This window comes from Quercus robur, chromosome 2 (assembly GCF_932294415.1).
Source record: "Quercus robur chromosome 2, dhQueRobu3.1, whole genome shotgun sequence".
In the NCBI taxonomy this organism is placed as follows: domain Eukaryota; kingdom Viridiplantae; phylum Streptophyta; class Magnoliopsida; order Fagales; family Fagaceae; genus Quercus; species Quercus robur.
The window spans coordinates 8,676,454-8,798,349 of NC_065535.1; the positions used below are offsets into that span (position 1 = coordinate 8,676,454).

The window sequence follows — 121,896 nt, forward strand, 5'->3', positions numbered from 1 at the left end:
TTGTTACCATATATGATTGTGTGTTTGGTAGGTCTTATGATTGCGCAATGGCTTTTTTCCTATTTCATTAATCTGTAAAAAGTTGATGTGCAAGGTGTGTAAACAACAGGTTTTACAAAAACTCCTTATTGAATCTAAAAACTCTTGATCCAAACTCACTCTCTCTCATCACCAATTGTCTATATAAAGCTTACTCCCACATAAAAAAATTCAACACCAGCAAAAAAAACTCAGAGATAGATAAATAAACGCATCCCATTTCAATGATCTCTCTCTCTTTCTGCAATTAATTAATGGCTAGTTCAACTTCTATTCTACCAAATACATCTATACCACTAGATGACCAGTGCTCCAACCACCAGCTGAACCAAAAAGATCAAGCCTCCTCCATAGTTGAATCATCTTTGGTACAACCAAACACACCATCACCACTACCCGCATCAAACAGGGGCTCAGCCCGGTTCATGATAGCTGAACCAGTACATCTGCCACAACAAAACCTTTCAACTCCACCACCAAACCATGAGTCATTCCATATCCCCATGGCTGAACCAGGTGTGGCACAACCGCAAAACCATGTCCAAGCTCAAATACAGATGTTATGGTAAGTACTTCTTAATAACAATCATGCATTTTTCCCAAGTGTCTTCATCGTAGAAGAAAGTGTTGGCAGTGCTACCACATTGTATGAAGTTAGAGAAATTATTACCTCTGTAAATTTTAGGCCAACAACGATACGTAGTAGACATTATTTAGTCTTAAACTCAGCCAATAATTCCATCTTCCTCACTTTCCATCATCACAACATCATTATTTCAAATGAATATTCTCTCACTTATTACTTCACAACTCATAGACTGTTCATAGAAGCATTTCATTAAACACATAATTTGCATTACAAACCCACAAATGAAAAGACATATAGAAAATAAAGACAAACCCAAAACAAATCATTGAAAATACCATGAAACAAGATGCACAAACAAATTAAACAAAACCCACAAACAAATCTAATGAAACCCAAACAAACCCACAAAAAAAAAAAAAATCAAATAAAACCCAGTGGAAAAACCCACAGCCTTTGTGGATTTAGATTTAGTTGAAAGAGAGAATTAGAGAATTTAAAAAGGAAGATAAGTGTTGAGAGAAACAAACTTGAAGTTGCCGAGATAGAGATGGAAGAAGAGCTTGTGAGTTGCAGCTAGGAAGAGACACAGAGAGAAGCTTGCCGAGAGAGAAATAGAGCACAATGCGTGAGAGATCTCCAAATTCCACCGTGTGTGTGGGTATTTGAAATCCATGGATTTGGGCCTATCAAATTCTGGTTGGATTTGGGACCAAATCCAAATCCATTTCTTTTAACTTACCCAAACAAAGGATTTGGATTTGGGCCCCCTCAAATCCAAATCCAAATCCAAGGGATCCAAACAGACCACTAGAGTTTTTGCTTGAGAATGTGACTGTTAGTCTCTATAGTTAGAGATGTATTTTGATAAGGTGAGAATCACTACTATGTTAGTCCAACTAGTCATCTCCCAAGCCGCAAAAAGGGCCAAATTTTGAAATTCATCCTTGATTTTAAATGTTTAAGGTCCTTTCTTTTTGGGGAATCATCTCCTTTTGATATTTACCAGTCCCTAATTAAAAGGGAATGTTAGGGCCTAAAATGCCCATGAGATAGATGGTATGGGTATAGCATTGTATGGTGAAAGTAAAATACGTGACATAGTCATAGATAAGATTTTCTATATGCTCTATACAGGAAGTACTTTATATGTCCACAATCTACTTGGAATCTTGCCCAAACGTTAAGTGGCGCTTATTCTCCAAACATTCTTACAGACTTACTTCAATAGATGAAGCTTGAACCATGAGAAATGTGTGTGGTTTTAACCATGTTAAGAAATAATTATATACAGTATCAAACTCATATTGTAGAAAGTAAGAATGTTTCCAAGCTTTTCAAATGCTTTGAAAACTCATTTAATGAAAAGTAGCACCATATGGTTGGGACCTGCATCTTAACCACTGAGAATCATATGGTCTTAAGGTTTGAGGGGAACTATACTTCTGAGTTTAGCCATGTGGCTCATCAATGTTGTTTTGATGTATGCTAAGGTCAAATAAAAGGAAATTGATGTAGTATTTAATAATTAGAATTCAATAAGTGGTTACTGCATATGACCGGAAACTAGATTATTGCTTTGTGGATGTGAATATGTTTCCAGTTCTCAGGATTCCAAATAAAATGACTTCCTAATTTCTCTTGTTTCCTAGAATTTGAATTCTTTGATTACAAACATATGAAGGCCAAGATCAAGAATTAGAAGTAGTATGTGGATATAAATGGCAAAAATAAGTCATCAAATGCAGATAGAGAATAGTGGGTAAATTAAATGTGCTGTTTCAGTCATATGTTGCAAGCTTTCCTATCACTAATTAAGATAAGACAAAGAAATAGCTTTTGATAGTTACCATGGGCAGGGCAGAAGAGCTTTTGATAGATTATGCCATATGTTGGTTCTTAAATATGAACTGGCTCCTAAGGCACCTCTATCATATAATGACTACTATTATAGCATAAAACTGATGGCACCTATTTTTAATGTCTTATTTGAATGGGGGGCTCTGTACAGTTGGTAGTGCCGTTGTAGCTTTATCCTGTATATGGTCACTGATATTAACTGTCTTGTTGGTGCTACTGTTTTTTGTGTGCAGGGTAATTTGATAATGTCAGATATTGGGCTGCCTGAGAAGCGAGTATATCATGCTGCCCTCAATGGTAATAATAGCCTGCCTAGTGTTTTGCATCAGAAAGACGATTGATAATTTCATGGCTTCGCTCCCAAATGATATCTTGTCCCAGTTGAGTTTCTTAGTTGGTACTTGCACATAAAGGCCCAGGCATAGCAAGGGGTGTACTCACCCAAATGTTCACACATAGACATTGGTGTGCCTTTATCGCCTTGTAACATTCTTACAGAAAAAATATGGCCATTAAACATTGTTTTAATGTCCTCTCCGAATCTCTTTTTGTCAAAGCATCCAATCTATAAAGAGTTACATGGGTTAATGTTGGGGTCACAAACTCAATATGTTAAAATGTCCTGAATCATCTCTTTCGTGTGCCTGCAGGTTTGTTATCCCAATGCTAATTCGGATTCGCCATCTGTATAATGGTTGCATGATTCTATTATTTATAGGGGAAAAAAATATGAATTGAAAATTTATACAGAAAATCAACGTGTCGAGCAAGTATTAATATTCTACTATCAGTTTGACATGTACTCATCCAATTTTTGAATGCTGCTTCGGAGCAAGAGTGGCATATTCTAAAGCAGGCCTTTCGGACGTTTCAACATTTTGTGGGGTTTATAGGGAGGTTATGGAAGGTTATTGCTGCTGCCGAATGTTGTTCTATGTTAAAAATGAGCGGGGTTTGTTTTCAAGGGACTGAGCTGGTCTCACAATTTGCCCCAATTAAAGTTCTCTTCGTATATCAAAATGGGAATTATCGATTCTTTTTAACTTGTTCGTTGTAATTCATTGGCTCCTGCCTACATATTCTTTTTGGTATGATATCATGTATGCCTAATTAGTATACATACAATCACATCAACTTTAACACATTTGTAATTGTTCTAATTTAACTAAATAATAATTCAAATCATTTTACCTCATGTTTGTTTTAAATCAAATTTCCAATTCCATCGTCCAAGAGATGGAACTCTAAAAAGAAGTTAATTCTTGTTACACACTCATTATCGTATATGCTCTCATTTGATTTCACAATTTTAATTAATATTGTGCTTTCAAAAAAAAAAAAAAAAAAACTAATGTGACAATCTATGTCTTGTACATGCGGTATATATCTATTACCGCTAAAAAGAATAAAATAAAAATAAATTTATGTATGGTAATTATTGAGTGGCAAATTAATTTTTATTCTATAAGAGTGGCCCATTAATGTTTTATGAGATGTGACATATTTGGTCAAAAGTAAAGAATAGCCTACTACTTTGGCAATTGGCTCTATAAATAAATCAAAGACAACGATTTCAGTTTTAATAAATTTGATCAGTAGCAAGATTCAAGCATTTTCATGAATCGTAGTGCTCAACTAAAGCATGGCTTTGCTTTTTTGTGCGGCCATTTTATTCTCATTAGGTATCTCTCCACAATAATAAAGGGATTGGATACTTAGCAATGAATAAATAAATGATGGGATGGATTACTTTAATTCAACCAAACTTGTGTACCCGGATTACACTCAAGAACAAAGCAAGACTTGTATGACGTGATTCACAGGAACAACAGCAAATTCTACAAATTAACCTTTGTTTGTTTGTCTTTTATTCAATGTCAAATCGAATTAAAGAATCCAAAGCAAAAGCCACCTTCTGCGTCTAAACAAAGCCCTCATTAAGTCTTATCTTATCTGTACGGTACCTATCAAACCCCACTATCAAATCTCCCTAACTTTACTATTTAATTGAACCTATGGCTTCTCAAGTTTCAACTCAATCATTGATTTCTTGAGATTTTAAAGCATGTATTAAAGAGTAAAAGAATAGCTTAGTCTTAAAGAATTTAGCTTTACTTGAATTGGTAAATGGGTTTTTGTGAGAAACTAGGCTCTTTGATATGGGTGTAGAACTGTGCAGCCAGCTTAAATTAACTCACTCACACCCATAGACAAACAGATTGAACCATGGACAAATAGTTGAGGATGGAATTAGTAGCCTGGATTTGGTGTTTGGTTTTATTTAATTATTATGGCCACACTGCATCAAAGATGACAGTTGACAAGTTAACCAGATAAGACATTTTCTGTTGAAAATGGATAGCAAATGATTAGTTTTATGGATAAATATGATAGAATTGAAAGTTCATGGTGACTTCTAGTCCATAAAGTTCTTTTATTATTAAGCGCCAAAATACCTATGAGATTTTTTTTTTTTTTTTTTAGACGATATTTGATCAATGTCCCTTATTTGATCACAAGAGATTTTACCAATTGAATTAAGTAGAATTCACACACCCTATAGTAAAATTTAGCAGGCTAAGGACGACAAATACTTGCTAAACAAGGTTGAGAATTGCAATTTACAGCTACAGAAGGGCAATGCTTTGATATTCTGTGTGGAGGAATCGATTAGTATCTTCTTTGACAGCATAGTGTTACATCGATGACAAGCATCACTCCTCAAACTTAAGTCAAAAGAAATTAAGGGATGGCAAGCCTTCAAGTGCTGGCACACAAAACAATTTTTTCCCTTAACAAGCTAATGAAGTTGGTCACTACACTAAAAAGATCCTTAGATAGCATACCGTCTGAGCGATTTCTCATCTTTCTTTCAAGGAACCATTGTTAGACCTTCTCAATTCCCATGGTGGTAAGCAGCCTTTCAAGGGTGATTGTAGAAACAATGAAGACGTAGACAATTGCTTTTGCCTCATTGAGATAGAAGACAGGCAACTGAAGGCACTTCGTAGCCTCTTCTTCTCACTATCATACAGTTGGTAACTAGGGTCATGCCTCACAGCAGAGATCTTGAGGGCTTTAGGAAGTATGCAGTTGCATACTGAACCTACCACAAAGTAAATGAAGCTGATTAAATAGAATTACAAAAACATAATGGGTTATCACCTTAGGAAAAGAAAAGGCCAATCTCAAGTAACTAACAACTTAAAGAAGAAGTTGTCCCAGCAGAATATCAAGTAAATTTTAATATAGAGGTTACCATCATGTTGGAAATTCAACAACAGTTAAAGTCACATTGATTTGGAATATGTCCGCAATTCTCAAGGCTTAAATAGCAAAGTCATAGGAGGCTATGATAGCTGGTAAAATCTTTCATTAAGGCTTCTAATTATTATAAAACATAAAAGGTTCTTTTATGACAGTCTATAACCTCTTAATTAGCTTGTGGCAGAACTGCTTAGGGACAAAACATCTAAAAGGGGTCAAAATAAATTTTTTTACGAATTTCTGTGCAAGCAATATGAGAAATCAATAGCTATATCAATGTGGTATGTTATGGGAAAAGCGAAGAGTACCTATTTTTGCCAGTCGATTTACCCATTTTGGAATTGATTTTCCAGTCAGCTTGTAACATACATCCTTGCAGAAATGATTGCAGTTCTTGGCAATTAAGTGATATGTATCACCATTATAGCTCGCTGATTGGCGCTCCATGAACTCTCTCACCTGAATAGGGTCCAAGCTTGTAGTCCCAATAAAAATCGACTTCCTGAACTTGAAGCCTGGGCATTGCCGAGGTTCAACCTCAAAAACACCACTTGATGGGTAGTCATGAGCTCCAAATGCATATTCTAAACCATGAACTGTACAGTGTAATTGGGAATATCAGAAAATTTGGATTTCATTTGATAACCAAGAGTGAAGTATAGCTTTTATATGCCACACGCTTTAATACCTAATTGCTACTCTGCTGTTCAATCACAAGTACTGCCCATAATAGATTTGGATCCCTATCTCATTGCATTAAGTGAAGGGCAGTCAAAAACCACCGCATTATGGGAGTGAGAGCTACAACCCAAGATGCATGTTTATTATCAATTATGATACCTCAGCTTTTTTCTTTTCTTTTCTTTTTTTCCACCACTCCCTATAATGTTTGACTTTCATAATAAAAAGAGAGAATGGTTCTACCCATTGGTTTTCCAAAGGTTTTTTTTTTTTTCTTTTTTTCACATCATGTGTCTGAGTGCGTGTGCATGTATGTGTCTCATGTTAATATGAAAATATCTTACTTTCCCATTTTCTGAATTGAGAATGTATCACTTAATTAATTTAAAACAGCAAGGAGTCAGATCCTCACTCCCTTCCTCTTCCCCCCTCCCAGTCAACAGACCCAGCTATGGAACTCAAATATCCAGCACCCCCTAGATTCTCAACAAATTTATATGTTTTAACATCTTTTTTCTCATCTGACGACTATATCTCAACAAATTTAAAAACAGATACTGTCTCATAATGTTTTAATGTAAGAAGCACGTGTAGACTGACAATCTATCCCTCCAATAATAGTACCACTGATTTGACCACAACTAGCATAGACAGATAGCTAGGAGAGAAAAGTAAATAAAGACAGCTAAGCATTGCATCACACTTAATCCAGGAATAATTTCAACTATGATTCATTTTAATTGAAGACACTATAAGTCTGGCAGGTGTTAAAATTATGCATAAAAACAACTATGCTTACCTTCCACGCCAGAGTGAAAGATACCAAAGCCTGCCCAATAGACATAGCCATTCATGGGAGTCAAGTCGTATACATTGAGATAGACTGGTGTGTTGCCTGGACCATAGCTAGTTGACTTCATCTTAGGAAACACACAAAAACGGGTGGCTGATTTGCTTTTCAAACGAATAGGCATAATGGATTTCCATCCTTTCTTTGATCTAAACTTCATGTTTCCTCAATGGTAAAATAAGAAATTAGTTGACGCCTGTCTCCAACCTGTGGCAAATACAAAAGCATCAATTAACAAAAATCAAAGAAAAAAGAAAACAAAGGAAAACATTTAAAGAAAGGGGTAAAGGAGAACAGTTATTGGATATACAAGCTATGATTTACTCTTCTGCAGTTCAACAATTCTAAAACAACTAAATCGTTTTCTTTATACAACTCAAGATAACATGACCTTCTTTCTCATAATTTACATCCATTAAAAAGGTGTTATGGAATAAATCCTACATACTGAAAATATTCTTGTAGGTCATTTTTCTTATTTGAAGAAAACTAATACTAAAAATATACATGGAAAAGAAAGAGGAAGGGAACAACAGGTAAAAAAAGAAAAGAAAAAAAGAAGTAGAAGAACCTAACAATGCTTAATTCCAGAAATCAATAGAGGAGTGCAAGCCACTAAAATAATGAGGAAGAGTAGTTAAAGTGTAAAGTTGAATTAGAAGTGAATCTTTGTGCCTTCAAAACTTGATCAGGACAACAAACCAGTTGATTTTGAAGATTTTGCTAGATTTGGAAAGCAACACTCCAAGATTTGGGATTCTAAAAAATTCAAAAGTTTTACTATGGTGTTAGTCCTCTTCAATAGTTGCTTGATGGACATATTTCTTAAGCCCAGTTTTTATCATTGTTTACCCTTAAAGTTAAGTTATCAACTATCAAATTGGAGCAATATAATCAAAGCATCTTGGCTCCCAGGATTCTGAATCTTTCTCAACTGACCTACTACATCTTAAGACATCCTTTTCAACTTCAGCTTAATTGGTCATTTACAATCTCTAACTGTCAAATTGACATTAATTAAAGGATAACAATACATAATGCCATTTCCAGACTGTCCAAACTTTGATTCTATTTTCAATGTGGGTGTTTAGCTCACAATACCAAGTAAGGGTTTCTTTTTAATTTTATATTTAGAGATGGAACCATTCAAAAGCAATAATATTGTAGTTTAAGCTTCTCTTCAGGAGATTGAAATAAAAAATAGAAAATCTGTAGACTTATCAACAAATAGCAACTATCAGCATCAAAGAAGTTGACTTTGCTTCTAAAGAATTAGTTACAGATCAGTTTCTTCAAGGACAATCATAACATCCTGAGGGAGAAAAAATGGTAAGTCAATTCAAGACCTAAACAACTTCTCATTCAACTTTGGAGTTGGCAAATAAAATGTTTACAAGTTTAAACCACAACACATATGGCAACAAATTAATTCAATAATGTGTACTTCAAATGAACCCCAACAGTTCAGGAACTTGGCTCATGAGTTTTAGGCAGATGTCATCATGACTAGGAAAGAAACTGATCTCCCATTGCAAAGCATAATGTTACATGATCTGTAATAGCAGATATCTTATCAGAAATTAAAACTTCATATCCATACTACTGATAATTTCATTAAAAGACCCAATCTTCCTAATGGAAAAGAGAAGATTTGTTCACCAACAATTTATAACATAATTACAACTTCAAGCACAGCTACAGCATTTTCACGGTAAGTGCTGAAATGACCAATTTCATCCTAGTAAACCGGAATTGCAGCATTAATTTCAAAAAGTAAAAGGAACATTTTTATTTTGTAATTCAGAAAAAAGGGTTAGCTGTAGAACAGAGAAAGAATTATTCCAGATCTAGTTGACTAAATTAAACAATAAAGCAAAAAATATAGTAGGAAAAAGCAAAATGTTCAACCTCACCTTCAGAGTTACAGATCAGAGATATAAGAATGAAAATTGCAGATGTTGAAACTCAATAACAAGAAACAGAAATTTTCATTTTAATTACTTAGAAAACAAAGGAAAAGATGAGAGAATTTGGCATATTACAACAGCCACTTACTAATGCCAAACCATTACAAGAATCCCAGTTCCCATATCTTTTCTCCAAACTTTCTCAGCAACCAAAAGGCCCCAATATGAAGTTTTTGATAAACAAAGACGCAAAAGAAGTCCAAACTATGTGTATGCAAGACCAACCCAGAAGACAAGAAGTTGAAGAAAAGAAAAAGACAAAGCATTTATTATTGAAGGAAACAAAGAGACTACTTTGGAGGAACTCACAGATTTCAGAGAGGATGTGCATTACACTTTGGAGCCCAAGAAAAGAGACTTCTTTAGCATTTCAAAATTTGCTTGCAATCACTATATTTCAGAGCAGTAGTATCATCTGCAAAAGGCAAGGCCTTTGGTCTGGTCTTCCTCAAAGAAAACACACACTCATTCCTGAATTCTGACTCAACAAAAAACTAAGGAACAAAAGTTAAAAAAAAAAAAAAAAGGCTATCTAACTAAAGCCCAGACTTGGAAGTTAAGACCAACTCTCTCTCTCTCTCTTATTGTTTTCACTCCTATATATTCAGCGACAAAGTTTGGGATAGTTTTGGTTAATTTAGTTTGGTTTTTTTAGTTTTAGTTTCAAATATGAGGAAGTACTGTCGAAGTATAATCATAATGTTTTTGTCTGTTGTTATCGTGTAAGACAATCTCATTGTATTTATTTTGAGCTCACCCATCACGTTTCTATGTGGGTCTTAATTCTTAATTAATTACTTAATTAGCCACCTGATTGGATTGTGTAATCATGTTCTTCTTTATGTCTTTTTTTTTTTCTTTTTTTCTTTTTTTCTTTTTGATGGGATATGTCTTTTCCTTTTTGATATATACTTAATACTTCTATTGAAAGTTTGGAATCATATTCTTTAGAATCCAAAGTTCTTGCACTTTTTGAAATGCACCTGTAGCACCCAAACCCAAACCCAAATACAAATATATATATATATATATATATATATGCTTACAATTTACACATGGAACTTTTACACTTTTACAACTTACATTCACAACTATAATATTTTATTATCATTAATTCACTCAAACTCCGGTGGCAGCTCTACGAATTTTTTTCAAGATGTTTCTTAATAAGCATAAATTATACCATCTAATAAAAAAAGAAATTTATATATTGATAACAATAATAAAAAAAACACGCAAATACATAAAGTTTACAATTGCATTTTACAAGTTTTCATATTTTGAAATAGTCTCATTATCAATGCTACAAACTACATCTCTTTCAATGTACACAACCAAGCAATCATTCATTCACTGAATGTAGAACAAATTATAGAGCAAAATTTAATTTTATTGGCATAAAAAAATTGAGGGTGTTCTCAATTTTTTTTTTTGAAAGGTAAACAAATAAAAAATTTTAAATTATTATATATATAAAAATAATAATTTCAGGTCAGGGGTGGTCCTCCTTAACCCTAGCCTTAAGGTGGCGCTGTCCCTGTCAAACACAACATCATTTTTTTGAAAATTGAGGTTGTAAATTGCAAAATTTGAAATTCTAGATCTAGAAGTGGCCGAAATTTAAAGGGTGTAATGTGTATTCTAACCCAAAAGAAATATTAGAAATACATTCACCATCATTCATATGCGTAGAGTGGTTAATCTTAATATTTTTAGATCTCGACCGTGAGATGTACGTTGATTTTACGTTTTGATATAAATGCATGAATCTAAGTAAATTTTATGGAATGCATTGCATAGGATATTATCTCTTTCTTTTTAAATAGTTAGCATGTGTCTCATTATGTATGCTGCTCGTTTATATATAACAAAGTTCCAAAATATTTAGGTGTAATAATGCTCATTGAAGGCTTGAAGCTATGAGAAAGTGAAAAATCAATGAGGATCAATTCCTAAAATGCTTGTCGAGAAAATTCCTCATGCTCTGAGCTTAAATAGCACATATAAGCAATAATATAACACAATCACATTAAAATTAATCACTGTACATCAGTGTTAAAGAATGAGCTGGGAAAAGCCACACTGGTCCAGCTCACATCAAAATCACACTCTCGTGCTAGCATTTATGGCATGGGAAAGAGATCCATATGAATCCTCAGTTCTATCATACATGTCTACAGCCTTCAAAATGAGAAAATATACGGTGTTTTTGATGCATGCATCTTTCCTCTCACATGAGGGTAGATCCTATAAGCCTCTCTCTCACATAAGGATGGACTCCATACTTGTGAGGTCCACCCTTATGTGAGAAGGAGGATGTATGCATCGGAAACGTCATATACCATCTCCTTCAAGAGAAATAACACAAATGAGTTTTCTATTCCCTATTTTATAAAAATCTGATTAACGGGTATTTTTATGACATTTGTTAATAAATTATTTTAAAAAAGTTCTTATATCACTTTTATGAGAAATATAAATAATTATAAAAAATAGTTTTTTTTTTCTCCATAAAAACTCTTTAAAATAGTTCACTAACCAAAGATTGTAGTTGTAGGACATTCATTAACAAAATCTTTCTAAAAATGTGATGAGTTTGTTTTATTTAGCATTAATTTTCTGTTTTCATTAACTTTTGCGATCCGCCGGGTAAATATATATTTCCCTCCAATTCCATCACAGAAATTATACAACCTTTAATTTCTTCCATATATGCACAGAATTCATTACTTAGATCCATCATGATCCAGAGGCTGTACATACATCAATATCAGTCAAAGTGTCATCCAAGAAAAGAAGATTGACACAAAACAGAGAAGATATATTTCAGGAAAGTTCAGCATAAGTTTCATCCAGCAGATGTGGAAGGAATTTGTGTCCCACGTGCATTTTCTGAACAATGCACTGTCCCAACTATAATGTATCATGTACCAACTATCAACCTTTTCAAAAAAAAAAAAAAATGTATCAACTATCATCTATCAACCCGCATTTAAGTTCACCTAAAATTTGACAGATTTTGAATATAAAAGAAACATTTTTTTTTGAGGAAAAAAAATAAAAGAAACATATTTATTTCTCATATATATAGATCCTAGACACATCACACACACACACAAAATGACTTAAGTATATGTGTTAGTATCATGAGAAATCAAGACTCAATACAGTTGATGATAAAGAGATCGGTGTTGACCAGGGCATAAAAAGTATTTACACATATATATACTGTTGTAAAACTTGATAAGTACTTTTAAAAAATAAAAAAGAGGTATTATTGAAATATTGATATGGTTAGCTAAGTGGTATCATATTAAATTGAATAATAATAAGGATAAAGTTTAGTTACAAAATTAGTTGTAACCTTATTAAATATATATATTTTTTTTATTGGAGGTAAATTTTGACAAATCCTCCATTAGATTATATCTTCTTTTTATATCCTCCATGCTTACAAAATTTTTATAAAATTAAAGATCAATAACTATGTTATCAATAAATTGTTTAAATTGTAAGTTTTTGTAGTTTAAAATTATGCATAAAATATAAGTTTATAAATCATATAGTAAATAATATTTGATTGACGCAAAATTTAATGTGTATTAAGAGCGTAAAGAAAATGCAATGCAATGGTTAGATTTTCAAAATATGTAGCAATGTTTATTTTATTGAGTAAGGTTGTAGTTTTGGGTTACAACTAATTTTATAACTAAATTCTGCCTTAATAATAATATGAATGAGTGGTTAATATAATATACTTGAACCAAATCCATCGACTTAAGCTTTTGGGTTAAGTATTGTTGTCATATGTTATATTAACCCTCCAAGTGGAGATGGTATTAAATAATACCATGTCAACCATATCAAAATCCAATAAATGAAAAACATGTGTAAAAAAACAACTATCCCACTAATAAACTAAGGTCTTAAGGACATGTGTTAATAGGTAATTATTTACTTATGTTTGCACGGTGTATCATTTGATATAAAATGCATTTTTCTGCAACTGGAGTCTTCCCAAAATGTTATCTCCCAATATTAACTAGTACCATAACCAAAATTTGCTACCTAAGCATTTGTATTTATCTATTTATTGAAATTTTTCTAATTGGTTTGTGGATTTAATTATTAGGAAGAAAGGTGTATCGTGAGGCCCTTACAAAATTTCCTCAATTAGGACTATAATTTTTAATGTTATTGTTATATACGAGGTAGAGAAGTTTGATGGAAAGAACAATTTCAACATATGGCAATACAAAATTATTGGTGTTTATAAAATGATTATAAAAAAAAATACTAGTTAATTTGTAAATTTTGGATGTCAAGATTAGGGATAAGGATAACGTTCTCTTAATAACATACTAGCTTGTATTCAATGACCTAGACTCGAATGGATAGAATCATACTACCACTGCCAATGTTGTGCCTTCACACCTGAGATGCTCACTTATAGAGTCAGTGCTTCTGCCGCTGCCATAAGAAATGCTACTGAGACTAATACTGTGAATACTACTGAGACCGCGAATGCTGCCGATATCGAAGCTGCTTACAGACGGTCCTTCGCTTACTTCTCTAGAGTCAACGATGCCGCTTTTTCTGTCTTGAGAAGTTTGGGAATCTTATTTTAAATAACACTTAGGAGCAGCAAACTCAGCATCAGGCTGTTCTTTCCGTCAAGGATAGCGTGGATGCTCTCACACATAGTCTCCTAAAGAAACACAATTTTCCACTGTCGCCTAATTGGATAGTAGAGGAATTGACCGCCCACATTATAGAAGAAGAGAATTTAAACAACCTACCCTTCTTAATCAATACATGTATGGATGCATTTAAAAATAAACAGATTTTTTTATCATAAAAATATACATAATTAATCAAATTATTAGGAAAAAATAATTGTAATTTGATACATGTTAAAAATCATGCCTAAGTTTAATGCTACTTATGATTATTTTTATTCTAATTTTAATAAGATAGAACATGTGATGATTTTTGTTGTATAGTGATTTTTGTTGGGTAGATATATGATTGACTTTGTTTTTTATTTATTTTTTATAGTTCATTAATATTAGACTCTTAGACCTTCTCAAAAAAAAAAAAAAAAAAAATACAACAACAACAACAACTCTTAGTATTTTGCATTCATTAACTTTTCACAAAGATTAAAAAAACTTAAGTAGACACATGACACAAAATTAGCTCAAAATTCAAATCTAATTTGGAACCTAATTAGATTTCCTATCAGTTTTGACTTTATATATATATTTGATACATGTTAAAAATCATGCCTAAGTTGAATACTACTTATGATTATTTTTATTCCAATTTTGAATAAGATAGAACGTGTATGATGATTTTTGTTGTGCGGTGATTTTTGCTAATAGATATATGATTGGTTTTGTTTTTATTTTTATTTTTATAGTTCATTAATATTGAACTCTTAGTATTTTGTATTCATTAATTCACTTTGCACAAAAATTAAAAAAAAAAAACTTAAGTGAATACATGGCACAAAATTAGCTCACAATTGAAATCTATATATATATATATATATATATATATAATTACGTTACAGTTATTCAGCCAGAAAAAGAGAAAAAAAAGAAGATAATTAACCAATATATCAACCGGTTTGTTATGTAAACATAACTTCATATCTCTTATTTCATCATAAAAAAATTTATTAGTTGAACGACCTGAAACCAATCATTTGAAATTAAACTGCTTGTTTATCTTTATGATTTTTTATTTTATTTTATCTCATCTCAAATTAATAAATGGAAATACAAACAATAATTAAAAACAGACTACTGCCTAGCTATTAGTAGAAAGACCTTTATTACCATAGGTCTCAGACTCAGTAGTCGACTCTATAACCAGTATTACGATTTAGGAACCAGACACGACCACGAAGGACCTAATATTCGATGCTAACGTGTAAAAGAACAGCAAATACATTCGGTGGGACCGTAACTAAACGACAATATTTTTTTCCGAATCGTATAGTGAAAACGATAAGCATGTCACATAAAAAAAGGTCCGAACTTTTCCCATGCTGTGTCTTGTAGGCTTTGATCACATGGAGACAACTGCGTTTCACAGTAATTGGGACCCCATGGGGCCCATTGTAGTATTTGACCGTAATTGAATTATGAATATTTGAATTGACTGTGAAATCAAATCATTCATCTATTTTTACTACGTACAAACAAAATTTCACAATTTTTTACTCAATAGTTGCTTTTACAAGTTTTTATTCATTCTTATTTGAGTTCATTACTTAAATCAGTTTTTGTTTACTACTATAATCTCATATGTAAACAACTAAAAAAAAATTATCATTTTTTTTGTAAGTAAGCTGTATTGTGCATATCTTTTTAGAAGTGCCCTATATATAAGAGGGAGGAATTGTACTTCGAATCTATATATTTTTAAAAACTGAAGCATAGTATTTAATGTTGCTACGTTCAGATTGAGCCACATCAGTTGCCATGTCATTATCATTATTTTTCCTTAATTTGTCCTATAATTTAAAATTAGTTTTCTTAAATTTAAAAATACTAATTGTGGGGCCAGAGAGTTTGTGACCCCAGCCCATTTCATGTTAAGGCCCAAGGCCTGCGCCGAGGAGATACAGGGCCGAGTACGCATCATAAGAGTCATGGACGGTCTAAGGAAATGGCCGAGGACGAGCTCCTGCTCGGCATGCCATAAATGCCCCTAAAAGGAAGAGTGATCACAGTGCGGAACAGCACAAGTAAAAGGCTGTCAGAACTGCAATAAAGCATTCTATACCTGACAGAGCCATACTCTTCAACTTTTACAACCACCCCCAACCACTTTGGGTATGGGCTGATGGGACAAATATCAGTCTTGGAAAAGTCGATCCTACACGTGGACGGAAGATAAGGAATACAGACTAATATAAAAAGAGGAACAAGCAATCCACCAAAGGGGCTGGGAAAAATGGCCAAAAACCAGAACTTCCCAGCCCGTCTCTAGGAGAAAGACTCCTAGAGCGAACACGATTTAATTATGTATGAACACCGCGAAAAAACCACCGTCTGGTGACCAAGGCCTAGCCTTTCAAACTCACGCTCTATAAATGATATTGTTTGGGCCTTTTTACGTGCGAACCCAACATTATTATGGGTCATCCCAAATTGTGTCCTTACACTAATAAAAAGAAAATAATTCTCAACCCTTTGGGTTCCACGGTTACAATTTTAGATGGCAACTCTTTGTGTTCCATGGTTACAATTTTAAAAAGCAACTCTTTGTATTCCATGGTTACAATCTCAAACAGCAACCCTTTAGCTTCCTAACACTAGACTTTGGCTTTCTAACTCCTTCATCTCTTCCTCTCCTCACACTATATTAATACTGAAAAGCTGGATGATTCAGTTTAGGTATCTTTAAATCCTAATTGCTCTTGACCTTTATTCTTGTGGCTGCCTGCATAATAGTTCAATGTAAGGATTAGATTAATAATGTTGTTCTTTTTTATTGCTTTTTTTTTTAAAAAAAATTTTGTTACTTCCTCTTTTGTGTTGTGGGTCATATATGAGTTTTTATGTATTTAGGTTGGGTATTTGTACTGATATATGATTGTTTGTTTCTATGTTTAAAATTGATTTGGTTTTTTTTTTTTTAAATGTTTGAGATGGTAACATTATTGGTTTATATTGTGTAATCCGTGTGATAGTGTTTTAGTAGCATCCATGCCTGCAGAAATTCAATTGAATTATGTAATTTGTGCCTACAGAAATTCAATTTGCTAAGGTATTTTAGTAATTAGCAAATTGAATTATAGAGTTTAAAATTCAATACTATACTTAGAACATGATACTTGTCCTTTTTTCTTTGGTTTCCTCATTTAAGTGAATCCCTCCTTCATCATTGAAATCGATTTAAAATTCCTTCTATTAGCTTTGATTGTACTCTTGGCTATATCATAAATTTTTTTTTTGATATAATCTTTTTATGATAATAATCGTCATTTTTTTTTTTTTTTGTAGTTGAATCAAAATAAGATTATGCTAGATCTATATAATTAGTAGTTGCTGCATCTTCATTATTATCACAAGTTTAAGATAGAGATTACCCTCATCAATAGTTGTTACGTCTTCTTCATTGCCAAACTTGATCACCTTGACAAACCTTTTATTTATCTGATTGTACCACATTTATTTATTTACTTATGGATTCTATTTGATTGTAAGATTTTTATGTCTTTTGATATAAATTAACTAGTTGGTATGCTAGCCAAATTGCTTGGTTCTTCAGTTTTTTTTTTTAATCTTTTACTTTGCCTCCGACACTATCGTAATCGGTTGTCTCTTTAATGGCACGTTCTGTCTATATTGATATATATATATATATATATATATAAAATATATTGTTTTGTAGGATCCAAGCAAGAAAGAGTTTAAGATGCTTGCTATGTTATTCTCTCAATATTTTTTTTTTTTTTTTTTTTTGCAGCATGAACAACTTGCAATATTGAAGTAATTACTGAATATTTTATATCAATAGTTATTTGTTAATAGGTGTTTGACAATTTTAGAATATGAAAAGTTTTAGGTCAAATGGGTAACAACTTTAATTTTGTTAATTTTTTTTTTCTAAATTACTAATAGTGATTTATCATGTTAAATTGGTAGTTTATTTGTATATTAATTAGCTACAATGTTGTAATGTTATTTATTTTTTCTTTCTAATTTGTGAGGTTTAATTCAAATAATTTTGAATAAGTCCTTTGAAATCAAATTCAATACAAAAGAAATTTTGTTAGGGACTCTGTAAGGGTAAGGGGAGCTTGAAAATAATATAAGTTTTTGGCCTCATATAATATACTTATATTGTGAGTTTTAGCTGCTATAAGTAGTATTATAGTAATTTAGATATAAAACTCTAGATCTAACACAAACAGCTAAGGATAACAATATTCACTAATATTTGTCTTTTAATTTAAATGACATTTTGCACAATTACTTTGCATTTATTAGATTTCATTTTCAATAATTTTTCCATGCATCGCATGGATTAGCAACTAATTACACAATAATTTTCCGTCCCTTTAGTACAATTCCAGTTTGGTGCCAGTTGGAGTATTAAATGAGTATTGTAGTTATGGACATTATGGCAAGAAATTAAAAAAGAAAAAAGAAAAAGAAAGAAAAAGCAATTTTCATTGTTCACTACTAATGCATGTCAAAGCCGTTGTCCTTGCTCTTGTATGATTGTGTATCCGTCAGCCTTGTGAATAATTCTTGGTGGTGATGTATCATGTATGATGTATGTATAGTTTCTTTTGGTGCGATCTAAGTTAGGGGGGAAAGAAAAAAGGAAAATGTTATGACCTTATTGTGAGTTTGGGCATGTTTTAAGGTGGGGTGGATTTGTTGTGCGTCTAGGATTGCCCTTTGATTACAACTAATGATACAAAAAATTTCACAATTGTTGAAATAATTTGTTGTAATTGGTATATATATAATAAAAATAGTAAATATAATGAGTTAATATTAAAGTGATGTTACACTAATCATAACTTATTACTTTAATAAATTATAAAACTAACACCACACACTTTTGATGTGGTAGTCACTTCACAAGTATAAGTGTTTGTGAAGTGTACGGAGTAAGAGTTAGGATTCAAGTCTTTAATAGGGAACTTCACATTTTTTTTTTCTATCTTGTATATAAAAAAAATTATGAAACACTTTTTAGTGTCTTTACCATTGATACTCATTGGATTATTGAGTTAAATTTCCCTCAAGCTCGTACAAAATCCTACCCATATGATTAATGATTTTGATTTAGTGGCTTATTTTCCTTTTAGTTTAACTTGTACTATGTTTTTTTTCCTCGTCCAATAAAAATAGTGAGGCAACTAGCCGTAGCTATTCTTTCTAAGAGCGGGTATGTGATCATAATAATTTTCTTAGCAGTTGATAAACCAATGCCGGAGGGGTCTAAACAAAGATGGGGTCCCAAGCACTCCCTCAAGTGAGTTGATCATAACCTAATCTCAACCCCACCTAAAGCACCAATAGTATTAGGCAACGGGAGGCAATAATCCTTAAGCCGAATCAGTGTCACACTGTTACCCTGAAGATTCAAACTCAAATCTATTTCATATGTCATTCTCATGATCTATATCTTGTATCAAGACCCTACCCACTTTGGACCATGACTCTAGATGCTAGTTTAGTTGAATGCTTGCAATTTCAAAAACCTTATATTCTATAACAATATGGAAAAATAGTGTGGATGGATACAATACATAGAAGCTTCACTTTCAATCTTAAATTGGCGGAGTTATGATTATGAATTTGAACAAAAGAACTTGGCGCCCAAAAAATACACAAAGAAGATAATTGAATGGACCACATTGTAAGCTAGATCTGCATATGTAATACTTTAGGACAACTACACCTACAATAATATGGTGATGAACCTTAAAAAACGAGAGGCCCCCTAAGTCCCACACTCTCTGCAAATTTCCCATTATTATGTTTCGGTTTGGTCATGCCAGCTGCCAAAAATAAGATGAGCTACTATACTATGATAAATTAATAATAAACGATGATGAGAAACAAGAAAACCGTACCTCACTTTTTGTCTATCCTTTTTAGGTGAGATTCAAATCAAATTTGGGCCCAATGTGCATCAATTGCTTGCTTGGTCTGTCCAGACCAAATTGTATGGTATGTTAGGCCAGTGAAAATTTGAATGTCGTAGACACTTTGGAGTACTCCACTATTTACTCAACAATGGAGTATTTGGAAAGTCAAAAAAAGGAAGTTTATTAATTTTCAGTTTGGCTACTTTTGCACATTAATTGGGTAATAAATTGCCATTGCCTTTGGCCCAATTATGAGCCTCATGATTGGGTTTAGATTGATTTTGATTTCTCATCCTAATTGACCAACCCAGTGGTGAGTACAAGCCCAGGAATTCAATTACTTGGCCATGTTGTTGTACCATGGTTATGATGAGATAGTATCTTGTATATGTTGGATCCACAGGTTTGTAGTCCCTTTCACTTACCTGCCATGGTTTTCTGTTATTATACTCACATTTTCTCTTAGTTTGGAATAAAATACTCATCTCCCCTAAAATACAAACTATTTACACCGGCATTCCATTGATGATTGAAAAAAAAGGCTTAAAAAGAAAAAGATTTTTGTAAATACTGAATTCAAAATAGTAACAGTGTTAAGTGAACGGCAAAATAGAAAATTCAAAAAAATTTAACACTTTTTTAGTTATCTAAGAGATCTCAGTGTAAATAGTTTGCATTTAAGGGAAGGTGAGTATAATAATTGAAAATCTCAAGGAGATCGGTGTAATTTACCCTCCCCAATTCCCATCAAACATATGATATTGGGTACATACAACGAATACATATAATAATTGTCCAATTTTAACAAGGATAATTGGATAAACCCTCTTAAAAAAAATTCTCATAGTCGGCAAATTACATCATTTTGGGTACCAGCCCATTCAGGCATGCCTGTCAACTAGTAGTCATCAAAACTAATAGCCAGATAAAAGAATCAAAATCAGAAAGCAAACTATACAACCTCCAATCTACTTGCTAAAAGAAAGAAAGGTCCAATCCAGCAGTCACTAAAGTCCTCAACACAACTTGGTCAAAAGAAAAAATGTCTTCAGCACAAATAAAATTCTCTCATGTAACATCATACCATCTATTATAAACTTTGGTTCCATAAAATAGAAATTTCAACGTGCTCCAAACACGAGTATAAGAAAAGTATGGCATTTGAAATGTCTTATGGCATCAATTTTATACAACCTATCCATGGTCAAAACAGTATTTATATTACGGTTTGGATTTAATCGTGGAGACATCCTGATTCTGAGCACCTGATCTTTGTCCATATTGACAGACTTATTGCCATAGAGGACTGAGAACTCATAATGAACCAAGTGAGTTGAAATGAGTCCATGCCTCCTGAATTGAAAAAAAAGATACACTCAGTAATCTGTCTCAATTCTATGGATATGACACAGAAACAAAATTTGTCTTGCAATTTTAGATGTTTAGAAGGGACACATAACCAAAAAAATTGGAACTAATGCTTAGTTGTTGTATTACTTGTATAAGCGACGAACATAAAAGAACTTTCAGTTACTAAGTAATGTGTAGTGAAACACATTGCTCTTTGTGTAATGTGCAACACTGACTAAGTAATTGGCTTCAGTGAGTATGATCATTATTGATGCATTTTGATAATTCCTATGAAGAACCTAATTCCAAGAAACTCATACATTGCAATTAGAATAAAGACATGAAGGATGGATGGTCATGGATCAATGATCAAAGGGGGGGTAAGATTGTTTTGTAAAATCTGAATGAGGTCTAGCACACTTCAATATATTTCGAGGGTCCAGTGAGTAAGATGGGCAGAAGTAGATTTTCAATTGGCAGTTCTGTAAAAAATAATCAGATACCAACCTTGAATGGGGGAAAGGAAGTTTGTATGAGAAAAAATACCACAAGACTGTAACTTACCTGCAAAATCTCAAAAACTTTTTCTGCAATGTATTTTTGATGCGAAGCAGCACCCTTCTGCTGTAGTTTATCTGGATGTAGACAGAGTAAAGCTTTTTGATATGCTCTTTTGACCGAAGTTCCTTCAATTATATCAACAAGAGGTACAGGCTTCCACCCGCTCTCGGGCCAAAGAACCTGCATGTATGATCAGCATCAGGTTTGAGTGTCTAAGGCTTTACATAGCATGGACATCAAGAGAATTAAACTTGCCAGTAAGAAATATTCTAATAAGTGGCAGAACAAAAATGACTTGAAGCATACAAAAAAAAAAATCTCCCTGGTCACAGTCAAGGTTAAAGTGCAAAGGAGCTTTCTTTCGATACTTCAGATAGGACAGAGAAGAGACAGAAAGCAAGAAGCCAGTTGGATGACAACCATTTATACTTACATATTGTAAATTTGATAGCAATGAGCGTATATTTCCTTTCTTTCCATTGGACCACTGTCGTATTTTAGCATCAATAACCTGCTTAACATGAAATTATACAATTATTGCCACCTTAAAAATTTGAAAGCAACTATATGGTTCTTCTGTGCTTGTTCTACATTACTTGGATTTCTTTGTGATTATTGTCACTTTGTGGCAGTTCATTCTCGCCTTGGGTTAATTCCTTTATCTGTCAACAAGCCCAAGTAAACTAGCTCCTCAGCAAATGTAATAAAAAAAATTAGCTTGTGCCAATAGAAAATATATGCTATGCTTTTTCCTTGTTTCCTGAGATATGCACGCTTAATATTAAATTTTTACTATATTAATTTGGTAAGATGCATATGTGGACTGGTATCAACATGGGAATTCACATAATTTTAATCAAATTGTTTGTATCATTTAACTACTATGTAAGATTGATTGAAGAGATTCTCCCTTTGTCTCTCTCTCTTCTAATTTTTGATAAGGAGACAGATTGAACAGATTCAATATATACTTAATGTGGAAACCATTATAAGTTTACCAAAGTTAAAAAGATATGAATAAACTTTTGAATGGAAAAATCACATACGAGAAAGTTCCCTGGGAAGGAATCGTCTGTGTCTTCAACTGTAGCCATTGAGCCATTAGGAATTGATGCTGACAAAAATATATGGATGTGTTACATATATCTTTTGAATTAGGTACTTGGTTCCCAAATTAAATCAATGTAAAAAAAGTCCAATAATATGGATCTGCTCAAAAACAGAAACCACAAATGACACCAAGTATATATATAAATTGGAGAGCACAATCCAGAAAGTTCATGTTGCACATTGCTCTGCCAGTTCTGCTTACATGTTTACTATACACCTATGTGGAAGCATGATATAGTAGACTTTCAGCAAAAATAGTGCATTTGAAAGGAATTGGATTAATGCATCAAACCAACTCATTCTACCATTTGGCCTTAAATTACTGATAAAAGACATTGCAAATAATACATGTGGCTCTGACATCTCACCATGTTATGAGAAAGCATTGCTTATACATGTACCTCATAATTTCTCAACTTGGACCTGTTTGATGTATTAGCTATGCCTCACTACTACATTGATAAAGATTATGAAAACTAACCGGTACTTGCTGATGAGTTATCCTTCAGTTGCGACGAGGCATCACTAAATATATTATTGGTGGTTTTTATGGAAGAATGTTCTCTCTCTAACTCTTTCAGATGTTCATCTGCCTGAGAAGATGATAAGAAATATTAAAATTTTCACTTTCACTTTCAACAAAATTTTCTGTAATACCCTGGCCAAGTAAAAATTAAATTTACCATGATAGAAGCTTCTGGGACTGTGTTGCTCACATGGACCCTGGGAATTTTCACTTCTAATCCAGTTTTGGTACTGCTAACACTTACTTCATTCCTTGCACCATAAGAGCCTTTCTTCTTCCATCTAGAACTCTGACTTCGAGAGTCAATATTGTCATTGGGTTTTGGAGGAGCTTCTTGGTTGAACATTTTAACAAATTCTTTGACCTTTCCCTTAACTCTATTCCTCCCAAGATTTCCACCTGAGTAAACAGGCGAATCTTGCAAACTAGCTTTATCCACTTCTACATCATTCAGAGTAGTTCTTTTTCCATCTTGCTTCTTTACATTTTTACTTTCATCAACAAGTGCCAAGGGATTTTTTGCACTTTTAATTGTGCTTTCCTTACCTTTGCCTCTTTGAGTGATTCGTTCATTGCCTGCAATAAAAGAAAATGGGTGTGGTATGAGAGACAATATACTTGCACCAATGCGGTTGATCTAGAACACAATTACCTTGTTCATAGTCGTTATCAAATAGTAGAGAACGTAGGGGTTTCAACTCAGGCTTGTGAACTTCCTTTGTAAGGATAGTAATTTCTTTCACTTCATTATCACACAAATCTATCTTGGACAGAGATTGATGTTTTATTTCTTCTCTTATATCACGCATCATGGTATCAGCACTAACATCTTCAACAACACTATGAAGGCTGCTCAGGGTTTCTAATTCAGTTGTAAGAAGAATTGGTTCTGCAACATTTTGGCATGGCTCTACTCCATCTTGAGCGCTTGTATCAAGAACTGAGTCATTTTCCTCTTTGTTGTGTTCCATCTTATAGGACTTTAAAGGTGATTCCCTCACCTTACTCTCGATTTCTATCCGTCCATTCAAGCTTAGGGATCTTTTCATTTTCACAGGTTCTTTTAATCTTGAACTACTCCCTCTAAAAGGAATCATCAATGGCACTCCTTTGCAAGCCCATTTGTATATTGAGAAATGGAATTGACTGCTGTCGGTTGGAGCTTCAGAGATTTTTGAATCCTTTTTAATATTGCCTTCCGTGTCTTTTTTATCAGATTTAATCAAATTTGATGACTCCTCATTGTTAAGAATGATCTCCTGGGATAAAAGGTTTTGGCTATAAGATGATTGAATACCATTTTTTAATTCTTCTTGGCTTTGGGTTGATTGGCTTGAAAATCTAGAAAGATTCGAACTCAAAAAAGAAGAAGAGCTAATTCCATTGGATGCACCATCCTTGCATTTAGATGGACTAAGAGGAGTGGAACCATACACCGGCAAGTCCATCCCTTTGGTCAATTTGGCAGGAAGGCTATGGAATCAAAAATAGTTTGTAGTAAGTCACAGGAAAACATGCACAAAAATCAGAATATTTATGAAAATATACTATGTATAACAATAATTGAAGAAAGAAACTCAACTCAATATAGCCATAATCATATGGACATATCACATATCAATTGAAAATCAGCATAGATTCTGGGTGGGAGGAAATTGAAGTCGTGCAAACTGTGGATCATACTACTGCAATAAAGAATATTTCGGGAGAACATAAAGATCCCATTCCATGATCTCTTACAGATAATCAACATATCTATTTCATGAAACTAATAAGTCCTTTGTTTGGTCATTAGGAAGAATGACGGAAAGAACTACAATTGATAAAAAGAAAGAAGCTATTTTTAACCATAATTCATGCCTTTTTGCTATCTTATACCTAAGATTTTCTAAAAACAACTGAAAGAATCCTCGTAGTAAAACCAAAACCTGAATTGGGAAGGGAGTGATGAACTCCCAAAGGGCTCAGCTTTGGGTGGCAGGGGTCGAGCAGGGCTCAAAACCCGCGAACCTGGGGCTGAAGAAAAAACATCACTGTCACGCTTCCTTGGAGTAGAAGTCAAAGATTCATCACCTCGAAAAATGTCATTGAAGAAATCCTCACTCGGGTATCGCCTTCTGTTCAAATTTTCCTCCCCAAACACTGGCTTCTCACCATGACAAGGCCATGAAATACGACATGAATGTGATTCATCTTCCCCACTACGTCCATAGGTATCCTTAGCTTCATTGAAATTATACCGCTTCTCTTGTATTGATGACCGCCTTGGTGGCCCGCCAAACACATCATTAAAGTCTAAGTCCGAGTTTTTGTCGGGTGAAGAGTTGGAGTTTGTGAATGCTCTTTGAGGACTATACCCCAAAAGAACACTCTCTCTTTGTGAAAATCTCTCCATTTTTTGTTGATAGCAATGTAATTAGCAGAAAATTCAAATATATAATTGGCGGGAAATCTTAGTGCAGCTCTGTTGAGCTGTGAACTATAGAGGGTAATCAAGGTGTATGAGTTCCTGAATATGTTGCAAGAGAGATTTTGAGGTTGAGTCTAATAAAGTTTCCAAAGCTTTTGGTCATGAAAAGTATGAACAATATGAGGAGGAAAATGTTGACAAGGAAAACGTTGACAAGGAAAATGCAAAAGAAGACAGAGTTAGGTTTAAGTTAGTGGAATTTGAAGCCACACAAGGTGTAATGAAAAATCTATCTTGTGAGTTTTTGGATAAGAAGAAAATTCCACACTACAAAGACAAAGTAATATCGTATTAGCCAGGCAATGGCCTCTGGAATGGTGGACCTATATTTTCATCTCTTTTCTTTTTCGGTTTATATTTTTCAAGGTTTTTTTAAATATAATTCCCTTGGCGACCGTTATTACAAGGAATTTTTGTGATGCAACTTGGATGGACTTTCTCTTTGGGCCATAGATACAACTAAAGTTTTTTGTCTATATACAACTCAGCAGTGACAGCTCTGTCATTTTGTGAAATCATGATAACAAAACCCAAGCATTCGTTTGTTTTTGTTCCCTTTCTGATTGTTGGACAGGATAAATTGAAAAAAAAAAAAAAAAAGATGGCTAAAAGTACTATGGTTTCTGTAAGGACACAAAATCTTTAACGGTCCGACATCGACGTTGGGCTCGCACACGGAAAGTCCCTCACAATAATATTTGTAGAGAGTGGGCTTGAAAGGCCAGCGTTGGGGCACGGGGCGACATTTCGAGTCGGACTACAGGTGAACTGATATGAGATAGAGCTTTGGGCTGAATATTCGGGCCCATCAATCTTGTATCTAGGAGGATTTGGCTCCTCAGATCATGTTCGAGGAGCGTTGGCGCTGTCCCCGGTTACCCGTCGAAGGGTTTTTACGTGGTGTCCGGCGTGTATTATCCAGACATTCTCTTTCTTCAAGCCTTTCTCCAGAAGCTAGATGGAGACCCCCCTTCTTGGTCACATAACATTCTCTTTTATACTCGCCTACGTTCGTTGTCCTTCGTCCACGTGTAGGGTCGATCTTTCCGGGGCAGATATCTGTCCCATCAGTCTAATCCCTGAGTTGTGGGAGATGGTCCATAAAGCCTAAAAATCCGGATCTGTTTGGGGCGGTGTCATGTCAATGAAGGGTATTAAGGACTATTTCCGTGAGATATTTTCTGATCTTTCAAGTCTGCCTGCATCCCATTTTCGTTAATGGGGTTCTGGGCTTTCCGAGGACGGAGCGGTCCTCGGACGTGCCCTTGAACCACATCGGGCTCATTGTTTTTGGGCTTGGGCCCTGGTCTCCTTTAGTTTGGGGGCCTGTGGACTCCCTATAAGCGAGCAAGCCGGGCCCATAGACTCTTGGCCCCCACAATAGCCCCTCGAAACCCTGCTGTCCAACGTCCTGGTTGGAGAGGTGGGTTTCGGTAATTGCGAGCTTTAATTGCGGCTCATTTAATTCGGCCCTTGATCCACGTTGGTGACTCTTCACCTCCACGAGGGCTGTGCCGGTCTACGAGCCGTTTTTCCTGGATTTACGTACGTTGCCGTTATGCCGCGTGGTTATCCGCAACGTGCCTTTAATCCCTTACCATTTACGAGACCTTCCAGATGCAACGGTTACTGATGGTGTGGGAGAGCGAAACGACGCATCATACTCTGGATTTCCCTGAGGGTCCGAATGTGTCACATACCCTCTTCTTCGTCCCCTATATAAAGAGAGAAGACAGGGGGTGACCTTTTCATATCAGAATCCCTCACGTTCTTCCCAGAGTCCATTTCCTCCTTCCGGTTACGCCCACTTCTATAATACTTATTTCACAGTAATCCACCATGAACAAATCCCTCCTTTCCCAAAAACGCCATGTCCCAACAAAACTCGAGATGGCTCGGTCTGGGCAAGGATGGCGGAGGCTTAAGATTTGCCTCCCCATTCTTTTAGCCAAAATCCGAAGCAGGGATTCGTCACACCCCACTTCTGGTGTGACTGAGTCGAAAACTTCCCTTGTCATCTCCATCTGCTCTCTCACGAGCATACCTAATAAGGCTCCCCTTCTCCCTCTTTTGCTCCTTTTACTTTCTTTTCATTGCTTCACTCTTCTTCTCCTCCTTCCCGCTCATGTCCTCCATCTTCTTTTTCCCTTGCATTCTTCAGTAACAAGAGCTTGCTGAAGTGCTTCCATGTCTTCCAATTCGTCTTCCTTCTCCTTCATTATTTTTGTATAAGGATCTTCTCCTGATATGAGCAGTACCGAGGCATAGATTTCAGAAAGACTTTGAAGGCGAACACAGAAGGCACCTTATGGTTTACTTATTTGTATTACGGATATTGTTACTGTTTTAACAGTTCATTTTTTGTATAGGCTTGTTTAAGCCCTTCTTTGTACGTTGTAACAAATTTTCATATTAATAAAAGTCAGTGTTACTTTATTTCTTATGTCTTGTTTATATATTTTAACAAGTGTGAAAGCGCTGCTCGGCATAATAATATAGCATTTCAATCAATAATAACTAAGGCTAAAGTAATCCTTGATAAAAAAAATGCCACGATAACTTTAAAGAGATTACTATTCAACATAACAATTCGACCAGCGAAGAATGAGACTTATCTTAAAGTTAGCAGTGATGGGTGTTGAATGCTCGATAAGGTGTGAGAAGTATTTTTCCGAGGACATGTTACCCATCGGATGAATGGCCTCCTTAGGTTGACGATCATTAGGTTGCTCTGCCATCTCCATGACACACAAGCCCTAACCCTTTCCATTATTTAAGCCGAAAAATTTCTTCATTAAGGCAATTGATTTCCCAAGAAGCCTGAGTCCGAGGACTTTGCAAAACCTGGGCTTTGTTCAGGACTTATGCGTTTTATCTTATGCACTTGACTTTTCTCTTAGGCTTGAGTCCGAGACTTGGGTCTTTACCGGTACTAGGTTTTCCCTTTTAGCTTAGGTCCGAGGACCATGCAAGCCTTAGGTTCTGTCCCAGACCATTGTCTGCATTAGTACTTGGTTTTCCCTTTTAGCTTGAGTCCGAGGACCATGCAAGCCTTAGGTTCTGTCCAAGACCAATGTCTGCACCAGTACTTGGTTTTCCCTTTTAGCTTGAGTCCGAGGACCATGCAAGCCTTAGGTTCTGTCCAAGACCAATGTCTGCATCAGTACTTGGTTTTCCCTTTTAGCTTGAGTCTGAGGACCATGCAAGCCTTAGGTTCTGTCCAAGACCAATGTCTGCATCAGTACTTGATTTTCCCTTTTAGCTTGAGTCCGAGGACCATGCAAGCCTTAGGTTCTGTCCAAGACCAATGTCTGCATCAGTACTTGGTTTTCCCTTTTAGCTTGAGTCCGAGGACCATGCAAGCCTTAGGTGCCGAACAGGGTGTCCCTGGGCCTCCACGCAAAGCGGGCCTGGGCCGCGAATCCAATGGACCCGCAGATTGAGAGATATTTCTGCAGCCTCTGGCCATGCGGTATTTCACTGACGTCCCAAGGATCGAGGCGCGCCTTTACGAGGCCCCTCGAGTCTCTTAGTTGCAGTTGACGTTGGAAGTTGAGCCAAGACCACTTTGTCTGTAGTGCTCCTTGGGACGCCGCGTGAGTTGACTGACATCGTCTTGTCTTTTCAAATAAATAGGAGGGAGAAAAAGGTTGCTTTATATATACACCCCTTCTTTTAGCTTTCTCTTACATCACGCCTCCCATATCCGGAGTCCTCCTTTCTTGGCACAACATGTTGAAGGCGAGGGTTGGGAATAAAGAACTTCCTCCGCCGCGGAAGCGCCGTGTCTTCATGAGGCTTATAACAGCAAGGTATGGGCACAGGAAGCACAAGTTCAGGAGAGCACTCCATCTCCACCGAGAGGGAAAGGAATCTTCCCCTCTTTTAGTCAAAATCCGAAGCAGGTTCTGTCCATGCCAGAGTTTTGGTGCGGCAGAAGAAGGGTTTTCCTCCATCAGCGCCTCTGCTTTGCGGTGGGCGTATATTTAGAGAAAGCCTCACCACCTCCAACTCCCTACACCTTTTCTTCAACGGTGTCAGGTTCAAGTTGGGTCTCTTTGGCTGCCTGAGTTATGGGCAGGCAAAGATGCGGGGGAAGAATAAGGTCTCGGAGCTGTAGCCAACCTCTCCTCCGACATACCTCCTCGGCTTTCTACAGCTTTCTTGTATTTTTCTTTTTCTTGCTTATGTAGTAGGCTTCGACGTAGGCTGATTTCAGCTTTTCCTTGTACACTATACTATCTCTTCTTCATGATAAGAATGAAAATTTCTTTACTTGTTTTGAGCACTATTTCTTTGACCACACTGTTTCTTGAATGGGTGTGCCCTCTGTGTACGTTTCTTCAAGAGTACTTAGGGCCGTATGACTTGAAGCATAATTCAACTAACTCCAATTTATCGATCATACCAGGCATTACATTGATGATTCATAATAAATGAAACTTAAGAAAACTAACCGAGATATCAGTTGGATATTCTGTGATAAGCGCGTGAATATCGTCCAAGGCTGATGATTTCTAAGCAATCCATCTGAGCCATCGACTGGGATATAGGGGGTTCCGGTGATGTCTTCATCTTTGTACTTGGTTTCCCCATAGGCTTGGGTCCGAGGACCATGCAAGGCCTTGGTTCTGTCCATTACTTTTAAGATGTCTTCATCTTTGTACTTGGTTTCCCCATAGGCTTGGGTCCGAGGACCATGCAAGGCCTTGGTTCTGTCCATTACTTTTAAGATGTCTTCATCTTTGTACTTGGTTTCCCCATAGGCTTGGGTCCGAGGACCATGCAAGGCCTTGGTTCTGTCCATTACTTTTAAGATGTCTTCGTCTTTGTACTTGGTTTCCCCATAGGCTTGGGTCCGAGGACCATGCAAGGCCTTGGTTCTGTCCATTACTTTTAAGATGTCTTCGTCTTTGTACTTGGTTTCCCCATAGGCTTGGGTCCGAGGACCATGCAAGGCCTTGGTTCTGTCCATTACTTTTAAGATGTCTTCGTCTTTGTACTTGGTTTCCCCATAGGCTTGGGTCCGAGGACCATGCAAGGCCTTGGTTCTGTCCATTACTTTTAAGATGTCCTCTTTGTACTCGGTTTCCCCATAGGCTTGGGTCCGAGGACCATGCAAGGCCTTGGTTCTGTCCGTTACTTGTAAGAGTTCTTTTTGTACTTGGTTTCCCCATAGGCTTGGGTCCGAGGACCATGCAAGGCCTTGGTTCTGTCCATTACTTTTAAGATGTCCTCTTTGTACTCGGTTTCCCCATAGGCTTGGGTCCGAGGACCATGCAAGGCCTTGGTTCTGTCCGTTACTTGTAAGAGTTCTTTTTGTAGTCTTTTCTCTGCACTGATTTATTTTTCGAAGGTCAGCCCCTAGGCCAGGGAGGGAGGAGTTGGCTCGAGGCCACAAGCCCCTAGAGTTGTCCGCTACGTCGTCAGTGCAAGGCGTAGCCCCTAGACGAAGCTCACGGCGGAGCAACAACTGCACGCCGCTGGAGATGAGAAAATCTCGTGGAACTCTGTTTGCGAGAGGGCTGACTCATGTGCCACTCGTGCCAACGCGCAAGCCTTTCCCACAGACGGCGCCAATTGTAAGGACACAAAATCTTTAACGGCCCGACATCGACGTTGGGCTCGCACACGGAAAGTCCCTCACAATAATATTTGTAGAGAGTGGGCTTGAAAGGCCAGCGTTGGGGCACGGGGCGACATTTCGAGTCGGACTACAGGTGAACTGATATGAGATAGAGCTTTGGGCTGGATATTCAGGCCCATCAATCTTGTATCTAGGAGGATTTGGCTCCTCGGATCATGTCCGAGGAGCGTTGGCGTTGTCCCCGGTTACCCGTCGAAGGGTTTTTACGTGGTGTCCGGCGTGTATTATCCAGACATTCTCTTTCTTCAAGCCTTTCTCCAGAAGCTAGATGGAGACCCCCCTTCTTGGTCACATAACATTCTCTTTTATACTCGCCTACGTTCGTTGTCCTTCGTCCACGTGTAGGGTCGATCTTTCCGGGGCAGATATCTGTCCCATCAGTCTAATCCCTGAGTTGTGGGAGATGGTCCATAAAGCCTAAAAATCCGGATCAGTTTGGGGCGGTGTTATGTCAATGAAGGGTATTAAGGACTATTTCCGTGAGATATTTTCTGATCTTTCAAGTCTGCCTGCATCCCATTTTCGTTAATGGGGTTCTGGGCTTTCTGAGGACGGAGCGGTCCTCGGACGTGCCCTTGAACCACATCGGGCTCACTGTTTTTGGGCTTGGGCCCTGGCCTCCTTTAGTTTGGGGGCCTGTGGACTCCCTATAAGCGAGCAAGCCGGGCCCATAGACTCTTGGCCCCCACAGTTTCCAATCCATGTTTTGAAAGCATTTTCCATATGCTATTGCCTTCAGTTTTCAGGATAGTTCCCCTCAGGCATATGGGTCATACCTGAAATTTGTGGGCTAGAAAATATAGATTGGAATGCAATAAATGAAGTATTTATAAAGGAAGACAAATTTATTGAGTAACACTATGGTGGCACAATAATCTGAAAAGCGAGACTAAAGGAAGCAGATAGTATTGATTCAAACCTCCTCCCTCTTTGGGCCACATTTTTTGTAAAATTTTTTTCTTTTAAAGAAGATAATGAAGAGAAATTTTGGCTTATGTCTAGTCTTATTATAATAAAGGCATAGGGCAGATAGCTTCTGTTATTGTGTGGCTGTGGTACATTCAAAATCCAAAAATATTAGAGAGGAAAAAATAAATAAATAAATAAAGATCCAATGGTATGGTCTAGTTTTACAGCCAGTGATTACTTATACATATATTAAGCTCATCATCAAGCAAGAGACCTTCGGTGATGTTATTATTCAATGTGATGTTATTAAGGAATTTGATCAAATTACCGTTCTTTGTAGCTGTTATTGTCTATCCAAAATGACCAAAACACAAAAAACCACATATGGCAAAAATAACTAGTCTTATTACTGTCTTAGTGCCAACGATGGATCATTAATAAATTAATTAGGATCAAACATAATTATTTTTCCATCAAAGACCAAGGAGTGAAAAAGGAAATGACAAAACAACCGAAAAAAATTGTACCATTATATGTCATGACAAAACCTACCATTGGATCTAACATAAACACTATCTGATTTGGCTCTATCAAATTCTAACATGAAAAACTGAAATAAGAAATACTTAAAATCTGTGAATTTACTGCTCAATGCGATGTTTGTTAGCAGATGCGATAAAGTTATTGTCGAAGTGTAATACTGTTGCTGATGGGGTAAGATGCCCACAAAAAATAAAAAATAAAAACATCAACAATTAGGATCTATTTGGTTGTGTTGTTTAAACAACAGTTTTCTTTATTTAAACAACATAACATATATTTTTACAATATTTTTTCACCCAAACGTATTTTCATAACACTTAAACAACGTTATTAGAATAACATTACCAAACCGCCCTTATTCTTCACAATCTTCATTTTACCTTCTAAGTTCCACATCAATGAAAGACGAGGAACCCTTAACAGGTAAACCAATTATTTGGGAACAGTACAGCGTACAGCAATCAGATCTTCCAAAAAAAAAACCCCTAGCAGTGGTACAGTGTACAACAGACTTCTCAACTAGATTTGTTGGTATACGTGATATAAAACAGTTGCTATCTGGGGAGTGTTCAAGTAAATTAAAGCAAAAGTTCTTATAACAATTCAACAACAGAATTTCAATGAAAATTCAAGGGGAGCATTTCAAAGGATACTTGCTATCTCTCTTGGAAGGTGGAATGAAACTAATCTATCTGTATCCAGTGAGTTATACCAAGAATTAAACAGCTGACTCGCAAGATGAAGATATTCTGTAGTTCTATTTCTACCATTCAGAACCCTCTGGGAAAGGTTCTAGTGCATCTTGCTTGCCATTAACATAGAACTCTACTACTGCTTTCATCCTTAGAAGTTTATCTGGGTGGTAATTTACATGAACAATAACTGGCTTCAGCTTTTTAAGTCTTTCGTCTTTCCTGACAGTCTTAAAAAGAACCTTACTGTTCATAAATTGATAGATATCCAAAGTTCTCTTGGCAGCATGAAGCCCATCATACCCAGGATGTGAGGGGAAAAAGAGCTCCTCATTAAAGACTGCTTGGTCCCATGATTTTGGCTCCCGAGAAAGCCGACCAGCCACACGATCCAACAACTCGATTGAAGCAAGTGTAGGCCTTATGTAAAAGAAACCAGAGTTATAAACCCATATCCTCATAGTATGAGCATATCGAGCCCAACCCATGGCAGGTTCATCGAAGACATCATTATATCCATAAGCTGTCATATTATTGTGACCATCAGACATAGACTCCACATCTGAATCCCTAGACAAATAATCAAACGGGTTCTGCAAGTACACTATATCAACATCCGAGAGAAGAACACTGTATCCCAGTTGTAAAAACTCTCTCAAAATGCGAAATTTCAATCCAGACACGGCATGGTTACCTCCTGTCTTTGCAATTGAATCAATACCCTGATCTGGATCTCTCTTGTAGACTGGAACGCCATTAGATTTGCATAGATTTTCAATATGATCATCTAGTGCTACAACTAGATAATTAGGGATACCCACATTCTTGATGCTAGTAAACCAGACCTCCAACATGCTTTGCACATTTGAGTTTGCGAGTGCAACTATAACTTCTTTCTGAATAGCAATTTCCTCCAAGATCTTTGCCAATCTTGGATTTACAGATTCATCAGGAACAACAGTTGGGTTAGTTCTCAAACCCTTGACAGTACCAAAAGGGCCAGCCTTGTACTTTTCACCCAAAACCATAAACTGCTTCTGTGCTTGATCTTTTCCTTGTTCGGCCAGCCGTAGCTTTTCCCTAAGATCCTTGAGCTGCTTGTTCAGCTCAGCATTCTTCTCCGACAATGATGTAATATCTGACTTCAGCATGCTAATCCGTTCTGATGATTCACATGATGAACCAACCTAACAAATAAAACAGTAGGGAAAAATGAAACCCATATAAGCGATTTTTTTTAGATACAATAGTTTTTTTTTTTTTTTTTTTTGGTGTGGGTGGGATCTGAACCTAGGTCCCTCATTTAACAACACAAGCCTTTATTAGCTACGCTAACTAGAACCCACCCAATATAACTATTTACATCCATCCATGTTAGGAAGCTGTTATATAACCTAAGAGCATGAGCATCATCAAAAAATAATAATGAACATGCAAGAAAGTTAATTCAAGTCATCATTTTGAACACCCCTCGATATGATTCTAATTTTTTCTTACATACACTTTTGAATTACAATCCCACGAGAGCTATAAATGCAATGAACTTATATTCATCACAATAACTTCCAAGGATTATATGATTTATATCCAAGACCATTCACAGCATGCCACAACATACAGACTTGTTAACTTACTACACACTCATAGCTTGCTCACACCAAGGCCATGTTTGTTCACAAGTCACAACAAATGCAATACCTTAAACAAAATTTTGGCTAATTAAGTCTTGGTTCTCAATAAAAACTCATCACTAATCAAATTATTATTATTATTATTATTTTTGCCAATTAAAATGAGAGCAATTCTTTCAACAATATAACAATAAACTCTACTCCACACCCTCATGAATTGAACACTGTAAGTTCTAACTTCAATTTCACCAAGGGTGTGAAATGATCCTCTCATAAACTTACTACGCAAACTCATAGCTTGCTCATACCAAGGCCATGTTTGTTCACAACAAAGTCAATACCTTAAGCCAAATTTGGGCTAATTCAAATGAGAGCAATTCTTTCAACCATTAACAATAAACACTACTCCACACCCTTATGAACGCTGTTAAGTTCTAATTCCAATTCCACCAAGCCAAACGCACTTCAGTCTCGAAAATGATCCTCTCCGTTTGAAAGGAACCCATTTTCATAGTTCAGATTAAAAATTACAAATCTATAAAATTACATCCAATGTCACATCAATTAAAATTTTAGACAACGCGACACTCATTACACTCTCAGATACTAATAATAAAATCTTAACCGTCAGAATAAACTTTGTTTTTTACTCATTACGTAAATCAAGCACACATTTTATCAAAACAAGTAACGAGGTCAACCAAGTCAAAATCCAATTAAAATGAAAAAAAAAAAAAAAAAGGAAATTAAACCAAACAGTGATGCTAGAGCTAATTGAGAAGTAGCAAGATCCGAACCTTGAGATCCGATTTAGCGAATCGGCGGTTTTGGATGGGCGAATCGGCGGTGAAGAGGCCGTGAGGGTACAGGAAAGCGAAGACACAACCGAGAGTAACTCCGACGACAATGGCAAAGACGATTCGAGATCGGACCTTGTCTTTGTCCTTGTCCTTGTCCTTCATCAACGGCCCGTCTCTACGACCCGCCATAGCTTCTTCTACTCAGTGAGACTTTCTTTGTTATTGCATTAATATTTTGGTGACTTTGGAAGCTTTGGCGTTCAATTTGGGAGTAATTGAAGAGTTGAAAAAATATAAACCCTATAGTAGAGAAGTAGGGGGGGTTTCAGGGTTTGTTGTAGATTTTTAAAAAAAAATTGTGGGCTAATAATTATGAAATGAAATGAAATTCAACGCACAATTAGAAATTTAGAAGAGTCTTGGTCGTGGCGTACCAGTTTTTTTGTTTAATAAAGAAGATGACAGATCGGATACATGTGGAGGAAGTGGAATTCACTGTTTTTATTTATTTTTTTATTCAAGAGATAACATTAGAAGGCAATCCATTTGGTTTTGTAAAAGCAACAAAATTTGCAAAAACAATAAAAATAAAAATAACAACAAAAAAATTTACTTCCATACATGTTTAGAGCTCGGGTAACTTTTTGGTAGCCCATTTCAAGTAATTTTTTGACCATTTTAAGCACACTTACAAATATTTTCACATATTTTTTCACCCACACGTATATCAAAAACACCCAAATAATATTACTCAAACTCCTCTACCTAACACCCCTTATAAACTATTTATGTGTATTATTTAAAAAAGTCACATGACTTTTATGATATATAAGGATATGTATTTTCAATTGTCATATAGTACATTGGAAGTATCTAATTAGCTACAAGACTTTCTTTTACATCGATAGTATTCGATAGTTGGGGTTAGAGAATTTGAATTATGAATTTTCTATTGAAAATATCAAGAGGTGTCAACCAGTTGAACTATAAATTTACAAGGCTCTTGGTTATTAATTTAGTTGATATAGTGTAATGAGTACATAATAAAAGTGATGTCAATAATAAATTTATTTGAAAGTGATGTTATAGTGTTATACCAATATGTTTTAATTAGTGTATGATAAAATTGGTATCAATGATAAGTCCAAATTTTCATAATGCATAATAAAAATGACATCAATGATCTATTTGAAAGTAATTTTAAACCGATCACAAGTTATTGCCTTTATCAATTTTAAGAAATTTACGAACATTACTCATTTGATTATTAGTAATAGTAGTGGCTAGAGGTAGAGGATTCCCGGCCTCGCCTGTGGTTTTTCTCTCTTCTTGCTCATGCAAAAGGGTTTTCCTTGTAAATATTGTGTTATTCTCTTTTACGTTCTCATCATTTACACCTCTAAGTCTCTAACTCCAAAATGCCCATTGTTGATATAATAATGATAACCAAATGTATGGATAGTTAACCAATCTAAGCCTAGTGCCTCAATTTTAGCTTAAAGTTGAAAAGTAATATTGTTAAGTAATGTTACTGACTTCTCTCTCATACATTTCTCTCGCCTTCATTCCACACTAAAATCAGACTTCAAACCCCTTTTTTAATATCTCTCTCTCTTTCCTCCTCCTCCTCCTCCTCGGTCCCAGCCACATGCTCTCTCTGCTAGTTCGCCCAATCCCTACTGAATCCAAACCAAAAATAACCTCCATTGCTCTCAAATTTTAGCCTAATACTAAATTTTTTTTTTTTTTTTTTTTGATATCAACGAGAAAATACCCAGAATCGTTGTGAAAAATATGCTGGGGTTAATTCACTTGTCTTAGATTTCATAATCTCTTTCGTGTGGGTATGTTTGGGGTCTTTGACTAAGATATCTGTGTACAAGAGTTTGGGTTTGGGCCATGAACCTAGTGGTGAGTTATTATCAAGTGCCAGATGTTGTACAAGATCATTGTAATATTTGTTTCTCCATTGATAAAATTTCTAATCTGTCAAAAAAAGAAAAGAAGAAGGTTGGCTGGTGCGATTACCAGTGATTTTTGCCATTTAATGTTGTTGGTATTAATTTGGATTTGGAACGAAGGAGAGAGAGAAAGGGAAAGAGAAAGAGTGGTTTAGGAGGGAGAGAAGCTGTGTGGTTTACATGAGAGGAACAACTGATGGAAAGAGAAGTTTAGTAATGTTACTTTTCTAAATTGGTCATGTGCCCAAGGCACCTGTCATTGTACATTATGGTGTGAAAATAGCTAATTTGATAGACAAAACAAAAGCTAGTGGGAAACTTCATGGGTACGTTTGGATTAAACTTATTGTTGTTGAAATTGAAAACTGAAAACTAAAAATACTGTAGCAAAATAATTTTTAAATGTGTGAATAGTGCCGTGTGACCCATTTTTAATATTTTTAAATGCGTGAACAGTGCATGCACTTTTCATAAAGAGTGAATTTTGTCTCTGAAAGTCAATAACTACGGCTTAAAAAAAAAAAAAAAAAAAGGAAACGCGCACTTGTAAATGCAGACACCCAATCCAAACCTCACCCATAACTGGGTCATTTGGAAGTTCACATGTTTTGACGACTTTTTCAAGACATGGAAAGCAAGGAAACTTCTTTTTTTTTTTTTTTTTTTTTGAGAAACGTGGAAAGCAAGGAAACGATTGCATATATCACCAACCAAAGCCTTCCTAGAGAAACCAAAGTCTCTTATTGTTGCTCCCATTCTCTAAGTTTGAAGCACTCTCTGGTACAAATTTGTTTAACAAGCTAGTAAGTATCCAATTGCTTCCATGGCCACTCAAGCAACTTCCTCCTCCTCCTCTTCAACTTCTTCATCATCTTCTTCTTCTTGCCCTCGATGGAAATACGATGTGTTCCTCAGTTTTTGCGGTGTTGACACCCACAAAAATTTCACAGACCATCTCTATACTACTCTGAAACAAAAGGGTATTATCACCTTTAGAGATGATGAGAAACTTGAGCGGGGAACTTATATTTCTCAAGAGCTCTTGAAAGCAATAGAAGAGTCCAAGTATGCTATCATCATTCTCTCAACAAACTATGATTTTTCAAGGTGGTGCTTGATTGAACTAGCAAAAATTGTTGAATGCATGAAGAAGACCTGCTTGACAGTTTTGCCTATCTTTTATCATGTGGATCCCTCTGATGTAAAGAACCAGAGTGGCACTCTTGCTGAAGCCTTCACTAAACATGAGGAAGATACTAGGATTAACACAAAGGATGTGCAAGTGTGGAAAGCGGCTTTGAAAGACATAGGTCTGGATGGCATTTGCATGATAGGTAACATTTGTCTTTTGTAAAGTAATTTACTAATTAATAAACATATATATATATATATATATATATAACCAGTTATAAACCCTGATTCAATAATTAAAAAATAAAATAAAATAAATTTGGAAGTTGAGTTGAAATATAGAGAGACTCACGTGGAATTTGAACTGAATTTAAAAGCAAATATGAATCCATATAGTGATATGCATATCTACCATTAAAAAGAGATGGAATGCAAAGTTTTTAAAGTATATCATAGAAGATATACGTTGTAAGCTGTAACCACATGAAACTTTGATAGATAGTAAAATTTTAGTTAAATTCTATGATCTAAAAAGATATAGGAGGAATTCCAAATTAAATTTTGTTAGACTTTTGAAGAAATACAATCATGAAATAGTTCACATGAATCTTAAATTATATGATATAAAAGGATATAGAAGGAATTCCACATACTAAAAAATTAACACAAAGCACAAATGGAATTTAAAATTTTAAAAATAGATAAACATTGATAAAGTCTTAACAATCAATAAGTAAAAGTAACCAAAACGCATGAACAAATGCCCCAACCAACACAAATAAAAATTCAAAACACTTACAAAATAAATACATAGAATAACTGAAACATAAAAAGATACACAAAATAGTTCAAAAAAAAAAAAAAAAAAAAAAAAAACTAACCTAAGAAGAACCAAGAACTTAAATGGGTGTCCCTTGTTTTGCTTCTTTATAGTAGGCTTTCTTTGACATAATTTAGAAACAAATAACAATATGTAAGATGAATTTGTTTAATCAAAACTATCAAATACAAATACATATGCGTAAGTTACAACTTGAAAAAACCAAAAATAAAAATAAAAATAAACAAAAAAGTGGGGTGCAAGATGGATTGTACAAGAAGACCATTGGTGATTAATATATATAAGTTTTGAAATTTTTGATAATAGATTTTTAGTTGGAATAGTATTTAAATTTTTGAAACTTAGATGATAAAGTTTTAGCTAAATTAAATTATTGTTAAATCTTATCCCTTGATTCATTTAAATATATCCCTAACAATTAATAAAAATAAAAAATAAAAAAATAAAAAATTGAAGTGCAATTAGAATCTAACTTGGATTATTGATTGAGTTCCTACTTAATATATTCATATACAATTATACAACCATGATAATTGTTGTTTTGCTAACTTCTTTGTAGGCATGAATCGATAGTTATCCAAGAAATCCTTAAAAGGATATTTAGTAAATTGAATCTTATATTCCAAGGTACTGTTTCCAAGGAGCTTGTTGGAATAGAATCCCGTGTGAAGGAAATGTTGGATTTATATTTAGATGAAGGGTTGGGTGGTGTTCGCTTTGTAGGGATTTGCGGGATGGGTGGAATAGGTAAAACAACTATTGCACAAGAAATTTCTAAAAGAATATCTAGCAATTTTGAAGCCAGTTGCTTTATTACTAATGTTAGAGAAGAAACTAAAAATCAATGTCTAGTTTCTTTACACACACAACTTCTTTCTAAGATCCTAATGGAAAGTGAAATAAAAATATGGAATGTTAGTGAAGGAATTAGTGTTATAGCGAATAGACTACGCAACAAAAAGGTTCTTATTGTTCTTGATGATGTGGATGGACAAGAACAACTTGAAGCACTAGCAGGGAAACATGATTGGTTTGGTCTTGGGAGTCGAATTATTGTAACAAGTAGAGATATCCATTTGTTGAGAAGGCATGGAGTGGAAGACGTATATACACCTAAAGGATTGAATGATGATGAAGCTTTGGAGCTTTTTAGTTGGAGGGCTTTCAAGAAACCTCATCTTGAAGAAAATTATGTAGATTTGTCTAGAGATTTTGTGAGTTATGCTAATGGTCTTCCTTTAGCTCTTAGCATTTTAGGTTCTTTATTGTTTGGTAAAAGAACTAATGCAAGGAGAAGTGCTCGTGATAAACTAAGAGCAGAATCTAATAGAGACATTTTGAATATACTTCAAATAAGTTTTGATGGGCTAACGGATACACAGAAAGAATTGTTTTTAGATATTGCATGTTTCTTCAAAGGGGAGAAAAAAGATTGCATAAGAGATATACTAGAAAGTTTTGGTTACCACCCAAACTACAATATTGATGTCCTCATGGAAAAATCTCTCATAACCATTGATAAATGTGGAACCTTGTGTATGCATGATTTACTCCAACAAATGGGTCAAGAAATTGTTCATCGTGAGTCTCCTAAAGAGCCGGGTGGACGTAGTAGATTGTGGATATATGAGGATGTCGTTCGAGCATTGAAGAATAATATTGTAAGTTGACTAGTATAAACCTGAACCTAAAGAAGTATACATATATCATCACAAAAGTTTTTAAGAATTTACCAATTATTATAATTTCATTGTTTTTGGCTATTAGGGAACAGAGGTAGTTGAAGGCATAAAGCTAAATGTACCTTTTCAAAAAGTGGAACACTTGAGTGTGAAGCCTTCTCAAAGATGAAAATTTTGAGATTGCTAAAAATTGGTGATGTGCAACCTCAACACAGCCTCTTTAGAGGTAATGTGCAACTTCCAAATGGTCTTAGTTATCTTTCTAATGAGTTATGCATTATAACATGGCATGGATATCCCTTAAAATCCATGCCATCTGGTTTTCAACCAAACAAACTTGTTGAACTCAGAATGACAAGTAGCTTCATCAAACAATTGTGGAAAGGAATTATGGTAATATTTTCACTCAAGCAATTGTGTGTTTTCTTCCTTTTCATTACTTGAGTTTATCTAATAATTTTTTTGGTTTATAACAGAATTTAAATGAGTTAAGACTCATTGACCTAAGTGACTCCCAAAATTTGATTGAGATGCCAAACCTTAGCGGAGCCCCAAAGCTTAAGCAATTGATTCTTAGCAATTGTACAAGACTATATAAGATTCATGCATCTCTTGGAGATCTCAAACAGCTTATTATATTGGATCTGAGTGGTTGCAAAAGTCTCGAAAGCCTTCCACAAAATATCAGTTTGGAAGCACTTGAAATTTTCAATCTTGGTGGTTGTTCAAGACTGAAGAAGTTTCCAAAAATTGTAGGAAATATGCCACGTTTGCCAAAACTTTGTTTGAGTGGGACTGCTATAAAAGATTTATCATTATCAACAGACCATTTAACTGGCGTTATCAAAATGGATCTAAGATATTGCAAAATCCTTTCAAGTCTTTCAAATGGTTGTTGTTTGACGTCTTTAAAAATTCTCAATTTAACTGGCTGCTCACAACTTAATGAATTGCCAGAGAATTTGGGGAACATTAAAGGTCTGGAGAAGCTATTGGTGAGTGGAACTGCTATAATAGGACTACCTTCTTCGATTGTTCTCTTAAAAAATCTTAGAGTACTAAATCTTCATGGATGTGAAGGCTTATCATTTATATCATCAAATAAACTCTTCAGATTTCCTTTAATGCAAAAAAGAAGAAAAGATCCCATGGGCATGTTAGGGCGTGCTCTTTCTAATTTGTGGTCTTTGACTCAATTGGATCTAAGTTATTGCAATCTTCGATCAATCCCGGATGGTCTTGGTTGTTTGTCCTCTTTAAGACATTTACTTCTTAGAGGAAATAATTTTGTTTGCCTTCCTAAAAGTATCGCCCGACTATCTAATCTGAAGTATCTTCATGTGAGTGGTTGCACACATCTTCAATCTTTGACAGAGCTTCCATTAAATATTAAATTTATTCGTGTAGAGGGTTGTACCTCATTGGAAATACCATTAAGACCTGAAAATGGTCCTTATCTGAATATCAATCTTATCAATTGTGTTCAATTGATTAACTACAATGACACGCTATTAACAACAATGCTAAGACATCACATTCAATTTAAGGTCTCTCTCTCTCTCTCTCTCTCTCTCTCTCTCTCTCTCTCTCTCACTCTCTCTCGTGAGGTTTTAATTTTTAAACATCATGATTTTGTAATTTTGTATGTTTCAGAGAGATGAAGACTATGGAATTGCTATTCCTGGAGGAGAAATTCCGAAATGGTTTATCGATCAAAGTGTGGGGAATTCAATGAATTTGCAAGTACCTTCAGATTTAAGTAATAAATTGATGGGAGTCGCAATGTGTGTAGTTTTTGTACTCCGCCAACATCATTCACTTCACCAACTTTATTTGCTTTGGTGTTACTTGAAAGCCAACAGGTATCGAGCTCCCGAGGGATTGAACTTTCATTTCGCGGAAACATTTGGTAAGATTGAATCATATCACCTTTTGCAAGGATACTTTCCCTATAAATCATTCGATCGACCATTGAAAGAAAATTTGAGTCAAACAAATGTTGATGGATTTAGTCAAATTGGGATTGAATTTATTACCCAAGGTCCAGGATTAAAGGTTACAAAATGTGGGGGCCATTTGATATTTGAGCAAGACATTGAAGATCTAAACCGAACTATGCTTGGGTGTAGCATCACTCCTTATGAGGATGATTTCAAAGACTTAGCAAAAGATACCAAAACTAAGCGAAGCCATGATGACAATGACAGGGATGAGGCTGGAACCAGTGGAGAATGTACCTCTAATGAGGTAGATGTACCACATCCAAAAAGGATAAAGCTCTCTAATCTAATTGAAAGATTAATTCCGTGCTTGGGAAATTGGATTTGGAATTTAGGCACACAAGGACAAGGCAACTCTGATTGTAAAAAAAAGGAATCCCAGTGAAAGTAGTAGCTTTGATGAATTTGTACAGCTGATAATCCATTTTTCTCTGAATTTTTTTGTAAGTCACCATCCTTCTCACTTTTTAAGAATCTTTTTTTGTAGTTGTATATTTCTTCTTTTTTTAAAAAAATTTAAATTCATTGGCATATGCTTTCATTTGAGTTCAATAATACTTATGATGAGGTTATTGGACTTTGTAGTTCGTTGTTGAAGAGAATTTGTCACATTAACAGGTATTTTTGTTCAGTTATGTTGGAGGGTAAATGGATGCTCTTGTTACTCTTTCTTTATGGCATTTACTACTACAATTTTCCAACTCCAATATTGTTGTAAAATCAAATGGAAAGAAGAAAATTTAGGCCATTTTATACTAAAGAGGTTGCCTAATCTTAGGCCAGCCATGTTGATTCGGGAGAATTTTCATTTTGCTTCTTCTAATTATTTTTTATAGCATTGGGTTGGAGGTTTTAACTTGTAAAAAGGGTGATGAATTATTTGCAAAGTTTTCTTGTCGAGTATAATAGACCTTGAATTTTATTGAGCTGATATATTTGAATACTAATGCGAAGTAAAGACCCAATTAATTTAATAATTAAACTAATGCAACTTTTTTTTTTTTTTTTTTTTTTTTTTTATGAATAGAATAATGTATTATATTAAGAAAGAAGGGGAAGAGAACCAACCCCTCTAAAGAACCCTTGTTTTATTTTTATGTTTGATGTATTAAGAAATATAGAACCTATGGTATTTCTTGTTGACAATTTGACAATTTGGAATTAGAAACTTTTCATTGTTAGATTTGTCTATCACTAGGAAACTGATGACATGTTGTTCCATCTAGGTGAATGGATGTGGCTATTTTATATATTATATATATGATTTGCATTACTTTCAGATTGATTGAATCAATGCAGTTGGATTGAAGTTTTCAATTGCTAGCTGTTGCCCGAGCTTGGCAGTGCAAAAGTGTGGGCTTTGTCTCGTAAGTCATAACAACATGATGATATGCAGAGTTCTAGCAAACGGTAAGGCACTACATGGCTTCTTTATCTTGCAATTGATGTCTCCTTTGTTAATTGATAATTTATATTAGGGAAAGAAATAAGCAAATTTGTAATGGTGAAGTAAGACCCTATAGAACTAGAAGTTTTAATTGAGAATTTAACCTGAAAGACTGAGAACATCCGTTAATCCCATGCTTAAAGAAGATGGGAAAACAAGAATAACTTTTCCTTTACTTGCACTGCTACCTTTGTGACTTTTGAGCTCTTCTTAAGTTACTGGTATGTCTTTGCTAAAAAAAGAAAAAAAGAAAAAGAAAATGTTACTGGCATGTCATCCACCTCGTAGCCTTCTATAAATTGATTTGTACTGCTACCTTTGTGAATTTTGCAGCTATCCTTTGTGACATGCTACAAACAAAATTGCCTATATCCTGCCTAAGAGCTCTATCCATCCTTGTAACCTCTTTACCATCTTCTCTTTTACTCTAAAAGTGATTGTTTTGGATTTTCCCAACATGACTGGAAGGCCATGATATTTCTCATGCTGAGACGACACTTGGGCTCATTAAATACGTTGGATGTCCTTTTGGGTATCATTTGTAGTATTCTTCTAAAGAAGAGGGTGATCTAATCTTATCTCTATTTATCTTTTGGCCTGAGGACTATTCATAGAAATTGGAGATATCCACTAAGTGTTAGCACTCATTAATTGTATATTGGCAAAATATTAGGTTGTCATCAGTGCATAAAAGATGTGATATTCTCAAACCACCCTAGCATATATTGATATCATGAATCCTTTCCTCTGTCTTTGCCTCCCTCAATAGGTTTGACATTGCCAAACTGAGTACATTGGGGATGTACTATGGGGGCACAAATCGGGAAACAAAAGAACAACGGTTAAGAAAAAAGAAACCTGGCTTGTGCATGAATTTCTCCAAAAAGCCCTATTCCACCCAATCGTAGGCCTTCTTCATATTAATCTTTAACGCCACTTACCCTATTTCCTTATTCTTTTTGTCCTCAAGATGTTCGACACTTCAATAACTACAGTTATGTTACGGTTGTAGAAATGCACTCTGGGAGTGAAACACCGAATGGAAGAACAGACTTTAGCCTATTTGCTAGGACTTTTAAGATCACTTGTTATTAGTTTATTACATTACAGATGCTAACAGGTCAAAAATCTGCTAGTTTATCTTTTTTAAGCATATGGCTTGAGTTTTGTATGGATAACACAACCTCTACATCATCATCTCCTACAATATGCCAAAAATTGAGGTAAAATAAATTTGCCATATCATATGGATCTAGCGTTTTGGATGAGTGCATTTGAGTAATGCCAGTTTGATCACCATTGTAGTGAATGTTTAGAGTAGTCTTTGTTGGGCTTTGTGGAGCCTAATTTTGTTTGATCCGGTTCGACAACCCGACCCAACCCGACCCGAATAATATTGCGTGGTTTTTAATGGGAGATTTATTGTTGCCGTGTTTTTTGTGATATTGAAAATTGTAGCCGCACCTTGTATTTTCTTTTTCCCTGATAATAGTGAAATCCTTGCAACTCCGTGGACGTAGGCAAATTGCCGAACCACGTAAATACTGTCTTGTGCGTGTAATTGCTTTTCTTTGACGTGTGTTTTCTCTATTTTTTTTGTTTCTCACAGGTTGGGATTTCGGTGAAATTCCCTACAGTCTCCTATTCTATTCATCTCATTGCTGACTTCCCTCTCTGCCACCTCCATAGTTCAATCGATTCTCAGTGGATTTGATGTTAGGAATAGTTCCTTGAAGTACTTATCTGCTATATCCTTTGACTGGTCCTCTTCACGCACCACTTCCCCTCATCACACAAACCCCCCTAACAGGTTGTTTGTCCTCCTCTAATTCACTTTCTGGTGGAGAAATTGTATATTCTTGCCTCTAGCCTTTAGCTATACAGCTCTCGACCTTCGTCTCTAACGCACCTCTTCAGGTAACAGAAGGTTATTAATTTTCATTTTTTAAGGCTGAAATTTTCAGCCCATGATGCCCATTAATTTGTGATTATCATGCTCTAGGGATTCTTGTGACACTAGTTTCTCCTTTATTTAGCTTTGCATAGCCCCAAAAGTTTGTTGGCTCCACTTTCTTAATTCCTTCCGGCAAGTTTTGATCTTCTCGCTTGGCACATTCATCAGACTCCCCTAACATGCCATTTGCCTCCATGTTTCCCCTATAATCTTTTCACATTCATGATGCCCAATTTGCTTCTCTTCAAACCATTATACTCTATTCCTTCCCTTACTTTGCTTCCTTTTGGTTTGTATATCTAGTACTTGCGATGCATGATCAGATGACCTACTCTCTTTAGACCAAGCCATCCACGATAGAGTAGCTAGGGCCCTATCAAGTCTCTCTCGGATGTCTATGCCCCTTCTTGGCTATTATTCCGCTTAAATTCCACCCTTTGAAACCTAGGACCACAACCTGACATCAATTTATTACTTCTTGAAAATCCATCATCATCTTCAATGGTCTCACACGTGCACCTTGTGAGAAAAGTTTTATATGCATAACCATGGAGTAGACCCATCATGTTAAGATGATTTAGTGGGGCCCAAGACTTTCCTCTCGATCTGTTAATGTCTGGGGTGATAGAATCTTATTAGCCTCCCCTTCTTTGATATTACAATTGAGTATTTGGTGCTACGAGTAATATTGGATTTCAACTCTGGTTTCCTCCTTCCACAACAATGCTAAATCCCCTCTCCTCCAATACTTGGCGCCGTAAACAGGCTTTCCATCCTACATTCCTACTTCCATCTAGTTTTGTCTCTATAGGAAGCAAAACTCTCAGATCGTACATCTTCACTATGTTGTGATTAGATTAAATATAACTTTTCATCCCATGAATGGCTTCAACACATAATTAGCACTGCCTCTTTTTTTTTCTTCAAAATTTTGAAGGATGAATTCTTTTTTTTTTTTTTTTTTTTGTTATAGACGGATGAATACTTTAACAGTTAGCAAAATATATTAGGGTAAATTTCACAAACATACCTTGAGGTTTAAGGAAATACCAATCAAGTCCATAACATTTAGAAATTGACCATCTCAGTCCAATATCCAAATGGCTTGTTAATGCCGTTACCTTTCTAGGTAATTTTTTAGTTTCTTTCTCTCTCTATCAGAAGTCTCCTCTTTCTCGTGTCTCTTCTCTTTCTCTTCTTCCTTACTCTGATCCTCTCTCCGATTTCTGTTTTCTTTTTCTTCACTTCTCTCTCTCTCTCTCTCTCTCTCTCTCTCTTCCTCTGACCCTTTTGCCTCTCTCTGATTTATAATTTCTCTATCTTCCTCTGACCTTGAGGTTTAAGGAAATACCAATCAAGTCCATAACATTTAGAAATTGACCATCTCAGTCCAATATCCAAACGGCTTGTTAATGCTGTTACCTTTCTAGGTAATTTTTTAGTTTCTTTCTCTCTCTATCAGAAGTCTCCTCTTTCTCGTATCTCTTCTCTTTCTCTTCTTCCTTACTTTGATCCTCTCTCCAATTTCTGTTTTCTTTTTCTTCACTTCTCTCTCTCTCTCTCTCTCTCTCTCTCTCTCTTCCTCTGACCCTCTTGCCTCTCTCTGATTTATGATTTCTCTATCTTCCTCTGACCTTTCTGTCCATAACCTCTAATTCTCACTTCGTCTGTCTGATGGCATCGTGGTGGTAGGTTCATTGATTTCACCTCTCTCTTTGTCTTTGTGGTGGCCCTATGGTTGTGGGTTTTGTAGTGGGTCAGTTGGATTGGTGATAGAGGATATGGGTTTTTTGTGGGTGAGTTGGAGTTTGTAGGTTTTGGTTTGGATTGTTGGTTTGGGTCTGTTGTGGGGTGGTCGGTGGCAGATTGTCAGAAAGCCACAGAGGAGATGTGATGAAGATTTTATGGGTTTGAAATGTTTGTAAATTTGTTGATGCATGTGGTCTGTGGTTGTTGGTTTTGGGTTTGTGGATGAGTTTTGCTGATGGGTTTGTGGGTTGATGGTTTTTGTAGGTTTTGTTGACGCCATTGTTTTGCTGGATTTGTGGTTTTTGCTGATTCCATTGTTTTGCTGGATTTATGGGTTTTGATTATGGTCAATGGTCACTACGTTTTTGAGATTTGTTGGGTCGGTGGTAAGGCTTTTTTTTTTTTTCTTCTATTTGTTTTCCTGAGAAAGTCATTGTTCTTCAATTTTTTCTTCTTCTCCTCAGAATCTGAGAAAGGAAAGAGAGAGACTTTTAGGGAGAGGGATGAAAGTGAGGAGAGATGTAACGGACGTTACAAACCATTTGAGGATAAGGATTGAGATGATCAATTTTTAAATGTTATGGACTTGATTGGTATTTCTTCAAACCTCAGGGTATATTTGTGAAATTTACCCAATATATTATAACCAAAATATATTAGAAGAAGAAGTGAGTTTGGTTGGATCGATATGCATTTGACTTTAGATCAATCTAAACTTGATGATTGTGATTAGATAGTCCATTTGTAGACCCACTTTTGTCTGTTAATTTGTGTTATTTCTTTCTGCCAGTTTGCAGTAGGGAGGACCAAAGTCAGAGCAGTTATTGGCGTTGCTGGCAAGGAATGTCATTAGATTGATAGGATGCAAGCAAAACATTGTCATTGATTAAGAATTTATACTTCTTCCTCTAATAATCCTAATTGGTTTTGTTGGAATGTACTGTGATGTAGTTTGTATTTTTCTTCTGTTTGTTGTCAAATGCATTCTAATTGTGTAATCAGATGTAAGAGCAATCACATCAGTTAGTGTATTTTACACATCCATTTTTACACTAAAAACCTACTTTTTCTATTTTACACATCCATTTTTACAAAACACCCACATCAATTCATCTATTCTATCACCTCTTTTATTTAAATAATTAATTTTCTCATATTTTTTTATTATTTCCCTCAACTAACCCCTTTACATACGCGCGCTCTCTCTCTCTCTCTACCCATTTTTTCTGATTTGTTGCTGTCTCTCTATACCCATCTCTCTACCCATCTCTATACCCATTTCTAAATCAACTCTCCCTCTCGGTCTAATCCTCCCTAGCTCTAATCCATAAGCACCGATCCACAGCTCCGATCAAGCAAGCACTGATCTCCCTAGCTCCAATCCACAAGCACCGATCAGATCCGACCAGATCAGATCTAATCGAGATCTCCCTAGCTCCGATCCATAAGCACCGATTAGTTAGTGTATCTCCCTAGCTCTGATCAGGCAAGACCCATACCCACGAGCTTCGATCAAGCGAGACCCACGAGCTCCGATCAAGCAAGACCCACGAGCTCTGATTGTTCTAGTCAAGCACCAATCGTTCCAATAAGCACTGATCTGTCTCTTTGTTGTTTGTCCGTTTGCGTTTGTTTGTGTGTGGGTGTGTTTGTGTATCTCTGTGTTTTTTTTTTTTTTTTTTTTGAGCAAGTGTATCTCTATGTTGATTTGTCTGTGTGGATGTGTTTGTGTGTGGGTGTGTTTGTGTGCATCTGAGGAAAAAGAAGAAGATGAGGAGAGGAGAAGTTACTAAGTTTGTTGAGCACGGAGAAGAGAGAAAAAAAAAAAGAAAAAAGAAGTGAACGGGAAATTAATAAATAGACGAGCTACAGTAACCGTGCATATTTACATGGTTACTATAGTTCGTGTAGAGATATACACATTTTTACACAATTTTAGAAGTATTGATGTGGAGCATTTTTTAGGCAAAATATGTAAAAATGGTGTCTTTTTCTATTTTACATGATCAGTGAATGCTCTAAGAGTTGTATATTCTATTTTGCACAGATATTTCCAACCCTTTACCATATTGATTGCTTTAAGGAAAAGTTGTAAGAAAAGGGTTTTACACTTTTACTTATTTAGGACAGTTTACTGGTGTTAGTATCATCTGCTATTTATTTGATTTTTTGTTTTTTATTAAGGATAACAAGATATCCATTCTAATCAACAATGCTATTATTTCACAAAACTTTGTAGTGTTGAAAGTTCATAATGAAGAGAAAATATACCATGCATCCAGTGTATGGTTTGTTGTATAAAGAGTAGGGATAGTTTGTTGTAGATTTAAAAAAAAAAAAAAAAAATATATATATATATATATATATATATATACATATGGGCTAATAATTATGAAATGAAATTCAACACACAAAATGGAAGAGTCTTGGTTGTGGCGTACCAGTTTTTGTTTTATAAAGAAGATGACAGATCGGCCACGTGGAAGTGAGATTCACTGTTTTTATTTATTTATTCAAGAGATAACATTAGAAGGCTCTCCATTTGGTTTTGTAAAAGAAACAAAATTCGCACAAAATACAAAAGAAAACAACAACAAAATTTGCCACCGAACATGTTTAGAGCTTGTTTATAATAATAATAATAATAATATATATATATATATATATATATTTATATAGTTTAATTGGATTTAAACTTTTTGGTTTTTTCACCCAATAATTCACTTGCTACAAAAATTAAAAAAGATAAATGGACACATGGCAAAAAATTGGGCTCCAATTAAAATCCAATTTAGAATCTAATTGGATTTGGATTCTTTGATTTTTACAGTCAATAATTAACTTGGCACAAAATTAAAAATTAAATGAGACACGTGGTGCAAAATTAAGAATTCAATTAAAATCTAATTGAATTTTCTCTACACTTTACTCTATATATATATATATATATATATATATATTTGCGTACATTGCTCATTTGATTTTCAAAGCTCAATAAATAATATAAACTAATCGCTAACCCGGGCAATGCATGGGATAAAATCTTATGAAAGTATAGTTTATATGTATATTAGTTAAAAATGATTAAAAAATCAATGTTTATTATATGAAATAAAGATACACATATTTTGAAAAAAAAACAAAACAAAACAAAACAAATTGTGTGTGTAAATATATATTTAAAGATGAAACAAAGGTGCACTATTTATATTTCTATCATATTTAAACTTTTATAAAATATGGAACAACAAAATACAACAACAATATTGACAAAAAGAAATTTCTAAGTTTCACTGAGGCTTTTAGGGAAAAAAAAAAAGCAAATAAAGTTGTAGGGGCACGTTTCGGGGTCCGAGCCCAACAATTATGTGGTTCTGGCCCAAGGAGCCCTAAACAATGAATTTGTAGAGAGTGGGTTACTAAAATTGGGCTTTGGTGTGTGAATGACGACCATCAAGGTATTTCCTGTGGGCCAAATTTAACAGAGAGAATTAATCCTTGGCTGAATCCAAGGAGCTTTTCCTGGTGCTTCCGATCTGTTTCGGGGTCCCTCTTTTGTTTCTCTTTGCTCCCTTTTTATAGTCGTTTTCCCCCCTCTGACTGGGGTCTCCAGGGCAGGTACTTGTCCCATCCACCCCTACCTCCAGTTGTTGGGAGTGGTTGTAAGGACAGAGAAGTATGGCTGTGTCAAGCACAAGGCACTGAATACAATAAGGGTTACCTTCCCTTGTACGCTTTCGTTCTATCTATCGTTTTTCTCCACTTTCGTGCTTTCCCTGCCTTGTGGAATGGTCTGGAGTTTTGCCATTTTTTTCCGTTACTTCTTTTACCCTCAGCTATATCCATCCGAGGAGGATTTTCCATATCCGAGGAGGGGTTTTTCCATGGACTGGACCCCTGGCCCAGTATAGATATTCAAACGGGCCTATCCGTCTTTTTCCCCCCACAGTAGCCCTTCAAAATCCTACTATTCGGCTCCTCGGACGAACAGGAGGGTTTTGGTGACATCAAGCCTTTGTTACGGTTTCCCAGGCCTTGCCTTCCATTAATGCCAGAGTCTCTTCATTTGCTTGAGGCGCGTTCTTGGCTATGGGACATTCTTTTAATCTATCCCAGCTACTCCTCCGTCGTTTCGATACACGAAGCGCGCTTTAATTAGGGCCCTTTCATGAGGTGACATAAATCCAGCGGTTGAAGGCTACTTTGGAATTCGAACGAGATTAATCTCGTTTGTAATTCCTCCCTGGAGTTTCGGAGCGAATTGATTGCCTTCAGATTCGTCCTCTATATAAGATGTGCAGTGAGAGATAGTCCCTCCTTAGTTGCAGAGTCCTGAATTTTCAGATTTCTATTTCCTCAAAAGTTCCCAAAGTCCCTACTACAAGAGTGACTGAGATTTTGGAAGCGACATAATCATGGTTGGGATGGGGGTCAAGGAACAAAGTCCCCTTCAGGAACCTTGGGTGTCTCCAAGATTCAGAATGGCCCGGTTAGGACAAGGGAGACCAAGGCTCAAGTCCTTCCTCCTTCTCGATAGGGCAAGAAAGGAACCTCTTTTTCCTTCAGCCAAAATCCAAAGCAGGTGGATGTCGCATCAGATTTTTGGTGCGACAGCATTGAGATTTCCCATCACTGGTACCATCCGCTCCCGCTCGATTATTGCTAATATGATTCTTGCTCGATTGCTGCCAGAGCTGGTACGGGGATTTGGCATTCCCGCTTCTTCCTCTCTTCCATCACTGGCGCCACCCAGGTGCCTCCGCTTCTTCTTCTCTTCCATCACTAGTGCCACCCAGGCTTGCCTAGTCATCGTTAGAGCAAAGTTGAAAGGTCTATCGTCCCCATGTATTTTTTATGTTATAATTTTTATTTTCAGTTAGCTTATGATTTCAGGCTTGTCTAAGCCCCTTCATGTATATTGTACCATCTCTTTATCTAATAAAAGATGATTTTATCCCATTTTACGTATCCTTTCTCTTTTGCAATGATTATCGTGTGAATGGATGTGCTTGTGTTTTCTTTTGAACCGTATGTAGAACCGATGACCTCGTCAGTAGAGTTATTTATCGAAATCAACGAGCACAACAGTGTCGACATTAAATAAGTTAACCATACAGGACTAACCAGGATAACAATCGCACGCTCCGTATTGCAAACGGAGTAACCGCCTAAGGACGTGCAATCTGAAATTAACTGTCCAAAGGGGTCGCCGGGCATTAGGGTCCTTTCCTTAGTTTCCGATGGTATTCGTAGCTTTAACTTGTTTTAGGTATATGATCCGAGGACCATGCAATACCCTGGTTAGCACTTAGCCTTTGTGTTCAATGTGCCTAGTTTCCCTATAGGCTTGAGTCCGAGGATCATGCAAGGCTTTGGTTCTGTCTAGCACTTAGCATTTGTGTTCAATGTGCCTAGTTTCCCCATAGGCTTGAGTTTGAGGACCATGCAAGGCCTTGGTTCTGTCTAGCACTTAGCCTTTGTGTTCAACGTGCCTAGTTTCCCATAGGCTTGAGTCCGAGGATCATATAAGGCCTTGGTTCTGTCTAGCACTTAGCTTTTGTGTTCAACGTGCCTAGTTTCCCCATAGGCTTGAGTCCGAGGACCATGCAAGGCCTTGGTTCTGTCTAGCACTTAGCCTTTGTGTTCAACGTGCCTAGTTTCCCCATAGGCTTGAGTTCAAGGACCATGTAAGGCCTTGGTTCTGTCTAGCACTTAGCCTTTGGCTATTAACTTCTCTCTCCATAGGGGATTCAACGGATTGGACTACTAAGCCCGCGAGAGTTAGCCCTTTGTCAGGTGCCCGGGGCAAATGTCTGACGTTAGAAGCCCCTAGGACCATGTTTCACTTAGCAACTCTTCCCGCGTAATCAACACTTTGAAGTACGGGCTTGAGTGGAGGCTGAGTGACAACAACGACGATGTGTTTTGGGAGACAAGGGAGGGGCTTTCGTGTAGCTTGTACTGCCGCCACAATGGTCTTTCTAATGGACTCCTGGTGGCAGGAGCTCGACCCCGCCATGATTGGTCATTGCATTTACTAACGCCCCAGCTCTTCCCACAGATAGCGCCAATTGTAGGGGCACGTTTCGAGGTCTGAGCCCAACTATTATGTGGTTTCGGCCCAAGGAGCCCCGAACAATGAATTTGTAAAGAGTGGGTTACTAGAACTGGGCTTTGGTGTGTGAATGACGACCATCAAGGTATTTCCCGTGGGCCAAATTTAACAGAGAGAATTAGTCCTCGGCTGAATCTGAGGAGCTTTTCCTGGTGCTTTCAGTCTGTTCCGGGGTCCCTCTTTTGTTTCTCTTTGCTCCCCTTTTATAGTCGTTTCCCCCCCCCCCCCCCCCGCCGACTAGGGTCCCCAAGGCAGGTACTTGTCCCATCCACCCCTGCCTCCAGTTGGTGGGAGTGGTTGTAAGGATAGGAAAGTATGGCTGTGTCAGGCACAAGGCACTGAATACAATAAGGGCTGCCTTTCCTTGTACTCTTTCGTTCTATCTGTTGTTTTTCTCCACTTTCGTGCTTTTCCTGCCCTGTGGAACGGTCTGGAGTTTTGCCATTTTTTTCCGTTACTTCTTTTACCCTCGGCTATATCCATCCAAGGAGGATTTTCCATATCCAAGGAGGGGTTTTTCCATGGACTAGATATTCAAACAGGCCTATCCGTCTTTTCCCCCCCACAAAAGTAATATAAAAATAACATTCTATAACACAAAGTATTCATCCAACAAAACAAAGATGTACATGAGAATAAAAAAATCAAGATATTTTAGTGACATCCATTACCTCTTAGCTTCTTTTTAACATTTACTCCATCTGTAAAAACTCTCATATGAAGAAGGGTTTGTAAAAACAAAAGGATAGAGATGGTAGAGAGAGTAAACTGCATAGAAAGTTTTAGTGTAATGCTGTATATATATATATATATATATATATATATATATATATATAGTTGTAGGTTAGTTTATTTAAAACTCTACACATTGTTGAGAAGTAGTTGTTTTAAAACTCTTCAGTTTGCTAAGTAGTGGTCAGTTTAAAACTCTCATTTTGACATAATTAATAATTTAATAAAAAAAATGATAAGTAAAATTGTGGGACAATCAAAACTTATGTGACAAATTATTAGAAGGTCAACTAATAGTCAAACTTCTTTAGTTTGTTTTAAAATTCTCCATGTTATTGAGTAATAGTTGGTTTAAAATTTTCCATATTACTAAAGTAGTAGTTAGTTTGAAACTCTATGTTGTTGAGTAATAGTTGACTTAAAACTCTTCAGTTTGAAGAGTAGTAATCAATTTAATAAATTAATTAATATAAAAAAAAATGATGTGTAACATTGTGGGACTACCAAAACTTATGTTTTTTGAAACCTAATCCCAACATGAGTATCTCTAGATTTTACTATTGCAGTCTAATTTTAAAAATTAAAAAATAAATTAATTAATTAATGAAAACCGTCAAGTGTTCTCTTCGTATGGAGATGTGTTCAATCAATTTATACTATTTGTTCTCAATTCTTCAATGTATCGTATGCTCTATTATTATCTTATTTTGTAAAAGAAGATTGGAGATATACTACCTATTGCCCTAACTTCAATAGGTTTATGATTACCCTTGTTCCTATATCACAGCCAGATTGTAACCTCAAATAGAGAAGACAAACATCAACAATATCTAAGTGTTTTATCTGTCGTGGGATTTCAATGTTATTCTAGGACTTGGAAAGTCATCTGATAATATGAGATTGTAAAATTGTATTGGGTACAAATATAAAATAATAATAATAATAAATATAGAGTTTCACTTCTTGTTAAATTTGGATTAAACAAAAATAATTTTGTTTAAAAAAATGATGAGTTTGAGTTTAAGTTGGACTTATTAGAGAGATAGAATTTCACTTCTTGTTAAGTTTGGACTAAACAAAAATAATTTTATTTGAATAAAATGATAATATTGTGCTAACGTGAAAAATTGTGAAAATTTCAGAGGTTTCAGTTTTATATATATACTAGTTTTATGCATGTGCGATGCACGACTTAGTAAAAGAATTATATATAAATTTTTTTTAAAATATATTTTTTGATAATATAATTAAATTTAATAACAAATAAAATAGTAAAAATATTTTATAGATAATGGCAAGTTTTAAATTTCTAAAAGCTCTTAGTAGTAATTTTATTTGAGGAACACTAATTAATGATTGGAGAGAAATGCTATATCCGATTGGACTAAGACATAACTTTATAACATACCAACATAATAACATTTATATTTAATTATAATGACTCGCTTGCATCTCAAAGTGTCAAATTAATATCAACACTAAACATGCTAGGATGTTTATGTTAATTAATGTAAATAAGCAAAAAATTAATATCAACATCTAATACCCTACTATTGCATGAATTATGATTAAAATTGACCTAATATTTTTACTTTAACCCCAAGAAATCATCCTGAATTTACAAATTAAAAACAACCCAAATTTATAAATAAATAAAATTTGAAAGAAAAATTCACTACAACATACACACACACACACACACACACACACACACATATATATATATATATACACACAAAGAAACTTTGAATTCATTAATTACAAACAATATAAATTTCTAAACATTAAAAAAAAAATATGGAATTGGAGTTAAAGTAAAGACACTCACATGAAAGTTGAATTAACTTTGACAGAAGGAGGACGAAGTGATATAGATTTTTGCATCACCTTAAATATCCATTATTTTTATATCACCCTTTCAATTTTCTGTCTCCATTCTTTGTGGAGTGATGCTCATTATCATGGTTTTCAATGCTCAAATCTTGGTCTCATGACTACCTGTGGATGTACATATTGGAAAAATCAGTAATAGTACTTTACTTTGTCAATATTTCATACACACACACACACACAGAGTACAAATTAAAAGCTACCCAAATTTATTTTTAAAAAAATGAAAGAAAAATTTACTACAACATTCACATAAAAATATACACACAAAGAAACTTTGAATTCAATAATTACAAACAATATAAATTTTTAAACATTGCAAAAAAAAATCTAGAATTACAGTTAAAGTAAAGACATTCACATCAACACAGATTTTTCAAAAAGCAAATAAGATTTTTGTTAAAATTAATTCGTTAGTTGTCATGGAAGATATAATAAATATACAAAATTAGATGAAATTTAACAAAAATAACTTAAACAAGAGGCAACCCGCACACAAAACATATTCAATTTGATGAAAAAAAAAATTAAGAACAAAATTTTATGAAAAAACAAAAAGAAGAAGGCAAATACATACATGCAAGTTTCATAGGTAAGGTATGAGAAGGAAATAATATCAACAAACCATAGAGTAGGAAAAGGGAAAAATACACCAAAATTGTATATATACCCCCACTTTTATATTAGATATATATATTTTATATACAAGATAGAATTTCTACTCTAGCCTAATCTAAGTATAGATGTGTGTGAAGCTTCCTTTTGGAGACTTGAACCCCGGTCTTTGTCCCCAACACCTCACAAGCATTTATACTTGTGGAGTGACCATTGCACCAAGAGTGCGCGGTAGTTATATTAAATAATTTTAAGTTGTGAAGAAGTTGATAACTTGATATGAACAAAAAGAAAAAAAGGAGTTTACCTAATCAAGAAGTTTAGGTTAATTACATATTAGGTTTTTTTTTTTTTTTTACTTTATCCCAAAAAATTAGTTGACGTTATTAGCTAGATTGTTATTAGATTTTTTTTTTAAAAAAAATTTTTGTTTGTATTAAAGTTAATAAATATTACTTTTTTTTTGTTACTTTATCCAAAAAAAAATAGAAGAAAAAATAAAACTTTTAAATTTATTACTATTAGAAAATAGATGGTGTAGGATAAATGTTTATCCAAAAAAAAAAAAAAAATACTAATGTAAGCTAAGAGTAAAATTGTTACTTTATAAAATTTATAAAAAAAGAAAAAAGAAAAAAAAAAGAAAAAGAAGAAGCTAATACAAACACTTATTGTTACTTTATCCTAACTCTAAAGAAGATGATAAGATCAAAAACGTTTTGTTTTTATCTAAAAATCTATTGTAGTTTAGTGCAGCCACTTGGTTCAACAATTATATTTATATATATATTTCCAAAAATCTAAAAAAAATCTACAATTTGGTGAAGTCATTTGGCGCAACCACGGAGTCTAAACTCAACTTTTTTTTTTTTTTTTTTTTTTGAGAATCATCTAAACTCAACTTTTATTATATATATATATATATATATATATAATAAACTAAATTTGGTAGGATATAACAGTAATATTGCCTTTTGGGCATCCTTTTGTAATTTTGATGGCCTTTAACCATCTCCAACTTCCCCACTTAGGTTTTCTGCCCAAATAGTAGAGATAGGTTAGGTCTCCCTCTCTATCTTCTTAATACTTAATAGTATTCTTAGGGCCCGTTTGGTATATGTGTTTAAAGTTTAAACACATGTTTTCAGTTTTTAAATAACATTACACGTATTTTCACATACTTTTTCATCCACATGTATTTAAAAAAAAAAAAAAAAAAACGAAAATTGTTGTTAAACACATGTACCAAACGGATCCTAATTATCCAAAAAATAATAATAATAATTCAAAGCAAAAATAATTACTATAAAAAATTAAAAACTAAAATTTAAATGGAAATTCAAGGGGAGCATTTCAAAGGATACTTCCTATGGCTCTCAGAAGGTGAAATGAAACTAGTCGATCTTTATCCAGTGAGTGATACAAAGAATTGAACAACTGCATCATCCAATGGTAAGGAGTAGATATTATGTAGTTCTATTTTTTCTGCCAAACAGAACCAACTGGGAAAGGTTCTAGTGCATCTTGCTTGCCATTAACATAGAAATCTACTATTGCATTCATCCTTGGAAGTTTATCTGGGTGGTAATTTACATGAACAATAACTGGCTTCAGCTTTTTAAGTCTTGCATCTTTCCTAACCATCTTGAAAAGAATCTTACTGTTCATAAAAAGATAGAAATCCAAAGTTCTCTTGGAAGCATGAAGCCCATCATACCCAGGATGTGAAGGATAAAAGAGCTCCTCATTGAACACTGCTTGGTCCCATGAGTCTGGATCCTTAGAAAGCCGACTAGCCACTCTATCTAACAATTCAATTGAAGGAAGTGTAGGCCTTATGTAAAAGAAACCAGAGTTGTAAGCCCATATCCTCATAGTATGAGCATATCGAGCCCAACCCATTGCAGGTTCATCAAACACATCATCAAACCCATAAGCTGTCTTATTATTGTAACCATCAGACATGGATTCCACATCCGAATCCCTATAAAGATAATCAAATGGGTTTTGCAAGTACACTATATCAACATCTGAGACAAGAACACTGTATCCCAGTTGTAAAAACTCTCTCAAAATGCGAAATTTCAGTCCAGACACAGCATGGTTATCTCCTGTTTTTCCAATTGAATCAATACCCTCATCTGGGTCTCTCTTGTAGACTGGAACGCCATTAGATTTGCATATACTTTCAATATGGTCATCTAATGCTACAACTAGATGATTAGGAATACCCACCTTCTTGATGCTAGTAAACCAGACCTCCAACATGCTTTGCACTTTTGAGTTTGCAATTGCAACTATAATTTCTTTATGAACAGCAACTTCTTCCAAGATCTTTGCTAATCTTGGATTCACAGATTCATCAGGAAAAACTGTTGGGTTAGTTCTCAAACCCTTGACAGTATTGAAGGGCCCAGCCTTGTGATTTTCACCCAAAGCCATAACCTGCTTCTGTGCATAATCTCTTCCTTGTTCAGCCAGCCTAAGCTGTTTCCTGAGAAACTTGAGCTTAATATTCAACTCAGCATTCTTCTCCGACAATGATGCAATTTCTAACTTCAACACGCCAATCCGTTCTGATGATTCACATGAGGATGAACCAGCCTAACAAACAAACAGTAGGGAAAAATTAAACACAGAACATGTGTGCAAGTTGGTGTGTGTAATTAACATTACCCATATATTTTTTTTTGATAGCGTAGGATCATTAGTTTCCTTTTGGTGTAGATGAATTTGAACTTGAGTCTCTTATTTAACAAGAAGATACATTTTTTAGAAGAAGGGAAAAAAAAAAGATTTTATCAATTTAACTAATTGGAACCTACCTCATGTAAGCATTTATATCTAACCATGTGAGGAAACTGTAATAGCCTAAGAGCATTTTCTATTAAAAATAAATAAACACAAGCAAACAAACCTAAGAGCATGAACATCATCAAATGATAATGAAAAATAAGGAAGAAATCTTAATTCTAAGGCATCCTTTTCGAACCCCCTTTCATATGATTCTAATTTTTTCTTATATACCATTTCAAAATACAACTCCATGAGAGCAATATGCACAATAAATAAAATAAAATAAAATAAAAACAACAACAACAACAACAACAATGTGGATTGATGATCAAATAGAATCTTGAGTCTTGAACGCTGATTCGATTGTTATACGTCACAATAACTTTAAAGAAAGCCTATTCAAATTTCATGGTGTGCCATAACACGCAACTCATAACTTGTTCAAGCCAAGCTCATGTGTGTGCACAACAACATGTCTATTTACATAATAAATTTCATAAGTCTTGAGTTAATTAATTGGTTGTAATTGACGTACAATAAACAAAATGAATGTGGGCTCGTACAAAAGTAATGTTATATCAATCATAATTTGTCATTTCAACTAGTTGTGAAAAATTTGTGAGTAACATTACTCACACAACAAAGGCAACACCTTAAACAAAATTTGTGATAATTAAAATAAGAGCAATTCTTGCAAGTATTAACAACAAACACTGTTTGACACCACCATATGAAGTGAACATTGTGGGTTCAAACTTCAAAGTTCTAACTCTAATTCTAACAAGCCAAACAAAACAAGGCAGAAAGAATTCCACCTAAAAGTAGATTCAGTCCCTTGTGTTCACAAGTTCAAACTGATTATCAATTACTTCTAATGGCTTACACATAATGATTAAAGTAAACAGTTTTTTTGTTCCTAACTCTTTATGTAAATAAATTAATAAAACTTAAAACCCATATTTTATCGAAGCCAATTGAAAATAAGTAATAAGATATTAAGCTTATCAAAAAGAAAAAGAAAAAGTAATAACGTAATAAAAACCAATTAATAGGAAAAAGAGGAAATAAACTAAACAGTGAGGTAATTGAGCAGCAAGATCCGAACCTTGAGATTTGTTTTACCGAATGGCTGGTCTTGGAAAGGTGAATAGTAGGTGAAGAGTTCGTAAGGGTACAAGAAGGCAAAGACACAACCAAGAACAATTCCGATCACAATGGCTAAGGTGATTTGACATTGGACGTTTTCCTTGCTCTTGTCCCTCATCAATGGTCCGTCTCTATGATCCGCCATGGCTTCTATAAATTGATAACACGCTAAGTGAGACTTCTTCTCTCACTTTTTACTATTGCATTAGGTTATAACTTATACCAGTCTCATTCTTTTAGGCACTATTGGACTTTCACTCACTCTCTCTCAAACTGTTCATTCTTTTTTAGTAAATGGAGTTTGACCCTCAACACCAAGAGTAATGTAGTTTAACCGGTTGGCATATTCTAATTTTTCCAACTAAGATATCTAGTATTTAACATTCTATCTTCCAACTATCGAATTATCAAAGAAATTAACCGTCTTTCGAACTAAAACTATGTTTGCCCGGCAGTTTTAAATTGCATTTAAAAAACATTCATTAAATGCTCATTTAAGTGCATTTATGAAATCAGTTTTATCCATTAATAGCAACATCAGTTTCTTTGCTAAAATTGAATTTCAAATCTAATGCTAATAAGTTTAAATACACAATAGTTTTGACTCCTTATTTTTTAATGTCAAACTTTATCTTCTACGGTAAGTTGGCAGAGTGGGTTCCAGTTAGCTTGACTGGTAAAGTCTCTAATGGTTGAATAAGAGATCTGAAGTTCAATTCTCCAAAAATCGATTAATGTCTTGGTTTGATCATAAAGAATTATCATTAATAGCGGACGCCATTATTGTTACTTTCTAAAAAAACAAGTTAGCTGAAATAAATAGTAGTATAGTACCTACTAAATGAACGTTTTAAATATGGGAAGTTAATAGCATATATTTTGGGGCAAATTACAATTTACCCACTTGTGGTTTGACCGAAATTCAAGTTGTCTACTTGTGATTTAAAAGTTAACACTTTACCCATCTGAGGTTCACTCTATTAGGATTCTGTAACTCACTTCTATACTTTCATCGTTAAAAATACAAAAAAACATAACAAAAACTTAAAAATCAAGATCTAAAAGCATATTTCTTAAAATGGTGAAGTAAGCTTAAGAACATCCTTCCTTTTCATAAAAACATTTTCAGGCCTCTCAATTTGTAGTGTGTTTGATTTGGCAATGAGTGGGCCAAGAATATGATTAGGTTGCCCTTCAATTCTTTTGGCAATGAGTGGGCCAAGAAGTGAGAGTAGCCATGAAGAACCATGATACTTAGATCCTGCACGGGGAGACCTTCAACCAAATATTCATTTTGTGAACATTTTGTATGAAACCCAGAAAATTAGCTAAACTAAAATCAACCCAGAATTTAGAAACTAAAAGCTAAACCCACAAAATCAACCAAAACTCAAAGCTAATGACAGCCAAGTTCTGATGTCTTTTTCTTACCGTATCTAGTGATAGCGTGGAGGAAGCCTTTAGTTTTATCTTTTCCTATTTGTCTCTTGAGTTGGCTCACTAGAGCAAACCCAGGTGTTTGTTCTTTTCTTTATATTTGTATATTTGTATAAGGTTACTTTTTTACATTAATAAAGTTTCTATCTATTATCTCAAAAAAAAAAAAAAAAAAAAAGTGAACCTAGAATTTTTGAACATAAATTTTGAACATAAAAAGTGAACATAAAAATTAAACCCATAAATTTTGAACATAAACCCACAACCACTGCAACCAAAAATTAAAACCAAATCAAACACACCACAAATTTCTTTTTCAATCTTTTCTATCCTCTTTGACGGTTTTGTTTGGATTCATAGGCTTGAGATTTGAGAATGTTCTTATGAAGAGGAAGGATGTTATTAAGCTAAAACTTCACCATTTTAATAAATATGTTTTTAGATCTTAATTTTTATGTTTTTGTTATGTTTTTTGTGTTTTTAACAGTGAAAGTACAGAAGTGGGTTACGGAATCCTAACGGAGTGAACCTCATGTATTTTAAATCACAAATAGACAACTTAAATTTCGCTCAAACCAACCATAGGTGGATAAGTTGTAATTTGCCCTATATATATTTCGCCCAAATCACAGGTAGGTAAGTCATTTACTATTTGATTTGAAATCTTTTCATTTTTTTTAGTAACAAATTTCTTTTATTTCTAGTGTTTCAAAACACTTACTGCTCTAATTCTTCTTCTTACTTTGAAAAATATTATCTTCGTAACTCTATGGGCTTGTTTGGTAAGTTGTTCTAGTAGTGTTATTTAAGTGTTATAGAAATATGTATGAATGAAAAAATGTTTTGGAAATACTTGTGTTGTTTAAACAACGAAAATGCATGCAATGATAACATATATAGAATTTTGGGCACAGACGTCAATCAATTCAATTAGAAAAGTTCTTTTAGAATTTTGAGCAGGCTGTTACAGTTTGGACTGTAAAACTAGAAATACTGCTACTAGTCTAAACTTTGAGGAAAAGCCCTTTACATACTGGGTTGGCTGGAAAGGGGATCAGAATGAAGCTGCTTTGTGAAGTGACCTTAATATTCTCGGCAGTATGAGTGAGGTCTTCCCAATGAAGTCACAGGACAAGCAAATTCTTACAGACAAAGAGCTTGTGAAGCTGCTTTTCAAAGTGACCTTAACATCTTGTCAGTATGTGACTGTGTGACACTGTGATGTCTTCCAAATCAGGTCACAGGACAAGTGCATTCTTACGTACATGAGTTTGCGCATGACAACAAAGCATAATGAAATGAAACTAATATTGCTCAAATCACAACTTAACACCTTAGCAAAAGTTGTGAAAAAAAAAAATGTCTCTAGACTTGCTTGAAGATGAATCATCAGTGTACAGTGGCAGCAACGCAATGGAGAGAATTGATTAAGAGCTCAAACCAAGAAATGCTATTTTGTTTTTACATTAATGAAGGGCATAATACACCCGTATAATGGCAAAGAGAAGAGTTTGATTCTACAAAAAGCCTGACTTGAAGCGCAATAAAATTGAAATAGAGAAAACTATATACACGAGAGTGACTCATTCATCACCATCACTCTTGATATATGAAACGACAACAGTGATGTCATCAAGCTTGCCACCATAATAGCGGAACCCAGCATCTTGAGCAGCAGTGGAAAAAGGTGTCTGCCGGTCTCTGTCCTGTGCTCGTTGGCGTGCCAGTGCCGCTATCTTCTGAGCTGTCACCTGAGGCCCTAGGCCAGCTCTCATGGCATGAACAACTATTGCAGTAATCTCAGTGTTGTACAAGTTGTCAAACAGTCCATCAGTGCCAGCAATTATAACATCTCCCGGAGCAACAGCAATTGTAAAAACCTAAATCAAACATACACCACTAGTCTCAACAACACATTCTATAATCAATAAAGTGAGTTTAATTACATATTAATAAATTCATAATTATTCTGTCAGTCACCCCTGTTTTTTGTAGTAGAGCACTAGAGTTCTACAAATAGAAAAAGATACCTGAACACAGTAAATTAAATGCCTATCAACCAAGATTTACTTCAGGATATGAGAAAACTTTAATTTAAAAAGAGATTATATTCAATAAATATGTGGTGTAAAACCCAAGTTTTACTCCATCAATCCCAATATGCCACATCATCATATTACATATTAAAGAATAGGCACAACAACACTCAATCAATTCTAATACCTATTTGAAAATCTAACTTAATTGGGAGTTTATTGAGATGTTATTATGTGTGGTAGGAAGTATTAAATTTTAAGAAAAAACCTGATGTGGATAATGTAAAACATTGTAAAACATGGGCAATCTCTTATGCGTGGCAATCTCTTATTGGATAATGTAAAACATGGGTTTTACACTCCACCCTTGCCAAATTCGGACTCTTAAAAAAATCATGATTAAGTAGAAGCAATTTAATTAGGAAAAATTTACTAGAAACATTGTAATTAATGGCATCACCCAGGATATTAGCTAAATAATAATAAAAATATTCAGGATATTCAGGAAAATAGTGTGATAAATAATATCAGGTATCACATGAATGCTAAGCTATAACACATCACTTTACAGTGACAGTGCAAATATGTTCCCTGAGGAAAAGTTTTAGCCCTCCCACAAAATATACGAATGACATTCATTCCTTAAAAATATATAAAAGGAGCATGATAAATATTTTCAGTTTCAGGCTACAATTTGGTTCCTCATAACTAACATTTGCAGGAAGAGGAGAGAGAGAGTAATGGGCACAGACCTGACCAGAGCTAGGTAAATCACCATTATTTCCACTTTCCAGTTGATAGGTGAAATTAAAATCATGCTGTTGCACAGGAGATCGAAAAACGGTGCACCCATCCCGGACCACCATAAAGCCACTGTCCCCTAAATTAATTGCATTAACACCCTGGAATGAAAGAAAGGAAAAGAAAAAAAGCATTTAATTATGTCACCATCTAGTATGATAAATTAGAAGACTCCTTATTTCAAGCAAGTAAAATTCCAAAAGGTTCACCATTTATACAGGGTCAAGAAAGAAAAAAGTCTTCAAAAACTAGACAACTCATTCACTCCCTCAAGTAACAAATGATAAAATTCCTCTAAATCAGGGGAGAAAGTCACCTAAACCCTCCATAGCTGATTGATGGCAGAGTGGTAATATTATTGGAAATAGAATATCTTGGAAGCCTAATGCTAAAACTATAGGTCGCACAATATCTATAAAGACTCTATGGTCTAGGAGAAACAACCAATTCTGGATCAAAATTAACTTTCTTAAGGTTATAATCAATAGTTAGCAACCATAGGTATAATTTATTTAGTTTGTAACTGTAGTTCAGTTATGGGGCCTTTGTGTTTTGTCCTTTAACTTCATTTATTAGTCAAAATCCCATCAGAACAAGAGCCCACACTATAATACCTAATATCATTATTTCTCAGCACCAAAAAAGAGCATATTCAGGATCGTTTTTAGAGTTTGTTGATTTGAATTTGAAGAGCCTTGGTTGCTATATACTCTTCTTTTCTGCTGACTGCTGCATCATTACTGCTTAAAGGCAGTGTTCATCCCCAGTGATTGTCCTTTCTTGATAAAATACAGCCCCAACCATGTCCCTAAGCTAACACCCTTTGAGACCCTAAAACTCAAAAGTATTCCCCAACCTTTTCAGCCATCAGTAAACTCATTGTAACCAACCTTAATACACAAACATTTGTTGCTGTCCAAAACTCAACTAAAATTCTCAAAACTAAACCCTTTTTGCCTTTTATCATTAACCTCAAGCCTACTCAAATCATTATGAATCAACAAACCCTAAGCCTTTCTTTAATTGTTATATACCCACTAATCATAATTTAGCATAACTCTAGCCCATTGTACAAAAAATAGTAAGCAGCTTATTAAATCCATTCTACATCACTTGTGGAAGGAGCTGGCTCTCCAAATAAACCAAACGTTTGAAACTTGAACTTGATCCAAGTGTTACAAGTCCACTGAGCCACCTCAAGTCACTCCTGTCAATGTCAGTGCTCAAGAGCATATATATTGTATAGTAAATTTTAATGTTACTTCCTCAACACATAACACAACCCTGAGTTTTTATAATTTTAATTCTGAAAAATCCGATGAAACTTACTGCCTTACTGGATTATCATAAACTGAGATTATCATGATCATACACCAAGACATAAATCAGCAGAAAAATCCAAAAGAAGTAATAAGAAAATCATCTGCAAACTAACATGATAAGAAAACTCCAATACCTTGAACAAGTCAGGCTACAATTACACAATGTCTTTTAAAAAATAATTTACTGGTTTTTCAGGAAAATGGCCAAATAAATCCAGAAACTAGAGACAGGCATAAAGGAATGGCTAAAATGGAAGAAGTATATACCTCTTCTGTGAGTGCTATGATGCATGCTGTTGAGGAACCTTTAGCTTTTGTGATTGAGTGAGCTTTCTCCAGGACCCTAGCAGGATCAATTGAACCCTTGGGCTCCTCTTTAACAGCATTTACTGAATGGGACATAAGTTCCCGGGAATATTGTCCAGCATCAACACCCAGATCTGCCCAGCCACCAACACCATCTGCCACCCCAATTGCTTGTTCATCAACACATATAAAGTGCGCATCCTCCCCACCAGTGTCTTCTTTATCAGGATGAGGCAGATAGCATGATCCTGAAAGCAGTTTCAGGGTTTTGCCTGCTGAGTTCTTCCTGCAAACAAAGCCAAGCAAAACCATAGATTTAAATTCCAGCACTTTACTGCATTACCTAACCATGTTAGGTTATTAAAAACCACGATAAAATATTTTCACCAGAATCCTGTTAAAGTAAATAAATTCATTAAAAAAAGCACACACCCCAACTACACAGGAAGTATACAAAGGATGTGCCAAAAATAAAGAATTTAGATCCAAGAATATATTTTAAAATTAAAAGGTCTTAATATTGAAGTGGCCCAAAATTTTTTTTTTTAAAAAAAGTGGCTTCTCTTAGGCTAGCTCAAAAGCTCCTACACTAACCAAGGTGACAACAAATTAGCTCTTCATACAGTGCAAGTACCACAAGCAGTAGTTCTGGACCATGGAGTTCATCCTATACAAGCCATTGCTCCTCCAAATTCTCCATAACGATTGAAACTAGTAAATTATATAAGTAAATACGAAGAAGACAAAAAAAAAGTTTTTAAATGGCAAAGAAAAATCAAATGTAAGGTGGCTTGTTTCTAATACAATTATTAAAAAGAAAAAAGAAAGGCAGTATATAATCCATGAAGGAAAAGAACAACTGAGTGAGGGAGAAAGAGAGGCAGCTTTCACTTGTATAACATAACAATGTAAACAGAGACTATAAAAAATACAGAACAAAAGAAGAAAAAGTTACTGCCATTTGACATGGGTAGGGTTCAAGTATTTAATAGAAAATGATACACAAATAGGGTACCCTCTCTCTGTGGCTAATTTACATATGCATGTATTGGCTACAATCAACTGTACATATGTCTGTGTGTATACTTCAGATGACAACTACTTCAAAATTAAGCAGAGCATATCTCACAAAAAAGAATGGAATGAAGTTCTAGCAAACAACTTGAAAAGAGAAATATGGAAACTACATCAGTGAACATACTGTTCAGATGAATCTGTAGAATTTGCAAGCTGTTCCTCACGAGCAGAATTATCAAAGGACACATCAGGGGCAGTCCCAGCAGAGAAACATGTGGATGATGTGCTATGAAAATCTCTTGGTCCTGACCCCGTGTATGGGTGAGAAATGCACCACCTCTTCACAGCATTACATATGAAGTATCCATAAATCACATTATTGTTGGGTTGCTCACGTTTTTTCAGACTCATACTAGCTTTTCTGCAGCTCTCGGAACCTCTATTGCTGTAAATGATACTGGAACTATCTGTTGTTAATGAAAGTGGCTTATGCCTTGAAGCCAAATTATCTAAGGAACATTCTCCCAAAACAGCTCTGGAACCACAAGCAGCCATAGCTTTATTCAAGTGCACAGGTTCAGCAAGCGCGCAATCAATGTGATACGCACAGACCTGAAAGGAAGGCCCAGACACAGATGGAATAGACAGCATCCGCGAAAGTGCTCCAACAACAGAGATATTCCTTTTTCGGCTAACTAACTCCGATCTTGCAGCATAGACAGTTCCAGGTCTTAACAAAACGTGCAGGTCTGTATGAGTCGAAGATGATAAAGTACTGAACAACCTAGAACTGCCAAACAACGATTTCCCTTGCCCGATTACCACATCGAACGGGTCCTGTAACCTAGCTTCTTGCCCTACAATCGACCTCTGGATTGCAGTTATTAGTCTCGAAAAATTAGTAGATGGCATTTTACCCTCTTAAACAAAACACTTTCAACTCAGTCCTTTTGCAAAGACCACTATTTTTACCACTATATACATAAGAAAATTTCATAACTCCCAGTACATCTATATGATTAAATTACTTAACAATAATAAATAAAATAAAATATTAAAAAAAAAAAACCCTTTTTCCTTCAATGTACCGCACCGATTTATAAACCTGAAAATGGAAATAAATAAGTATGGAATTCAGTAAAACAAACCTAAAATAACACAGACAGCAAAATAATTTAAAAAAAAAAAAATGAAAACATCACATCTAAGATAGATAAACCCTTAATTATCAACATGAAATGAAACTCATTTACAGGAACAACTGAGTTATTATATGATTGAAAGTGATAACTGATTTGCCAATTAATAACCAAAGCCAATATATCCAAAAAATAAAACCCAATAACAAAAATTTATTCAAATGGCAGCTACAGCTAGATACAATTCCTAGCAATAATTAATGAAATGAAATAAAATTAAAAAAACAATAAATAAAAAGGGTAACCCAGAAATTGATAGGTACTGATAAAACTCGTACCGTTCCTTCACAGTCGGAGCAATATTTGAAACGAAACCCTAAACTTTATAAACACCAGAAAAACCGAGCCTTATATATAAAGGCAGAAACTTTGGAGGTTAGGTGCGTGAGGGACACAGAGTCACGAGGTTTTCTAACTCTTTGAGATTTCGCAGCCTTTGAGGTTGGAAAAAAAAAACAAAAAAAAAAAAAAAAGAAAAAAAAAAACAGAGAAAAAGACAGTCGATAAATTTCTTTGGAAGCTGCTAATACTAAAAGCGATGAAACCCTATTTTTTTGGTGTTTTTACCGACATTAATGATGTGCCATTATAACGATGTTTGGCGTTTTGACTGTTTTGACAATGGATAAGGTGTGGTATTTACGAAAGGTGTCTCAGTGTTTTTTGCACGTGGGGAAGGGTAGTTTGGTCTTTAGGGTTTAATAGAGTTTCAGGCTGGTACGTTGTTCGTGTGCTTTTTTTTTTTTTTTTTTTTTTTAGATTCATGTTTTTTTGTTTTTTGTTTTCATCCAAATTTGTAGGAGTTTTAAGGAAATGGTGTGGTGTACTTGCCTAGAGAAATTGAGAGAATTCAAATGGTGCTTGATATTAACGTGTACCGTAGATTGTGGGGAATATACTTTTATATATTCTTCTTATTTGTAAACAAGTCCTGGACCCTCACTTTTTTATTTGTGATGTAACCTTCACATTTAACTAAGTTTTAAACAGTGGATTTCAGTTAGCTCAATTGATAAAGTCTTTTATGGTTGTATAAAAATTTGGGTTCAATTTCCACTTACACCAAAAACTAATTGATGTCTTAATTTGATGATAAAAAGTTATCTTCAGGAGGAAATATCATAAGTTAAAACTCTCTCAAAAATTAAGTTTTAGATAATATATCCCTTTCTTTAAAAAAAAAAAAAAACGATAATGTATCCAATTTCAGGAAAAAAGAAAAGAAGAAAAAGAAAAGGAAAGATAATGTATCCAAATTCCTTTTTCTTTTTTTTTTTTTTTTTTTTTGAGAAAGTCCAAATTCCAAAGTTTACCGCAAAAGGAGATAATGTATCCAAAATTCTATCCAAAAATAAGATAGATGGTGCATCACCAAAAAAGAAGAAAAAAATAATCTTCTCAAAAAAAGAAAAAAAAAATACTATTTTTGAAATGGAAGTTAAGGGTTTTAATGAGTTTGATTCGGGAATCCAACCCAAGGGTTTAAATATTGACAATTAACAATTGGATTATCGATTGAGATTGAAATTTACATTGTTAGTTACTCTCAACAATTAGGGAGAAAACAGTCAAAAAAAAAAAACAATTAGGGAGAAAAGGCATTTGCTTTCGAAAGATCTCAGCCTCCCATTATTAGATTTGATTTTCGTCACCGAAATTTCAACCTCGTAGATGTCAAACTAGCCTACCATGGCCACGATCAAAGCTGTTTTGCCTGCAATTATATAGTGTACTCAAAATTTTATAATATCAAACGGAAGGATTTCTATTACTTTAATGTTTACAATGGAACATTTTTAAATTTTAGGATTTAATATTAGATCATACAAACTTTAGGCAATTCTAATAAAGGGTGGCCACTTGATAAGAAGAGTGTAACTATTTTTTGCAAAAAGAAGAAAGATAATTGTCACAGTCACAACCTAGGAGCATTAGTATTGGTGGTACTAAAAAAACTATATTACTATGTTTATAAAGGAACTTTTTAAAAATTTAGGATTTAATATTAGATCATACCAAACTTTAGACAATTCTAATAAAGGGTGGCCACTTGATAAGAAGAGTGTAACTATTTTTTGCAAAAAGAAGATAGATACTTGTCACAATTACAACTTAGGAACACTAGTATTAGTGGTGCTAAAAGGCTATATTGTTATTTTTAGTACCACCAAATACCAAAATGTGGCTATATTTGTGGAGCCAAAGCCATATTTTTTGACTCCACAGCTACGGTACACAGCTACTTTTGACTATGCATTATAGCTCATATATAAAATAAATAAATAAATAAATTGTTGTGTTCATATTGCTTTTTAATAATAAAAAAATTTCTTTTGGTTGTATTCACACTACTTTTTAATAAATTTTTTTATTATTTTAATCAAATAGCTAAAAATATTGATTCATTGATATTAGGTGTATTGTAAAGTGAGAAGGTAAAGTAAATAAGGGTCATGCTAACTAGTGCCCTTAGGGCATTGGTTAAGAATCCATTTTAAGAAAGTTTTAACATCATTTTTATGAGAAATGAAAAAAGCTGTCAAAATATTAATTGTTTTTTTTTTCTTTTCCCATAAAAACTTTCTTTAAATAGATTCTTAACCAATGCCTAAGGGTACTCGTTAGCATTTCCCAATAAATAAAGTAGCTTTTTGTGGAGCCATATTGTTGAATTTATGGCTCCACCAATGTGGGTGTTCTAGTGAAACCAACTCTAAGACAAAATTACACTTTTAACTTAAAATTTTATTGTTGTTTAATTGTTTTTATATTAGTCTCTTTAAGTTTGCAAACTTGGGGTCAATTTAATTTTACCCCAAAGTTCAAGGAGTGTGTTTGTATTTTTTTTTTCCTTCATATAATTACAATAGATGCAATTATCCTTACAATTATTGTAAGTGATAAAAGGGAAAACAAAGCAAGGTTTGTAGTCCTTACATTTTATAGCTTGTAGTTTAAATAATAATTCTTAGCTTTGTATCATTGTTGATTTTTGTACTTGTCTAATGTCTAAATATTATTGATTAAAGATAAGTTTAGAAATATCAAATACTTTTGTCAATAGTTACACAATTTGTCTAATTTTAATAAATATATATATATATATATATATATTGTAGTGCACATATCAAGGTTATGTAGCATTTAATTTACATTTAATTTTGACAATTTTCTATTTCCAACACTGATAAAGATAGAGATCCATCTTGATTCACAGTTTCCAATTTTTTTCTTGATTCTGATGGATTGCTAAAAAACAAAAAAAAACAAGTTTTCGTATATAAGTTTTGCACGCTATGGTATTTTGTGCATAGGAATAGTAAAATATAAAACATAAACGTTTCCAAATTGCTTTAACATGCAAATTACAACAAACCCACTCTTTAAAACAATAGCCCAACCCTCTCTCAAAAAAAAAAAAAAGCCCAAAAAAAATCACAAATTACATCATCAAACGTCGATCAATTTTTAATTTTCATCCCCATAGTTTCAATTTTTTTTTTTTTTTTCATTTCCGACTTTTAATTTAAATATGTTTCCAATGTAGTCGATATGATAATCACATATTATTAAACCCCATAAACAACATAGTTTTGATATTAGAAACTAATGGGATTTAATCATGGCATTGTTTGGATAGAGAGAAGGATAGAATCACTACATTAGAAACATGAGTGACATATGAAGAAAGTTGAAACTTTAGAGATGAAATGAAAACATTTCAACATTAGAACTTGTAATTTGTATAAGTTAACCAAAACTCAACTTGAAATTCTCCTTCTCAGCTGTATTTGTGCACCATATTGAGAAATGTCGAACTACCATAGCTATGACAATCTTCGCCTCAATCATAGCTAAATTTTGACCTACACAGATTCTATGACCCAAGCCAAATGGGCAAAAAGAAGCTAAATGCTTTCGAGGCTCCATAAATCTCAATGGGCTGAACTTATTAGCATCTTCACCCCATATCTCAGTGTCATGATGGATTGCATGTAAGGCCAAATAAAGCTGTGTGTTAGCAGGAATGTCGAGGTTCCCTAGCTTAACCATCTTACATGTTTGTCTTATCGCCGTCACAGCCGAAGGATATAGTCTTAAGTGTTTCAATTGATTATCATGTTCGCCTGTTAAAAAACAAGGCAAGGCAAATTCTCGGTAAATAAAAGAAGTTCATTCTCAATGGATACAAAATAAGAATGAGAATATACTTTGTAACTTGAAAATAGTAATATAACTTATTGATTTTCCTTATGATGTCTACATAAACCTTTTTCTGATTATGACAAAGTATATGATTGAATTCCATAATAGAAAAAACTTGCAACTCCTCTAGACGATGTTTCGAAAGTTGATAGGCCAGAAAGAAATTGATCTTACAATTTTGAGATCGTTTAATTTCTCTGCAACTAGAATCCCATGTTCACCAAAGATGTGAACAACTTCTTCTCGTGCCTTGCTTTGCCATTCCTGATGTAGTGCTAGAAGTACAATTGCCCAAGTTAAAAGGTTAGCAGTTGTTTCCTTTCCAGCAAAGTAAAAGGTCTTGCATTCATCTATGATTTCCTCAATCCCTAATCTTTCTTCGTCACCATGTTGATTCTTATAAGAAGACAAAATAGACCAAGAAGATTTCCTGAATCTTCTTTTGCCTTTTTGTTTGTCTCAATTAGCATCCTTATAGAGTCACGAGTTTCCTTATCTATTCTCCACCTTTCTTTGTTCATCTTAGTAGGCAAAAACCTATGCATTTATAAGAAGCCAAAGAATCAGTTGAAACTCATCATTGGACCTATAACAAGAAGATAAATCCTATACAAAAACAAAACTCATTCGGCCTATTTCAAAAGGATGAAGTCCAAATTGCAAATTCCATTGAATTAAAGTCATATATCATTGTAATAAGCAAAAGCAGGGATAATGTGAATCCGTAATCCGATCATTGAGAAATAGTTAACCAAGTCAGAGAGGAACAACCTATGCTAGTATGAATTTGTTAAAAAAATGTAGTTTAGACTATGAACAAAAGCGGAAGGAAGTGAGTTTGTGTTTAATAGACCTTTTATTTTTTTGATAGTGTTTAATAGACTTTGTCCACATAAATACTAACAAATTCTTTAGTGGGTATAATAAGTCACACAAATACTAACAAATGAAATAATTAAGAGAATATATGAACATGTAGCTCCAGAATACAAGCCAGTGTGAAGCACTTGGATTGTAATTTCTTATTTTCTTGGAATAATATGTGATGGATTGGATCGTAGCCAATGGAACTTTTCATTTTTCTTCATTATCGTAGCCAATGAGAATTTCCTAAGATTCCATCTTAGAATATGCAATGAATGACTTTGTTGGCCTTTTGTGTGAAGCAATTATCACCTTAAAAAATAGCATTGAAAATGGGCTTGGCTTGCGTGACATATACTATATTACAATGGATGTGACACGATATCCACATCATATGTGTCATCCAACGAGCACAGAAGCTTTGCCCTTTCAAAACTGACCCTCATTCTTAACAAAATTTCGTGTCTATACTTCGGCAGGCAATCATAGAATTAAGGGAATTGAGACAAAAAGCATGAGTCACCAATCATAAACCACAGTGCTGCTTTATGTCAAACCACAACCACCAAGAAAGTAAGTCACACCAATAGCATAGTGCACAGATTTTCCACTGAGTTTGAAATTTAGATGTTGGAACAAATTCAAATATTCAATATGTTTACCTGAACACAGGAATGTACACATTTGCTATAACCTTGGAGAAAAGTACTATTTGCCGCTCTTGCAAGTTGAAAATGCGCCTCCCCCGTCAAAACTGCTTCCAAAAGCTGTTCTTGATATAACATCTGCTGAGAGTTCATGAAACTCTTTGTGCACATCCATCTCAAACTCGTCACTATCTCCTCTAATTTCATCCCACTTATTGATCATCTTTGCAGTACTAGCCACAATCTCTGGTACCCAACACTGTAAAATTAAATTTTAAAAAAAGAATGGTCACGACTAATGATAGAGGACAAAGATCTTTTTATTGGATGTGAATTTTGACAAATCTGTAATTGAATTAAATTTTCTTCTTATATTGCTTGTGCTTGAAAAATTTTCAAAAAATAAAAAATATCAATAACTATGTCATCTATCAAATATTTAAATTTGAAGTTTTTATAATCTAAAATTACACATGAAAAATATATTTATGAATCGAATAATAAATAATATTTTATTAATACGAAATTTGATATAAGAATGTAAATAATATACAATCCAATAATTAAAAATATTTAATAATATTAATTTTTTTTTTTAGTGAAGGTGGTACCAAAAACTTTGTCCAATTAGAAATTTGTATCTATCAAACTTGTTCCACAATCTCTTTTTTTTGTGTGAATAAAAAAGGTTACCTTAACCTGCTCCATATTGAAGGCTTGGTTTGCGATTCTTCTATGGATAGCCCATTTTTGACCACTAAGCCCAGCAAGTCCTTGACCAAAGAGCAATGCTGTCAATTTCGTACCGTACCAGCCGGAATATACCGTACCGGCCAGTAATCCGGTATGCTCGACCCCCCTGTTTCGTACCGGAAAAAATACCGGCCGTACTGGCCAATTTCAGGCAATACCGACCGGTACAGAAAAAAGTTTTTTATTTTTTTTTTATTTTTAAGTTTTGTAATTTTTGAATTTTTGTTAAGAAAGAATGGTAACTTATTTGCATTAACTTATTAGTATTATTTGTTTTCTTAGTATGCAATGGTAACTTTTAAGCTTTCTATTTTATTTTTTTCCCTTTTAATTGATACTAAAGTTTAAAACCATGAATAATTAGTTCTGAATTGAGGAAATGTTTTATGTTAAACTTTTATATTTATTATAATATATATATATATATATATATTTATAAATATAAAAAATAACGGCAAACCCGAAACGGTACATCGGTATTGACCAGTATCCGAAATATATCGTACCAGTAGTCAAACCGATACGGCCTCCGATACGATATTGACATCCTTGCCAAAGAGTGGCCTAGCAAAGGGGTTCAAACTGATCTTTTCAAAGGACCCACCTGACTTTGTAAGGATTTCTTTAACCAAGTCCGGGTCGAATATTGCCAGCCTTGGCGTTGACCCGAACCACAACAAGAAGTTCTTACCGTACATGACTGACCATTTGTAGTAAAAAGGAGCCACACGGTTAATGATGTCGTGGCCCAATGGGATTGGCTTTGATAGAGCTTCAGCGAAAATACTTTGGATCTCAGCCGTGCTCCCGGAGATCAGACGGTAGCCCGGGCCTCGTATGCCTTGTCTTTTGAAGTGTTTCTCAATTCTGTTTGGGACCCATATGAACGAGTAAACGAGTTTCAAAAGTATGACAAGGAAGAATATCACAGCTAGAAGAAAAAGAAGATGCATAGTGATATGAGAGAGAGAGAGAGTTTTAGGGAATGTATGATAATGGTGGAGTTGCTTAGCGATCAGTGATCATAGACATAGAGGGTGTTGAAATAAAATATGTTTTGCTGAACGAAGTGGACTGGTACATTGGCAATGTCATGACCTGGTCTTTCAAATTTTCAATATAATATAACCTATATTAATTATATGGGCTAAAAAGTAAAAAGCTTGGTGGTTGTTTGTTTTTTCTTTTTTGGCTCGCTAGGCAGAATTTCAAACAGCTTGTGATTTTGTATCTGGTGACAATTTTTTTTTCTGAATTTATATGTGATTGGCTGATTATTGAAACTTCAAATTGGTAACACTTTTTGGTTATAGATTTGGTGAACTATAACTTGGGTACAATTGCGGGGTCTGGGAGGGACCAAGAAATTCATGGAGGTGCGGCATGGTTTTTCTACACTCGGGGGTCGTCGGATATCGGATTATTATACCTTTTTGCTCGAGTTATGTTGGACTTGGATGTGCTTTTATTAGTGAGGTACACTATTTTCTTTCTCGGTCTCTAAGAAGCATATTAGTTGCTTGTGAAAATGACAAGAAGGGGAAATATCCAAGTCTAAGAAAAATTAGGAACAAATTTTAATTTTCATCGCTCCTATGTTTTCAGGATTTATGCAAAATAGTGAATTTGTCAAAACAAAAATTATTTGTGAAATTAGCCCTTTTATCTAAAATAATGTTTTGGAAACACGATTTTAACCCTTGAAATCATGTCTTAAAAACATGATTATATAATGTTTTGCGTTGACTCAAAGATGTTAATGTGGCAATTTGCATAAGTTGAAATCTTGCTTTTGAAATACGATTTTGGATCATTTTAGACCTTAGAAGCTAACTCGGAGAAGCTGAGGCCTAAATCTCCTGTCATAGCCCTAGAGCACCACTTGATTCTTGATAAATGACCTTGGTTTGTCATCTGCAATTTTGGTCCTCAGTTACATAGATGTATTGTTCTCTTCAATGGCTCTGCACGGAATGCCTTGTTCTTTAAAAGTTTTCCTATGATGCAGAGTTTTCCTATTTTCATTGTTTCCTTCATATTATCCTCTTTTACTTGACGTCCTCATCCTCCTCTTCCGTCATTGATAATCTCTTCCACCTCTATTCTCACTTGCCATCCTTCTTTGTTTTATTTATTTTTTCTTTCTAGACCACCCTAAATCCATAGCCCACCCTAGGGGCTTACCAACCATGTGCCTTGTACAACAAGAAAAAAGCTTCCATCGGCAACCCCTAGAAGAAAAACAAGGCCTCAGAGAAGAAACTAAAATTGTTTCTTTCAATGGTTACTTCACTTGATCTTAGCCATAAAACAGATACTTCTTTTGCATGCTATGATCTTTTATGCATATGAATAGTAATATAAAACATAAGCATTAGCATACAAATTGAAGCACACCCCTCTTAAAAAAGAGTCCCAAACAAATGTTCAGCTTCTCCTCCTCATGAGTATTTGGACACCATGTCGAGGCTGCAAGGTTACAAGCAACATTGGGTCATGAACATAGGTTGGTGATACCACAAAAGAGAAGTGTTGAATTATCATGGCTAAGATTATTTTGGTCTCAACCATAGCTAGATTTTGACCTACGCAGATTCTGGGACCCAAACCAAATGGGCAAAAAGAAGCTAAATGTCTTCGGGAATCCATAAATCTAAATGGATTGAACTCGTTAGCATCTTTTCCCCATATCTCGATGTCATGATGGACTGCAGTCAAGGAGAAATAGAGTTGTGTGTTAGCAGGAACATCAAGGCCCCCTAGCTTAACCTTCTTACATGTTTGCCTTGACAACATTGGTGCCGGAGAATAGAGTCTAAGTGTTTCATTAATTATCATGCTCACCTGTCAAAAAATGTAAAGCAATAATAATAAGTATGTGAATGAATAAGGAATAATTGACATAAATTGATTGTTGAAATTACATAAGTGCTTTTTTTTTAAAAGGATAATTATTGTTAATCTGGGAAGGATTGTGCTATAAATTTTCACTGAGATAACAATAGAAAGTTTTCCTTGCCCTTGGCACAAATGTGATTGATATATGAATGAAAATTGCAACTCCTCTAAAGCAGGGTAAGTAAGAAATTGAACTTACAATTTTAAGTTCGTTTAATTTCTCTGCAACAGGAAGCCCATTGTCACCGAATATGCCAACCACTTCTTCCCGTGCTCTACTTTGCCACTCTTGGTGCAATGCTAAAAGAAAAATTGCCCAAGTTAGAAGGTTAGCAGTTGTTTCCTTTCCTGCAAAGTAAAAGGTCTTGCATTCATCAATGGTTTCCTCAATCCCTAATCTTTCTTCTTCACCATCTTGATTTTTATATGAAGACAAAAATAGACCAAGAAGATTTCTTGAATCTTCTCTTGCATGTTTGTTCGTCTCAATTAGCATTCTTATAGAGTCACGAGTTTCCTTATCTAGTCTCCACCTTTCTTTGTTCATCTTGGTAGGCAAAAACCTATGCATTTATAAGAAACCAAAGAATCAATTGAAACACATCAGTGGACCTATAATAAGAAGATAAAGACTTTATGAAAACTCATTTGGCCTATTTCAAAATGATGAAGCCCATGTTCCATTGAATTAAAGCCATAACATTGTAATAAGCAAAGCTAGGATCCAATCAATAAGAAAATAGTTAACCAAGACAGAGGAAAAGAATTGCCTACGCTAGTAATATGAATTTCCTGTTTACACTTTCGGTTATTAGAGTTAATAGAATTGACAAAAAAGTATGAGTCATCAGTCATAAACCCACAATAATTATATATGGCATACATCACAAGATTCACAACAACCAATAAAAGGAAGTTACACTAGAGGTTGGAACTTGGATATTGGAACAATATGTTACCTGAAACCAGGAATATATACACTTCTGATCGCCTGGGAGAAAAGATATATTTGCTGCTCTTGTAAGTTGAAAATGCGCCTTCCTTCTTCATAATTGCTCCCGAAAGCTGTTCTTGATATGATGTCCGCTGAGAGTTCATGAAGCTCTTTATGCACATCCATCTCAAACTCATCTCTCCCTCCTCTATTTTCGTCCCACTTATTGAACATCTTTGCAATACTAGCCACAATTTCTGGTACCCAACACTGAGAAATTAAAAAAAGGCCTGAGGTCAGATTGTCACAACTAACATGTCTAATGAATGAGCCAAAAATAGAAGTCTAATGACAATTTTCCACAATCTCATAAATTTTTTTATAAAAAAGGGAAAAAATCTATACAAATCCAGAAGTAAAAGCTATTTTCCTCAATTTTTACCTTGTAGAATTAAATTGGCACATAATTTAGGTGTCCTGTGCATATCTCTTGTAACAGCCAGACAGGGATAACAAATCATTAAGGGGTTTTTGCCAAGAACCTTGTACCTTAGTGGTATACTCTACTCTCCTTTTTAGGAGAACCAACGTTCGAATCCCTTCTCCCCATTGTTGTATCTACTAACTATCAAATTATCAAAGAAAGTCACCAAGTCACTAAGGGGGTTTTAAACTAGGTTTTCCTCTTTAAGAGAATTAAGCAATACCATTGAACCACAATACTCTTAACACCTTTGATACAAATTTTTATTCTCTTGAATATGATATTCTTATATTTGGAACAGAGGTATAAAGTACAAGCACGCACGCACTAGGATTGGCTTTGGGCATATTTCTTGTGCAGCTTAGGTGGAGGGAAAATTATACAAGGAAACTGTCTTTTTTGGTTTTGTAGGCAATGACACTATATCTGTACAACTGAGAGGATCAGATAGAATAAATAGAGGGAGAGGCAATTAAATTCCTTTTATATATCGGACAATTTGAGGCCAAAATTAGATGATAATTTGAAGAGCAATTATGACAATTTCCAGTATGTTGTTCCGGTAAAAAAAAGAGAGCCACCTATTGGCTTGTGACTCATATAATACTCTCTCTGTAAAAATGATGTGAATGATCTTTATAGAGAGAAGAGGTCACTGAATTTTTCCAAGGAAGAGAAAAACAGAGGCTATGATTAAATTCCACATCTGTATTATACATTTCCTTCATTTTTAACAAGTCAGCATAAGTTTATATCATTGGGATCTTATTCTTTCATTCATTTGCTAACAAATTTCATATAATCATATCTTATTATAACTATAAAATATATGAAAGCTGAGCTTAAAACAATATCTAGATGAAAAAAGAAGTTATGCATTTTATAGATGCTTCTATTGTGTCTTCATATTAGAAACAGTATACACACACCCACATACATACTTATAACAGTGTATATATGTTCAATTACCAATTCTCTCAATCGAATAAGCTTTTTGGGAAATGGTGAATTTAATTCATTTAAACACATAATTCTAACGCACCCCCTCACATGTGGATTCAAACTACCTTTTAATAGGTGCCGCTCAACGCTTGGGACTTTAAATGGAAGGTTCTGAGTTCTGATACCATATTAAAACATCAATTTTCCCGAAAGTTTTAACTACTGAGAAACGGTAAATTTAACCGTTTAACCATATAATTCTATCAATATACGTACATCTAAAAAAAGTCAAGAAAGTGAACAAGTTCACCTTAACACGCTCCATGTTGAAGGCCTGGTTTGTGATTCTTCTATGAACAGCCCATTTCTGACCACTAAGCTGAACAAGTCCTTCCCCAAATAGCAGCTTAGCCAAGGGATTCATCTGGATCTTTCCAAAGGACCCATCTGAGTTCATAACAACTTCCTTAATCATGTCTGGGTCAGACATTGCAAGCCTTGGTTTTGACCCAAACCAGTACAAGAAAGTCTTCCCGTACATGGCTGACCACCTGTAGTAAAATGGAGACACACGGTGAAGAACATCGTGGTTGTCCAACGGGACTGGCTTTGATAGAGCTTCAGCGTACATATGTTTGATCTCAGCTGTGTTCCCGAAGAACAAACGGTACCCAGGGCCTCGTATGCCTTGGTTTTTGAAGTGGTTCTCAATTCTCCAAGGGACCCATATGACTGAGTATATGAATTTCAAGAGGATGACAAGGAAAATCACAAGTAGAAGAAAAAGAAGATGCATGGTGAAATGAAATCTCAGAGAGAGAGAGAGTTTTAGTGGATAAGTGAATGTATAATAATGGTGGAGTTGCATAAAGCGATTGTAGAGGAGGCGTTGAAAAAATATAATCGTAAAATATATGTTTTGCTGACTATGCAAGAACGCAATCGGGAAAAGAAAAAAAAAATCTGGTCTGGTCTTTCAATGGATATAATTTAAGTATACAACTTTCCGTGCAAAATTTTAAAATCAATAGCTGTTACCAATGAAATACTAAGGTAGGGATGATAGATTGATAGGCCAGTAGTATATATTAGGCTAGGATCCGGTCTGAGGACGCTTAGTGATTCAAAGACAGGTAAATGTTGTTATGGAGGTTGGTATTAGTGAATAAAGGAAGGGATCTGGTCATGATGGTCCAAGAAGATGGTCTGAGGAGGGTTGCTTCCTAGGTCAAGCAAAGTAGAGGTCAGAAGGTGTGGTCTACCATCCAGAACAACGTTCTAAAAGTTTATATTAATAAGGATGCACATCATGGAAGCATGAGACAAAGGGAAGTTATGAAATATCTAAGAGAAAGCTGCTATCACTGCATTGAATACTTTGTAACTAACTCTCTAGCCGTATTAATGAAGAAGTGATATCTAAACAGTAATTTTTAGGCTTACAGCTACTCCCAAAGACTTCAGGAAGGTGCTAACAGGACAAGGATTGACACCAGCGATCGATCTAATTTACACGTGAAAGGTGAAGATGAAAGAAATGAGGTAGTATAAAAGAGAAAGAATGCACTAAGAATAGGGATCAGAGAATTGAGAGAAAAACATTGTAACAATAAGAACTTTCTGTAATCAAATTTAAGAGATATATATAAGAATTGATCTTCTCGGACTGTGCCAAAGACGATTTTATTTAGATAAAACCAATCTATCTTTACTTTCTTGTCATCTGAATCCATTGTAATTGTTACCCAACTCATTGAAACCTAGTTTTCTATCACACTCTTTACAAATTTATTGTATTAGACTCTTTGGGCCTAGATCCTTTCACCCTTTGGGTATAAGGACCAAAACCAGCCCTCATAATTAAAATTTCAAGTTTTTATAGAATAAAATAATGCATAAAAAATAAATTTGTGTATGTTAATGTAATGAGATATGTACTTTCTTTAAAAATGTGTACATTTAATTTAATATACAAAATTGTGTTTTTTGAAAAACGTTTATGTTGAGTGACAAATTTTTTGTACATACTTTGGAAATTATGTACATTAAATGTATAAAATTGTGTACATTTCTTGAAGATACACAATTGTGTCAATTCTTTAAAAATTGTTCACATTGAATAAAATTGTGTACATTCCTTGAAAATACACAATTGTGTACATTCTTTGAAAATGATGTACATTAAATGTATACATTCTCCATTCTTTGAAAATTGTGTGCATTGAATGTACACATTCTTTTACGTTCAATGAAAAATGTGTCGATTGAATGTACACATTTATCTACATTTTTTGAAAATTGTGTGCATTGATTGTACACAATTGTATAACTTCCTTAAAAAATGTATACATCCAATCTACACATTTGTGAGCATTTCATGAAAATTATACAAGTGGTTTTTTTTTTTTTTTTTTGGAATGAAAATTATACAAGTTTTTTTTTTTTTTGAGGGGGAAATCAAAAGGAAAATTATACAAGTTGAATGTACAAAACTGTGTATATTTCATGAAAAAAAAATGTATAAATTGAACGTACATTATACCTTTGGAGAAAATAAATTCGTTTCTTTCAACAGTTATGGCACTTGATCTTAGTCAGAAAACAAACACTTCTTTTGCATGCTATGATCTTTTACGCGTTGGAGTAGTAACATAAAATATAAATGTCTTTAGATGCTAAAAAAAATACAAATTAAAATACACCGGGGTACCCCTCTTATTAAGAAAAAGAAAATCCCAAAAAAAGTCTCAAACAAATGTTCAACTTGAAATTCTCCTCCTTAGGAGTATTTGCGCACCAAATTGAGGCTGCAAGGTTAAAAGCAACATTGGGGCATGAACGTAGGTTGGAGATACAACAAAGGAGAAACGTTGAATTATCATGGCTAATACAATTTTGGCCTCAAACAAAGCTAGATTTTGGCCTACACAGATTCTGTGACCCAAACCAAATGGACAGAAAGAAGCTAAATGCTTTCGAGGCTCCAAAAATCTAAATGGGTTAAACTCATTAGCATCTTTTCCCCATATCTGAGTGTCATGATGAGCAGCAATCAAGGCCAAATGAAGCTGCGTGTCAATAGGAATGTCAAGATTCCCTAGTTTAACCCTCTTACTTGTTTGCCTCAACAATAACACAACCGAAGGATATAATCGAAGTGTTTCATTGATTATCATACTCATCTGTTAAAAAAGCCAAAGCAATAATAAGTATGTGAATGGGTAAGAAAATACTCCATAAAAAGGTATAGTACCTGTTACTACAATAGAATGAAATAGATGCATTTTTTTTCAGTCATATATTCTTTTTATTCTTTTGGGTAATGGGCCTTGGATTTATTATTGTTAAGTTATTTTTGTTGGTACTCCTCTTTATTTTTCCATCCTATATAATAAATTCTCAGTGAATAACTATAGTTCAAAAACCCTATGAGGATGAGACTATTCATTGCAATTAGAATTCAGTAATTATTTCACTTCACTCTATTTCTTTTAAAATTAACTTACCATATAATCAACAAATTTTCCCTGTGAAATCAATAGAAACATTTCCTTGATTTGACACAAATATGATTGAATTCCCCCGAAAGAAAAAAACTTGCGACTCCTCTAGACAAGGTTTTAAAAGTTAACAAGTCAGTAAGAAATTGAACTTACAATTTTAAGGTCATTTAATTTTTCTGCAACTAGAAATCCATTGTCATCGAAGATGTGAGCCACTTCTTCCCTTGCCCTGCTTTGCCATTCCTGATGCAATGCTAAAAGTAGAATTGCCCAAGTTATAAGGTTTGCAGTTGTTTCCTTTCCCACTAAGTAAAAGGTCTTGCATTCATCTATGATTTCCTCAATTCCTAATTTTTCTTCTTCACCATCTTGATTCTTATAAGAAGACAAAAATAGACCAAGCAAATTTCTAGAATCTTCACTTGCATTTTTGTTTGTCTCAATCAACATCCTTATAGAGTCACGAGTTTCCTTATCTAGTCTCCACCTTTCTCTGTTCATCTTAGTAGGCAAAAACCTATAGATTTTATAAGAAGCCAAATATTCAATTGAAAAATCATCTGGACCTATAACAAACATCAACAAATAAAATAATTAATTAGGAGAATATATGGAAATGTGGCTCTGTACTATACACACCGCGTGCAATACTTTTGGATGGTGATTTTTTATTTTGTTATAATAAGATAAGATACATTCAATCATAAGCCCAGTAACTTTCATTTCTTTCATCGTTTTACTTAAATACATAGTTTTTATAAGATATACTCTTTGAAAGAAACTTCAAAATTAATGTTGTTTGTAGTTTTTGATTTGTTGTATTATGGAGATGAATTTCTTAAACTCGATATCAAATTCTTTTAAGTGGAGGCGGTTATTACCTTAAAAGATATGTCCTAAGACGTGTCAAAATCGCATTAATTTTTATTATTATTATTGCTTCCTTAATAGAATTCACCGTTTATACTTTGGTAGGCAATCTCAAAATAATGGAACTGACAAAAAGTCATAGTTTTCATGCACAAAACACAGTATTTCTATGAGTAATACTACCGCCACAAACTATTTTACAATATTTTTACAAACTAGTGATGTTGCCTACTTCTTATTGGTTTTTATCTAGGTCCATCATTAACATTACTTTTTCATTTACCAATAACCACTCACTACATCAACAGTTTGTAAAAATTTTTGTAAAAAAAATTTGTTTCTCTAGCATTACTCGTACTTCTATATGACATATCACAACCATTAAAAAAAAGAAAAAGTTGCAGTGATAGAACAAATTTTCCAATTCATGAGTAGATCTACAACAATTTTATTGACACACAAAAATTTCACAATTTGATATGCATCTAGACTTATTGGTTGAACTTAGAGCAATGTATTATATACAAATTATACATTAATTGTGCATGGATAAAACACACACTTGTATGTAATACTTAATAAGACCAATCCAATCTGAACAATAAAATGTCATGTGAAGATTAAGCAATATTGTAATGTTAGAAAATCCATAAAAAGATAACCTATCCTTTATATCGTGTAATATATTGTTAGGTATGTATATATATATATATATATAAATTGTATCGTAACTTTAATAATATGTTACCTAAACCCAGGAATGTATAAACTTGTGAATGTCTGAAGGAAAAGATGTATTTGCTGCTCTTGTAAGCTGAAAATGCGCTTTCCCTCTTCATAGCTGCTTCCAAAAGCTGTTCTTGATATGATATCTGCTGACAATTCATGAATCTCTTTGTGCATATCCATTTCAAACTCGTCCATCCCTCCTCTATTGTTGTCCCACTTATTGAGCATATTTGCAGTACTATTCACAATTTCTGGTACCCAACTCTGTGAGTGGTTAAAAAATAGACATGAGGTAAGATTGGTCACTACTGACATGTTTAATAATTCAGCCCCCCAAAAAAAGGTCTAATGACAATTTTCCTCTATTTGAGAAACAAGTAAAAAATAATTTTTTTTTTCATGAATGGATACAATAAAATTTTAAAATTTTAATTCACAGCGTTCATTCCATAATAATTATTTTTTATCATTATGTAAAGATTTCTTCTTCTATAAATTAACCGGTCAATTTCAAGCTAAAAGTAGAATATCATTTTTTTTTAATTCTATATAAAAAAAATTATATTGAAAATTGGATAGTTACATCAATTTGAGAAGGGCAGTTTTTATTACTATTATTATTATTTATTTACTTCTTTATTCTATCTTGTGACTATATCATACTTTTTCTATAAAAATGAGGTGAAAGGTTTTTATAAAATGGTGAGATCACAATCTCATTTTTGTATAGATAAAAGAGTAAAACACTAAAACTTTAATAAAGTACTTTAAATACAGCATACAAGGTTTTTCAATTTGTTGCATTCACTCGTAAGTCACAAATATTGTTATCCTTTTCAATGACAATTAAATTTCTAACAACATATTTGAATTCAATTGAAAAACTGAATGCACCTAATGGTCTGTATCTAAATTTTATCATTTTGGGTTGGAAGAATAAAAAGAGGTCACCTTAACCCGTTCCATGTTAAAGGCCCGGTTTGCAATCCTTCTATGGATAGCCCATTCTTGACCACTAAGCACAACAAGTCCTTTCCCAAAGAGCAGCTTAGCCACTGGGTTCAGCCTCAACTTTTCAAAAGATCCATCTGAGTTGGCAAGAACTTCCTTAATCATGTTCGGGTCGGATATCGCCAGCCTTGGTTTTGACCCGAACCAGTGCAGGAAAGTTTTCCCGTACATGACAGACCACCTGTAGTAAAAAGGAATCACACGATGAAGGACATCATGGTGGTCAAACGAAATTGGCTTTGATACAGCGTTAGCATACAACTGTTTGGTCTCAGCTGTGTTCCCGAAGATCAGACGGTAGCCAGGGCCTCTAATGCCTTGATTTCGGAAGTGATTTTCAATTTTCCATGGGACCCATATGAATGAGTATACGAATTTCAGAACACTAACTAGGAAAATCACAAAAACAATGAAAAGAAGATACATGGTGAAACGAAAAAGAAAAAAAAAAAGAATGGTGTGGTTGTAAAGGTGCAAGTTGTAGAGGGTGTTGATGACAAAATATATTGTAAAATTTTGCTTACACTCTATGCAAGAAGCCTAGAACTCGGTGAGTCATCAGTCACAGTTTTATTTGGGAGTAAAATTGGCAGGCATGCACGGCTGAGAGAGACCATGTGCCAGACATGCATGCCCTCTATCTCCACTTGTTAAAGAATCATCTTGAAAATACTATTCAAATACTTCTCTTATCTTAGTTTCTTGTGGGTAGGGAATTAACACGAAATTCTCAAACTTGTGAGAAATAAAATAGAGAAAAACACATGTCAAAGAAAAAATAATCACACGCACAAGACAGTATTTACGTAGTTCGGCAATTTACCCATGTTCAGGAAATTGCAAGGATTTCACTATTATTAGAAAAAAAATACAAAGTACAGCAGTACAGTTTTTCTCTCTCCCAAAAACTACATCAAAAAACCTTAATCACCAAAACAACAGTTTCGATATCATACGCACAGGATTTACAATGGGTTACAAAATAAGTCAAATTTTTTTTTTTCCCGAGGGTGTTGCCCCTAGTCCCTAGACCCCCAAGAGACTTGTCTATGAGCGCTACAACTTGGGCTTATTGGCCCAAACCTTCACTCCATAGACTAAACTTCAAAAAACTCCTATTAAAAACCACGCAACATCATTTCGGATCAGATCGGGTCGTCATCCAGATCAAACACAACTAAACTCCACAAAACCCAACATCTTGTTTCTCTATCTCTCTCTATATTCTAATTTTCTAAAAGGCTTAGACATGCATATTATTATTATCATCCATAATCCGTCATGAATTTCTTTATAACCAGAATATTTGATTAAAGGTTTTACCTAATTTTATTATGGATTCATTTTAACCGGCATGAATTTCTTTATAACCAAAATATTTGATTAAAGGATTTACCTAATTTTATTATGGATCCATTTTAACCGGCATATATAATAATGTGTTGAACTCTTCTCCAATTTTAAAGAGAACTTTATCTATAAATAATAACTACAGTATATTATTTATATAATAAAAAAATTATTGATCATATATACAACATATAAAAGATTATATAGATGTACATATATAGCACCATCCATCATGAACTTCTCTAAATGATAAAGACTTTTTTATTTTCCATAAAATCCAAAGTCATTCATTTATAACCTCATTAGCATTATTTTTCATATTATTAAGAAAAACAAAAGGACTTCTGAGCTGAGGAGATGAGTCTTAAGCCTTTTTAGGGTTTCTATTTTTCAATATATACCATGACATTGAAGTAGCTCGATAAGCGGAAGTCCTTTTACAAAGATCAGGAAGTGTTTAGGACCCTACATGTACGAGCAAACTATTCTTGTCCATTATAACATGATGAGGACATTGATATATGAACGGTTTGAAAACACCAATTAAGGAGTTTTTCTAATGAGAAAATAAAATTTGATCAAATACAAACTCTTATCCACCATAATATATTTGTCTTATGCAATGGTATATGCAAAATTCAATACTTAGTCCCTTATTTGATAGCAAAAGATTTTATTAGTTAAACAAACTTAAATCCACATATCATTTTTTATATATTTAAAACAATACATCTCCAAACAATTCGACCATGAACATAAATTGCACGATACACAAGCTGAGGCTTCAAAGCCTCAATTGATTAACCTCTTAAATGCAAGTTGTGCTCCATGTTGAGGCTGTAAGCTTAAAATCATTATCGGTGCATGGACATATGCTGGTGACAATATAAAAGAATATTTTTGAATGATCATAGCTAAAGCTACCTTCATCTCAACCATGGCTAAATTTTGACCTACACAGATTGTGGGGCCTAATCCAAATGGAAAATACGACGCTAAATGCTTTCGAGGCTCAGAAAACCTCAATGGGTTGAATTTATGTGCATCTTTTCCCCATATCTCAATATCATGATGGACGGCGGTCATGATCAAATAGAGCTGTGTACCAATAGGAATATCAAGCTTCCCTAGCATAACTCTTTTGGATGTTTCCCTCGCTAGCAAAAGAGGCGGAGGGTAGAGACGAAGTGTTTCATTAAGTATCATGCTTACCTGTTAAAAAAAGAGCAAGAAACTATAAAGCAAAAACTGAAGGTTATGAAAAACATGGTTCGACATTTATTTAATGGAAGATAAATAAAGTTAATTGCTTAAAAATATTTATAGTACATGAAACAAATATATCTTGATGAGACTTTATTGAAAAGTTAATGAAACATATTGGGGCATTACTTGACCTAAAAGCTTGAGGCAATAAATTAGAGTTCAATTATATTATATTAATCAATTACTCTTTTAAGGATTATAATCCAACATGAGATTAGAGTAATGCTACAGATACAAACTATTTTATAACATTTTTACAAACTGTAGATGTGACAAATTCTTACTAGTTCTAATATAAGTCCATCATTAACATCACAATTTTACTTACAATAACTATTTGAAAAATGTTAAAATCACATCAGCAATTTGTAAAAATATTGTAAAAAAGTTAGTGTTTGTAGCATTACTCGTGAGACTATATATACTACTTGACCAACGATACCATTGACACATGAATATTACAAAAACAAGGCAACTAAGTTCATTCTTATTGACTCCGTTATTGCTTGGATTGCCAAATAAGCCAAGACAATATAGTACGTAGTCATTAATGGGGGTTAGTTAATATTTATAGAAAAATTTAATGGCTGTGATACCAGAGAGAATCCAAACGTGAGCATTAAAATTAACATCATGTTGTGCAAACGGTACGCCAAAATTACCAACAACTATGAGTCCCAACTATGTTCTAAAGCGCACACACATTCTGGTACATTATCAATGAAATGGAAACTTACTCATTTATAGTTTTGAAATGTTCAGGCAAAATATGTATAAAAAAGAATCAAAACTCTTCAGACCGGCAATTAATGTTTTAATTTGAATATAGGCAACTCAGTGAGAAATTTAACTTACTATCTTAAAGTAGCTTAAATTCTCAGTAGTTGGAGGCTCATTGTGTCCACAAATGCGGAAAACTTCTTCCCGTGCCTTAGTTTGCCACTCTTGATGCTGTGCTAGAAGGATGAGTGCCCAAGTCATAAGATTAGCACTTGTTTCCTTTCCTGCAAAGTAGATGGTCTTACATTCATCTATGATTCCCTCCTCCTCCAATTTTTCTTCTTCACCGTTATGATTCTTATGAGAAGACATTAACAAACCGAGTAAATTTCTTGAATTTTCTCTCACTTTGCTATTGTTCTCGATCACTATCTGAATGGATTTTCGTGTTTCCTTTTCAAGTCTCCACCTCTCTCTATTATTCTTTGTAGGCAAAAACCTGAGAAAATACAAGGTAAAAAAATCATTTTTATATACATTTTAGGTGGTGGAGAGGGATTCAAATCCAAAATATCTCTTTTGAAAACACCATAAGATTCCAATTCACCTAAAGAACACTAGCATGAAAAATTCATTTCTATATAGATAGAAAATGTAATCAACTAGGCAAAGAAACATATCCAAGGAAATAATCAAGTACTTGAAGTACTTCAGATACCAATATGTTTGCCATCAGATTTTTCTTTTAACTTCTAGTTTCTTTGTTTATATATAACTTTTAAGGCCTCATTTTGTTTAACTTTCAACAAATAAGCAATTAATAAAAAAATTATGTCCAAACGCACATGTCCACAATTTGAAAGTCAGAATCGCAAGTGGGTAGATGAGAATCTTGAATATATTCACCTGAAACCAGGAATATAGACACTTCTGATAGATTGAGAGACAAGGTGCAATTGCTGCTCTTGTAACATAAAAATTCTCTTCCCCTCCTCAAAACTGCTTCCAAATGCAGTTCTAGATATAACGTCTGCCGAAAGGAGATGAAAATATTTGTGCACATCAATCTCGAATTCATCTCTCCCTCCTCTTTCTTTCTCCCACTCTTGGAGCATCTTCCTGGTACTGGCCACAATTTCTGGAAACCAAGCCTGTGACACCATTTTGACACTTGGGGTGATTGGTCAAATTATTTCACTCCCCATGAGAGATATCTTTGGGTAAACGATTTCAGGGTTTTTTGCACGTTTTTTAACTCTATTGAGTTTTGAGTTCACCACCCAAGTGTACCGAAAGGGACAAGTAATAGACTTATAATATTCTTGAGTAGCTCGAAAGGAAGAGTATTTAATTATATTAGGTACCTTAACAGTCTCTATCTTAAAAACCTGGTTCAAGATCCTGCGACGGTGTGCCCATCTCTCCCCCTTCAGCGCAAGTAATCCTGATCCAAAGAACAGCGCAGACAAAGGGTCGAACCTCATTTTTTCAAACGACAAACCCGTATTCAAAAGTGCCTCCTTGATCATATCTGGATCGGCTATAGCCAACCTGGGCTTTGTTCCGAACCAGTACCGAAACGACTTCCCGTACAGAGCTGACCACTCGTAGTAGTAAGGAACTACACGGTGAATTATGTCGTGGTCCAAAGACATCGACTTTGACTGAGCTTCGTCGTACATACGGCGAATCTCAGCCGTGTTTCCAAAGATCAAACGGTAGCCGGGGCCTCGTATGCCTTGTTTGCGGAAATGGGCTTGGATTTTCCATGGAACCCATATGATTGAATGTAAGAATTTTAAGAAAAACGAGACGAAGAAAATGAAAATCGCTAGTAGAAGAAACTGAATAGTTGGAGAGAATGTTTTTTATAAGAATGGTGAGGCAGTTCAGTAATTAGCTAGATTCAACACTAAGCAACTATTTAAGGTTGATTTACAGAGAAAAAGTGTGCTACTTTAGTTTGTAGTGATCATATAGACTACAGGAAAAGCGGCCCAAACATTTTATATGTGAATAGTTATTACTTGTTCATCATTAAAATGTAAAGCAATGGTTTTTAATTTTGTGTTTCATGTTATGACGGACTCAATGACGTAATTCACTTAGTGGGGCAAAGAAAGTAGAAAGAAAAATGATTAAGTTATTATACAAAAACTTATAAATTAATGTATCAACAGTTGATATGCTCATGTGGTTGCACTCAAAAGATGGAGAATATATTGTCAAATCGGGGTATCACATTGCTAGAGGATTAGCAAGACAGGAGGCTGGTATGGAGGAGTGCTCGAGGGAAGTATATGAAAGACTGGTTTGGAGGCACTTGTGGAAGCTACATATCCCAAACAAAATAAAAGTCTTTAGGTGGAGGGCCTGCCAAAATGTGCTACCAACACGAGAGAATCTGACTAGGCGTAGAGTAATAAAGGATGATGGCTGCGAATGCTGTAAAGGAAACTCGGAGTCTGTTCTTCATGTTCTATGGCAGTGGCGCAAGATGTTTGGGCTGGGAGTTTGAGGAGGTTGCAGAAAGCTAGAATCGGGCAAATGGACTTTATGCAGCTGGTGGTGGAGGTTATCATCAATCTGTCCAGTGAAGAGCAAGAATTATTTTGGGTTTAGTGTTGGGTTATTTGGAATCAACGTAACTCGATGCTACATGGGGGTAAAATACAGAACCCAACACTTTTGAATACACGTGCAAGGGAGTATGTGGAGGAATTCAAGGGATCGCAATCTTAGTTGGCTATTTTGACAAACCCGGGATTGGTGCAGGTTTGGAGACCTCCCACAAGTTCGGTGTATAAACTTAACTTCGATGCGATAGTCTTTGATGGTAATAGATCATCCAGGGTGGGAGTTATCGTGAGGAATAGCTTGGGAGAAGTGATGACAGACCTATCAGCTCGAGGTCCGGCAGTGGCAAACAGCGAAGAAGCAGAGGCGTTAGCATGTCGGAAAGCGGTTGAGTTTGCCATGGATGCGGGGTTCATGGACCTGGTGATCAAAGGTGATAATGCAGTGGTGATGAAGGCTATTTCTTCTCCACGGTTGGACAGATCACGGCTAGGACACATATATGACGATATTCGCACGCTAGCTACTGGGTTTAGAAGCTGTACTATTGGATGTGTTAAGTGAAGTGCCAACTCCGTGGCTCATAGCCTTGCACGTTTTGCTAGTCACTTAGAGGATGAACTTGTATGGCTTGAGGAATCCCCCCCCCCCCCCCCCCCCAGCTCTTGAAGCCTTGTACTTGGATGCCAATTCCTTGAATAATGAATGAATTCTGGTTTTGCCTTCAAAAAACAATATATATATATATATATATATATACTTGGCCACTTTAGGCAACTTAAATACTTTAATTAATAAATGCTTGAATTATTTATCTGTTTGGTTTTATAAGGTTTTTGTTGTAAATTTTATAGTATCTTTAATAACTCTAAAAAATAAAATAAAATATAGTTATACCTTAGCCTTCTTAATTAAATTCAAGTATATGATTATGTTAATTAATGCAATTAATATAAATAGTGTTATTTTTTAGGGCTAATTACAACTTACTCATCTGTAGTTTGGTCAAAATTTAAGTTGCCTACTCGTAGTTCAAAATTTGATATTTTACTCACTTGAGACTCAGTCAGGGTTTTGTTACCCACTTCTATTAAAGATGAGGCTAAATTTGTATTTTTGCTCTCTTTTATGTTTCTCTCCTCTCAAAACATAAAAAGCCATAAAAAAATTATAAAAAAAAAAAAAAAAAAAAAAAACAAGATCAAAAAGTGAAGTTTTTTGTAAAAATTATGAACAAATATTACCACCACCATAGAAGCTATTAGATTCATGGATTTCATAACAGTTTAATTAAACGTTTAAAACAAATGATAATTTGTATATATATTCTATATTTTTAGTCCACAAGTTCTTCTTTGGTAATTTATATTGGTTTGTTCTTTGTTAAGCAGATAACTCGAGAATAGTAGGGGAGGTCAAGCTAGTATCAGACATGCATAAGAGAAAAGCTAAGATGGCTTGCTATTCAGACTATTTTATTGCTCTTCTAGGTCTCTCTTTCGTTTTCTCTCAGACTCTAAAATTGTGGACAATTGAATTACTGATTTTTATGCATATGACTAGGTGGGTATGGTCCGTATGGAACTTTTGGCAGAGGTATTGGAAGTTGTCACATGGTCCCAACTTGGAATCCACGACAAGCCTATAAAGCAACTTCATGATTCAAACTAAAATTTGAAAGCTAGTTCACATATATATAATGATCAAAATCTGATATGTAATGTTTGTTCACAATTTTTATATAAACCCTCACTTTTTTATCTTGTTTTATCTTATTCTTTTATATATATATATGTAGGGACACGATACGCAACGAACCACAACAGTGTTAGTTTCGCACGTAAAAAGGCCCAGACAATATCATTTGTAGAGAGTGGGTTTGAAAGGCTAGGCCTTGGTTACCCGGCGGTGGGTTTTTCGTGGTGTTCATACATGTTTAAGGTGTTTTCACCCCTGGAGTCTTTCTCCTGGAGGTGGACTAGGAGGCCTTCTTTTTTTTTTGGCCATTTTCTCCAGTCCCCCATCCAAATTACCTACTTTTTCTTTTATACTAGCTTCCGTTCGCTTTCCTTCGTCCACATGTAGGGTCAAACTTTCCATGACTGATACTTGTCCCGTCAATCGAAACCCAAAGTCGTTGGGGGTGGTTGATAAAGCTGAAGAATACGGCTCTGTTAGGTCAGAGCCTTGCATGGGAAGGGTAACTTTTCCTAGATATTTTGGATTTTCTTTCAAGTTTGTTCCTATACCGTTTTTGCCCCTCTTCTCGGTGGAACTTTGGGTCTGCTGAGGACTGAACTGTCATCGGCTGCATCTTCGGGCCGTTTTGTGCTTTATTTTGTCAAGCTTGGGCCATAGCCTTCTTTGGTTTGGGCCTTTGGACTCCCCATGAGTAGTGGGCCGGACCCATAAGTTATTGGGCCTCACAATATATATATATATATATATATATATATTTTAAGTTTTGAGAGGAAAAAGACATAAAAGAGAGTAAAAATACATATTTAGCCTCATATTTAATGGAGGTGGGTAACAAAACCCTAATTGAGTTAATTTAAGTGGATAAAGTGTCAAATTTCAAATTACGAATAGGCAACTTAAATTTTAGACAAACTACAGGTGGGTAAGTTGTAATTAGCCCTATTTTTTAAAAGCAGTCAAATATTTGAATTTAATTAAGGAAGTTAAAGAATTATATTTAAGTTTTATCTTTTTTTTTTTTAATAAGATTGAAACGATAATTAAAATAGTAATCAAAGTCTGTCCGATATTTGTGAACTACAAACTACTCCATGAGTCAACCTACCGCTTTATAATAAATAAATAAAAAACAATAAAAAGAAGATGCACAGTTAAATGAAAAAAATGGTGTAGTTGTAAAGGTGCATTTAGTGTGAGTTTGGATAGCACTGATGCATTGGGCGTTTGGCTTTTTCTCTAGGTTCTGTGTATTGTTTACAGAACCCACAAGTACGGAAAAACGTAAATTTTGCTTTAAAATTAGGTCTCACGGTACTATTCACATATTTAAAAATTATTTTGCAATAATGTTTTCAGTAATAAATTTTCAGTTTTCAGCAATAAGTGATATCCACACATACTTTTAGAGGGTGTTAATGACAAAATATATTGTAGGATTTTGGTGACTCTCTAGAATAAGCCTAGAACACAGTGAATCATCAGCCACAATTTTATTTGGGAGTAAAATTGGCAGACATGCATGGATAAGTGAGACCATGTACCAGACATGCATGCCTATCTCTCCACTTGCATGTAAGGCACCGTGCACAGCTAACATCTTTAAAAAATTACTTCATGCAACTCAGTAACATTGGTTTCCATTAAGGATTTGTTTAGTTACTCAATGATAGAGGCTACGTTTGGTTCAATGTAAATCGAATTCCAAGTGTAAAATGAATGTAGGGAAAAATGAATTACCGTAAAGAAAATGAAATCCAGGTGTTTGGTTCTACAATGGAAAATAGTCTAGAAAACGATTTCTGGTGTTTGGTAATATTCTGAAAATGCTATTTTCCTACAAATTTTTCACATTTTCTCAATCATTTTCTTAGCTCCCAAACAAATTTTATAACAGAAAAATTCAAAATATATACTTAACACAACCAAAAATCAAAATAAAAACATTTTTTATTCACAAACTCGATGAGAGGAGGAAGAAAGAGCGAGAGATTGAGGGAAAGAGAGGATCGGAGTGGATGGAGATGGTGGCAGTCAAATCGGGTGGGTTTGGGGGTGGAGTGGAGTGGGTTGGTGGTCGGTGGCAGCCAGATCAGCCAATGCGTTGGAAAGCTTGGTGGAGCACGGCTTGCGGTTGGTTGTCAAGATCGGAGCTCAACCTGTACTTGTCGGTGCATGGCTGGCGATCGAAGAGGTGGGTCTTGGGTGTTTGTGGATCGGGGATGAGGGAGGGGTGGGCTGAGATCTTCAATTGTGTGATGTTTATGAGTGTGTATGAGGATTGTGTGAGAAGTGTAAAACTTTTGAAGGTAAAATAAGAATGGAAATGGTTATATGGGTGAGAAGGGGTTTTTTACGATCAAAGTGTAAAAGAATTTCAGGTTGACCATATTTTCCTTTGGTACCAAACACACAAGGGTGTAAAATAATTTCTTGAAAAGTTTTTCACCCAAAACAAACGCTGCCAGAGTCAACTCTGTTGTGAATCAAGCTACTGCTGTGCACTGTGTTGCGCTATCAAGGCTTGTTTAATTGGAAATTAGTTATAGGATAATAGGCAATGGTAGTTAGTTGTAGTTAGTTAGATCTAGCTATTCATAACTGATTGTATAACAGATTTAGGGAGACTAGTTATTGCTATAAGAAGCTGTGATCACTTGTAAAAAATCATCTTGGAAATAATAAGCAAATGAAATACTTCTCTTATCTTACTCTCTTGTTTCTTTATCTCTCTGTATTCTAATTTTCAAGGAGGCCTAGATGTGCATGTTATTATATTTTAATCCGACTTGAATTACTTTATAACCAAAATATTTGATTAAATCCATTTTAACCGGCATATAATAATGGGATTGAACTCCTCTCAAATTTTAAAGAAAACTTTATCTATAAAATAATAACTACAATATTATTTATATATTAAAAAAAAAAATTATTGATCATATATACAACATATAAAAAATTAAATAGATGTACATATATAGCACCATCCATCATGAACTTCTCTAAATCGGAAAGACTTTTTTTTTTTTCCATAAAATCCAAAGTCATTCATTTATAACCTCATTAGCATTATTTTTTATGTTATTAATAAAAACCAAAGGACTTCTGAGCTGAGGAGATGAGGAGATGAGTCTTAAGCCTTTCTAGGGTTTCAATTTTTCAATATAAGCCATGACATTGAAGTAGCTCGATAAGCCAATTAAAGTCGTTTACAAAGATCAGGAAGAGTTTAGGACCTTACATGTACGAGCAAACTATTCATGTCCATTGTAACATGATGAGGACATTGATATATGAACGGTTTGAAAACACCAAGGAGTTTGTCTAATGAGAAAATAATGTTCAGATTATTGTAAAACTCTTATCCACCATGAGATATTTGTCTAATGGTATATGCAAAGTTCAATATTTAGTACGTTAAATCCACATATCATTTTTAATATATTTAAAACAATACATCTCCAAACAATTCGACCATGAACATAAATTGCACGATACACAAGCTGAGGCTTCAAAGCCTCAATTGATTAACCTCTTAAATGCAAGTTGTGCTCCATGTTGAGGCTGTAAGCTTAAAATCATTATCGGTGCATGGACATATGCTGGTGACAATATAAAAGAATATTTTTGAATGATCATAGCTAAAGCTACCTTCATCTCAACCATGGCTAAATTTTGACCTACACAGATTGTGGGGCCTAATCCAAATGGAAAATACGACGCTAAATGCTTTCGAGGCTCAGAAAACCTCAATGGGTTGAATTTATGTGCATCTGTTCCCCATATCTCAGTATCATGATGGACGGAGGTCATCATCAAATAGAGTTGTGTACCAGTAGGAATATCAAGCTTCCCTAGCATAACTCTTTTGGATGTTTCCCTCGCTAGCAAAACAGTCAGAGGGTAGAGACGAAGTGTTTCATTGAGTATCATGCTTACCTGTAGAAAAAGAGCAAGAAACTATACAGTAAAAATTGAGGGTTATGAAAAACATGGTTTGACATTTTATATATTTAATGGAAAAATAAATAAAGTTAATTGCTTAAAAATATTTATAGTACATGAAACAAATATTAGGGATAGAATATCTTGAGGAGATTTCAATTGAAGAGTTAATAAAATATATAGGAACATTACTTGACCTAAAAGCTTGAGGCAATAAATTTGAGTTCAATTATATTATATTAATCACTTACTATTTTTAGGAATATTATCCAACATGAGATACTATACTACTTAATAAACCATACCATTGACAAATGAATATTCAAAAAAACAAGACAATTAAGTTCATTCTTATTGTCATAATGTCATTGTTATTACTTGGATTGCCAAATAAGCCAAGACAATATAGTACGTAGTCATTACTGGGGTTAGTTAATGTTTATAGTAAACGTTAGTGGCTGTGATACTGGAGAGAATACAAATGTGAGGAGAATTAAAATTAACATCATGTTGTGCAAACGGTAAGCCAAAATTACCAACTATGGTCTATGTTTTATATCTTATTTCAAAAACTATGTCCTTTTTAAAAAAAAAAAAAAATGATACAAAATAGAAACACTACTCTAGTATCAAATAAAATCAACACTCTTCAGACGGGAATTAATGTTTTAATTTGAATATAGGCAACTTAGTGAGAAATTTAACTTACTATCTTAAATTGGCTTAAATTCTCAGCAGTGGGATGTTCAGTATGTCCACAAATGCGGAAAACTTCTTCCCGTGCCTTAGTTTGCCATTCTTGATGCTGTGCTAGAAGGATGAGTGTCCAAGTCAAAAGATTAGCACTTGTTTCTTTTCCTGCAAAGTAGATGGTCTTACATTCATCTATGATTCCCTCCTCCTCCAGTTTTTCTTCTTCACCGTTATGATTCTTATGAGAAGACATTAACAAACCGAGTAAATTTCTTGAATTTTCTCTCACTTTGCTATTGTTATTGATCAACGTCCGAATGGATTTTCGTGTTTCCTTTTCCAGTCTCCACCTCTCTCTATTATTCTTTGTAGGCAAAAACCTGAGAAAGTACAACGTAAAAAAAAAAAATCATTTTTTTTGTAATATACATTTTAGGTGGTGGAGAGGGATTCAAATCCAAAATGTCACTTTTGAAAACAGCATAAAATTCCAATTCACCTAAAGAACACTAGCATGCAAAAATCATTCCTATATAAATATATAGAAAAAGTAGTTAATCAACAAGGCAAAGAAACACATCCGAGAAAATAGTTAATTACTCAAAAAGCTCCGGATACTAATATGTTTGCCATCAAAATTTTCTTTTAACTTTTAGTTTCTTGTTTATGTATAGCTTTTAAAACTTCACTTTATTCAACTTTCAACAAATATGCAATTAATGAAAAATTATGCTCAAACACACGTCCACAATTTGAAAGTCTTTTAGCAAGGTAAGAGTATGAGAATCTTGAATATGTTCACCTATAACCAGGAATATAGATACTCCTTATAGCTTGAGAGACAAGGTGCAATTGCTGCTCTTGTAACATAAAAATTTTCTTCCCCTCCTCAAAACTGCTTCCAAATGCAGTTCTTGATATAACATCTGCCGAAAAGCGATGAAAATCTTTGTGCACATCAACCTCGAATTCATCTCTCCCTCCTCTTTCTTTCTCCCACTCTTGGAGCATCTTCCTGGTACTAGCGACAATTTCTGAAACCCAAGCCTGTGACACCATTTTGACACTTGGGGTGATTGGTCAAAGAGCTAATAAAAAATTGATTTGAACCTGCCTAAGCGGTTCTTATTGTATGTTTACACCTTTATGTTTACACCTTTGCCTTTATATCTAATGAACTATGCAGAGTCGATACATCTTAATTAGTCAATTTACAACAAGTTCTGGTTTATACAATTTTTATGACATTTTAATTCTTATAAAAACTATTATGGTAAATTATTTTTTAAACCTTAAGAGTGTTGGTCATGTTTCATTTAAATCGTAAACTTTCAAATGATTTCATTTAGATTTTAAAGATCCTAAAGCATTCCATTTATATTTGTATTAACAACCATTAAACACCACATAATTAGGTGATTTAAATGAAATTTATTTCAAATTTTGAGGTTTAAATAAAACTTATCTAAAACTATAAAGTTTTAATAATAGTATAAAACTATTTGAAGCTATTGGATTTAAATGATTTTTTTTTTTTTTTTTAATTTTGAGGTTTAAGGGTGTGTTTAGATACTGCTTATTTTGCAGAAACTGAAAACTTATTGCTGAAAGTACTGTAGATAATGGTAAAAGTTAATTGAAATAGTACAGTGAGGCTCATGAATAGTATCAAAAAGTATATGAACATTAACATGGGACCCACCAAATCCACCAAATTTTCAACAAAACATAAAAATCTTTTCTTCAAAATGCAATCCAAACCCACGCTAAATGAAATATTTTGAAAGTTTAATGTTTAAATATAAAATACCCAAAACTTTACCCAAACTATTATGTTGCATGTGTAAGACACGGTCACAGATTAATTAAAAAAAAATCATATAAAATCTAAAGAAGATATTTCAAATTATATATATAATAAGAAACTATGTAAGAATGAGTCGAAAAGAAAAATAAAAAGACCATCCACCTTTTCTTTTTGAAATGGTAAGAAATGTTACATAACTCTTTACTGCTCGACCCAACCTCCCTAGATCCCATGCATTAATAACTAATAAGTGCATGGGTAGGTACAACTTGAACTAACAAGCCCGACTAGTGTTATCCACTAGACTCAACCATAGACGTATAACTTTAAGCTATACATTAATTTGAATATTAAAATAAATAAATAAATTTAAAAAAAAAAATCAATTCTATATTTTACAAATAAACTAATATAAAAAATCTAAAATTAATTATAGTTTCACATAGTTACGTAAATTTTGCAAGCAGAGCTAGCTTAATGGACATCCTTAGTCAAACTTAAGTAGAACTAAGCCAATATATAAAAGTGAGTGATGGCTAAAGTTGATGGTCAAATTATATCCTATTACTATTAAGGTAAACGATTTCAGGGTTTATCGAACGTCCTTTTAAAAGTCTATTGAGTTTTGACTTTTGAGTTCACCACCTAAGTGTACCAAAATGGACAAGTACTAAACTTATAATTTTCTTGAGCAGCTTGAAAGGAAGAAGAGTATATTACGTACCTTAACAGTCTCCATCTTAAAAACCTGGTTTAAGATCCTTCGATGGTGTGCCCATCTCTCCCCACTCAGCGCAATTAATCCTTGTCCAAAGAACAGCGCAGACAAAGGGTTGAACCTCAATTTTTCAAACGACACACCCGTATTCAAAAGTGCCTCCTTGATCATATCTGGATCGGCTATAGTCAACCTGGGCTTAGTTCCGAACCAATACAGAAACGTCTTCCCGTACAGAGCTGACCACTCGTAGTAGAAAGGAATTACACGGTGAAGTATGTCGTGGTCCAAAGACTCCAAACACATCGACTTTGAGTGAGCTTTGGCGTACATACGGCGAGTCTCAGCCGTGTTTCCAAAGATCAAACGATAACCAGGGCCTCTTATTCCTTGTTTGCTGAAATGGGCTTGGATTTTCCATGGAACCCATATGATTGAATGTAAGAATTTTAAGAAAAACAAGACGAGGAGGAAAATGAAAATCGCTAGTAGAAGAAACTGCATAGTTGGAGAGAGTGTTTTTGATAAGAATGGTGAGGCAGTTCAGGAATCAGATTCAACACTAAGAAACTATTTAAGGTTGTTTTACAGAGGAAAAGTGTACTGCTTTAGTTTGGTGATAGTAAAGTAGAGAGGAAAAGTGGCACAAACATTTTATATATGAATAGTTATTACTTGTTCATCATTATAATGTAAAGCAACTCACATGCTGACCATGCAATGCACTGGGTTTTGAATTATGCTAGAATCACATAATTGGACACAATTTTATACCACAATTTGCCACATAACGAGTTTTAATTGGTAAAAATGTATCTATTGATACACTTTTGTCAATCACAACTCGCCACATGGCGAGTTGTAGCAAAAAATTGTACTCAATTATGTAATAATAGCACAACTCCTGGGTTTTTAATTTTGTGTTTCAGGTTATGACGTACTCAGTGACGTCATTCACTTAGTGGGTGAAGAAAATGCACCCAAAAAAGAAGCTAAAATTAAGACAAATTTTAATATAAAAACTTATAATCTAATGTGTCAAAAATATTCGGGGGCAGCTTAAACATTTTAATAAATAAATGTTTGAATTTTTTTTGTGTTTGGTAAGTATCAGTTTATAACATTTTTGCTGTAAATTTTGTAATATCTTTAGTATCATTCTAAAATAAATATAGTTATATCTTATTCTTCTTAATTAAATTCAAGTATATGATTGTATTAATTGATGCAATATAAATAGTGTTATTTTTTTTAAGAAGAATACAGTCAAATATTTGAATTTATTTAAGGAAGTTAAACTTAAAAATTACCGTGGCTTTTGAGTGGAATTGTAGTATACCTTTGTGTTAAAACCTCTTTCCCTCTCTCTTGTGTATGTGTTTATTTCTCAAAAAAAAAAAAAATTAAGGAAGTTAAACAATTATATTTAAGTTTTATCTTTCTTTTCTTTTTTTTTAATAAGATTAAGGCGAAAATATCATTTTGGTCCCTACATTTGGTGTCATAGTCAATTTGGTCCCCGATATTTTCAAATTGCAATCAATTTAGTCCCTATTGTTAACTTCCTAACATAAATTACTTATGTGGCAAACGGTGTGCACAATTGACAAGCTTGATGCTGACATGGCTAAAAAATAATATTAAAATTTGTTAACTAATGTTAAAAAAATAACAACTCAAAATTTTAATAACTTCAAAATTCCACATTAGAAAAAACAAAAAAAAAACACCACTACTTTGAAAATAAAATGAATCTAAAAAACTAAAACTAGGGATTTTCTTTCATTTTGCAATCCAGTCACACACAAAGATCCAAATATTTGCAAAACCCTTTCAAGTTCACTCCTCACCAACACGGCCACTCCAGGCAGTGGCTCTCTTTGTTTTCTCTTTGCCTTGCTCATTCTCCCTCTTCGATCAACCCAAACAACTATGACTAGAGACACAAAGCTCCACCTCTCACGACCATAAGCCACCACTGAAGTAACCTCCTCACTCTTTCTCTCGACCTCGCTCTCTCTCTTCTTTGTTCTCACCGCGAGTAACCCAAGGCAAGAACACCCATCTTCACCCCTTCGCCGTTGACCCCCACCGCCACGATCGAAGGTGAATCTTATGGCCTGTTTGGAAGTTAAAAAAATGAGGGGGAGTAGAGTAAATAGAAGGAGAGTAATTCAATTACCTTGTTTAGAAGTTTTTTAAGGAAAGAGGGGGAGGGGTTTGGAGGGGTTTCAACTACCTCTAACCCCTCATTTTTAATTCTCCCAAATTTTAGAGATTTGAATGGGAGTAGAGTAGATAAATTATTGACAAAATGAATTCCCTAATTTACCCTTTCTAAATTAACAAAATTACAAACTCTCTCGTACAACTTCTTCAAGCATCAAACAACATCAAACATGATCATCCAAAATATAGTCCTAATATTTTCCTCCCAATTTTCTTAGCAACCAAACAGATTATAAACCTCATATTACACTCATTCTTCAAGCATTAACAGTCAAAAAATTCATCACAATAAAATAATGTAACAAAATTCAAGTCAATCATAACAACACAACATTATTAACATAAAAAATATGATCTTTTTTTGAAACCGTGAATTGAAAGCTTGGTTTTGAAGAGAAAAAACGCAGATTAAGAACCACGCTGAGGAGTCCAATCTTTGATGACGTCGCCGGCGACCTCCACAAGCCACGCTGGCCAGCCCTGTTGGTTCCTAACCATGCAAGGCTCGACTCTCGCCCTATTGTTAACATTCCTCCTCTCTTTCTCGGCCGCCGCATTCCTAACCCCAACGTCGGTCAGGGCACGCTCCTGGGCGCTCTAGCATCATCTCCAATGGCTGTTGTTATCAAAGGAGGACAGCTTCTTGCGCGACTCGCTCGTTGACGGTGAGCTGAAAATGCAACCCATGGTCACCGAATTCGGCGGCACATCGGAGACTTTCACAGAAGCAATAACAAAAACCACAAGTTGTGTTTGTAAAAAAGTTCTCTATGTTATGTTGACACCAAAAAGATGTCGTGCTGTTTGTTTTTTTTTTGGCAAGAGTGCTGTTTGATTTTTTCAGTAAACAAACAAACCAAACTTTTTTTTTCTTATTTTAAGGATGATTTTTTTAGTATAATAAAAAAGCATAAAAAAATATTTAATTATAGACCAATGTTGATTATTTAATTCACATCAGAAAAAAAAAATTATAAAAAAAATATTACATGCTATAGTCATAATTATTTAATCTAACAAATTAATCATAGACCAATGTTGCAAGTCCATTTTCAAATAGAGGTAAATTTGTCTATTTAAATCATTTCCTCTCCTTTCCATCCTAATTTTTAAAATATCCAAACAAGGGGAATGACTAATTACTCCATTCCCCCTTACTAATTTTAAAAACATCCAAACAATGTGGAGGATAACCACTCCCCTCTACTTTCCTCCCCTTTACTCCACTCTACTCTCCTCCCTCTCTAAACTTCCAAACAGGCCATTATTTATTCCACTTCAATTGCTGTGATTTCTTGGGTTCTCCACTGCTGTGATTTGGGTTTTTTATTGGGTTTAATTTATGGGTTTAAGATGGTGCGTGTAAACAACTAAATTTCTTGAGCTTGTGGAATTTCTTTGTATTTTTGAGTTTCAGCTTCGTGAATTGTAGGTGGGTTTGTATCCTGTAATTATTGAGTTGTTGTGGATGAGTGAATATGGGAATGTTTGCTCTATGAGTTTGTGAAGCCTAAGCTTGTGTGTATTGATGGACTGTTGGGGTGTTCCCAGATTTTGGATTTGTATTTGGATTGCAAGAAAATGAAAGAAAATCTAGATTCATTTTGTTTTAAGAGTTGTGGGTTTTTTTTTTCTTCTTACATAGCATTCTATAATTATCAAAATGATGATTAGGCATTTTTTTTTATGTTAATAAAAAAAATTAATATTATCTTATAATCCATGTCAGCGTTAAGCTTGCTAATAGTGCACACTGTTTGCCACACAAGCAATTTCCATTAGTGAGTTAACAGTAGGGATCAAATTGACTACAATTTGAAAATATCAATGACCAAATTGATTGTTACGAAAATGTAGGGACTAAATTGATTGTAACGCCAAAATGTATGGACCAAAATAGTGTTTTCGCCTAAGATCAAAACAGTAATTAAAATAGTAATCAAAGTCTATCCTATATGTAAACTACAAACTACTCCAAGAATCTATCACCTACCGCACGCTTTATAATCAATAACAACAAAAAGAAGATGCATGGTGAAATGAAAAAATGGTGTAGTTGTAAAGGTGCATGTAAAGGGCGTTGATAACAAAAAAAAATTGTAAAATTTTGAGGACTCTATGCAAGCTTAATAGTTATGCAGAATAAAATTGTGTGTTCAGTTTTAAGAAGTGTATAATTTATATTTATATATCAAAAAATCGAAACAAAAACTAATTAGTATCTTGGTCTATTGATAAAGAGCATAATTAGGAGTGGACGCTATAAGTTGAAACTTTCTAAAAAAAGTGTATAATATATATTATACAAGTCATAAATGGATAATTGGATAATTAGATACCCAACTCACTTATGATCTAATCCAAATTGCACCCAATCCACCCAATTGCCACCGCTATGTATAATATAATTTTCCAAATAAAACCAAGATTTAAATGACTAACCAAAAGTAATAATAATAAATTAAATTATCATAAATTATACATATAAAAAGTCGAAATACATTTAAAGTCATATCCTTTACTTAAAGAGAAATGTTATGTTTTGTTGACACCTCATTTTGCAACTCGCATTTAACCTCACCTAGAGGGTAAAAGGGTAATTTTGCCTTGAAAATATGCATCTTGATTCTAACCATTAGATCCTTAATCTCATTTCACCAAAATAATCTTGATGTTGTAACGATCAAATCGAATGATCATAAGCCCTAATCGAACCACCAGATTGAAAGTTATCGTCAAATCAAGTTTTAATGGCTAAGAAGTGTAATCAATTTGAGATCAATGATGTGTCATAATTTGATTGGTTAGGATTACATTTTATGGTGAGATTGCATACACTTAATTAATTAGATAGTTAAATATTAATTATTTAATGAGTAATTTGTGTAATTATCTTTTAATTAGAGTAAATTTGAAACTAATTAAGTCTGAAATTGGAGTAATTGAAGCCATTTAATGTTAATTGGGAGCTAATTTGGGACATATTAATGTTAATTATGCTGAAACCATTTTCTAACAAATGACCTCTACTCACCATTTCATCGATATCTTTCAGAATATTTTGAATCTGTGAATGAGATTAATTTTCCCAAAAACTAGACATTCGGGGCTTTAATTTGAGCACAAGAACAAGAAAATTCCGATCAGAATTGAGTCAGATATGATTTTTCGAAATTGGCTCTACAGGCTATTACAGCAGCTATGGGAAAACCGAATTTTGACTTGCTTCTCACTCCCACCAATCTCTCCATTTAATGCACCAGATTTTCCCCAAGGCTAAAATGAGGTCTAGGTTCATGATTTTTTGTCAACCTTCATTAAATGGCCTTCCATTCATATTTCTCCCACCACTACTATATAAACCCTCCATCTCCTTCATTCTATGACACAAAAAAAAAAAAACCCCTCTCTTCTTCTCACTTGAGTTCTAGTGAAGTAGAGTAGTCTTGTCATATTTTGGTTTTCCTAAAACTCAAGGTATTGAGTAAAACTCACTCTCCCTCTCCTAACTCTTCTTTTTCTCCACCCTTAAAACCTCTACTAAGAGTTTCCTCTTCCACCGTATGGATCTTGCACGAAGGTATAATCCACTTCCCTAACTGTTTGTTTATGTTGCCATGATGAGAATTTAAGATTAAAGCATGATAATTGTGAGAGTGCCTTTTTTGTGACACTCAGGCCCAAGGATCCCGGGCCTAAATGAAAAGGAGGATTTGGTGAACCGGGCCTTGACTCACCGCAGCTAACGAGCTGTTTAAGAATCAAGTGGGATGCAGAGGATGCTCCTGACAATATAAAAAATGACAAGCGAGGATATCGAAGAGTGCCAAAGATTAACAAGGTAAATTCAAAAGGAAAAGAAACAGGATTAGCAAAGCGATAAGAAATTAATGCTGAGAGGATCCTAGGAAATATGATGCATGTTTCATTAATACATTATCTGTTGGATTACAGAAAGCTCACTAAGACGTGATACAAGGTTCAATCAAGCTCCAAAAATTACAATCTTGAATGGCTATTTCAACCTTCAAAACTTGCAAAGTTTGATTCTCGTTGAATCCGAGTATGTGCAATAGTGGCTTTTACAGGATACCGGGAAGCAATGTTTGTTTTTCCCTTAGTATTTTCTCTTCTCCACAGATTTTTTCTGATAGGTTTTCTAGAAAATTTCTTCTTTCTTGTGTTTCTCTCTTTTTTCGCTGCCTTTTCTTCACAACCCATCCCCTTCTTTTATAATGGAGTTTTTTGGTCTTCCCGGGGAACCGTTGGTTCCCCTATTTTGCTCTTTTGCAAACAGAGCACATCCTGTTCCCATCGTCTCGATAAGTCTCTTTTCCGTTTTTTCTCATTCTTTTCTTCTTTCAGCTCTGATTCTTTTGACAGTTCCTGGTTGGCCATCTTCTTTGGGACGTGCTGAGGTATGCCCTTCTCGGCATCCCCATTTCTAGCGTCTTCCACTTTTCCCCTTTTCTTTCCCATCTGGGCGGAATCCTGTTCTGCCATTTTTGAAAGTCGTTTGTTATCATTCTTCTTCCCTGTCCTGGTTCCCCGAGACTTTTTTCTGTCTATGCCATGAGAGGTCGCTCGCGTTCTTTTTGCTTTTGTTTTCTTCTTCTGTCTTTTTCTATCGAGCTGTCCTAGTCTTCCTTTGTCTTTGTGCCTGAAGGGATCTGCGCCTCTTGGTGGTTCCTGAGGATCCTTGCTTCTTATCCCTTGCCGTGGTTCTTTTTTTTTTATACTTTTTTATCTGAGCTTCAGGATCCTCTGGGCCTTTCTTTTATTCCCTCATGGGTCTCCTGTATCTACTACTTTGGGCTTAGCTTGATTTTTCCTTTTGGACATGACTTATTCTTTTTGGGCTTATTTCACTATGATCCTTTTTAGACCTCAACATTTAGCCCCCTGAGCTCGTGGGTTGCCTGAAGCCCACGCGTGAGTGATTTAGGTTTCCTAAGATTTTCGTGGGATCCCTTTGTTCTCAACTTCTATTGGGTTCCCTTCCTTTTTACTTGGGATCCCAGCCCTTTTCTGCTGCTTTTGGTCACCTCCTTTTTGCGTGTTGCGTTCTCTTATAATTATTATTTTTTGTAGCTTCCTCTTTGCAGGGGACGTCGCAGTTGAGTATTTGAGGTAAAACTCCTCTACCCACTTTTCTCGTTTCCCGTTACTTCTCATTAATAACCGCTGATTAATCCCTTCTTCAAATTAAATTTTTTGGCAACTGGCGCGTCTTTCCATAAACTGTCTTCCCCAACTACTATTTGCGCCTTTATTGTAGCCATTTCATCTTATCACTTTGCTTCTCTGAGTTTTTCATTCTTTGAGTTTCTCTTTCTTTTTCTCTTCTTCTCTGTTACTCCGGTTTTCCTCCTTTTCGCACTTTCAATCTCCTTTCTTCTCATTGTACGTGTTGTTCCAATGGCTTCTTCTTCTTCCCAAAAGAGGAGAAAGCGTACCCCCAGTCCTTCTGAGGGTGAAGGTTCTTCTGGTTCTGCTCCGAGCGATTCTCGCGAGGTTACCGAACGTCCGACCTTCCTTTTACGGGATCCTTGGTATTCTCTCAGTTCATTTTTCCCTCATGTATCTCATGGTGAGGCTCCTCCATCCCCTCATGCTTGGATGTTTTCTGGCCAAGCGGGTTTCGCTGCTTCCGCCCAGGTTCCTGACCCTAGAGAGATTTTTGATCTTCAGATTAGACAAGGATTCCGAGAGGCGGTTCCTATCTTCGTTGATTTTGTCCCGGGAAAGATTCAGGGCTGGCCTATATGGGTAGACAAGGAACTGTCTGATGCTGAGTTTGTGGGTCACTTGGAGCGCGCCGGTATCCTAAAGGCAGTGGCTATTTCCAGAAACCTTGAGGACTTCAGAGACGCCAAAGGGCTCAGGCATCTGGTACGTCGTTGGTGCCCTTCCCTTCATACTTTTTTCTTTTCTGTTGGTGAATTGACAATTACCTTGGAAGATGTGGTTAATAACTTCCTCCTCCCGGTATTTGGTGACGAGAGCCCCTTTGATATTAACCTTTCTGGTGAGGATCTCGTGGTAGAAGATAAATTGTTTGGTCATTTTGGTGGTCGCGCTGCCTCTTCTGGTGGTAAGCCGGCTAGGATAGGGAGATGGGTAATGACCCTCTCTCGTGAGAAAGATAAGAAAGTGAGGTGGGCCGGTTTTCTGGCTTTTTGGCTTAGCAAATTCTTGTTTAGTGAGTTTCCTGGGTACGGAGTTAAGTCTTCCTTTTTTCTGTTGGCAATCAAGTTGGCTCGAAGTATCCAATATCCTTTGGCCCCTCTGTTTTTGGGTCATGTTTACTCTCAATTGGACCAGCTTCATGGAGATGAGACTGAGGGTGATTCTTGTTATATGATTACTTCATCTCTTCACTGTGCTATCCTTCAGATTTTCATGTGGGACCGTTCTGCAGCTACTTTGGCCAAGTACAGGAATTTGAAATTTGTGAAGGACAAATTCCAAGGATCCCCCGACATAGTGAAGGGTCTTTGTGGCAATTCTACTGATGCCTTTCCCATTATCTTTCGTTGGATTAGCTTGAAAGGTGGTGGCCTCAATCTTGTGGAATTATTTGACCAAGCAGGGAACTTACATTGGAGATCCCCTCGTGAGTTTGGCCGTGGCTTTGCGTGTGATTCTGTATTGTCTTCTTTTTTATCTTCTACAGGTAATACCTTTGACTTGCGCCATGGTGATGAGGGCAGTCTGGCTTATCTTACCTGCATTAGCCCCTCCTGGCTTCCTGTACCTTCTTCAAGTGGCCCAAAATATACTCATTATTCAACACACCGGGTGCTCCGACAATTTGGTTTTGACCAGGACATTCCTCCAGTCTTTAAGGACGTGGTGCCATCCCTTCCTTCTTTGGATCCTTTCCTGAGGCTGCAGGCCTTTTCTTATTGGTCACGGAGGAGCCCCCAATTTGCAGTGCCTAACTCCCAGAGAGGAGTCTTTGCTTCTAGTGGCTATACCAATTTTTGGAGAAGAGTACAGAAGTCTTTTGTTGACTATGTTGGTTTCGGTACAGTTCGGGAAGCCCCAAATCTTAGCATTGTTTCTGCTCCGACATCCAATAGGCGTTTATCCCTTCCTACTGCTGGGATTGTTTCTGCTGCTGCAAGCAGCAAGACTGGGTTCGCAAAGTGGCATGCCTCCAGGGGAGGTTGGGTGACTTATGGACAGGATTTTCTTGAGACTTGGCTGGGTTATAGTCTCATCATTGGCGCTTCCTCTGGAGTGCCCATCAAGAAAGGTGCAATGGAGACGATAAGTGCTGCCACTGCTCCGAGTAAAGGTAAGGATGTCAGGCCAAAGAAAATGAAAGCCGTTGATGTTGATGAAAGTACAGGGGGTGTGGAGATAGGTTCTGAGGCAAAAAGAAGAAAAACTGGGAAATCTCAAACACACTTGGCATCTCAGGAAGGCAAGGATGTCAGGGAACCTTTGGCTTCAAGGACCCGGAAGAAGACCAAGGTAGAGTCTTCTTTTTCCCAGGTTCCTGTGACTGCTTCAGTCCATTGTTCTTTAGGATCCTCTAGTTTTGTATCCTAGCCTCCTTTAGGACCCTCTGGACATACTCGTAGTAAGCAAAAGACTTCCAGAGAATCTGTAGAGAGAGAGAGAAGGGCAAGACTTCTTTCCTTCTTCTCTCTTTTTCACTTGTTCACCTTGTTGCACTTATTTCTATTTTGCTGATGAGTGGTGGTTTCCTTTGCAGTCCAAGCGCAAGTCTGATCACAAGAAGGATAAAAGCCAATCTTCTGGTGACGACGTGGTATGTGTGTCCCCCCCCCATTTTTTTTTTGTTCTCTCCCTTTTGTTCTGACATTGTGTTGTTAGTATTTCCCCATTGTTTTTTTTTACTTGGCATTGCTTTTTCCTTTTCTTCTTCCTTTAGGTGGAGGTATCCCCTCCTATGACTGGTAAGGCTCTGGGGGAGGAAACTGTCACAGCTCTTTCTGTTGTTTTTCCTATTGTGGGGGAGGAGCCCCCTACTGGTGGTCTGGCTGGGGAAACCGGGCAACCGATGCAAGGTTCCCAAGATTCTCAGGATCCCAAAGCCTCCAGGATCCCTTCATCTCAAAGTCCCCATCTTGAACACACTTCTAGTCCTATCAGGACTGTGTTTCCTCAAACCTTGTCAGATAAAGGCGCTTTGGGAGACACTCCTTTATCCAAACAAACAGGTAAGCCTTGTTTCCTTGAAATAGCGTTACATTTCTATTTTCTTTTCCAATTTTTTTTGAGTTCCTCCTTTTCCTTCTCCTTTTAGGTCAAACCAGTGAGAAATCCGCTCCCAGTGTTGCCTCTTCTTTAGAATCAGAAGCTCAGAAGGTGAGTGCAAGCTGCTCCCATTGTGTTTCCTTTTCCTTTATTTCCTTCCTTTCGCCCTTCTCTTTTTTTTTTTATGGCGAAGCCCCCTGCATCTATTCCTTCCTTTAGCCACTTTGCCATTGGTTTTTCACCCTTTCTTCAACTTGCCTTATGTTCTTTCCCAGAATCCTCGGGGAAGTCAGGGGATCAGGAAGAAGAGGCTCTGCCCCAAGAAGCCGGTACTGGTTTGTCCTTCTTTCTCCCCTCTTCTCTTTTTTTTTTTTAAGAATAAATATGTTCTTCCTTTTTCTTTTTTTTTGAATATCGATACAAGCTTTGCAGATTCTGAGCCTGTTATCTCTGAAAGAATTGTGAGACCCGTTCAAATTGCTGACCTTCATCTAGAGCAAAAGGCTGCAAGTCCTCCTGTCTCTGCAAGTGATGACACAGTGATGGGGGACACCTCGAAGGTGGCTGCCTTAGATCTTGATTCAAGGCTTTCCTCCTTTCTGACTCGCTTTGATCTCTTGGAATTTAACAATCTTCCTGCCAGCCATTTCCATGTTTTTGGGTCTTCTTATGACAGCTTCCTACGCTTCTCTGTTCCTGTTGAAGGCCTGCTGCTGTTAGAGAGTCTGCTCAAGAGTCATGGGGATTTCACCAATGGCTTCAGGGGAGGCGTTTTTCTGGGCAATATTTTGATGGAGTTGCTATATGCTGTGCTGGTTTCCCTGAGGAATTCTTCTGTAGATTCTTTGTCTGAAGAAAAACTTCTGGAGTGGAGAGGGGTGGTCCAAGACCTTCTGGAGGCCAAGTTCAATTTGTCTTTTTTGTTGGATCACTTGCGTCTGTTGGCCCATACGCTGTTTCAGAGGCAATCATCCAAGAGTATAGACATCGAGATAGCTGCTGCTGAGGAAGCTTTAGCTCATGCTCACAAGGTTCTACAAGACTTGAAGGTTGTGAGAGTGCCTTTTTCGGGATACTCAGGCCCAAGGATCCCGGGCCTGAATGAAAAGGAAGGATTTGGTGGACCGGGCCTTGACTCACCGCAGCTAACGAGCTGTTTAAGAATCAAGTGAATGCAGAGAATACTTCTGACAATATACAGAAAAATGACAAACAAGGATATCGAAGAGTGCCAAAAATTAACAACGTAAGTTCAGAAGGAAAGAAAAAACAGGATTAGCAAGACGATAAAAAAGTGCTGTGGGGATCCTGGGAATTATGAAACAGTATTTCATTAATACATTATCTGTTTGATTACAGAAAGCTCACTAGGACGTGATACAAGGTCCAATCAAGCTCAAAAATTGCAGTCTTGAATGGCTATTTCAGCCTTCAAAACTTGCAAAGTTTGATTCTCGTTGAATCCGAGTATGTGCAATAGTGGCCTTTACAGGATATCGGGAAGCAGTATTTGTTTTTCCCTTAGTATTTTCTTTCTGCACAGATTTTTCTGATAGTTTTTTCCTAGAGAATTTCTTCTTTCTTGCGTTTCTTTCTTTTTTTCTCTCTGCCTTCTTCACAACCCATCCCCTCCTTTTATAATGGAGTTTTCTGGGCGTCCCGGGGAACCGTTGGTTCCCCTGTTTTGTTCTTTTGCAAACAGAGCATGTTCTGTCCCCATCGTCTCGGTAAGTCCCTTTTTCCGTTTTCTCTCATTCTTTCCTTCTCTTGGTTCTGATTCCTTCGAAAGCTTCTGGTTGGCCATCCTCTTTGGGACGTGCTGAGGTATGCCCTTCTCGGCATCCCCATTTCTGGCGTCTTCCTCTTTTCCCTTTCTTTCCTATTTGGGCGGAATCATGTCCTACCATTTTTGAAAGTCATTTGTTACCATTCTTCTTCCCTGTCCTGGTTCCCCGAGGCCCTTTTTCTATCTGTGCCATGAGAGGTCGCTCGCGTTTTTTGCTTTTATTTCTTGTTTTTTCTTCTCCTGTCTTCTTTCTATCGATCTGTCCCAGTCTTCCTTTTTATTTGTGCTTGAAGGGATCTGCGCTTGTTGAGGATCCTTGTTTTTTTATACTTTGCCGTGGTCTCTTTTTTGGATGCTCCTTTCTTTTCTGGGCTTCAGGATCCTCTGGGCCTTCCTTTTATTCTCCCATGGGTCATCCGTATCTATTGCTTTGGGCTTAGCCTGAATTTTTCCTTTTGGGCTTGACTTGTTCTTCTGTTTTGGGCTTATTTTATTATGACCTTTTTTTAGACCTCAACATTTAGCCCTCCGAGCTCGTGGGTTGCCTGAAACCCACGCGTGAGTGATTTAGGTTTCCCAAGATTTTCGTGGTATCCCCCTTTTTTCAACTTCTACTGGGTTCCCTTCCTTTTTACTTGGGATCCCGGCCCTTTTCTGCTGCTTTTAGTCACCTCCTTTTTGCGTGTTGCATTCCCATATAATTATTACTTTTTGCAGCTTCCTCTTTATACGGGACGTGGCAGTTGGGTATTTAAGGTAAAACTCCTCTACCCACTTTTCTCGTTTCCCGTTATTTCTCATTAATAACTGCTGATTAATCCCTACTTCAAATTAAATTTCTTGGCAACTGGCGCGTCTTTTCATAAACTATTTTCCCCAACTGCTATTTGCGCCTTTATTGTAGCCGTTTCATCTTATCACTTTGCTTCTCTGAGTTTTTCACTCTTTGTGTTTCTCTTTCTTTTTCTCTTCTTCTCTGTTACTCTGGTCTTCCTCCCTTTCGCACCTTCAATCTCTTTTCTTCTCATAGTGCGTGTTGTTTCGATGGCTTCTTCTTCTTCTCGAAAGAGGAGAGAGCGTACTCCCAGTCCTTCTGAGGGTGAAGGTTCTTCTGGTTCTGCTCCGAGTGATTCTCACGAGGTTATTGAACGTCCGGCCTTCCCTTTACGGGATCCTTGGTATTCTCTCAGTTTATTTTTCCCTCATATATCTCATGGTGAGGCTCCTCCATCCCCTCACGTTTGGATGTTTTCTGGCCAAGCGAGTTTCGCTGGTTCCACCCAGGTTCCTGATCCTAGAGAGATTTTCGATCTCCAGATCAGACAAGGAATCCGAGAGGCGGTTCCTATTTTCTTTGATTTTGTTCCGGGAAAGATTCAGGGTTGGCCTATATGGGTAGACAAGGAACTGTCTGATGCTGAGTTTGTGGGTCGTTTGGAGCACGCCGGTATCCTAAAGGCAGTGGCTATTTCTAGAAACCTTGAGGGCTTCAGAGACGCCAAAGGGCTCAGGCATCTGGTACGTCGTTGGTGTCCTTCCCTTCATCCTTTTTTCTTTTCTACTGGTGAATTGACGATCACCTTGGAGGATGTGGTTAATAACTTCCTCCTCCCGGTGTTTGGTGAAGAGAATCTCTTTGATATTAACCTTTCTGGTGAGGATCTCGTGGTAGAAGAAAAATTATTTGGTCATTTTGGTGGTCGCGTCGCCTCTTCTGGTGGTAAGCCGGCTAGGATGGGGAGATGGGTGATGACCCTCTCTCGTGAAAAAGATAAGGAAGTGAGGTGGGCCGGTTTCCTGGCTTTTTGGCTTAGTAAGTTTTTGTTTAGTGAGTTCCCTGGGTACGGAGTTAAGTCTTCATTTTTTCCGTTGGCAATCAAGTTGGCTCGAGGTACCCAGTATCCTTTGGCCCCTCTGTTTTTGGGTCACGTTTATTCTCAATTGGACCAGCTTGGAGATGAGGCTGAGGGTGATTCTTGTTATGTGATCACTTCATCTCTTCACTGTGCTATTCTTCAGATTTTCATGTGGGATCGTTCTGCAGCTACTTTGGCTAAGTGCAGGAATTTGAAATTTGTGAAGGAGAAGTTCCAAGGATCCCCCGACATAGTGAAGGGTCTTTGTGGCAATTCTACCGATGCCTTTCCCATTATTTTTCGTTGGATTAGCTTGAAAGGTGGTGGCCTCAATCTTGTGGAGTTGTTTGACCAAGCAGGGAGCTTATATTGGAGATCCCCTCGTGAGTTTGGTCTTGGCTTTGCGTGTGATTCTGTGTTGTCTTCTTTTTTATCTTCTACAGGTAATACCTTTGACTTGCGCCGTGGTGATGAGGGCAGTCTGGCTTATCTTGCCTGCATTAGCCCCTCCTGGCTTCCTGTGCCTTCTTCAAGTGACCCAAAATATACTCATTATTCAGCACACCAGGTGCTCCGACAATTTGGTTTTGATCAGGACATTCCTCCAGTTTTTAAGGATGTGGTGCCATCCCTTCCTTCCTTGGATCCTTTCTTGAGGCTGCAGGCCTTTTCTTATTGGTCACGGAGGAGCCCCCAATTTGCAGTGCCTAACTCCCAGAGAGGAGTCTTTGCTTCTAGTGGCTATAACAGTTATTGGAGAAGAGTACAAAAGTCTTTTGTTGATTATGTTGGCACTGGTACAGTTCGGGAAGCCCCTAATCCTAACATTGTTTCTGCTCCGACATCCAATAGACGTTTATCCCTTCCTACTGCTAGGATTGTTTCTGCTACTGCAAGCAGCAAGACTGGGTTTGCAGAGTGGCATGCCTCCAGGGGAGGTTGGGTGGCTTATGGACAGGATTTTCCTGAGACCTGGCTGGGTGATAGTCTCATCATTGGTGCTTCCTCTGGGATGCCCATCAAAAAGGGTGCAACAGAGACAATAAGTGCTGCCACTGCTCCGAGTAAAGGTAAGGATGTCAAGTCGAAGAAAATGAAAGCTGCTGATGTTGGCGAAAGTACAGGGGGTGTGGAGATAGGCTCTGAGACGAAAAGAAGGAAAACGGGGAAATCTCAAGCACACTTGGCATCTCAGGAAGGCAAGGATGTCAGGGAACCTTTGGTTTCAAGGACCCGAAAGAAGACCAAAGTAGAGTCTTCTTTTCCCCAGGCTCCTGTGACTGCTTCAGTCCATGGTTCTTTAGGATCCTCTGGTTTGGTATCCCAGCCTCCTTTAGGACCCTCTGGGCGTACTCGTAGTCAGCAAAAGACTTCCAGAGAATCTGTAGAGAGAGAGAGAAGGGCAAGACTTCTTTCCTTCTTCTCTCTTTTTTTTTTTTTTACCTGTTCACCTTGTTGCACTTATTTCTATTTTGCTGACGAGTGGTGATTTACTTTGCAGTCCAAGCGCAAGTCTGATCACAAGAAGGGTAAGAGCCAATCTTCTGGAGACGACGTGGTACGTGTGTTCCCCCCCCTTCTTTTGTTCTGACATTGTGTTGTTAGCATTTCCTGCTATTGTGTTTTTCTCCTTTTTTTTTTTTTTCACTTGGCACTGCCTTCTCCGCTTCTTCTTCCTTTAGGTGGAGGTATCCCCTCCTATGACTGACAAAGCTCTGGGGGAGGAAACTATCACAGTTCTTTCCGTTGTTTTTCCTGTTATGGGGGAGGAGCCCCCTACTGATGATCCAGTTGAGGAAACCGAGCAACCGATGCAAGGTTCCCAAGTTTCTCAGGATCCCAAAGCTTCTAGGATCCCATCATCTCAAAGTCCCCATCTTGAACGCACTCCTAGTCCTATCAAGACTGTGTTTCCTCAATCCTTGTCAGATAAAGGTGCTTTGGGAGACACTCCTTTATCCAAACAAACAGGTAAACCTTGTTTCCTTGAAATAGCGTTATATTTTTACTTTCTTTTCCAGTTTTTTTTTCTTGAGTTCCTCCTTTTCCTTTTCCTTTTAGGTCAAACCAGTGAGAAATCCGCTCCCAGTGTTGCCTCTTCTTTAGAATCAGAAAGTTCAGAAGGTGAGTGCAAGCTGCTCCCATCGTGTTTCCTTTTCTTCCCCCCCCTTTTTTTTTTCTTTTATATGGCGAAGCCCCCTGCATCTATCCCTTCCTTTAGCCACTCTGCCCCAAGAAACTGGAACCGGTTTGTTCTTCTTTTTCTCTTCTTTTTTTTAAAAAAAAGACTAAATCTGTTCTTCCTTTTCTTTTCTTCTTTTTTTTTTTTTGAATATTGATACAGGCTTTGCAGGTTCTGAGCCTGTTATCCCTGAAGGAATTGTGAGACCTGTTCAAGTTGCTGACCTTCATCCAGAGCAAAAGGCTACAAGTCCTCCTGTCTCTGCAAGTGATGACACGGCGATGGGGGATGCCTCGAAGATGGCTGCCTCAGATCTTGATTCAAGGCTTTCCTCTTTCCTGGCTCGCTTTGATCTCTTGGAATTCAACAGTCTTCCTGCCAGCCACTTCCATGTTTTTGGGTCTTCTTATGGCAGCTTCCTGCGCTTCTCTGTTCCTGTGGAAGGCCTGCCGCTGCTAAAGAGCCTGCTCAAGAGTCACGAGGATTTTACCAACGGCTTCAGGGGAGGCGTTTTTCTAGGCAATATTTTGATGGAGTTGTTGTGTGCTGTGCTGATTTCCCTAAGGAATTCCTCTGTAGATTCCTTGTCTGAAGAAAAGTTTATGGAGTGGAGAGGGGTGGTGCAAGACCTTCTAGAGGCCAAGTTCAATTTGTCTTTTCTACTGGATCACTTGCGTCTGCTGGCTCATATGCTGTTTCAGAGGCAATCATTCAAGAGTATAGACACTGAGATAGCTGCTGCTGAGGAAGCTTTGGCTCATGCTCACAAGGTTTTACAAGACTTGAAGGTCAAGCGGCAGAGGATCCTTTCTACTTTGGCTGTGCTTGTTATTTCTCCGTATGCCTCCCTGTTGGCCGACCTCATTCCTTAGCTTATTTTTTTTTTTTTTTTCAGATTTACATGAACAATTTGGGGTTGTATAAGTTTTTTTTTTTGAACATTGCTCTGCTTTTTGCTTTCTCTTTTGTGTTTCAAAACTGCTTCTTGTTTCTTAGTATGTGAATCTGCCTTTTTCTTTGGTATATTGCCTTTTTTTTTTTCTATGGCTCTTTTCCTGAGTCCTGGACCATGGTTTCCACAGGCTTCACTGTAAATTCTGGTCCAGGTACCCGATAATCTATTATGCAAGTACTGAACTGGGTACACTGGTATCCTTCCCTATGTATATATTTCTTTTTTTGAGATACGGTCCCAGTTCATGAACTTTGACAGGTTCCCCTTTTGCCAAGTGCTAGGCTAGGTATCCTAGATATTTTACTTTTATTCTGTGATCCTAGACCTAGGTACTTGGAACTGTTTGTGGGATATCTGAAATTATTTGTGAGGTAGATCCTGGGCCATATGTAAAAGGGTATTACATACTCTCCCCTTTTTTTGACTCAAGTATCCTTCCTTAAATTTATCCAAATTTGGTCTTTGCAATATTTAAAGAAAAACTTAAATGTTGAAGAAACAGGAATTTCATTAAAACATGGTCATTTTTAAGGAACAAAGAAAAAGTCTTTTGGTGCAATATTGACCACAAAGTGTCAATCTATCACATGTTCCTGAACAAAATTATCTTAAACCAGAATTCATGATAAAGGCTGAAAAATAAAAAGACAAAAATAAAAAGAATTTAGCAGATAGTGAAGCTGGTGAAAGGACCCTGAGGTACCGGGATCCCCTTGTCCTTATGCATAGTATTGCTTCAGCCATTTCCCGTTTATGGGCTCTGTCAGGACTGTTCCATCTTCTTTGGCAAGGTAATAATACCCACTTTCATGAGCTGCATTGATGATATAGGGTCCTTCCCATTTTGGGGTGAACTTGGAAGGCCCTGGCAGGTTCCTCCTCACGTGCTCCGCCATCCTTAGCACTAATTGCCCTTTGGTGAACACTCTTGGGCGTACTGCTTGTGCATATGCTCTGGTCATTCTTTGCTGGTATCTCTGGCTCCTTTTCTTGGCCAGCTCTCTTTCTTCTTCTACTCCTTCCAGATCTACTAGCCTCTTTTCATTGCTTGCGTCCTCACTTTCTCCCTGATTTTCCTCCAGAACTACCCTTGGTGTAGGAATGACTAACTCCACAAGGCTGATGGCTTCTGTTCCATAAACTAGGGAGAATGGGGAGAATCCTGTGGCTGTCTTTACAGAGCTTCTACATGCCCAAAGCACATCTGCCAGATGGTCACTCCATTTTCCTCCATACTCATGCTTCATTTTCTTAAGAATTTTTAATATTACCCTATTAGTAGCTTCAGCTTGGCCGTTTCCTTGTGGGTAGTATGGGGTAGATCTTCCATGCTTGATGTGGTATGCTTCAGTTAATCCCTTCATATCTTTATTTATGAATGGGGTTCCATTGTCGCTGATCAATCTTCTGGGGATCCCGAACCTTGTAATGATGTGGTCTCGAATGAAATTTGCTACAGCTGCTCCAATAGCTTTTTTCAAAGGGATGGCCTCTACCCATTTTGTAAAGTACTCTGTGGCTGCCAGGATCCATATATAACTATTGGATGGAGGATTTATGGGCCCTATGAGATCGAGCCCCCAAGTATGAAAAGGTCATGGCGTCGTCATATCCTGTAGGACATTTGGGTGAGTGTGAATTGCATCTCCTAGGACTTGGCAAGCATGACATGTTTTGACCAACTCCTCAGAGTCTCTTTTCATCGTTGGCCAGTAATATCCCAACAACAGTAACTGCTTGTACAG

General features: G+C 35.5%; 10 protein-coding genes and 1 pseudogene across 19 annotated transcripts in view; 2 read left to right on the top strand and 9 right to left on the bottom strand.

Moving 5' to 3' along the window:
- LOC126712198 (lysophospholipid acyltransferase LPEAT1) overlaps positions 1 to 3,680 on the top strand; it is a 12,093-nt gene extending 8,413 nt beyond the window's left edge. The window contains exons 8-10 of one of the 4 annotated variants that reach the window (XM_050411427.1): positions 1 to 27; positions 2,719 to 2,782; positions 3,136 to 3,680. The exon at positions 1 to 27 is cut by the window's left edge and continues 117 nt beyond it. In XM_050411427.1, the coding sequence (XP_050267384.1) occupies positions 1 to 27; positions 2,719 to 2,782; positions 3,136 to 3,155 (111 nt within the window). In that variant the 3' untranslated portion in view covers positions 3,156 to 3,680. Of the gene's footprint in view, positions 28 to 2,718; positions 3,089 to 3,135 lie in introns of those variants that run through there. The other 3 variants (XM_050411426.1, XM_050411429.1, XM_050411428.1) reach the window with 3 other exon arrangements.
- Positions 3,681 to 5,105: 1,425 nt separating this feature from the next.
- On the bottom strand, positions 5,106 to 9,888 carry LOC126712201 (deSI-like protein At4g17486). 4 transcript variants are annotated; one of them, XM_050411433.1, is made up of 5 exons: positions 9,560 to 9,881; positions 8,728 to 8,836; positions 7,233 to 7,490; positions 6,061 to 6,348; positions 5,106 to 5,591 (listed from the first exon to the last, which is right to left on the bottom strand). In XM_050411433.1, the coding sequence occupies exons 3-5, from the start codon at positions 7,441 to 7,443 to the stop codon at positions 5,347 to 5,349; spliced, it is 744 nt and encodes a 247-aa protein (XP_050267390.1). In that variant the 5' UTR covers positions 7,444 to 7,490; positions 8,728 to 8,836; positions 9,560 to 9,881; the 3' UTR covers positions 5,106 to 5,346. The 4 variants fall into 4 exon arrangements, with proteins under 4 accessions (XP_050267390.1, XP_050267392.1, XP_050267389.1 ...); XM_050411435.1 differs by lacking the exon at positions 8,728 to 8,836 and having other exon boundaries at positions 5,106 to 5,585; positions 9,560 to 9,888; XM_050411432.1 differs by lacking the exon at positions 8,728 to 8,836 and having other exon boundaries at positions 9,560 to 9,879.
- An 11,052-nt stretch (positions 9,889 to 20,940) lies between these two features.
- LOC126712192 (J domain-containing protein required for chloroplast accumulation response 1) lies at positions 20,941 to 26,104 on the bottom strand. Of its 2 annotated transcripts, XM_050411417.1 has the most exons (9): positions 25,353 to 26,102; positions 24,077 to 24,897; positions 23,582 to 24,000; positions 23,380 to 23,491; positions 22,835 to 22,902; positions 22,385 to 22,450; positions 22,222 to 22,299; positions 21,792 to 21,968; positions 20,941 to 21,230 (listed from the first exon to the last, which is right to left on the bottom strand). In XM_050411417.1, exons 1-9 carry the CDS (start codon positions 25,817 to 25,819, stop codon positions 21,192 to 21,194), a joined length of 2,247 nt encoding a protein of 748 aa, XP_050267374.1. In that variant the 5' UTR covers positions 25,820 to 26,102; the 3' UTR covers positions 20,941 to 21,191. The 2 variants fall into 2 exon arrangements, with proteins under 2 accessions (XP_050267374.1, XP_050267375.1); XM_050411418.1 differs by lacking the exon at positions 22,385 to 22,450 and having other exon boundaries at positions 25,353 to 26,104.
- A 7,401-nt stretch (positions 26,105 to 33,505) lies between these two features.
- On the bottom strand, positions 33,506 to 36,540 carry LOC126712200 (arabinosyltransferase RRA3-like). Its single transcript, XM_050411431.1, has 2 exons — positions 36,114 to 36,540; positions 33,506 to 34,872 (listed from the first exon to the last, which is right to left on the bottom strand). Exons 1-2 carry the CDS (start codon positions 36,303 to 36,305, stop codon positions 33,757 to 33,759), a joined length of 1,308 nt encoding a protein of 435 aa, XP_050267388.1. The 5' UTR covers positions 36,306 to 36,540; the 3' UTR covers positions 33,506 to 33,756.
- A 4,396-nt stretch (positions 36,541 to 40,936) lies between these two features.
- LOC126694375 (disease resistance protein RUN1-like) lies at positions 40,937 to 44,116 on the top strand. The gene is made up of 4 exons (XM_050390612.1): positions 40,937 to 41,710; positions 41,817 to 41,825; positions 42,208 to 42,726; positions 43,385 to 44,116. The coding sequence occupies exons 1-4, from the start codon at positions 40,937 to 40,939 to the stop codon at positions 44,114 to 44,116; spliced, it is 2,034 nt and encodes a 677-aa protein (XP_050246569.1).
- Positions 44,117 to 59,559: 15,443 nt separating this feature from the next.
- LOC126712199 (arabinosyltransferase RRA3-like) lies at positions 59,560 to 62,392 on the bottom strand. Its single transcript, XM_050411430.1, has 2 exons — positions 62,135 to 62,392; positions 59,560 to 60,837 (listed from the first exon to the last, which is right to left on the bottom strand). Exons 1-2 carry the CDS (start codon positions 62,318 to 62,320, stop codon positions 59,710 to 59,712), a joined length of 1,314 nt encoding a protein of 437 aa, XP_050267387.1. The 5' UTR covers positions 62,321 to 62,392; the 3' UTR covers positions 59,560 to 59,709.
- Positions 62,393 to 65,007: 2,615 nt separating this feature from the next.
- On the bottom strand, positions 65,008 to 70,781 carry LOC126712196 (probable protein phosphatase 2C 55). Its single transcript, XM_050411424.1, has 5 exons — positions 70,572 to 70,781; positions 69,279 to 70,199; positions 68,039 to 68,363; positions 66,401 to 66,550; positions 65,008 to 65,492 (listed from the first exon to the last, which is right to left on the bottom strand). Exons 2-5 carry the CDS (start codon positions 70,004 to 70,006, stop codon positions 65,196 to 65,198), a joined length of 1,500 nt encoding a protein of 499 aa, XP_050267381.1. The 5' UTR covers positions 70,007 to 70,199; positions 70,572 to 70,781; the 3' UTR covers positions 65,008 to 65,195.
- A 3,010-nt stretch (positions 70,782 to 73,791) lies between these two features.
- LOC126712202 (cytochrome P450 734A1-like) lies at positions 73,792 to 77,778 on the bottom strand (annotated as a pseudogene).
- A 1,303-nt stretch (positions 77,779 to 79,081) lies between these two features.
- LOC126712193 (cytochrome P450 734A1-like) lies at positions 79,082 to 82,921 on the bottom strand. The gene is made up of 4 exons (XM_050411419.1): positions 82,332 to 82,921; positions 80,621 to 80,865; positions 79,861 to 80,224; positions 79,082 to 79,607 (listed from the first exon to the last, which is right to left on the bottom strand). The coding sequence occupies exons 1-4, from the start codon at positions 82,887 to 82,889 to the stop codon at positions 79,191 to 79,193; spliced, it is 1,584 nt and encodes a 527-aa protein (XP_050267376.1). The 5' UTR covers positions 82,890 to 82,921; the 3' UTR covers positions 79,082 to 79,190.
- A 1,846-nt stretch (positions 82,922 to 84,767) lies between these two features.
- Positions 84,768 to 88,560, bottom strand: LOC126712197 (cytochrome P450 734A1-like). The gene is made up of 4 exons (XM_050411425.1): positions 88,075 to 88,560; positions 87,143 to 87,387; positions 85,678 to 86,041; positions 84,768 to 85,203 (listed from the first exon to the last, which is right to left on the bottom strand). Exons 1-4 carry the CDS (start codon positions 88,558 to 88,560, stop codon positions 84,781 to 84,783), a joined length of 1,518 nt encoding a protein of 505 aa, XP_050267382.1. The 3' UTR covers positions 84,768 to 84,780.
- A 1,604-nt stretch (positions 88,561 to 90,164) lies between these two features.
- On the bottom strand, positions 90,165 to 103,526 carry LOC126712194 (cytochrome P450 734A1-like). Of its 3 annotated transcripts, none has more exons than XM_050411421.1 (4): positions 102,918 to 103,526; positions 92,377 to 92,621; positions 91,606 to 91,969; positions 90,165 to 90,696 (listed from the first exon to the last, which is right to left on the bottom strand). In XM_050411421.1, exons 1-4 carry the CDS (start codon positions 103,413 to 103,415, stop codon positions 90,277 to 90,279), a joined length of 1,527 nt encoding a protein of 508 aa, XP_050267378.1. In that variant the 5' UTR covers positions 103,416 to 103,526; the 3' UTR covers positions 90,165 to 90,276. The 3 variants fall into 3 exon arrangements, with proteins under 3 accessions (XP_050267378.1, XP_050267379.1, XP_050267377.1); XM_050411422.1 differs by lacking the exon at positions 102,918 to 103,526 and adding an exon at positions 92,835 to 93,429; XM_050411420.1 differs by lacking the exons at positions 90,165 to 90,696; positions 91,606 to 91,969; positions 92,377 to 92,621 and adding exons at positions 98,876 to 99,687; positions 100,403 to 100,766; positions 101,189 to 101,433 and having other exon boundaries at positions 102,918 to 103,520.
- Between the last annotated feature and the right edge of the window lie 18,370 nt (positions 103,527 to 121,896).

Bases quoted from the DNA above. Each gene is read 5' to 3' on its own strand.
- LOC126712201 (XM_050411433.1), bottom strand. From the start codon at position 7,443: ATGAAGTTTAGATCAAAGAAAGGATGGAAATCCATTATGCCTATTCGT. The intron at 6,349-7,232 runs GTAAGCATAGTT...TACACTGTACAG, and splicing joins CTTTCACTCTGGCGTGGAAG to TTCATGGTTTAGAATATGCA. The intron at 5,592-6,060 runs GTACTCTTCGCT...ACTTTGTGGTAG, and splicing joins AAATCGACTGGCAAAAATAG to GTTCAGTATGCAACTGCATA.
- LOC126712192 (XM_050411417.1), bottom strand. From the start codon at position 25,819: ATGGAGAGATTTTCACAAAGAGAGAGTGTTCTTTTGGGGTATAGTCCT. The intron at 22,903-23,379 runs GTTAGTTTTCAT...TATTTTTGTCAG, and splicing joins TAACTCATCAGCAAGTACCG to CATCAATTCCTAATGGCTCA. The intron at 22,451-22,834 runs GTATGTGATTTT...GCTTGTTGACAG, and splicing joins CCTTCCCAGGGAACTTTCTC to ATAAAGGAATTAACCCAAGG.
- LOC126712200 (XM_050411431.1), bottom strand. From the start codon at position 36,305: ATGGCGGGTCGTAGAGACGGGCCGTTGATGAAGGACAAGGACAAGGAC. The intron at 34,873-36,113 runs GTTCGGATCTTG...TTTATTTGTTAG, and splicing joins TCGCTAAATCGGATCTCAAG to GTTGGTTCATCATGTGAATC.
- LOC126694375 (XM_050390612.1), top strand. From the start codon at position 40,937: ATGGAAAGTGAAATAAAAATATGGAATGTTAGTGAAGGAATTAGTGTT. The intron at 42,727-43,384 runs GTGAGTGGAACT...TGTATGTTTCAG, and splicing joins AAGGTCTGGAGAAGCTATTG to AGAGATGAAGACTATGGAAT.
- LOC126712199 (XM_050411430.1), bottom strand. From the start codon at position 62,320: ATGGCGGATCATAGAGACGGACCATTGATGAGGGACAAGAGCAAGGAA. The intron at 60,838-62,134 runs GTTCGGATCTTG...TTTGTTTGTTAG, and splicing joins TCGGTAAAACAAATCTCAAG to GCTGGTTCATCCTCATGTGA.
- LOC126712196 (XM_050411424.1), bottom strand. From the start codon at position 70,006: ATGCCATCTACTAATTTTTCGAGACTAATAACTGCAATCCAGAGGTCG. The intron at 68,364-69,278 runs GTATGTTCACTG...CTTTGTTTGCAG, and splicing joins TCTACAGATTCATCTGAACA to GAAGAACTCAGCAGGCAAAA. The intron at 65,493-66,400 runs GTCTGTGCCCAT...TGTTTGATTTAG, and splicing joins ATTTACCTAGCTCTGGTCAG to GTTTTTACAATTGCTGTTGC.
- LOC126712193 (XM_050411419.1), bottom strand. From the start codon at position 82,889: ATGCAACTCCACCATTATTATACATTCACTTATCCACTAAAACTCTCT. The intron at 80,225-80,620 runs GTAACATATTGT...ATAAATGCATAG, and splicing joins GTATATATTCCTGGTTTCAG to GTTTTTGCCTACCAAGATGA. The intron at 79,608-79,860 runs GTAAGTTCAATT...ATTTTTTGACAG, and splicing joins AATTAAACGAACTTAAAATT to GTGAGCATGATAATTAATGA.
- LOC126712197 (XM_050411425.1), bottom strand. From the start codon at position 88,560: ATGTATCTTCTTTTCATTGTTTTTGTGATTTTCCTAGTTAGTGTTCTG. The intron at 87,388-88,074 runs GTGACCTCTTTT...AACCACTCACAG, and splicing joins TTAACATGGAACGGGTTAAG to AGTTGGGTACCAGAAATTGT. The intron at 85,204-85,677 runs GTAAGTTCAATT...CTTTTTTAACAG, and splicing joins AATTAAATGACCTTAAAATT to ATGAGTATGATAATCAATGA.
- LOC126712194 (XM_050411421.1), bottom strand. From the start codon at position 103,415: ATGCAGTTTCTTCTACTAGCGATTTTCATTTTCCTCCTCGTCTTGTTT. The intron at 91,970-92,376 runs GTGAATATATTC...GTATTTTCTCAG, and splicing joins GTCTATATTCCTGGTTTCAG to GTTTTTGCCTACAAAGAATA. The intron at 90,697-91,605 runs GTAAGTTAAATT...TTTTTTTAACAG, and splicing joins ATTTAAGCTACTTTAAGATA to GTAAGCATGATACTTAATGA.